The following is a 144,179-nucleotide window of genomic DNA, read 5'->3' on the forward strand; positions in this document are numbered from 1 at the left end:
GGAAGGAAGGAAGGAAGGAAGGAAGGAAGGAAGGAAGGAAGGAAGGAAGGAAGGAAGTTAAAAATCTATGGACTCAATTATACCTGGCCCAGCCTAATATTGCAAGTACCTGTGTCTGAAGTGGAATGCATTCCCTGATGCCAAGTGCCACTGATTCCTGGTAGGTGAGTAGAGTGTAGGCACTTAAAAGAGCCTGCTTTGGGAGAACAAAAATAGACACTTGAGAATGCCATTGTGGAAACAGACATCTGAAGTAGCCAAATATTCAGATGCATTTGGCCACAATGTGGCTTTCTGCCTGCAGAGTGAGAACATATGATTTCTCCCAGCTCTCTAGGTGATTTCAGTTGCTCCAAAAAGGCAGCAGGTTAAGTCACTGTTGTGAGTGAAACAGACTTATTGTCCCTTCAAACTTAAAAGACTATTTTCTAGACCTTTCCATCATTCCATATAAATGAATTCTAAAAAGCCTCAGGCATCTCAAAGGAACCTCTTTTAGGCAAGACAAAGTCTGAACTCATCAGGGATGTCCTTTTACTTTTACTTTCATATCTGTAATGGAGGAAAAATTTCCACAGAAATGTAATTGCACCCAAAAAAGGAAAAGGGACTTAAGATCCAGGCATTTATCTTTGTCCTAGTAGTTATTCCAATGCAGTTGGATTTGTCTAAGGATGACTAGAGAAAGTTTAGTGAATGAAAGAGTTTTATTAAATTTGGAAGCTTCAGAGATCTATGGATTTGGCTTTATGTTAGCCCACTTTGTGGATGAAATGAAACAACAGGATATGATTCTTGTATTTCTAAAAAAAATGCTACAAACTGAGAAAATGCAATTAGATGTGGTTTGGCCAGGTACAAGTATGCAATCAGGAAAAAACACACATCAAACCCCAAATTGCAAGTTTCCTATAAAACCATATGAGTTTCCTTCATTTGAGTCATAGGTCCAGAAGGGGACTGGCTGAGTACTATACTTAAGAGAAAAAGCTCTCAGCTCTCCATTCTATTAAGTTGAGAGATACTATAAACTAGAGCTTCTGTTCACTTGGCCTCTCAGTTCTTGAGTTCATGCATGCATGCTAGCAAAGCACAAAGGGATATGTCAGGGATCTAAGTAGATGTTTGTGATACAAGTGTTTATATAACAACAACACTAATAATAGTACATGGTGCTAAGTGCTCTTCAGTGATCTCATCTGATCCCCATAACAACTTTGTGGTGTAGTTGCTTTAATTATGCCCATTTATAAATGAAGAAACTGAGGCAAATAGAGGTTCAGTGACTTGCCCAGGGTCAAACAGCTAAAAAATGCCTGGTCTCCATGGCTACAAGTCCAACAAGCTATCCATGGCAACACCTAACTCCCTAGAGAGATGATTGAATGTTGTATGTGCCTCTCTACTGCTGGGTATGCCATATAATTTTCTCTTAGGGTAGGTTTAGAAGGAAATCAATCCATTCTTCAGGGTGCATAGCCTGAGGAAATGCACTTGGAATTGATGGCAACAGAAGCAAACAGGATAAGAGCCAAGATACTGCAGTTCGGATCATTCAAAGATGTAGCAGTTTGTGGCTTTCCTGAAGGTAACATATCAATCCATTATGGTCTTCTTTGACAGTTTTTCCTCAAAATGTTTAGAGAACTTTATTTCTCTCTCCTTTTCCTATGGAATGTGATCTGGGGTTTCCCATTCTTGGAAAGTAGGCATCATTGGAGAGAAAATGGGATATTCCCCTCCCTGCTGCATCTCTCATTAGCTATGTTTGTTTGCTCTCCTGGGCTCAGAGAACAGAATATAATTTTCTTATGTAGTGTAATGGAGTACTGGCCAATGAGGGCTCAATCTTTAGAGCGGGTGTGAATATACCATTCCTGATTGGTGATACAGAGCATTCTCTCAAGACTAAACCCTAATTGGCCAGTCTCCTAACTACATTAAAAATATCTATTTACTATTCTTTGCTGAAATGTTTAATATCATGGATCAGTCAAACTACCCATAATAAATGACATTTTAAAAAATGAAACAATATATTAATGTTATACTCATCTCTAGAAATATTCACACATGTGTGTCATTGCTAAGAAATCCCACCTCTGATACTTATCACCTGCATAACTATGGGCAAGCCAATTAACCTTTTTGAGCCACATTTTGAGCCCCATCTATAAAATGGGAAGATTACCTAGAAGATCAATCTCAAAGGACTATGGTTAAGCTGAAAATAATACAGCAATCTGCAAACTTTTAAATATCAGTTTTTATCATTATCATTGAGTTCTAACTGCTCCCTAATAATGTGAGTATTGAGATTACTTCCAGTTTAGAAATCACAAAAGGACTCTCACATGAAGAGGTTCCAAGGATTAAGACCATGAAATGAAAAATGACAAGGATTTTATCTTCATAGTCTGTTCTTTGATGTAATTTTATTGATATTTTTTATCTTTTCCATTAAAGAAACTAAGTCACAAACCAAAGACCATGTGTAGAATAATAATTACTTATCCTTCCAGCAAAATCTATTTCCATATAATCTCTGCAGCTCCATCAAATATAAAAGCATAGAGCAACCTTACTGAAAAGATAACACATATTATTTGGGGAATTAGTCAGGTTTGGGGAAGCACCATCTCGATTAATAGAGAAGTGAACTTTGGTTAGTGGCCCTATTTGTGTAAAATGAGAGAAGTTAAGTTTCAGTCACCATTTTCCATCATCCTGAGACTTTTCTTCCTGTTTTCATTTTTATTTTTGTAAAGAAATTATAAGAATTGGGAATTTAAATTCTCTAATGCCCATACAGACCTGTGGTCTCAATGATGTGGTTATTACCTCCAGTAATGGAGATCTCTACTATCCCTTTATCTCTTAATGTTGAGGCAATACAATCCTTCCAGTCACTCAGGCTTATAACTTAGGGATCATCTTCAATTCTTCAGCTTCTCTGACCTCCCAAATCCAATATGTTGCCAGTGACTTACAATTTTACATTCATAATATTTCTATCATAAGTCCTTTTCTCTCCTCTGACACTGCCACCACCCTGGTGCAAGCCCTCATCACCTCACACGTGCACCATTGCAATAATCTACTTGTGAGTCTCTTTGCTTTGAGTTTCTTCCGATTCCAGTCCATCTTTCATTCAACTGTAGAAGTAATTTCTTAAAGTCCAGTTCTGAACATGTCACCAATCTGTTCAATGAACTCCAGTGGCTCCCAATCACACAAGGGATCACATGGAAGATCATCAATTGGACTCAAAGCCCTTCATAACCTGACTCCACTGCCTAAGCCTTCTTACCCTTGACACCTTTCTCTGCATCCGTAGCACTTGGCATAGTGCTACTTGGCTCATAGTAGAGTGTTAATAAGCATTTTTTGACTGACTGTCCATATCATGTAACTCTTGTCCACAATCTATTATAAACTTGCTACAAGAACTCCACTGTTAAGTGGTAGTGACCATCTTTGTGTCCTTTTGGCATTGAAAGGATTCCAATGGAATAGTCAGGCTATCCACAAGTTACTACTACTACTACTACTACTAAATGATAAAATAATAGCTAACATTAAATAGTTTTTTCTTATTTAGATTCATTTATTTGCTACATTAAAATACCCAAGTAATTCCTTCTCTTCCCTTTCCCCCATTAGGGAAAGCATCATTTGACCAAAAGATATATGTATATATAAAATTATGTCTTGGTTATTTCTATTGATCAGTGCTTTCTCTAGAGGAAGACATACATAAGTCATTCTTAAAACAATATTTGTGTTTCTGTATGTACGTTTTCTGCTAGTTTCACTCTTTATAATTTCATGTATCTTTCCATTTTTTTAAATTAACCTGCTCATCATTTCTTTCAGAGAAGTAGTATTCCATCACAATCATATACCTCAACTTGATTAGTAATTCCCCAATTAATGGGCATCCCTTCAACTGCCAGTTCTTTGCCACCACAAAGAGAGATGATATAAATATTTTAGGGCATACAGGTTCTTTTCCTTTTTCCCTGATCACCTTGGAAAATAAGCTTAAAGCAGTATTGCTGAATCAAAAATTATACATGTAGCTTTATTTTATGTCTTGCTACTTTGCTAAATTATTGATAGTTTGTACTAACATTTTTTTATTTGAATCCCTAGGATTTTCCATATATACCATCATATCATCTGTGAAAAGAAAAAGTATTATTACCTCTTTGCCCATTGTTATGCCTTTGATTTCGTTTTCCTTTCTTATTGCTATTGCTAGAATTTCTAACACAATATTAAATAAATAAATTATTAAATTATTATTAATTATTTTATTTAATATTTAATATTAATATTTAATATTAATTATTAAATAAATTATTAAAATATTAAATATTAAAAATATTAAATAAATAGTGATGAAGGCAGCCATTTCTGTTTCACTCCTATAATAGTTCTTTAAGATTTATAAAATGCTTTACAAATATCTGCTCATTTTAGATAACCAGACCATTTCTCTGTATGATTTGCATTTGAGTCTTAAAATGGCTTTGTGAGGTGGGAAAGGTATTAGTATTATCCTTATTTTCAATCATATCTCTTCAATGACATCCTTTATGCTTCACCAACATAGCTGGTCTCAGTATACACAAACCTCCATGTTTATAATAGGTTGCATTTTGCTCACCTCCACTATGTATTATCCTACAGCTCTTGGGGTGATCCTTAACTTCAACTTTTCAAAGACTGTAGTACTATGAGTCTCGTGGATGGTTAGGGACTATCAGTACTTAAATTGTTATTGAAGTACAGCAACATATTGGAAGCACAAAATGTCCTTTATTTGACATCTATGCATTTCATTTCCTGTGAAATATTTCCTTTTATGTTTTTTCAGGAATAGCATATTGACAAAACTGTGGAAAATCTTAATTTAAAATCACATTATCAAAATAGGAATGAACTCAAGTGAATTAAATCAATAATTACTCATAAGTGTGTGGCTATGTTTAACTCATGCAAATGAGGCATAATAGCAAAGAAATGCCACTTGATATTAATAATTAGTCCTATTCTTTTCCTAAACCAAATGGGAAAGAAAGGAAAAGAATTATAAAGAAGGTGTCTTTTTGCAAAGATTAAGAGGAATTACTTGTACCAGCACTAGTAGGTAGTCAGGCTTTTCTCTTCATGGACAGACACACAAGAAGCACATTACAGAGGAGGGTGTGGTGTGGGATATGCCTAGATTGGGACCAGAGTTCACCAGATGCAGGATGCCAATGTTACTTCAATTTGCATGCCACCCTTGTCCACATTGCCTCCCAGAACTAATTCCAGGTGGGAAAGAGTCCAGAAGACTGCTGACATAGGCAGAGTAACTCCTTTCTCTATTGGGTAATATTTATATAATAATATCTAACAATTTTGTAGTTCTTCAAATTTTGCAAAATACTTTGTATGATTTGCATTAGAGCCTTAAAATGACTTTGTGAGGTGGGAAAGGTATTATTATTATCCCCATTTTACAGATGAGGAGACTTAAGGTCCTTGCCCTAAGCCACCCAGCTGGTATGTGCCCGAAGCTTGATTTTAACTCAGGTCTTCCTGATTTGAAGTTCATAGCAAGTATCCTTATGAGTACAGAGAATGGGGGTTGGGGGGTGGAATTGTTGTCTATTTGTTGGCATGTTGGAAAATGAAGTCATGCTGAAGAGCAATAAATATATATATTTTGAACATGGAACTATTCATTTACATCAAAATGACAGACCTTGGAATTATTTTAGAGCCAATTTTATGTATGGGCATAGTACAGTGTCATGGCGGGGGGAACAGGAAATGACTGGGCAGTGCCTCCAGCCAAAAATTGTATCTAGCCCCATCGCTGTATCTTCTATGCCTTTGCATTTCCAGTAACACTTTTGGTCTTCAGGAATCTCCTACCAAAATACGAATATCCCTGATTTTGTAAGATCAGATCAAGTACAAGAGAGTGTGTCTAGAAGTGGGGAGAATCCTAGGGAGGATGAAGAAAGGGGCACTGACAGAGAAGATGGCAAGATTGGCTGCCAACCTATCCTTCCTTGTTTTTATTATGCTGCCTACCCTGAATTCCTTCATGGTGAATTTCTTTTATGAGTGTGTAGGATTTTTTTCCCCCTTTAGTAGGAATAATGACTAAGCCTCCAAATAGAACATTCAACTCTGCAGCATTTATTTTGGAAAGATCAGTGAAACTTGGCCTGAACAAGTGCTCTTAGATGAGCCAGATGTGAAGGAGATGCCAGGAAAGCTTTTTCCAACTGTTCTGGAAATGGCACAGAGAGTGCTGGCCTGCCGTACAACTAGTTGGTTCTGTCTGGCATGTGTTGAATGTCAAACTGAATGATGGTTCAGACTGCCAGATTCTACTTTCCTCATGCTCTTAGGTCAGCTTCAGGTAGTGAAAAATGAGAGTATTACTTTGATTGCATTGCTCCGCCTCTATACTCAATGCCTATTTATTTTAATAGCTAGAGCCCTTTCCAATCTGGCTTGTGCAGAGAATCCACTCCAGCCAAGGTCACATATCCCCACAGCCCAAACCAAAGAATACCATTTCTTTTCAACTTGGTTGAAAAGCTTTTAGCAACTTACCCTTCTGTGTCCTCCTTAAATATTTTATTCTGGGCTTTGTGTCCCCTTGGGAGGTTTCAACTAGTTCTAGATATCCCCCTGATTCTTGCGTGGGGAGTTGGGGGGTTGTTTTGTTGTTGTTATTGTTTCATTTTTTGTTCTTGTTGCTTGTTTTTGTTTCATTTCATTTTGTCCTCTCTCTTCTTTTTTCTCTACATCAGAGCCCTATGCAAATTAATTTGTTTCCAAACCTTTTAACTATCATTGATTTATAAAAAAAAAATCTCCCTTCTTACCCCTAAACATTTACCTGTTGGTCAGTCAATTCTTTATAGAGCTCTTATTTACACAGATATCTCAAACTGGTCGTCTCTTCACCTAATCAATTAAATTAGACAGTCAAGAATCTTCCTCTAACTTCAATTTGGCGAATGTTAGGATCATAGGTTTGTAGGTGAGAGAGAACTTTAGCATCTCAAATCCAGCACTTTCACTATACCACGGATTATTTCAACACCTCATACAACACACAATTGTCTCTCTACTAGTATATTAAAATGATTTTTTTTTTAATCTGTACCTTCTGTCTTGGGCCCAATACTGTGTATTGGTTCCAAGGCAGAAGAGTGGTTAGCCTGGTGCAGTTATCAGTCATAGAGAAATAGGTCTTGATCAATGATACATGCAAAACCCAGTGGAATTGCATGTTGGCTATATGGTAAGGGGGTGGGAGGAGGGGAGGGAAAGAACAGGAATCATGTAACCATGGAAAAATATTATAAATTAATTAATTAAATATAATTTTTCAACTAAATATAAAAAGAGTGTTAAGGACTAGGCAATGGGGATTAAGTGACTTGCCCAGGGTCACACAGCTGGAAAGTGTCTGAGGCCAGATTTGAACCCAGGACTTCTTGTCTCCATGCCTGGTTCTCAATTCATTGAGCACCTAGCTGCCACCTTAAAATGAATGGTTTGTTTTGTTTTTTAACTCTTATCTTCCATCTTGGAGTCAATGCTGTGTATTGGCTCCGAGGCAGAAGAGTGGTAAGGGCTAGGAAGTATGGTTTAAGTGACTTGCCCAGGGTCACACAGCTGGGAAGTATCTGACGCCAGATTTGAACCAAGGACTTCCTGTCTCTAGGCCTGGCTCTCAATCCACTGAGCTACCCAGCTGCCCCCCTTAAAATAAATTCTTAATCATATTTTGAGACATTCTGGCTGGACTGGCTCCCTTCTTCTAGAGGAGAGGGGAGGCAAAAAGAAATAGCAAGAGTGACTAAATATTATTTACAACCCATGCATATCAAAAGGATTGGGTTAATATGTTTGTGTATACTTATTTGGCTTGCTTCTGACTGGCATATCAAATGTGTTTGTTGTATATGTAAAGATGGCACAGGGCAGTTAGGTGAGAGAGTGGACAGAGTGCCAAGCCTAGATCTAGTAAGGAAGACGTCTCTGTGAACTCAAATCTATTCTCAGATATATAGTAGCTCTGATACCAGGCCAATCACTTAACCCTGTTTACCTCGCTTTCCTCATCTATAAAATAAGCTGGTCAAGGAAATGATAAACTATTCCAATATCTCATCTAAGAAAACCCCAACTGGGGTCACAGAGTTGGACAGGACTGAAATGGCTCCACAAGAACTGAAAGAATGGTTGTTCCCTTTGCTTACTATTAAAGAAGAAACAGTATAAAATCCAGTGTTCAAAAGCCTCCCTGGTAAGTCTTCAATCTTGGAAGAGCCAATGAGTTCCTAATTAGATTGAACAAATGCAAATGTTCCAAATTAGTACAAAAGTGTCCCCAGGTGGCCATGTCCCAGGCTGGAATATCTCCATTGTTTTGTTATCAATTATTACTATGTTCCCTGTAAGTCAGTCTTCTTTTAATATAGAATTATATATAGAATAAAATATAGAATTAATATAGAATTAACCTAGTCTCTCTTCCTTGGTAGAAAATTTGACTTTTTATTCATGAATTTTTAAAAAGTCAGCCAATCAAATCTTAGTGGAATAGCAAATAATAGGTAGATTAATATCTATGTGACAGAAATATTGCTTAGTGGATAAAAGACTGACCTTGGAGTCAAGTCCTACCTCTAACACACACTGTGTGATGATGGACAAGTCCCATAATGTCTTGCTGCCTCAGGCAATTCACTGAAACTATAGGTTACATGGACATTATTGATCAGCATTGGCTATGGGATTTCCCACACTCAGAGTTCCTGGTATTGGTAAAATCACACACACACACACACACACACACACATATGTCTATATACATACATATATATATATATATATATATATATATATTCGCTTTAGACCTCTGATATATATATATGTATATGTGTTATATCATTTGATTTTTGCTTCATTATTTTTAATGAAGTAAAGAATTATTTTATATGCATTTATCCTTTACCTACTAAAAGGCAGGATAAATCAAATATATTTTGTTTGTACACAGTCAAGCATATTTGGCTCTGTTTTAGGGCATAGCATACTTCAATTTGATATCTACGTGTTGTCCCAAAAGTCTTAATGTGCTTTTAAGCTTAGGAGTTTAAAATCTCAAGAATTTAGAATGTCTCTTTAAAATTACTAACATTGGGGGTGTGGGAGGCAGTGTATTAAGAGTCAGAAATGACTTCCGGTCAAGATGGCGGCTTTGAGAAAGCTCAAGTTCAGAAATCCAGAAACCCTTCCTTACCAATCTCAAACTGAATGTTCCTAGGGCACCGATGCAAAACAAACAACAGAATAGATCCCAGGAACCCTCCTCCTCCTGGACCTGGACCTGGATCAAAAGGTACGGCCCCCCAAAAGCCAGAACCTGAGATCACTCATATCTAAGGGGTAGGCAGAAGGAAGGTCCCAGGACCCATCCCCCCCAACCCAGAGTGCTGAATCTGAGGCAGCAGCGGGAACCTCAAAGCCGGCAAAAGGGCCCCAGGGCCAGCTATTCTGAAGGCCACACCCTGAAAACAACCTGACCCAGATGCGGGGGCACACAACACAGACAGCAGGGAAAAGGAGAGAGACTAGAGGGAGCCTGTAGCCCCCTGGCTGGATCCTTTCATCTGAGTCTCACAGAAGGTCCCTGCCTCAGGGCAGACTCACTCCAACCCAGGTGAAGTTAATCCTATCACCAGCCCTCGGAGCTCCAGGAAGCCATGGCCCCTCCCCCTCAGGGTGCAGCCTTGTCTGGCCAGCAAAGGCAGTGAAACACCTCACAGAGAGTGCCAAGCCAGGCTCAAAGGGTAGAAGTAAGGTAGCAAAGAAGCATCGGGAGGGAGCCCTCCTGGCTGGATCCTTCCATCTGAGTCTCAAGGAAGGTCCCTGCCACAGGGCACACTCAATCCAACCCAGTTGATGTTAATCCTATCACCAGCCTCAGAGTGCAGCCTCAGCTGACCAACAAAGGCAGTACCTACAAACGCCTACCAGAGAGTGCCAAGCCAGGCTCAGAGTGTAGAAGTAAGGCAAAGGAGAAGCATTGTGAGGGAACTGAGGAGGGCAGTAACACCGAAACACCAAAACATCAGCAATTCCTGGCTTCCTGGGGAAGACAGACAATTTGCTTGGGGCTAAAGCCACTGAACACCAGACAGATCAAAGAAGAGCCAGCCCCCCTCAATCAGATAGAGATGGCAAACAGCACAGAAAATCCTCAAAACAAAAAGAAAAACAAGAAGAAGGGGGCAATTTTGGACACATTTTATGGAGCAAAAATACAAAATACAGAGGAGATAGAAGAGGAAACACAAGCAAATCCTCTGAAACCTTCCAAAGGAAATGGAAACTCTCCACAAAATCAGGAAGAATTTGAATCGGGAATGATCAAAAAGATGGAAGCCTTCTGGCAGGAAAAGTGGGAATTAATGCAAAAGAATTTCACACAACTACAAAACCAGTTTGACCAAACTGAAAAGGAAAACCAGGCTTTAAAGGTCAGAATTAGGCAACTGGAAGACAACGAGCAGGAAAAAGAGCAAGAATCAATAAAACAAAGCCAAAAGATAAAAAAATTAGAAAGGAACATAAACTATCTCACTGACAAGGTGACAGATTTGGAAAATAGAGGAAGAAGGGATAATTTAAGAATAATTGGACTTCCAGAAAATCCAGGAAAAAAAAAAAACAGCAAACTCGACATAGTAATACAAGATATAATCAAAGAAAATTGCCCAGAGATTCTAGAACAAGGGGGCAATACAGCCACTGACAGAGCTCACAGAACACCCTCTACACGAAATCCCCAAAAGACAACTCCCAGTAATGTAATTGACAAATTCCAAAGCTTTCAAACAAAAGAAAAAATCCTACAAGAGGCCAGAAGAAGACAATTTAGATATAAAGGAATGCCAATCAGGGTCACACAAGACCTTGCAAGTTCCACTCTGAATGATCATAAGGCATGGAACATGATCTTCAGAAAGAATCAGCTATCCAGCAAAACTGACTATATACTTCCAAAGGAAAGTATGGGCATTCAACAAAATAGAAGATTTCCAAGTTTTTGCAAAGAAAAGACCAGAGCTCAGTAGAAAGTTCGATATCGAAAAACAAAGAGCATAGAATACCAAAAAAGGTAAATATGAAGGAAAGGGAAAAGGAGAAAATTGTTATCTTTTCTTTTATTCAAACTCTCTTCTATAAGGGCTACATTTATATCAATATATATATATATATATATATATATATATTAATATATATAGAAAATGTAATGTATAAATAGGGGGAAAAGAAAAATCAAATAGAATACCATTCTCAAACAAAGATTCACACGGGACGGGGAGGGGAAGAAAACTCCTATAAGAAGGAGAGGAAGAGAGTTTTTACTTAAACCTTACCCTCAGGGAAATCAACTCTGAGAGGGAAAAACATCCAGATCCATTGGGATCTTGAAGTCTATCTTACCCAATAAGGGTAGGGAGAAGGGAAAACCAAGGGGGGGAGGGAACACAAAAAGGGAAGGAAGGAGAGGGGGGAGGGGGAGGGAATCTAAAAGGGAGGGGCTAGAAAGGGAAAGATATCAAGGGAGGGGACAAGGGGGACTGATTTAAAGTAAATCACTGGATTAAAAGGTTAGAGCTACAGAAGAAAAGTTAGAATTAGGGAAGGATATCAAAATGCCAGGGAATCCACAAGTGACAATTATAACTTTGAATGTGAATGGGATGTACTCACTCATCAAACATAGATAAATAGCAGAATGGGTTAGAATCCAAAACCCTACCATATTTTGTCTTCAAGAAACACACATGAGGTGGGTAGACACCCACAAGGTCAGAATTAAAGGATGGAGTAAGACCTTCTGGGCCTCAACTGATAGAAAGAAGGCAGGAATTGCAATCATGATATCTGATAAAGCCAAAGCAAAAATAGACCTGATTAAAAGGGACAGGGGAGGTAATTATATTTTGTTAAAAGGGACTTTAGATAATGAGGAAATATCACTAATCAACATATAAGCACCAAATAATATAGCACGAAAATTTCTAATGTAGAAACTAGGAGAATTGAAGGAAGAAATAGACAGCAAAACCATATCAGTGGGAGACTTGAACCAACCATTATCAAATTTAGATAAATCAAATCAAAAAATAAATAAGAAAGAGGTAAAAGAAGTGAATGAAATCTTAGAAAAATTAGAGTTAATAGACATATGGAGAAAAATAAATAGGCACAAAAAGGAAGACACCTTCTTCTCAGCACCACGTGGCACATTCACAAAGACTGACCATACCCTAGGTCACAGAAACATGGCATACAAATGCAGAAAAGCAGAAATAATAAATGCAGCCTTTTCAGATCACAAGGCAATAAAAATAATGATCAGTAATGGTATGTGGTAAACCAAATCAAAAACTAATTGGAAATTAAACAATATGATACTCCAAAATCGTTTAGTTAGAGAAGAAATCATAGAAACAATTAATAATTTCATCGAGGAAAATGATAATGGCAAGACATCCTTTCAAACCTTTTGGGATGCAGCCAAAGCAGTAATCAGAGGTAAATTCATATCCCTGAGTGCATATATTAACAAACTAGGGAGAGCAGAAATCAATCAATTGGAAATGCAAATAAAAAAACTCGAAAGCAAACAAATTAAAAACCACCAAAAGAAAACCAAACTAGAGATCCTAAAACTTAAGGGAGAAATCAATAAAATAGAAAGTAATAGAACTATTGATTTAATAAATAAGACTAGAAACTACTACTTTGAAAAAACAAACAAAATAGACAAAGTGCTGGTCAATCTAATTACAAAAAGGAAAGAAGAAAAGCAAATTAACAGCATCAAAGATGAAAAGGGGGACATCACCTCCAATGAAGAGGAAATTGAGGCAATCATTAAAAATTACTTTGCCCAATTATATGGCAATAAATACACCAACCTAGGTGATATGGATGAATATATACAAAAATACAAACTGCCTAGACTAACAGAAGAAGAAATAGAATTCTTAAATAATCCCATATCAGAAAATGAAATCCAACAGGCCATCAAAGAACTCCCTAAGAAAAAATCCCCAGGGCCTGAAGGATTCACAAGTGAATTCTATCAAACATTCAGAGAACAGTTAATCCCAATACTATACAAACTATTTGACATAATAAGCAAAGAGAGAGTTCTACCAAACTCCTTTAATGACACAAATATGGTACTGATTCCAAAACCAGGCAGGTCAAAAACAGAGAAAGAAGATTATAGACCAATCTCCCTAATGAATATAGATGCAAAAATCTTAAAGAGGATACTAGCAAAAAGACTCCAGCAAGTGATCAGAAGGGTCATCCACCATGATCAAGTAGGATTTATACCAGGGATGCAGGGCTGGTTCAATATTAGGAAAACCATCCACATTATCGACCATATCAACAAGCAAACCAACAAAAATCACATGATTATTTCAATAGATGCAGAAAAAGCCTTTGATAAAATATAACATCCATTCTTATTAAAAACACTAGAAAGCATAGAAATAGAAGGGTCGTTCCTAAAAATAATAAACAGTATATATCTAAAACCATCAGCTAATATCATCTGCAATAGGGATAAACTATATGCATTCCCAATAATATCAGGAGTGAAACAAGGATGCCCATTATCACCTCTACTATTTGACATTGTACTAGAAACACTAGCAGTAGCAATTAGAGAAGAAAAAGAAATTGAAGGCATCAAGATAGGCAAGGAGGAGACCAAGTTATGGCTCTTTGCAGATGGCATGATGGTCTACTTAAAGAATCCTAGAGATTCAACCAAAAAGCTAATCGAAATAATCAACAACTTTAGCAAAGTTGCAGGATACAAAATAAACCTGCATAAGTCATCAGCATTTCTATACATCTCCAACACAGCTCAGCAGCAAAAACTAGAAAGAGAAATCCCATTCAAAATCACCTTAGACAAAATAAAATACCTAGGAATCTACCTCCCGAGACAAACACAGGAACTATATGAACACAACTACAAAACACTCTCCACACAACTAAAACTAGACTTGAGCAATTGGAAAAACATTAACGGCTCACGGGTAGGACGAGCCAATATAGTAAAAATGACTATCCTACCCAAACTTATCTATCTTTTTAGTGCCATACCCATGGAACTCCCAAAAAATTTCTTTACTGATTTAGAAAAAAACATAACAAAGTTCATTTGGAATAACAAAGGATCAAGGATATCCAGGGAAATAATGAAAAAAAAAACACATATGATGGGGGTCTTGCAGTCCCAGACCTCAAACTATATTACAAAGCAGCAGTCATCAAAACAATTTGGTACTGGCTAAGAGACAGAAAGGAGTATCAGTGGAATAGACTGGGGGCAAGCGACCTCAGCAAGACAGTATACGATAAACCCAAATATCCCAGCTTTTGTGACAAAAATCCACTATTCGATAAAAACTGCTGGGAAAATTGGAAGACAGTGTGGGAGAGATTAGGAATAGATCAACACCTCACACCGTACACCAAGATAAATTCAAAATGGGTGAATGACTTAAACATAAAGAAGGAAACCATAAGTAAATTGGGTAAATACCGAATAGTATACATGTCAGACCTTTGGGAGGGGAAAGACTTTAAAACCAAGCAAGACATAGAAAGAATCACAAAATGTAAAATAAGTAATTTTGACTACATCAAATTAAAAAGCTTTTGTACAAACAAAACCAATGTAACTAAAATCAGAAGGGAAACAACAAATTGGGAAAAAATCTTCATAGAAACCTCTGACAAAGGTTTAATTACTCAAATTTATAAAGAGCTAAATCAATTGTACAAAAAATCAAGCCATTCTCCAATTGATAAATGGGCAAGGAACATGGATAGGCAGTTTTCAGATAAAGAAATCAAAACTATTAATAAGCACATGAAGAAGTGTTCTAAATCTCTTATAATCAGAGAGATACAAATCAAAACAACTCTGAGGTATCACCTTACACCTAGCAGATTGGCCAACATGACAGCAGAGGAAAGCAGTGAATGCTGGAGGGGATGTGGCAAAGTAGGGACATTAATTCATTGCTGATGGAGTTGTGAACTGATCCAACCATTCTGGAGGGCAATTTGGAACTATGCCCAAAGGGTGATAATAGAATGTCTACCCTTTAATTAAGCCATAGCACTGCTGGGTTTGTACCCCAAAGAGATAATGGGGGAAAAGCCTTGTACAAGAATATTCATAGCTGCACTCTTTGTGGTGGCCAAAAATTGGAAAATGAGGGGCTGCCCTTCAATTGGGGAATGGCTGAATAAATTGTGGTATATGTTGGTGATGGAATACTATTGTGCAAAAAGGAATAATAAAGTGGAGGAATTCCATGGAGACTGGAACGACCTCCAGGAAGTGATGCAGAGCGAGAGGAGCAGAACCGGGAGAACATGGTACACAGAGACTGTGTATATATACACTGTGGTATAATCGAACGTAATGGACTTCTCCATTAGTGTCGGTGTAATGTCCCTGAACAATCTGCAGGGATCTAGGAGAAAAACACTATCCATAAGCAGAGGACAAACTGTGGGAGTAAAACACCGAGGAAAAGCAACTGCCTGACTACAGCTGTTGAGGGGACATGTCAGAGGAGAGACTCTAAATGAACACTCTAATGCAAATACTAACAACATAGCAATGGGTTCGAATCAAGAACACATGTGATACCCAGTGGAATCACACGGGGGGAAGAAAAGAAAATGATCTTTGTCTCTAATGAATAATGCTTGGAAATGATCAAATAAAATATTATTTAAAAAAAACTAAAATAAAAAGAGTCAGAAGTGTTGGGTTCAAATCTAGTCTCGAGTATTTCCTAGCTGTGTGACCCTAGGCAAGTCACTTAACTCCATTTGCTCAGTCTTATCACTCTTCTTGCCTTGGAATCAATATACAGTATTGATTCTAAAACAAATAATGAAAGTTTAAATAAACTATTAAAGTTTAAACTACACTCAGACTTTTTGGGAAACCATACGGATTTTTATTTTCACAAATACTATTGAGTAGATGCAATTATTATCATCATTTTACAGATGAGATAACTGAGAAATCTAGGTGACTCTACTAAGTATTGCAGGCTGAATACTAGACTTGTAATCAGGAAGAGAGTTGATTTTTTAATCCTTCAGACATTAATTAGCAGTATGACCCTGGGAAAGTCATTTAGCCTTTGTCTCCCTCCCTGTTTTCATCTGCAAAATGAAGATAATAATAGTACCAGCTTCCTAGGGTTGTTGTGAAGATTAAGTGAAATAACATATATAAAAAGAGCTCTGAAACTTTTACATACTAAATTTTTTGTCATTCAGCTATTTCACCTATGTCAGACTCTTTGTGACTCCATTTCGGACTGTTCTTGCAAAGATGCTGGAGTGGTTGGCCATTTGATTCTCTAGCTCATTTGATAGATGAGGCACTGAGGCAAACAGGGTAAAGTGACATACCCAGGGCAACATAGCTAGTATGCTAGTATGGCATTAATACATATGTGTGTTTGTATCATATATATATATATATATATATATATATATATATATATATATATGGTTCAGATATAAATCTAAGAAAACATTCCAAGGGCAAGATAACTTATCAGACCTTTGTCATGAAATGACAAAAATTGGAAAATTGTGTTATAGCAATGACAATAAAAAAACTTGTTAAAACAATGATAGCTGTTCCTCTCTGAGTCAGACCTCATCAATAAAAACTGAGTGTTCCATCTGTTTGTTTGATCAATCCTTCTTTGTTTCCCACTGCCTCAGAGGTTTTCAAGATTAAATCCTAAATAAATGAACTTGCTCCCGATGAATAGTCCCTGCTGAATAATCACCCACCTGGCACACAGAACACAGTACCTGACACTGAACAAGAAATTTGGCTCTGGAATCTGCAACCAACATCAATTACAACCAAAACAATCATAAAGATGGGTTGCTTATCTATAAACCTTTTCCTCAGAAACATAAAGTACTTCAGAAAATATACAGCAGGAGAAATGAATCTTACTTTGATTTTATGGGATAGCACACAGGAAAAGCAACTCATTTTCTAAATTTTATAAGGAAACCTCTAGTAGAGAAATCAAATTGAATTTCAATGTCTTAAAACAGAGCAAACCATTCTTGCACATGAATAACCAAGATGTATCTGATCTATTCCTTTCTAAGAGAAAAAGGCTGGATCCAAATAAAAATCTGACTTTAGATCATTAAAAAAGAACAAACACCAAAGTATTTGAATATTTAAACAATTTTGAAAGTAGGGTCACTATATCATGTTTACAGTCATTCCTATTGAAGGAACATCCATTAGTATTGCATTTAAAAAAAAGGAACCTGGTTTAATCTATGATAAAACATTGTATGTGTTCACTTTCACCCAAAACCATTATGTCTGCTCTTTATTTATTATTAAAAACATTTTAGTAGTACACCATAGCAGCCCTATAGATTCTTTTACAAAGTGCCTCTCGGCCATATATTAAAATCATTCAGGATTCCCTGAAAGATAGAAATAACCCCATTAAACAGCTATGAGAGTAAACATGGGTGAAGCATAACTTTGTATCATTGTAACAGAGTATACACATTACAGAGTTCAATTTGAAAATGAATTCCTTGTGCATGGCAAGGTTACACAAATGCCTCTATTTATGAATGGCATTGTAATTATTCCATCAAGTCCCAGAACATTTCAGGGATCCCAGAAAGAGCTCAAGAAGATGGCCCATTTATCCACACAGAAAAGACCAAGTGGATGAAGAATTTTTTATTAGATTTCCATGTGAATCTGGTTGGATATGATATTGTCTAATCAATCAGTCAATTAAACACCTACTAGGTACTAAGCATTGCATTGTTGGAACAAAAAGAAGCAAAAGCTCTCAAGAAACTAACCATCTAATGACAGAGGCAAGAAACATATACATACAAATTCTCTACAGAAAAAAATAGACAACAATTAGCAGAGGCAAGACACTAGAATTAAGAGGGGTTGGAAAAAGACTTCCTATGGAAGCAAAGCATTGCCTTCTAGGGACCATACACAACTACTATATAATTGAAAATCTGAAAAACCCTAAAAAAAACTACATTTCCCAAGAGCCCACTGATTTCCTGTCATTACATACTTCCTGTATTTGGAATAGCTATCCAGGAGGAAGTCTTGCTCCTCCTCTTTGGGCATTATGTAGCAATCAGCAATGATGGTGGTAAGGTGGGGATTTTAAAAATGGCCAATCAGCCATGGGCAGGTGGTTTTATTTTGTATCCTCTTTATTCCTTGATTTCTAATGATCATTTAATAAACCTCCTAAAATATAATATTTTTATTATTTGATATTTAATTATAAATTTTACACTACCAGGAGAAGTTATCCATCAAAGAAGTAGAATGAATAACACTTGAAATAAGTCCTGCCTAGCACATGAGTATGTGACTGTGAAATTAAAATTAATATTCAATATTCAAAGTATTCTATTTTATAAGGTTTATTAATAATCACTTGAAGTAGAGGAAAGTGATAGCCTGTGAAAAAAGCAGTTTCCCAGACCTAGAAGAGAGAGAAAGAGGGTGGAGTAACAGAAATTTTATCTTCAAAACATAAGGATACAACGTGAAAGCAAAAGTAGGATGCTGGAAAATGAAGTCCAAGGGCACAAAATTCTAATTACACATGACTAAAACTATGAACAAATCTTTAGGGAGAATGTTACCCACTGATTGGGTGTCTTTATTCTCTACAAACTCAGTTGTGAGAACTAATTTGCATTCCATGACCAGTCAATTAAATATTTTCCTGTAGGTTTTATGAACTCTGTGCTTAAAAGAGGATTTAGTGTCTAAACACAAATTAGTGTCCTGTGTGAACTTCCTTGATTTCTTGTGTGCTATAATAACTTTACATTTTGATAAGGATAAGAGCCTTAGTGGGAGGAATGTCTATCACAGTTCTCCACTACATGAGTTTTGCTAGAATTTTTTTTTTTTCATAATGTGATGGGGACTGGCATTCAGCTACAGCAATCCCCTATGTGTAAATTGTTGTGGAGTCAGCTAGAATGGCCTCATGGCAAGTAATGGAAGTACCTTGTTGCCTGACATGGATTATGTGAAGACATTCTATGGCCATATCCAGCCTATTAACCATATGATAAAGAAATGAACTGTTGATTGCGTAGTCAGAACTGAGTTGCATTCAAAAAGTATTAATCAGGAAAATCAAGGTCTTTGCTTTGTTCTGGGTCTTGCCTGCCTAATTACTGTTGATTTGGCAGAGATAATACTGTAAGAAGGAAGGCTTTGTACCTTCCTTGCCTAAAACCAACATATGACCCATGAAGAGATGTTGCTCTTCATTGACTCTTCTGGGTGTGTTCTGGCTCATTAGGTGGAGTATTGACAATAGCTATGACCTTGTGAGCTTCAAAAGGTCATCATGGAAGCTACCAGAGGTCTGGGAGCCAGAATCCACACTTGGTTTTGTGGTCAGTCAGTCCAACATTAAAACCACAAGAAACAACCTTCAGAACCTAGCCTAGCAGCCAAACTAATTCTTTGGGAATAAGTCTAGAAGTAGTAAAGATATGGATTCATCCATCCTTTGAAAAAAAATTGGATAGGTAAATAAATGTTATGTAAAAACCACATTATATTTGAGTTAAGTGATATAAAAGACTGTGTTCACCCAGATGTTAGAAGAGTGTTTTAAACATTTGTCCTTGCTATTGTAAAAGAAGGTTTGAGATCTTGGAAGGAAAATTAACTTGGAAGAGCTGAAGGATTCTACAGCAGTAGGGGATGGGCAAAAAGGACATCAGACCTTTGGAGAGAGAGGGGAGAATGAGCTGATCCAGGAGTGGAAGAGAGACTTCTGTCTGGAAACACACACCAGAGAAGCCAGCTCCAGCTAATCTCCAGCTCGGTGATCTCTTTCCCTGTGATTCCTCACAAGAAGGCAAGCCAGCTGGACAGAACTTTGAAACATAAGCTGTCCATTAAAGAAAAAGATTTCCATCAACCTCCTTGAACTTTGAACTTGGGGACTCTCACTGTGCATACAAGAAAACCAGAGTTTATTTGCTTGGACCCCAAGGGAGTCAGGTGAACCAAAACCTGATCTGCCTGACTTTGGGGGGAAGGGTAGTAGCCAGACAGGGACCGCTTCTTCCTCCTTCCTTCTTGAACCTTAAATTTCCTACTCTCCATCTTCCCTGTTCCCTCCCTTTCTGTTTCCCCCAAATAAACTCAGTTAATAAGACCCAGGAACTGACTCAAACCTTTACTAGAGGGAAACTTGAGATTGAGGGGGAGAGAAGTGACATTTCTCTCCCCAGAAAGAAAGAGGCTTATCACCATAATCCTCTTCAAGGAGATCCTTTAGAGAACCCAGCAATTAAGAGTTGTAGGCAGCCATAGTGTGGGGGGGGGGTGTCAGAGAGTGCTGAGGGGGGGAAGACAAACCCAACCTCCTTTCCTTGGTTTATCAACATCAACTCCCACTCTGCCCCTGCCTTATAGGGAGAAGATTCCATTCCCTTTTCCCGTTTCTTCCTTCATCATAAATCTCTCCCCCTTTTAACCCCCTCTATTACACTATATCCTTTGTATAATCTAACTGATGCAAATCATTTAAATAGAGCTGAAGCACTACTCACTGGCAGCTAACAGTGATAGTAACGTGCCAAAACAATGGCTTAAGCTAATATTATTAGAGAAAGACTTTTTCTGCAGATGTGTAGCCAGCCTTGCTCTAAGAAAGTAATCCTGGAACCTCACTACACTTATGTCAGAAATCTCAATGGTGTTAAGGGACTAAAACCCATAACTTTGACTTTTTCATTGGCTAAGTAGAAAAGGCTATAATGAGTTCTAGCCATTTTTTGATCCTTGGCTACCAGACCACCATGGGCAACTCAGGCAGATAATTTACCTTCAGATGGGATTCCACTGCATATCTTTGTTCAACATCTTTCTTCTGCTATGAATAAGTAAATCTCCTGTTCATCATTAACTAGCTTACTAGTGTCTTATGAGACCTATTACTACCATTGAGCCATGCCTGCTCCAGAGACAAAACAGTGAGCCAGAAATGTGGGAAATACCTCAAAATGTCTTGGAATTTCTTATATGTGATTAGATAAACTCTGACACAAAGCTTATGAATGTAATCAACCTGATTCCACAATTTATAGGTTAAAAGTCAAGATATTAAATCTGAGCAAAGCCCTCCCCTAATTTAAATAGTAATGATTCAGATAATTTTACCTTTTGGCAGTGTGGTAATTAGTTTTTTCTGTTCCTCATGTTCCTTTGAGAGCCAAAAGTGAAGTCATGCTAAAAATGCATGAAAAATAAAATACCAAAAACAATAATAAAATATGTCAAAAATAGTGAATATGTAAAGCTAGTTTTTGCATTTTCCCTGATTATGCTAATTTTGCATTTTAATGAACACCACAGTCATGTTCATGCCCAAGATCATTGCTCTAGAGCTGGGACTGTAGAGATCCTCTATTTCACCCCCTTCATTTTATATATGAAAAAAACAGATACCTATAAAATTTAGGTGTGTTTCCTAAGATCACACTGTAATAATTGAGGACTCAAATCACCTGACTTCAAATTCAGATCTTTGATTGGAAGTGCCTTACTTTTTTCCACTGCACTACATTGCCTTAAGGACAGGAGTCCTTAACCTGGAGTCTACAAACCCTTCTTCCCCAAGGGATCTTTTGGTAGTGTGATATTGAAATCACTTTTAAAAAGACTGATATATATTAATTTAAGGTCTCCAATGAATTCATTTTTGTAATTCCTAAATGAAACACTCAAGTCAGCTGCCAAATTTTTTATGGTGTTTTAATTACAAACAGGAAGAAGAAAGTATTAGAGAGAGAGAGAGAGAGAGAGAGAGAGAGAGAGAGAGAGAGAGAGAGAGAGAGAGAGAGAGAGAGAGAGAGAGAGAGAGAGAAGGAAAGAAGTTTAAATACCCACTCTGGCTCAGGCTGAGCCAAAGCGGGCTTTAAGGCCCTGGATAGCCAAGGCAAGGAAAGGGATCAGTCCTTATCACTCACATGACCATTCTGAAGGAAAGCAGTCCTCTGGACACCTCCAAAACCAAGCACCAACCTCCAACTGCCTCTAACCCTCCTCACAGGAAGTCCCTAGAACTCCAGAGTGTTCTCTACCTCACTTCCTGCATCTCACATGTGCCAATGATGTCTCTAGCTTGACCTAGGACTGCCCAGAGGTCTGTCCTTTTTTTGCACATGTCTGTTGAAGGCCATATTCTCAAATAATTAAATCTTGTGTTTGCTGCAGCCCTTCCTAATCTTGTTACACTGAGTAGGGTGGAAAATGTAGTTTCCAAGACCTGATTCTGTTATTTCAAGTATCTCTATTGTTATTGATCAGGAAATGGCTAAATCTGATCTTCTAAAGAATGGTCTGAATAAGGTGGAGTAGTTTTAAAATTCACAGTAGATCATAAGGGATCTCTGAATCTACATAGAAGAAAAAACTGCATCTCTATGTTCCATAATTCCTGTTTTCCAATGTAATACATTGCAAAGTCATTTTTATGAATTTAGAAATATTATTTTGAGAAGAGGTGCATCGACTAGCCAAAGGGTCTATGACACAAAAAAGATGAAGAACTCTTGCTCAAAGGGATATCAGGGTAGTGCCACAGTAGTCTTTCTGACCAATAATAACCTGTGTTTCTATTCTTTTTGAGGGCCTCTAATTGCATGCTGCTGTGATTTCTCAGATACAGTTTTGTCTTGAGTGGCTTTGCAGCAAAGAAAGCACTGTTAGTAGTGGGGGGCGAAGAAAGAAGGTGCTTTCTTGATCTGTTTATAATCCTGGTTCACAGTTCTCTTTTAATCCCCTTCATGCACAGTACTATAAGAATCAGTAAAGTGGAAGGATTGGGTAAAAAGAGAGGAGCTAAGAAGACAGAGTCAGCAACTAAGAACAGTTATCTTAAGAACAGCTCATATGAGAAACAGGTAAAAAACTAAGAGATTGTCTGTGAGATTAAATAAGATCCTATGTGTGAAGTACATTGTAAACCTGAAAGCACCATATAAGTGGTAGATAACATTATTACTATTATTCTCTAGGCCAACATTTTCATTTTATGGAGAGAGAAACTAAGGCTAAATTATTATTGCCTAGTCCAATATTTTCATTTTATAGAGAAAAAAAAAACAGGCTGAATTATTAGCTCTATTTCCCATGTCCCAATCCTAAGGCTGACACTTTCATGATCCTGCCTGAAATGTCATGCCAAATGACATCAGTACATTTGAGAGTGGTTGAAAATAACAAATTTCTCAGATCAACCAACAGAAATAAACTGTAAAAATGATCTCATTTATCTCACTGCTTGGCATCTATTCCCAAGGAGAACAAAAACAGAGAAAAGGTCTCACATTTACATTCACAGTAGAGTTTTTGTCTTAGCAAATCATAATGAATAAAAACTAGCATTTATATAGCACTTTAGGTTTTTGAAGCAATATACATATATTATCCCATTTTATCTTCATCACAACTTTGGGAGGTAAGCTCTATTATTATCCCTATTTTTATAGATAAGGAAATAGGCTGAGAAAAATTAATTGACTTGCTGACCACCACCCAGCTAGTAAGTGTCTGAGTTGGGATTTGAACTCAGCTCTTCTTGGTTCCAGGCCCAACACTATATCCCATGCACCATCTAGCTACCTCAAAGAGTTGGGAATAAATTAGATTCCCATTACTGGGAAATAGCTGAACAAGTTGATACACAAATATAATTAAATATTATAGTGCTATAAGGACTGATGAAGAGGAAGAATTCAGAGAACCATGGGAAGAGGTGAATTGATATAGAGTAAGTAAACAGTTCAGTAACTGCAAAATAAAGGGGAAAAAAAGACTGAGAGGGAAATTGTGATATAGCTTGACCCTGGAGAGAAGTTGAGAAAATGAAACTGAGTCCTTTCTTTACACTAGTCTGTGTTGATGAATGAATATGTTTGTAGGGTGTGTGTGTGTGTGTGTGTGTGTGTGTGTGTGTGTGTGTGTGTGTTTGTACATTCGATGGCAAAAGGATAGAATGAAGGCAAAGTTGTTAAACTCTTGCTTATTTTTTTGTGACAAAGATAGTAACTTTGAACAAGAAAGGACAGAATCAAAATGACTCCAATAGACTGGAAACATAAGTAGCATGATAGTATAAAGCACTTCACTGCCTTCAATGACTATAAATTGCCATGCACTATATGGTAGCTTTATATTCCAGAAAGAATCAGCAAATTTGGTTGCTAAAGTCAGTCCATGATATTTTAAATCATCATGGAGAACTAGAGAGTTGTCTCAAAACTAGAATTTTCCCAATTTTTAAATTTTAATTTAATTAATTTTCCCAAAATGCTACTCTGAAAACTGGGATAAGTGAGGTTGATTTTGATTACTAGAAAAAAAAATTCTAGAATTTATCATCAAAGGGATGGCTAATGGGTCCCTAGGAAAGGAAGCATTGTAAATGTAGAAGTAGTTATGGAAAAAGCTAGGACCCTAATACACTCATTGTTAATGGAACTATGAACTGATACAATCACTCTGGAGAGCAATTTGAAACCATACCCAAAAGTTCATAAAATTATGCATAAACTTTGACCCAGGAATATCACTACTAGGTCTGAATCCCAATGTATCCCAAAGACAACAAAGATAGGGAGAATGGATCTGTACAAAAATGTGTACAATAGCTCTTTTTAAAGTAGCACAGAATTGGAATATGAAGAAATGTTCATCAATTGGGAAATGATTGAACAAGTTGTAGTATATGCTTATAATGGAATACTAGCATGCTATAAGAACTGACAAATAAGGTGTTCACAAAAAAAAAAAAAAACTTGGAAAGACCTTTATAAAATGAGACCACATGAAGTGATCAGGACCAGGAGACTCCCCTATACACCCAGTAACAGTATTGAAGTACAATGATCAACTGTGAATAACAACTATTATCAGCAATGTAAGGACCCAGGACAGCTCTAAGAGATTCATGGCAATAAAAATTATATACTGCTACAGAAGGAAGTGACAAAGTCTAAATGCAGATTGAAGCACATGTGATAGAGGCTGGCACTAGAGAAAAAGTGCCAGACTGAAGAATATGTGAAATTGATCACCTCGATGGGGGAGGGGCCCCAGGAGTGGAATCCCCAGGGGAGAAGACTCTGGTGAGGAGAGCAGAGAAGGGCTCTTGGTCTTGAGAAGCTGAAGACAGAAGGTGGGAAAAGACTTTCTCCTGAGGGTTACCCAGGAGACTGAAAACCTGCTGGTGACTGGAAACCTTTCCCCCCAACACTTCCAAATTGAAGGAACTTTCTGAAGAGAAACCTGTGCAGACTTTACCTCAGCTCAGCCCAGGGGTGAGTCATCCTGACTTTCTCAGGGGGCTCAGGCTGCCAAGGCCTGAGTTCCCCCAGACTTGAGGAGGGAGGAAAAGGGTTTAGATAGCAGGGACCCCCTTTTCCCACTTTCCTTTTCCCACTCTTCCCTGCCCATTATTCCTTTTGTATTACCTTGATTGAGTTAACATTATTATCTGTTCCCCAAGCTGAGTTTTAGTGAATGGATCAAGGGGAGACGTTTTGAGTCTTGAGTAGTAGTGGGGGGACAAGAGGGACAAGAGCGAATAGGGGAGAGCAGCTTTAGCTAAGGAGGGAAGGCAGAAGGGGGAAAATCTTCAAACCCCCCTCTCCTCTCTCTGAGTCAACTCATTGCATCTGCTGTCTCCCCTAAACCCCACTTTTGAGGAAGGGGGGTTTCTCCTCTCTTTCCCTCTCTCCATACCAAAAGGCCCAGACCTCCTTTGGGGGTACATTCCCTTCCCTCTTTCTTTTTTTAAAAACAGTTGACACCCCAGATTTAAAAGGACCCCATTTGTTTAAAAAAAAAAAAAAGCTTTAGTGGCTGTCACCAACTGCCATCAACTGTCAGTTGTGAAGTTTGTGAATTACAACTCCTGAGGAGAACAGCCTTTGTCACTGACTCTGCCTAGCAGTTTCCACACAGGATCAAAAACATCTTGATTCCTTGTGGGGGGGGGGGGGAAACTAGTCAGTTACCATCTGCCACTCTGGTCAGTTACAATACTGAGGAAGAGAGGCTATTGTAAAAGGGAGGTTGTACTAGGGCTGTCAGCTTATAGGATCTAGCCTTCTTGGATCCTAGCTATCTAGAAGCAAAGCTTGTGGGGACAACAACCATTTTGTAACTATTAACTCCTGGCAGTTAGAGCCTAGAAAACATCTAATGGGGGACATGATACAACTAATTCTTTGGTTGACTATTCTAGGAATACTTGCCATTTATTGGGGCTACTGTATCATTTATAATACAGTGGCAGGGATGATAGACAATGTTCTGGAGACATGAACCAATATGACTATGGGATGGATACAGTTGCCCATGAATTGTCTAGATGGAAATTACCTCTGGCAAATCATACTCCAAATCTATTTTTTAAACACACACCATTCTTCATTTTATTTTCTCCATGAATTTTTCTCTAGTGTAAGTAATACTTGTCTTCTTTCACAACTTAATGAACATGAAAACAAATATTATATAATAATACATGCACGACCTATATAATATGAACTATCATTTTGGAGAAGTCAGAAAGAGGGAGAGAACATGGATCACAAAAAGTCAGAAAATGATTGTTAAAAATTATACCAGCATGTAGTCTGAGAAAAAAAATTAAACTTTTTTTTAAAGAAAAAGAAACTGTGATCACAAATACCACTTCATGATCTTTTAGATCCTTTCTGATTCTAGGTAGAGGTGTATACATTTACAGCTCTAGTGTAAGGGGTTGCCAAGCCCTTTTCAGAGCTGTTCATCCACCTTTGGTGTCCACCTGTCACCCAACTCTCTCCCATGGCTCAGAGAAGCAGTCACACCCCAGTAAAACCAAAATCATCTCAGCAACAGACTAAACGAGGTTGAAGACAACCAACCAGCCTCAAACCCATGAGTAAATTAGGAGGGATGTCTATCCCAGTCATGTGAAGACTTCCCATGTTAGAATAAGTGCATAATAACAATTCATTCCTGTAGCCATAAAGGTGGCTAAAGCAGGAACCTTGGAGTGTTTGTTCAGACATGGAAGCTACCCAGGCCATCTCCAATCACCTTGACTTTTGTTTTGCTCCTAGAATTCAATGTCTCTGGAAGAGAGAATGAGCCTGATGACTTTGTGCAACTCTGCCTCACTTAAATCCAACTCATGCTCAAGTTAACACATCACTCTTGTGATGTCTTTGGCCCACTTCAAAATGAAGGAAGAATAACAATTCTATGTGAATTATACACATAACAGTCTTCTGATCTAGTGAATCTTTAATCACTACATTTAAAAAGATGGGAAATGGATTTGGTCTAACATGGCCCAGTCTTGACCATAATATCATAGATTTGAAATTAGATTTTCAAGTATTAGAGAAAGTCTCTCATGCCATCTTTTTTTTTTCTTTGATTCTTCTTTATTCTTTCAAAAGAAAACTCTTCCTGACTCAGTTCATATAGAATTTCAGTGCTCCTGGCACTAGGGAATCAGTATGCTCTGGAGTCAGAGGATCTGTGTTTGAATCCATACTGTATCACTTGCTATCTCTGTTATATTAAGTAAATTACTTAATCTCCCTGGGTCATGTTCCTCCTCAATAAAAATGAAGGGATCAGAAAAGCTATATTCTAAGGTCACCACCAGTTCAAAAACTCTCATCCCAAAGCAATCTGTTTATAGTTCCATACTAATCTTTTGTATTTATCTTTTATTCTGTTTTCTAAGCATATCTGTTTTAAATTTTTAAGTAAGATGATGAGTTATTTTTGCATCTACATTATTCTCTTTTATTTCCCCCACTATTAGAGTTGTATTTTTTGAACCTTCATCATTTCTTGTCTGAAAGTTTTCCATAAACCTCCAAAAGATTTTAATCCAAAGGAACATATCTTTCCTTTCTCTGAGCCCTTTAAAACTGATTTTTAAAAACTATGTCAAAAGTCAATTTTTTCTCTCCTTTTTCAACGCAAATTTAAAGATTCTAAGGTGAAATAGTAACTCCTTCCCAAGTCCCATCAATTCACTTCAACGGCCAATCTCCTCTGGATGGTGGGAATTGGGTGCAGAACAGACATACCTATCACCTGTTAGTCTATCTTTTGAAGGATGAGATTATCACAATGAAAAGTTAGGAAAATATTAACTACTAAGTTCATTATAGGGAGAAAACTCCAGCAGATAGCCAGATAATCAAAGTCTCCATTACTAATAAGATAAGGTGTTAACCCTTTCAATTTGAGATACTTCCTTCCTGGAACCTTGCTGTTCCAATTTGTGATTTCCTCTCTACAGACCCCTACTTCAAAAGGAAACTCTCTTCAAACAGGTCCAGTCAATCTTCTATTAATTCCTATTCCTATACCATCTTCTCACCAATTACCTTGTTTTCAAAATTCTCATTAATTCAAGAAATCAGAAAGCATTTATTAAGTCCTCCTGTATGCCAGACACTGAACTGAATGCTGGAAATACACTAAAATTTTTTTTTAAATTCTCATTCTCAAGACATTAATACTCTAATAGAGGAAGAAACAGGCAAACAACTATGTATTGGCAAAATATATACCAGATGAATTGGGGATAGCCTTAGGAGGCACTAATATTAAGCAACACTGGGAAAGACATATGACAGAATTTGGCACTTTAGTGGACACAAAGGAAGCCAGGTGGCAGAGACTATTAGAGAAAATTTCAGGCATGGGGGGCAGACAATGAAATTTCCCAGATTGGAGTGACAGAGTATATTGTGGGAGGTATGTCAAGGAATCCAGGGTTACTGGCTCACAGAATACATATAAGGGAGTATGGTATAAGAAGACTTGGAAGGTAGGAAGAGACCAGGTTAAGAAGAATTTTAAAGCCACATTGAAGATTTTAAATTTGATCCTGGACAGATTAGGGAGCCACTGGAATTTATTGACTGATGGGGCTAACATGATCAGCAAGTGCTTTAGAAGATCAATATGACAGCTGAGTGGGGATGCACTCAAGTAGGGAGAAATACGAGGCAGGGAAAGAAACCAACAGGCCACTGCAGTAATTCAAGAATGAAATGAATAATGGCAATACCATCCACTTATGTCTCCTGCCATCTATTATGGATATGTTTAGAGAGGGAAATTCTGCCTTGTTGAAAGATTTGGCAACAGATGGGATACAGAAGGTAAACAAGTGAGGAGGCAAAAATGGCCCTTAAGTTGTAACCCTCTCTGATCAGAGGATGATGGAACCTTTGATACTAATAGGGAAGTAAAGAAGAGGTAAAGGTTTAGGGGAGGGGAGAAAAGGAATTCAATGTGGAGCAGGTCAGTTTTAAGATGTCTATGAAACATATAATTCAAGATGTACTTTACGCAGCTGGAGATGTTAACATGAAAGTGAAGAAAGGTTAGGATTAGAAAAATAGATTTTTGAATCATCAACTACATATGATATTTGAGTTCATAAGTGCTGATAATATCACCAAGTTGTATTATAAAGGGGAGGTTAAGTGGTAACAGAGGGGTTCAGTCTTTCAGTATAGAGAGGGGAGAAGAGTGGAGACCTCCCCTCCTCAAAAGTGGAGTTCATGGGAGACAGCTGGTATTTAGGGTTGGCTCAGAGAGAGGAGAGTGTGTTTGAAGATTTTCCCCCTTCTGCCTTCCCTCCTTAGCAAAGGCTGCTCTCCAAGATTCACTCTTGTCCCTCTTGTAGCCCCTCCACTACTCGAGACCAAAGGGTCTCCCCTTGATCTGTTCACTCACACTCAGCTTGTGGAAAAGTTAACTATTTTAATGTCAACTCAAGGTAATACAAAGGAATAACTAGCATGGAAAGAATGGGAAAGGGAAGTGGGGAAAAGAGGTCCCTGTCTCTATCTAAAACCCTTTTCCTCCCTCCTCAAGTTTGGGGGGAACTCAGGCCTTGGCAGTCTGAGCCCCCTGAGAGAAAGTCAGGTTGACTCACCCTGGGCAACAGGAGTTGAGGTAAAGACTGCTCAGGTTTCTCTTCAGAAAGTCCCTTCAATTGGGAAGTGTTGGGGGGAAAGATTTCCAGGCATCAGCAGGAAAAATGGGTAACCCTCAGGAGAAAGTCTTTTCCCACCTTCTTTATTCAGCTTCTCAAGACTGAGAGATCAACTCCTCTACCAGCCACAGTCTTCTCCTCCTCAAGATTCCAATCCCTTGGGGCCCCTCCCCCATTGAGGTGATTGGTTTCACATTCTTTAGCCTGGCACTTTTCCTTTAGTGCCAGCCTCTGTCACAAAATGAAATAATATAGAAGGAGAAGAGAAGAGGGCCCAGGCCAGAGCCTTGGACAAAAGCTATACTTTGCCACTAGTGCAACCTGGATAAAAATCTAGCAAAGAAGATTGAGAAGGAATAATCAAACAGGTAAAAGAAGAATCAGAAGGCAACAGCATCTCAAAAACCTGTAGTGAAGAGGATATCAAGCAGAAGAAGGGAACTGATAGGATTAAAAGCCACAGGGAATTCAAGTAGGATGAAAACTGAGAAAATGAAATTGGATATGACATTTAAGAGATATGTGTCACCTGAAATTTCAGTTGGTGAAGTTGGAAGCCAGACAGCAAAGAGTTAAGAAGAGAGTGAAGGAAAAAGAAGTAATCATTGTAGATAACTTTCTCAAGCTTGGTCAGGAAAGGGAGACAAGATATAGGATAATAGCAATAATGGATTGAGCAAGAGAGAACTTTTTTGAGAATGGGGGGGGGGGGGTACACAGTGATGTTTGTAGTCAGCAGGGAAATAGCCAGTTCACAAGGAGAGATTAAAAAGAAGATAAAAAGTAAGGATAACAGATGTGGCAATCTGATGAAGAAAATTTGGAATAGGATCTTCTACTATAAGTGGAGGGGTTTGACCTCTCATAAAGAAAAGGCACTTTTTCACATGAGACAGGGGTAAACAAGGAGATAGTTGTGAAAAACATCCTAATGATCTGAGATGAGGAGGAGAAGAAAAGACAGACCCTAGCAAGACAGATCTTTTTCAATGAAATATGAGGCAACATTCTCAGCTGATAGGGAGAGGAAAGAGGAATCAATGGAAGGTTTGAGATGATATGATAAGGTCTGGAAAAGCCACTGTGGTGAGCACGTGAGCATGAAAAGATGATCTTGCCACAGTGAGGGCTTGGTTGGGATTTTGTAAAATACATTTTTACTGGACCAAGCCAGCACAGTTTGAAGATTTTTTTTTCTCCTACTTTGGCAGCAGCATTTGAGTAGGAGCAATGGAAACAAATGATGGAAGTAATCCAAGGCACCAATCCTTAGTGCCTCATAGGGAATTAGTTTTGGAGATTGAAACCTCCCTCTAGAATGATTCAGCTGGCAGGAACTCTTGTCTGAAGAAGAGTAATCTCTCTGATCTAGCCTATATAAGGGAGCTAATAGTCCTTTTTTAACTTTCTCTTCCAACCGACAAAAACAAATCAGGATAGACAATGGTTCTTGAAAGGGGGAGGGACACTTTTTAAGGACTAAGCTATGGGGCAGAAATCCTATGGGAGTTGCATGTGTATGCTCACAATTTTCTGAGTACAAGTCAGCAATTAGAGACCTAGGTAGGGGCTTTCTGAAACCAAGACATGGTAGTAGCTAGAATTCTGAGCAGAGAAATCAGAGTTTCTGTAAAAGTCATTGGCAGAAACAGACATAGTCTTGCCCCATGGCTCAAGAGCACAGTTCAGGAGCCACATTTCTTAACCTCAGCCCTCTATAGAGTAATGGTGGGATATTTATAGCCTAAGCTGCTTGATCACAGAATTGAACCTAGGAATATGCCTCAAGAGAAACCTCAAGTTCAAGAATTTAGAGATCTGACATCATAGAAGGAAGAAGAGACAGAAAAGAATTCTCTACTTGGGGTCTTCAGTCTTTTTGCTCCCCCAAATTACATTAATTTATTCTAACAGATAAACTCCAATAAGGAGGAGATTGCTTGTTCAGCAACCTTAAATTATATTTGCTGCCCTACGAAAATCAGAAAGATAGGAAAGTCTCAAAAGGTCTATGTCCAACTCAGCTCGGTGAGGGTTTTCACAAAAACACCAGAGTCCTTCCTAAAGCAAATTTTAAGTCCAGTCTCTTTCAAGGGGAATAACTATGAGAGCTTTATGCATTATAAATAGGTTTAGGTACTCCCATGAGTTCTTGGTACTTTTTCACTTTTTTCCCTATAGGCTAGGTATAAGGACTATTCTCTGTTCAATATCTATTTGGTAACTTGGGTTCTTGGATGGGATTCAGAGTAGTTTAAATGTAGTTCCCCGCCCCCATTCATCCTTTGTGGAAACCTAGAAATGAATGTATTTAAAAAGTTGGGCATGTGAGTAAAAAACAAAAAATCTGAATTTTTAGAGTTGACCCTTAAGATTAGACCAGGTCCTTCTGAGTCCAGAGCTGGAGATCGTAAAGTAGCATTGGCAAAGTATTGGCACATATGCCCAGCTGGCACTTGTTGAGGAACAGCTCCATTCCCCCTCTTCCCAGCACTCAACAACATTTTTTGCATGGCCTTGCACCCTCTGTCCAGCCACCCAAAGCAAGTGCTATGGGGGGTTGGGGGAATAAGAGTAATTCACAAACCATTTGAATTTGCCCTCTGGGCACTCAAAAACCGGCACCAATGCTGTCCTAGAGCCATGGGTAACAAGCATAGTTTCCTGATATCTGATGCTACTTTCTATCTCCACCTTTCATATTATTCTGTTCTTTTTTTTAAACCCTTACTTTCGATCTTAAAATTGATACAGTGTACTGGTTCCAATACCGAAGAGCAGTAAGGGCTAGGCAATGAGGTTAAGTGACTTAAGTCACACATCTAGGAATTACATGAGGTCAGATTTGAACCCAGGATGTCCCAACTCTAGGCTTGGCTCTCAATCCACTGAGCCACCTAGCTGCCTCCAATCCTCTTCTTTTTTAATAAGTCCTCCTACTAAGTCCCTAAAGCCCATAATACAAGTCTGAATGATATGTAGGCAGTCCAATATGATTCCTTACAATAATACCTCCAGGTCATCTTTCTTGTTAGTCACACTGTGCATTTCTGTGTAGACATCTAGAACCACTGATTTCACTGCTGACTCCTTTATTTAATTCATCTTCCTTGAATTTCTGGGCATTTCTATTGCTATTTTTCACTCTGACATTATAGCTATTCACTATGAATTCTAGCTTGGAGAATATTCACAGCTATCTTTCTGCTCCTTCATTTTCACTTCATGGCGTTTTTCATTAAATTTTCAAAAACCTAGACAAATGTAAATGTATCCATATTAGTTGCTGATGGGTTTACTCTACCCCTGTCCAGAAGTCTGACATTCCTATAATTTAAATTGTGATCAGAAAATGCAAATCCCGTTCTGGGAGACCATCTTTTTTAACAGCTGTTTACTCCCCAGTCTGGCTTTCTCTTCTGAACCTCTTGCTTTCAGTCAGCAGCAGTAATAAAAACACCACCTGTGCAGTTAAGGTCTTCTGTTTCTTGCCCATCAATTCATAATCCTCAGCATTACTTTCTAGATTCATTGGGACAGTATAATCTGTGCCTTTGAGAAACACAAGATAATAAGATCTCCAGATTCAGAGGAGAAAGTAAGTCTTCAAGTTGATTCTCTTTATTTGACAGAGGAGAAAATGAGCCCAGAGAGATTTCATGATTTATCCAGTGTCTTTCAGGTAGCAAGAAGCAGGGCTGGAATTCAAAGTCTTGTTCTATGACTCAAAATCTAATGTGTCTCCCACTACCTGGTGAATCACCAGGAACTCCTAATCTTGACAAATCTTGGAGCACTTAAAAAGGAGCGTTCTCTGTTATTATCAGACTGACCAATAGCAGTCTGTGTAACCCCCTACAGCACAGCAGGAAATCACCAACCACCACTATTCTACCTGGCCTTTAATGGATGATCCCAATCCTGTCAACCACTGGGGGAACAATATTATCATTCACTAGATGACAAGGAGCTGCCACTGCTCCAGAAGGTCTGCTTCTTTGATCTTCAAGAAAAGCCTCATAAATACATTATGAATCAATTAGATGGCACAGTGGAGAGAAAACTGGATCTGGAGTCAAGAAGACCTGAATTCAAATCCAATCCCACACACTTACTAGCTATGTAATGCTCAGCAAGTCACTTAACTTGTTTGCCTTGGTTTCCAAATCTGTAAAATGGGAATAAAAATAGCAGCTACCTCTCAGGATTGTTATAAGATTCAAATTAAATAATTGTAAAACATTTAGCACAGTGCCTGGCATATAATAATTGTTATAGAAGTGTTCATTGCTATTACTCCCAATCTCAAAGTGTCAGTGATCTTTCTCTTCAGTGGAATGTTCTACCTTCTGATCTTCATGAAATAGAGATCAAGATTCCTTTCTGCTTCTCCAGATTTCCTTTCCTTCTTTGTTTTCACATTTAAGCCCTATCTTCATTTGTTTTTTTTTCCTTTTTATTTTTAAATATTTTTTTTGTTTACATGATTCATTTTCTTTCTCTTCCCTCTTCCTTCCCCCCTCCCAGAGCTGACAAGCAATTCCACTGGGTTGTACAAATGTTATCACTTGATACCTATTTCTATATTCATTTTTCTATAGAGTGATTTTTTAAAGCCTAAACTCCAACTCATATACCCATATGTACATGTGATAAGTGATGTCATATGTTTGGCTTTTGCATTTCTACTCCCATAGTTCTTCCTCTCAATGTGGATAGCATTCTTTTACAGAGTCCTTTAGGAGTGTCCTGATTTGTTGTATTGCTACTGGTAGCAAAGTTCATTACATTGGATTGTTCTACAATGTTTTACTTTCTGTGTACAGTGTTCTCCTGGTTCTGCTCATTTCACTCTGCATCAGTTCATTGAGGTTCTCCCAATTTACATAGAATTCCTCCAGATCATCAATCCTTACAGCACAATAGTATTCCATCACCAACATATACCACAATTTTTTCAGCCATTCCCCAATTGGAGGGCCTCCCCTCATTTTCCAATTTTTTGCCATCACAAAGAGTGTGGCTATAAATATTTTTGTACAAGTCTTTTTCCTTATTATCTCTTTGGTGTTCAAACCTACCAGTGTCATGGCTGGATCAAAGGGTCTGCATTCTTTTAAAGTTCTTTGCGCATAGCTCCATATTGCCTTCCAGAATGGCTAGATTAATTCACAACTCCACCAGCAATGTATTAATATTCTGATTTTGCCACAACCTCTCCAACATTTATTATTTTCCTTTATTGTAATATTGGCCAATCTGCTAGGCTTGTGGTGGTACCTCAGCTTTCTTTTGATTTGCATTTCTCTAATTATGGGAGATTTAGAACACTTTTTTATGTCCTTATTGATAGTTTGATTTCTTTATTTGAAAAATGCTTATTCATGCCCCTTTCCCATTTATCAGTTGGGGAATGGTTTGATTTCTTTGTACAATTGACTTAGCTCCTTATAGATTTGAAAAAGGAGACCTTTCTTAGAGGTTTTTGTTATAATTTTTTCTTCAATTTGTTGCTTCCCTTCTAATTTTGCTTCCATTGATTTTGTTTGTACAGAAACTTTTTAATTTAATGTAATCAAAATTTCATTTGTTTTTAAAGAAACTTCACTGCACCTGATTACATGAAAAATAGAAAAACTATTCTTTGATCCCTTTTACCTTCTCTCCTAGGAAGGAAACCAGCCTGAGCTTTGAACAAATGTGGTTATGGCAGAAAAACACCAGGCACACTATCCAAGCCATTGTAAAATCTGACCTATTCACCATACTTTGTAAAGGTGAGATTGTCAATTCTTCCTCCTCCTTATAGATTTTGTGATATGCAGAACCAGCTTTATCTCATTTAATTTATTTTTTTATTAATAGAATTTATTTACAAGTGTCTCAAACCCTCTGTCTCCTCCCCACATCATAGAAGGCATCATTAGGAGACAGATATGTATGTGTGTATGTATATATATATATATATATAATTTCTTTTATGTTTCTGTTTTTTTTTTTTGCTCTGCAGATTTATAACTTTATGAGCAAGAGGTGAAAAACAATAAACACAAAACAACCAAATCCAAAATCAAGTTTTCAAGTTAATCTCCCTCTCCAGAGTTTTTGCTGAGGCATTAAACAGCACTGAGGACACTTTTCATTTTAATAGCATTTTTACAACCCCATATAACTGCAATCCTTTAGCCCCCAAAACTTTCTTCTCCTCCTACTTCCCTTTTTTCTCCTTCATTTAGATTTCCTTCCTTTTCTTGCTGTTCTTCCACCTTCAGCCTTCTTTCTTCTTTCATTTCTTCTCTTACTCAAGTATGTCTAAATTTTCTTCAAACCCTAAACTTCATCACAAATGCAAAACTCTCATGATTGGCTTCAAAATTCCTTCTCCTCTTCCATTTAAATCTTTCTCCTTCCCCAAAGTGAAATGGTAATTGGTAGAGGAGGGACCAGCAGAAAAAAATGGGAAAGTGGATAGTTTTAAAGTTTTAAAGATCGTCCACCTCCATAGAAGGAGACTAGAAAGTCAACAGATTTTTAACTTTGAGGAGGTAAAAAAAAATGGGAAGCCCTACAATGAAGCATACCATTCTTCACTTTATTTCCACTATGGATTTTTCTATATTGTAAGCAATTTATGAGATCTTTCACAACATTCTGAATAGGGAAATAAATATTGTATTACATATGTACAACCTATAGCACTTTACCTGTCATCTTGAAGAGGGGGGTAAGAATTAAGGAGGGAGAAAACATGCATCATATAATGTCAGAAAACAATAAACAAACATAGTATCTATATGTAAACATTTTTTAAAAAAGTTTAACAATTAATATCACAGGATTTTATATTGTAAGGCCATTTATGATTTTTTCTAGACCAGTGGTATCAAACTCAAATAGAAACAGGATCTCTGCAGACCACACATTGACCTAGAAAACCACAAATTAACACTACGTTGTATTATATTCTTATTTATTTTGTCAAACACTTCCAGTTAAATTTTAATCTTGTTCAGGCTATCTCTAGTTGTAGGGTTTGACACCTCTGTCTCTAATTCATTCCCCTTATTTAATAGATGAGTAAATTCCAGAGAAAGGAAATAACTTTCCCATGGTCAAACACAAATATGTCTGTCATAGAGTTGAGATTTCAAACAAAGATTTTCTGACTCTAAATCCTTGGCTCTCCCTCTGAGAGGTAAAAGACTTCCAGAGTATCTGTTGAGTTTGGTGCAGGAGATTGGGTAATTTTCTCCTTATTGATTTTCAGTGGGTTAATTTTCATTTCACTGATTTTTCCCTACTAAATCATATTCTTTGGTAGCATAGGAATACATTTGTTCTCTTTCAACTTACTATATTAATATTAAATAAAACTAAGAATGGTGTGCTTCATTGTGGGGCTCCCATTTTTTTCATCGCCTTCTCATAAAGTTAAAAATCTATTGACTTCCTCTGTTTCTTCCATGGAGGTGGATAGTCTTATGGTATTGAGAAATGACTAATAAACCTTATATTTCATATTCTTCTCTAGATTCTCAGTCCATATGGCAAATGGCAGCCAGATGAGTCTGGCCTACTGACTATCTTCTTAATTTCCCACCACTACCACCCCTTTATTTTAAGCTTCATATAAACCAGATAAATAATTTCTTTAGGGAAAATAACCTCTGAAAATCTATTATAATGTCCTAAATAATTTATTGGTAGTTCACAAACTAAACAGATATTTCGGAAGATTGTGTTAAGTTCCTAAGTAATATTTAAGAATACTCCCCAACTCAAAAGCATCTTTCCCAGAAAAAGTTATTCCAGTTTAAGGTGCTCTATTGGATTCACATCTACCCAAAACCATAGCTCATTAGTCCCTAATAATATGTTTACCATTACTCATCAGACAGATGCAATCATTCAAAATAAAGGTATTTATTGACATAACAGTAAGAGAAATGGCAATAAATCATTTCTACCATAGACCTGGATTGTAGTCCCCCCGAAAAAAAACACCATTAATAGAAAGAATTCAAATGCATGATAAATATGAATAAATAGGGATACATAAAGGGAATATATCTGATAGGGAGAGATTCTAATGGTCCCATGGCTGCTGATGGCTACTGTCAGCCATCACTCCACAAGGTAGGAAATTTGGGCATTTTTCCTTGTTTTCATTGTTTAGATTCAGCTGGAGTCAGCTGAGATGCTGCTTTCTCAAAGAAGGAATGAGTTCTGTCACATTTCTCTTAGGTTTTACCCAAACCTAGAAATCTTTTAGAAGTAAAAGATGACTCACATTCCCATAAAGAGTTATCTATTTCAGGTCTTGATCAATGATACATGTAAAACCCAGTGGAATTGTGCATAGGCTATGGGGGTGGGGAAGGAGAGGAGGGAAAGAACATGAATCATGTATCCATGAAAAAATATTCTAAAATAATTAAATACAAATTTTCAATTAAAGAAAAGCATTATCTTTTTCTCCTAACTTTGTCAAGAATGGGCATTTTCTACTTAGAAGGAGCCCCCTCAGTGCAAATATCAAGCTACTCACAACACAGACCAGACATTCCTCAACTAACTGGGGACTTTGGGCTTAATTCTATTTTTATATGTATTTCCTAATAAACAAAGTTTGTATTACTGTCAAAGGTCTCATTCTGAATTGAGGCCAGAAATCCATGTAACTCCTTGATAATTTTCAGTGACTCATCTTCTCTCAGTCAGCATCCATTTAGTGGCTATTACTTTTCCACTGAACTTGTGATGTTTCTCAAACTTAGATAAAGTGAGTTTTTAATTCCAACTCTCTCTCTTGCTTTCCCAAGCAAATTAATAGAAGGGAAAAAATGCAAAAGGACAAAAAGAAGCCCAAAGATGAAGGCTGTAGAACTCTCCTTGCCTTGCTCTATTCTTGGTCTTTCACATGTGACCAGCAAGTTTTCCAAGGCTTGGAGTCCACTCTATAGAGAAGAAAGATTTTTATAGTCATACTTTAGTGCAGTCTTGAGACTAGTTATACATATTTCCTGGGGCAAATAGCCTCTTACTTTATAGCAATCAGTCCACTAGCCTTTATTAAACATTTATTAGGTACAAAACATTGTGCTAAGCACTGTCCCATTCACATTTACAGGGCCATAGATCATAAGCATTAGAACAAATCTTAGAAATCATTTAATTTGATCTCTTGTTTTGCAGATGAGACTAAGTCTTTGCAAAGACGAAGTAACCTGTCTGAGGTTACAAAATCAGTGAGTGGACAAGCTGAGATCTGAATATAAGACTTTTAATGTCAAATCAATTGCTCTTCTCACTCTACTATATGGCATGTTATGGTATAAATTTATTACTCTTAACAATCTATTATTCTTGAGAGATGACATGGTAGAGCCAATAAAGGACTGGACTTCACGTAATGTTCTGCAGAAAGGTGTCAAAGTATGGATGGACTCATACAAAAAAGGAATCTGCTGACTTCTAGAGAAGAAAAAAAATAAGAAAGGAAAGCTTATCCGAAAAAGAAGTTTTTTCAAGTTCTTATAGCAACAAAACCATTTAATACTTTCTGAATAATGAAAAAAGGATTCTCGAGTCAGAAATAATTAACATTGTAATAATAACTATATTAGCTAAATTAAGTGATTTAATAATAATATAATGACTACATTTAAGATTGTACATATCTATCTGTTTACATTTATGAAATGTTTTATGATTATAAAACATTTTGTTTGTATTATTATCTAAGTTGATCTTCCCATAGGAAAAATTACTACTTTGTAACATTCACAAGGATATATTAATTGAAGTGCTTTATGTTAAAGACAGCAAAAAATGTGCATCCTTCTCTATACTTCAGCTATGTCATCTATTTGTCCCTTTATGACATTAATTAATGAAAATGTCTCTTAAAACTATTACTTTTTCTTTTAAAAATTCTTTTCAAAGCAACTGAATATTAATTTATTTGAAAACTTAAACTACTGAAAAAGCCTATTTGTTGTAAAATACTGGATCAAAATTCTTCATGTGGAAAATCAATCAACATTATATAAGGTAAGTTTCAGTTCTTGAACTGAAAAAACATTTTAAAGTCTCTTTTTTAAAAAAGACATTTGTATATTGTTTAAGTGAAGTTATCTTTGTAATTCCAAGGCTCTGTAAAATATTGAAAGAAAATATTATCTCCATTTTGCAGATAAGGAAATTGAAACAGCTGGTACAGGAAGCAAGATTTAAATAATTAGTTGTACTGGGGTAAAACTCTGCTTACTTGGAAGAGCCTCGCAGAGTTGACCTGGTGCCAGCAAATAATGTTCAAACATCTGAATACTAAAGTACCATAATGATGAAGAAAATATGCATCATCATAATAGAATATGGCATATCCAAGCTATGAAGTGCTATATGATGCTATAATCACATTTATTACCCCAGAGGCACATACAAAGAGAAAATTGGCATTCTTTTAAATTTATCAAGCATTAAAGAATAAAGCTAGTACCTAAATGTGGAATTTGCCTTTAAAACTTTCTAAAGCAAATTGGTATTCACATGAAAGGGATTATTCATTATTCAGTACAGCCTTGGCCCTGGCACTAAATGATCAAGATTTGATAGATAGATAGATAGATAAATAGATAGGTAGATAGATAGATAGATAGATAGATAGATAGATAGATAGATAGATAGATGCAAAATAATTTCTATATTAATTTCTATATATTTTATATTGCAAATACTTTTGTGTATCTAATAATATACATTCATGTATGTATATGTGTATATATATATACACAGAGAGAAAGAGATAAAGAGACAAAGACAGGGAGACAAAGGATTTTTTTTCTTGTAGAAAAAAGTTCAATATTTTCTGAATAATGAAAAGGTGAAATGAAAATTTTAAATTAAATGTATATGTGTATATGTATACCCATTTTCACAACATGGCTCTCTGAAAAATCTCTAAGGAAATTATTATGAATTGGAATTCTGTTCAGAAATATGTGTGCTGAAAGCATTCAAACATTTTATTCTATTTCACATGAAATTTTATCTCAAAGTAATCAACACCTTCTTCTTAGATGAGTGGCAAAAGAGTACAGGTATGTTATTTTAACTGAAAAAGTAGACTAAAAATCTTTACCAGCATTTAATCTGACTTTGCAGCTATCCCCAAAGGAAGTACATTCTGTTATTGGGGTCACTGACATGTCCTCCACAGGTTTTGTTTACAGGGAGAAACCTTGATAATCTGTGGGACACATTTATGAGAAGAAGTTGTTTGCCAGCCTGTCAGTTGTCTTTCAAAATAAAACCAGACTTGTGTATCTCTTGGGAATATGTGGTCAATCCTGTAGAAGAAATTTGCCTGTCATGGGAACAGAGTCAAAACTCTAATGTATGTCAATGATCAAATCTTATCTTTCCCATATTCCTTTCTGCACCTATATTTCCCTACTGTTTCCCTTGTGTTTTGATAAAAATTATTCTACTTCTTCGTCAACTCTGAGGCACTTGCAAAGCCTAAAGAAAGAAATTAGAAATTTTAAAGTCATAATATGATTTTAACAATCTAAATGAATATACAGGTACCAAGGAAGCAAAACAGGTTTGAATTGCAATTTTGAAGCTTGCCCTAAGCTGTGGTTAGCATATTCTCTCACTGGATACTGCTATTTCTGTAATCTTCCCTCTTTCTCTATTAAACTACTTTTAGCAAGCTGCCTCAGGGACCCAGTTATTCTATCCTTGCAGTGAAAAGGAAATGAAAGTTGGGTGTTAACTTTTAGGGAAATATTCCCTGCTGGAATACTTTATTCCCTTTCTTTCCTTTTTCTTCTTCTCTAGTTTGTTTGTTTTTATTTTTAGTCTTCATTGGCAGAAATGGCACCATTTTCTTTTTCGCATGCAACATTCATAATTTTCATCTCAAGACTCCAAGAAAACTTTATTCTCTAAGTCAGAGTCATATATTGGATATAATAAATACAAGTGGTTATGCTCAGCCCCGACTTTTGAGAAACTCAAAGTCCCTAACCTCAGTGCAATAAAAAGTTTCTCTGAGTTAACCCCAAAATGACCATCCAGTCAGACTATAAATTCTACTCTATCATCCAGCCAAAGATGTGAGAGAATTGCCTCCCTCCATCATTCCACACGAAGCTATCCATGGTATTCAAGTCTTTCTTTTAAGTGCAACTTAATTTCAGCTTTGTAAAAAAAAATATGACAGTCAGTTGAGGAATGTCTGAACAAAATTTTGGTAAGTGAATATAAAAGATTATCTCATAATAAGAAATAGCATATGTGAAGAAAACAAAGAAGAATGGAAACTATTACTTACTGAAGGAAGTTGGAGTGGCAATACTTAGCATTTAAATCCTCCCCCTTTTCTTTCTAGTGGTTCTTCTTTATACTTTTTCATCCTTCTTCAATCTTTATTCTGCTTTTATATCAACATCATCGCAACAAAAGCAAGGAAAATATTCTGAAGAAAAGGAGTTGAGAAATGGACATGGAAACAAACAGGATTTTTTCATTATCTTGGTCAATGTAATACAAATCTTTTTAAAAACATAAATTCTAAAGAATGGATGCATGTTTCGTATACAATCTGTTTCTTTATTTGCCTGTAATTGAATATTTGTTTTTTTTCAATGGCCAACACTAAACATTACCTTAAATTATATAAATATATTTTGAGGGAGTCTGCACCTTGGACATCAAAGTGTATTAGAAACTTCCAGTAGGTGGAAACTTCTTCAGTGGATATAGATTAGTAACTCATTTATAAAATTTCAGTGAATTGCCAAAGGCACTGAGGTTTAATGATTTGTGTGTGGTCACATCACTACTGTTTGTCAAGGAGGTCTTGAATTAGGTCCTCCTGATTGGAAGGCTGCCTGCTATGTACTATGACATGCTGCCTCTCCTGCATGAATGAAAGAATGAATACTAGATAAAAAAATAAAAGTAAGCTTTTGTGTTGTGGAATGATGACATATTACACAGTATTGTTTCACAAAGCCCAGGATCTATAAGTTGATAAATTTGATCATCAGAATACTTCATCATTTTCTTTCTAAGTGTGTTGGGGAAAGTTAGATATTTTATAATAAAATAGTTCTCCTTTCTACTATACTGGCATTCCATTGAATATGTTGTTCTTACATTTAGCCAAAAAATCATGGATCATGCAGGAATAATGCTAAGGAAGTTCTCATAGTTCAAAATATTCTTCATCTTTTGAAAATAACCAGAAACTATATACTTGGCGATAATTAGGTTCATATCTTATACCATTCAACTATTTGAATGACCACAGAGTCTAATGTTTTACTTAAATTCATTAGAACTCCTTCTAATAAATTATCTGTTTTTCATCATAGTCAGGGAGAATGTTCTAGGTAAATTAAATATTTCAAGTGAATATTGTGAAGTGCTAAGCAAAATAATAACTTAGTTTATAGTAGTTGCTTCATAAATGTGTTACTTTTCTTTTAATACATAAGAAATGTATTATCAAATTCCAATGGACTCATAATGAAAAATGCAGTCTATTCTCCAAAGAAATAACTAAAAAACTCCACAAATTGAAGCATACTTTTTTTAAACTGCCTTTATTTTTCTTGAGTTTATATGCCTGTTTTCTTTTATGACAAAGCTAACTTGAAAATGTTTAGCCCAACTTCACATATTGCTTGTCTTCTCAATGGATTGGAGAGGAATAGGAAAGAGTGAGAGAAACTCTAACTCAATTTTTTTAAATGAATGTTAAAAAGTTTTATCTTTTTTACAATATAGTTGGGGAATATTTAGTAAAGTAAATAAAAATATTTTTGCTTTAAAAATTAGAAATAAATAAGAAATGCATTGCCACATTCCAAGTAATTAGAATTAGAAATAGTGCTAACTTCCTAAGAAGTTATTTACTAAAAGATCTGGGAGTTTGGTTGTTTGGCACTTAGAACACATTTTCCCAAAGGAAAAATCTTACATATCATAAATGATTGCTAGGTTCTTGGGTCAGTTCAGAGAAGTCCATTAATCCTATAATGTAACCGAATATTATTTTGAATGGCTAGAAACAACTCTACAGAGAAAGGAAAGCTGTCTCAACCTTTTCTTATCCCTAAAAGAAGTGCACAATTCTGAACGTTTTCTAAGATTTTACATTGCTGATAACAATAGGAAATAGACAAGGGGTTAAAAAGTTCCAGACTACAATCTTCCTATCATCATCTCTCTTACTTTAGATGAAGAGAAGAAAGTTGATAAGTCCCAACAGGGGTCTTTGGGCATTGAAAAGATCAGGAATCATTTACATTGGGGGGGGGGGGTTCAAGATTTGGTAGGTATTTTATTATAGTTAAATTCAATTCATCCAACTTTTTAAAAAATTCCAGGCACTGTGTTTAGATACTGAACATATACAAAGATGATGCAAGATATACGATTCTTTCAAAGAGAAGTCTAAAAAAGACAAAATTTGGGCAAATCAAAACTATTTAAGCTTGAGATTTCTTATTTATAAAATGTAATGATTAAAACATATGACCCAGAAGACTGATTCTACCTCTAAACCTAAGAACCTCTAACAAGTATGCAAATATCTGATTGAAAAAAAAAAAACGAGGCACAGTCAAAGAATTCCAGACAAATTGTGATGATAAATTTAAGGAATGAGAAGTCACTTTTGCCTAACAGAACTCATGGATAGCTTCAAGAAGAATGTTGTATCCGAGTTGGTTCTGGAAGAAAAAGAGAAATTTCAATAGGGAAAGAGAATTAACATTTACTAAGGACCTACTATGTGCCCAGCACTGTGCTAAGAACTTTGCAAATATTCTTTTATTCATTTCTTGAATAAAGCCTAGAGGTAGGTGCTATAATGATCTCCATTTTATGGATGAGGAAACTGTAGCACATAAAGTTTAAGTGATTTCCTTAGAATCTCATAACTGTTGAGCGTCTAAGATCAGATTGGAACTCTGGTTTTCCTGGCTCCAGAGTCAGAATTAAAAACTTTGCCACCTAGCTACCTCAGTAATAATGATAGCTAACATTTATATAACACTTACTTTATGTTAGGCACTATTCTAAGTGCTTTAGAAATATTATCTCATTTGATCCTAAAAGCAAACTGGGAGATATTATACCCATTTAAAAGATTAGAAAAGGGAGGCAAACAGAGGTTAAGTGACTTCCTTCATGCAGCTACTAAGTGTCTGAAGCTGGATTTCAAGTCAGTTCTTCTGACTCTTGATCAAGTGCTACATCTCCATCAGTAGACAATGATAGGACTTGAGTTTATTCTAGGTACAAAGGATCAGAGATGTAAACCAACAGAATGACAAGGAAGGGGAAAGATTTAGAATAAGTCAGTATCAATGAAATTTAGAATATATGAGCCATGAAGAGAACAATATGAGATGATAAAATGAAAAGGCAAGCTGGGATCAGATTATTGAAAATGTGAAGGTCAAATTCAGGAATTTAGATTTTATTTAGTAAACAATTGGGAGGTTGCTTTTTTCCTCAGTAAAAGAAAGATTTGACCCATTAGAGTGGCCCAAAAAGACCCCAAAATGATTGTTTGAGGGGCTCTAAGTAAACAGGAAAATTGTTGAACTATTAGTAAACTTGTTACTTGAAAAATAATTTGGAATTAAGGACAAAGCATTATTAAACAATGTATGCCCTTTGACCCAGATCAGGGCAACATATATATCCAAAAGAGATCAAACAAAGAAGAAAAGAGGGTTGTTTTTTGTGGGTGGCAAAAAAAAGGAAACTAAGAGGATTTTCAACAATTGAGGAAAGACCAAATGAATTGTTGTTTATGAATGTGATGCAATACTATTGTGCAATAAGAAATGAGGAAATAAATGAATCCAAAAAAGACAAAAAAAACTTTTATGAACTGTTGATGAGTGAAGTGAGAAGAACCAGAAGAACAACTTATACTGTAAAAGACATACAATAAAAATGAACAATGTTGATGACTTTAAATTGTGATAAAGTGAGCAAAAACAAGAGAATAATTTATGCAGTAATGTTGAAAATATTTTGAAAGCCATAAGAACCATAATCAATACAATGAAGACTAATGATGAAACATATTCTCCATGACAAAGGTGATGGATTTAGGGTGTAGAATGATACATGTATTTTTGCATGCAGGCATTAAGGAATTCATTTTGTTTGGCTATGCACATTTGTTTAAAAAGAGATTTTCTTTTCTTTTCTTTCCTCTTTTTTTTTTCTAAGTGAGAACAATCTCAGTACCTGAATTAGGGCTTTTTGCAGGGGGAGTAGAAATAGCCTGGGCTTCCATAATGGAAAGAACACTAGATAGGAGCCAAATTATAGTCCTAGATCTGCAACTGATTAGCTATACAACCCTAGGACAAGTCATTTTAACTCTCTAGGCCCTAGTTTCTCATCTATAAAACGAGGCATTGGGCTAGATCATCTCTAATTGGATATCTCTATTGGCACTTTCTAGCTCTTAAATTTTTAAATATATAAAATCTGTTATATGTTAATAGGTGTAAAGCTCAACTAGCATGAGTGAAATAATAACTACAGGGGGAATGATTATTTCCTTAAATATGAGAGCTTTGAAAAGATTTTCTCTAAATGACCAATTCCAGAGGACTAATGATGAAGAATGCTAACCACTTCATGTCAAAGAGCTGCTGAACTCTGGAGTTCAGAATGAGGTATGTTTTTGAGACATGATCGGTGCAGATATTTGTTTTGCTTCACACTTCCTACTTGTTAAATTTTTTCTTTCTTTTTTTTTCTTCCTTAGCCAAGGGATAGGGAAGTGAGAAGGGGAAAAAGAGAAAATAGATGTTTATTCTTTTTTAAAAAGTAATATTTTAAACGTAAAATAAGATTTCTCTAATTTTAATTTTATTTTAAACAGAAAATAGTATCTTTCCCAAGAGAAATCCCTTTGAAATGACCCTCTACAGATAAATAAAGGTAGATATATCCATTTCAAATGTCCATTACACACCTTCCCCAAAGACCCTCAGACCAAGTTCTTTACTGTATCAGAAGCTCTTCTCTTCCCTTTTAGCTAGGAATTCTCCATTGCATAAAACCGTATTGGTAACTAGTTATTCTTCAGCTGATGGATACCCACTATGTCTCCAAATGTTGCTCCAAAAAAAAAAAAGATATTTTAAATTATATATACATATATAATATACATATTTATTTAAACACATAAATGTAGACATGTTTATCTCTATGTACTTTTACATGTGTGTGCATATTTGTATTATATGTATATACAGGACCTTTCCCTCTTTCTTTGACATTCATTGTAATTGTATTGCTGATTCAAGGACATAGTTTCGTGATTGTCTTCCAGAACAAGTAAAACAGTTCATAACTCCATAGACAGTATATCCTCTTCCCACAATTTCTCCAACATTAACTATTATATATATATATATATATATATATATATATATATATCTTGGATATTAGATCTTCGTCAGAGATCTCAGATATGGCAACTTCTACCTAGTTGCACTATTTAAAAATTACTAGATCTATTAGATCTTTTCTTTTTTTAAAAATTGGTCCTCCATGTCTTAACCAGGTTGAAAGTACAATGGCCAGTCACACTACTGATCCATGTAGAAGTTTGCCCTGTTGCATTTCCAACCTGTGTAATATTTATTGGGAAAGGAAATGGGATTGGAAAAACAGGGATAAATGGGAGGTTTGTAGCAGGATATTGAGGAGAGAGGGTAGAGAGGGTATATTGTTTGGTGAGGCAAATGAGGGAGATGCCCCCTGCTGAGAGGAAGCAGCAGGGGTCCGATAAGGACTCTTTGTCCTGGAATGAATGAACTGAAGTTCATCTCCCTCTATGACCAGAAAAGATAGTCCACTTATCTGATTGCGAATTCAAATAATATAAAGTTTATTAATCAGTTTGGATTAGGAATTTTTCCTCAGCTTCAGAGCTGAGGTCAGGCCCAGAGGCTGGCAGAGGGTTCTTCCACTCCCGTCTACTCTATATCAGTCCAGTTTTGTATAATTCAGAATCTTAGCAGTAGACAGAAAGCAAACAAGAACAGTTATGAACTTCAGAAGAGATTGGGCTTGAATATTCAGGCTGAACCAAGAAAGAGGCGGCACACCACACCAGACTGGGCTGAGCAAGCTCCTTTCTCCTCCAACACCAGGAAGCAAGTCCCACCTGGCAGGCAGGAAGTGCTAGTCACAAGACCCAACTGCCAATCCCGGCAGGAAGGAAGTGCTAGTCACAAGACTCAACTGCTACTCCCAGTTGCCCCTTCCCCCACAAACTGTCAATCTAGTTTCCTTTCCACACCTGAGACAGCTCATTCCTCCTTATGCAGCTAGTGGTCCCCTACATATCAGTGTCATAGTCAGTACAGGCACTCAATCAGCTTTAGCTTTACTGAAGCTCAGAATGCCTGAACTCAAATGATCCACCAACCTCAGTCTCCTTAGTAATTGGGCCACCACACTTCACCTATCCATTCTTTGCTTAAGAATTCTCTCACATGCCATAGCTATGAAAAATACTTCCTTCTATTCTCCTCTTTTTGCCCCAAGATGTGACATTATATATATTAGGTCACATATCTATTTAAAATGCATTGTAGTAGATGATAGAAGAGATGGAAAGCTAAACTTAAATGCTACTATATGGCTTTCCCATTTTCCAAGCACTTTTTTTTTTCTCAAAAAATGATAGTCTTTAGCTCAGTAACTGTTTTCTGGTTTTTTCCCAAGAATTAGGTTCTTATTGCTTCTGGGTCTTGTAATCTAGTGAACCTTTTCCATTGATCAACACCTTTTGTATTTTTAAAAACAAATACTAAACAGTTTTGATAATTACTGCTTTTGGATATATTTAAGGTCACATAATGGCATATTCTCCTTAATTGTTTTTTCCCCTACTAGTTCCCTTGATATTCCTGACTTTTTGTTTTTTTTGGTGCATTTTATTATTATTATTTTGTTTAGTTTTCTAAAGTAACCTCTCAGTGTTTTGATAGGTAAAGCACTAAATCTGCACATTAATTTCACAAATATTATAATTTTGCTATATTGTCACAAAATAATAAATAATGAATATTTGCATAAATCATAAATAATTAATATCTCTCCAGTTATTTTCTTCTTCAGTTCTGTTAAAATTATTTTATATTTGTATTAAAATTATACTTGTATAATTTTTTTTCCTTATAGGCTGATTATCATATATTTTATATATTTTGTAGTTATTGTGAATGAAATTTCTCTTTTTACTCTCGTAGTTTTATATATATAAAGGCCAATGACTTCTGTAAGTCTATTTTAATGACCACTACTTTACTGATTTTATAAATTGATTAATTTTATCATAAATCTCAAGGATTCTCTAAATAATTATATCCTAAACAAAGAAAGATAATTCTGGTTCCTCATTACCAATGTGTATTCCTTCAATTTCTTTTTTAATCTTATTCATATAGCTAGAATTTCTAGATTTTTCAAATGACACAAGAACAAAGGATATCCTTCCCTTACTCCTGATTTTGTTGCAAAGGCTTCTAGTGTTTCTCCATTATAATGCTATTTATTGATTTTTGAAAGATATTGTTGATCATATTTAGGAAACAGCCAATAATTTCTATGCTTTTTAGTGTTTTTAATGAGTTTTATATTTGTCAAATGTTTTTGCATCATCAGTTAACATTTTCTTATGATTTTTATAATTTTATTTATATATTAATATATACATGTGATCTATTTTATTTATAATTTCCTTAACACTAACCATCTCTGCATTCCTCAGAGTAATTCTTTCCTCAAACTTGAGTAATTCAAAAGCCTCAAAAAAAATAATTTTGTGCCAGACAGAATCATTATGACTAGATCTATAAGAGAATACAAAAATCCATGAGATGAACAAAAATAACCTTTTTAAACTCCTGAAATAACATAATTATGAAGAGCTCCAACTCTATATCTCTATCTTTAACAAAAAGTGAATAAAACAAATTCACATGTTTGTAATTCAGAGTCCATACCCCAAAATCTCCAATGGCAGGGACTTTTCCTGAAACATCCCTTCCTAATCCCACAAGAGGGTGTAGACATTGGTTCTGCCTAACCATGATGAGGAAAGGATATCAGGGCCTTATTTTTCTCACAGAAAGCATCTTATTATAGCTAGTTAATTAAAATCTCTATCCCACATTAATTCTATTTATGATCAAGAATTAAGTTTTAAAAGTAACTCCAGGGAAAGAACTGAAAAATAGAAATGAGTAAGATAGAGTTTTATATATACATTTTTTTTGCTCAAATGATGCCTTCTCTAATAGTGAGAGGAGAAGGAGCTATCTGAGTACCTTACTGTAACAAACAAATTAATTAATTATTTTAAAGTAACTCTATATAGCTGATTTAACTCCCAGGGTATGCTACTGGCCAGCTTTCTAACCCTTAATAAAGACCCTGTGTTGTCAGTCATTCAAATGCTTTCCCCCAGTGATTATATCATTTAAATAGCTCCAGACATTCTGAGCTCGGCAGAGCAGGGAGGAGGAAAGTAGACAGAAGCAGAGTGGAACAGAATACCACAAGGGAACCGTAGAGAACAAATTCAAGTATGAATGTTATAAGAAAACTGCAGAGTGGCTTTTATCCCATACTAAATATCAACCTCAAATCACAGTGATCTGTGGTTCTGGATTTCTGGACCCAGTTTCATCCCTTTTACTACATTGAGGCACCTGACTTCCTTCAAAGCATAGTACAGGCCATGTGGGGCAGCTAGTATTGGGAAGCTTAAATGATAAAAACTGTGTGATGATGCAGGGCCAATGAACTGCCCACTCTGGAAGGCAGCATTCCCTGTGAGAGTTTTCCAACATATAATATGCCCACCTTACTTGTCACCAATGCTGACAGTGGGATGAACCATGAATTTGAAGTTGGGGATATTATACTGATCCAAGATCATATCAACTTGGCAGGCTTCAATGGGCAAAATCCACTTAGAAGACCCAATGATGAGAAATTTGGAGACAGGTTTCTTCCTATGTCTGATATCTATGACCAAATATTGAGACAGAATTCCTATGGTATATGGAAAACAAATGGACTGACAAAGAACCTATCTTATGGTAGAAGGACCACCTTTGACATTATTACCATTACAGAGTGTCAGTTTCTGCAGAAAATGGAGGCCAACACTGTGGACTCATGCCACAGTTCCAGAGGTGATAGGGCCCAGGCATTGTGGCCTTCGTGACTTTGAAGTCTCCCTTATCATGAACAAGTTTGTATTGGACTATGAAAGCCAGGTGACTGCCACTCATGAAGAGGTAGGCCCATGGCTGCTGAGAAGTTGGAACAATTTGTCTGTATTCTTGTGGAAAACATGAAGAAATCTTTTTGACCCAAGGGCTGCCTGGCCCCTCCTTTCCCTGCTACCTACTTCATTTTATTCCAGGTAATATCCACCTTTGCCTCCTCAATTGAGTTAGTTTTCTGCCCCGAGATAATGGTAGAAAAACAAGAAGTATTGATATTCCATCTCTTTATCCTATCAGATCCTCCCTAAGGGTACCTAATTTTTTTATTCCACTAATTTTTTTTTTATTCCATTCATCCCTTCCCTCCATGGAAAACTGGATCATTCTATTATAACTCCTAACCCACAGCCAGCATCCTTCATTCCACCTCCAATGGATGTTAGAATTAAGCCCACATGGCACTAAAGCAGCTGCTAATAAAATTCCCTGGGAATTCACCCTGTCATCCTTCTGAGGCCCTTTGTGATCCCAGACCAGTGCATGTCCTAAATAGTACTATGCCAGGAGAAAAAGACAGCTAGACCAAAAAAATAAATAAAAACTCTAGGGAGCTCTAGGGATAGTAATTAGCTCTTTCTGGCTCTCAAAAGGTTGGCTAAACTCTCAACTCTAGTTCTTTTTATTTTATCAGTGGTAACAATCATCTTATTAGTAAAAATTCAGTGGGTATTAAAAATATCCAACTGGAGTCTACTCACTATGTCTCCATTTTCATAGGGTGAAAAAAAAACTGAAAAAATTGTGCCCTTGTCCCATCCTTTTTGCATTTCAATAAAGGTTATAACCAAAAACATAACCTAGCCACACACACACACACACACACACACACACACACATATGTATATATATATACATACATATATATATATATATATACATATATATGATTTTAACCATACTCTTATATAGGAAAAAAACTAAATGCATGAAAGAAACCAAAATGGACTGAAAGTTTATAGATCCTTCCCAAAGCAGACAGCCTTCAGCTAGTGACTCAAAGAAACATAATTCAGGAGCTTAGATTTGATGTTTCCCCTCTGACTACAACCAGAAAAGATGTGAGTCTCTCCAGAGTCCCACAGTTAGGGTAAGTGCTGAAGGTCCTTGCGCAGTCTATGACACCAGTGTCCTTCTCCATCCATTTTCCATTCAGTCTCATGGCTCACTGTCCTGGGAGTCAGCTCTTGTACTGAGACTTCCTCAAATTCTTAGTCTACTCTATTTGCATTTTCCACTTCTCCCTTAGCTCTGACTTATGCACAAGAGTATGTGGCTTTACAATTGCAATTTTCTCTCAGGAAAATAGCAGGAGGACAAAAGAAGTCTGGACCGATGCTGGTGGCCATTTTGTTTCTCACCATTTTGTTTCTCACCATTCTGCTTTAGCAAAGGCTGAACCACCTTGCCAGTTTGACTGCTTCCTGCCTCCCTAACCACCTCCTGCCTTCCTGACCAGATGGGATTCCTGTGGAATTTATATCTCCTCATTAGTTCCCATTTCTAGTGTTGTTTCTGCATGTGTGTATAAAATACTCCTCAAGCTAGCCTCCTCCCTTCTTCACATAACTAATATATCTTCATATATATGCACATATCTATACATGTGTGTATAATATAAACATATATGTGCATATATATACAGCACACTATTTATTATATTATTTCTGTGCAAGTACATATAAGTTTCTCAAGCTACTCCATATGAAACGCATCGGTATTTTCCAACAGGTAACCTAATGACTTATTGGAACATAGCCCCATTATAAGGTAAGAACTGTCTGTAACTCCAGTTTTCAATGAAATGCTCATGTCACTCATATAATACACAAGTGAAACCATTCTACCTTCTAAAACAAGTTTTTTTTTCTTCCTACCACATAATGCCTAATTTGAACGCTACTATAATTTATATGCAATCTGAGTACCAAAAAAATTACCTCAGCAGAATCCTGAAATAGCTAGCTCATCAGTGAATAAACTAACAGAGTGGTAATGGTCTGATTCAGACTAATAAAGGAAGAGGAACTCTAGAAGAAAGGAAAATAAATGAGAAATAAGAAAACAGAGCTTTCTTCAAAGCAAATTAAACAGAGAGTTTTTTATCTAGGCTTTTACCATATGGCATGGAAATCATTCCTTTCAATATATAAGGACCATTGATGGTTTTCAATTTTGGTACCATGAAGCTTATAATAGAAGCTTACAGTAAAGCCATACATCAAGAATATATACAAATTCAGATCCAAATGCAGGAAGTATTTTTCCTGCCAGGAGGATGGGAGAGAAATAGAATGGAGTAATGAGAATAATTATGGATCTATTTCTTTTTGTGAAAATTATATTTACAACTCTTTTTTCTTTTCTATCGCTCTATGTACTACTGTCCCCAAAGCTAGAATTCATCTCTCCCTAGCTTAGCATACAATTTGAACTTATTATATGTATTCAGTCAGTTCAGTCATTTTTCAGTCATGCCTGACTCTTCATGATCCCAGTGGGGGTTTTCTTGGCAAATATACTGGATTTGTTTGCCACTTTCTTCTTCCAGCACTTTTTATATATGGAGAAAACTAAAGTAAATAGGGTGAAGTGACTGGCCAGCTAGTAAATGTCTTCTGATGTCAGATTTTAACTCAGGAAAAGGAGTTTTCCTAACTTGAGATCTAGCACTCTATCTGCTTTATCCACTGTGCCACCTAGCTGCCCATCTGCTAATCAATATTATACTTCTTTTGCACCTCTCTTTTTTCTTCAGCTAGTTTATAAGCCCTGGACCTCTATTTCTCATCTATATAATGATAGCTTTAAACTTGAGTCTCCTCCAGATTTACATCCTGTGTTCCTATAACTGAGAGATCATCTCTGTATCCCCTCGTTCCTAGCCCAGTGTTTTATCCATGGGAGTCAATTAAGTAATGTTTTTCAGACTAAATTAGTTAAAATTGGACTTCACTGAATTGAAAAAATTAAATCAGATCTCCAATTCTCAAGGCCAACTTCCCTATCTTCAATGACCCTTCTTCAAGTTATCTCTAATATTTGCTTTTCTTTGCTGAGCTCCAGTTCAGCTGCATGCCAGCATCCTATGTTTTGCTGTATCAGGCTCTTGCTTATCATTTTGCGTTTCCCTCAAACCACTTTCAAACTATCTCATGAGTAAGCCTATGCTTCTCTCTGAATTGGTTATCAGCATAATCAAGCCACGCCCCATCATTTCTTCTTTCCACTTATGGCAGGATTTAGGGAATTTATTCCTTCCTACTTTTCCAGAAAACACAAAGAACTTTGCTGGTTTGTTTTATCATCAAAGCTGCTAGTCATCTCATGGATAAGCTATATGACTCATGGTAATTTTTTCTTAAATAGACAAATCTCTGAATACCTATTTTCATGAGGAGGTAAGAGAGGTGGGTACAAAGAGAAAGCATGGATTGCAAAATATCAGAAAATGGATATTTTAAAACCGTATCGACACATAATCAGGAAAAAATAAAACAAAAAATGTAAATAAAAAAGATAGGTAGAGCAATGAATATCAGCCTCTACTTTATAGAAAAGGAAACTGAGATTGTAAATATTAAATGACTTCTCATGAATCAAACAGCTAATGAGGATAGAGCCAGGATTCTAACCCAAACCTCTTTGATTTCAGTGCCAGGTTACTACTTCCTATGCCATGGTACATCTCTGAATACAAATAAACACAAGTATTACTATGAAATTAGGTATTTTATTGGTATAATTCATTGAACCTGAATTATGTAAAGCACTTTACATCTGATGAAACTTTAACACAGGTGAAAGGTAGTGTCACTCCTTTTGATGCCTACTTGCAATGAGAGGACTTTTCTGTGAGTTCCCACTATGAATAAAATCATACATCAGTTCATACCCCTGCTACCATTTTTTAAAAACTAAAAAACCTTATCTCCCAAGTTAGAATCAATACTAATTATTATATTCCAGGCAAAAAAAATAGCAGGAGAGCAGCAATGCAATGATCCAGGACAATCCAGAGGAACTTATGAGAAAGATGCTATCCAAATCCAGAGAAAGAACTGTGGGAGCAGAAATGCAGAAGAAAAGCATATGATCAATCACATGGTTTGATGGGGATATGATTGGGGTTTTGCCATTAAAAGGTCACTCTATTGCAAATAGTAATAATATGGAAATAGGTTTGGAACAATGATACATGTATAACCCAGTGGAATTGTTTGTAGCTCTGAGAGTGGGGAGGGAAGAGGGAAGGGAAAAAATATGAATCATGTAACCATGGAAAATATTCTAAATTAATTAATCAATTAAATACATTTATTTTAAAAAAAGAAATAATAATAGGAGCTAGGCAATTTGAGTCACACAGCTAGGAAGTGTCTGAGACCAAATTTGAATTCAGGACCTCCCAACTCTGGACTTGGCTCTTTATCCTTTGAGCCACCTAGCTGCCTCTCCCGCCATTGTTTTTAAAGCTACTATTCTATGACTTGCAGGACCTGTTACAGAATAAAGTAAGGAGGACCAGAAGAGCAATGGAAAAATTCAATAAATGAAATGAAGATTAAAGAAAGCTAAAATCTCAGCAATTAAACTGACCAAGCCTAGTCCTAGAGAATAGATGATGAAAAATATTGCCTTCATTTTCTAATGATTGCTAAGCTTCCAAAGCTAAAAGTCTTTTCTCCAGTCTCATCCCTCTTGACCTTGTTGCCAGTTTTGACATTATTATTATAAATATTATCTATGAGTAGCTAGGTAGCTCAATGGACAGAGCACTGGGTCTGGAATCAGGAAGATTCAAGTTCAAATCCAGCTTTGGGCACTTACTAGTTGTGTGACCCTGGATAAGACACTTAAGCCTGTTAACTTCAATTTGCTCATCTGGAGAAAGAAATGGCAAACCACTCTAGTATCTTTGCCAAGAAAATACCAAATGGTGTCAAAGAGTTGAAAATGACAAAACAAAATAATATTTTCCAGTTTTTCATTGTGACTGTGGTAATAACATTTATATAATACTTATTATAAATCAGACACTGTTCTAAACATTTTATAACTACTAGCTCATTTGATCCTCACAATAACCCTAAGAGGTAAACATTTTTATTCTTATGTTCAATTTACAGATGATAAAACTGAGGCAGATAGAGGCATTGACTTGCCCAGAGTCAAAAAGCTAGTAAATATCTGAGGTCAGATTTGAACTCAGGACTTCCTGACTTTTTCCTGGTGTTCTATCCACTGTGATTTAAATATATTATCTCATTTGATCCTCTACACTAGTAGTGTAAAACTGAAATAGAGAAAGAGGCCACTAAACTATAGATAAGGATCCCTAGGAGCTCATATTGACTTAGGAAGCCAAATAGTAACATTATCTATGTTCTATTCAATTTTGGGTTGGCCACACTAGAGTATATTGAAGAGGTTTCCACAAGGCTTTTGCCCTACCCTACTCTCTCTTAGGTTTCTTCTTTTATCTATCACTGTTCCTCAGTCTCATCTGCTGCTTCTTTATTTATGTATACTAACAGTGGGAGTCCCTCAAGGCTCTGCCCAGGACATTCATCTCACAGTGATCTCTTGTATCTTAGCTATTCATATATTTGCCATTTCCAATATTTAATCATAAAATCTTTGACAACAGTTTTGTATTATCTTTTCATCCACAACACCTACAAAAGCCTTTGTTGAATTGAGTTTAATTAAACTTCAGCAATCCTGCTCTGATTTTATTATCTTCCTGTGACTTCTACTCTGGTGAAATCACAAGTCCAAAACAAACCCCTCCAGAAGTCTAGGAGTCCTCATAATAGTTGTAGGCTTTTATCCTAACATTCCCAATCTGGTCTCAATTATTCAGGGCAGCTGTGATAGAAGTATTTTATATCTCTGTTTTATAAGCTTGGTAAGGTCTACTTAAATGTGAGGTTCTTCTAAAGCTAGAATTATGATTCTGAGTTATTATAGAAAACCATTTTCTATCCAAATGTATATCTATGTGGTGGTTTCTAGGAAATTCTTCTATTGAATTTTAGAATAACATAATCTTTCCTCTACTAAAACCATTCAGTGATACCACACTGTAATGTGGAAGAGATCCTGGGTGCTTAAAAGTAATGCCCATTGAGCATAAATTTTGACAAGCTATTACCCAGCTAGAAAGGATTCAAATATCAGTTTGGCAACAAACTTTTATTGTCATATGCTGACAACGCTGCATAAGTTGAGAAAAGTCAGCTATAGGGTATTATTTGGACCAGGGCAAATCAAAGAAGAGATTGTTCTTATCACTTCCCCCAAGAACAATAAGGTGTAGAAAGTGGTGATCTCTGTTCAAGGAGAAACTACCCACAAGGATGGAATTATGGATCTTTTGAAGTATTGCTGGTTTGGGTTGAATGGGCCAAGAACAAAGTTTAAGAGAAGGGAAATAATATTGTCTTCAGATTGAAAAATGACAATTCCAGTGTTTCAAAATAACAAAGAAAGATGCATATATCTTGCATCTATAATTTTCTCTCTCGTGGCCAAACCACATGGAAGAGAAAAGACAAACTCTAAATCACAGTCTACTAAAAGTTAGAAGGGATGTTAGATTTTTCCTAATTGAATTAAAAATAAAATGAGCTAAAATTCAATGGAAAATCATTTCAGCAACTCTTAGGAAAACAATTATCACTGAAATGGCACCATGAACTAAAGTGAGGTGGAAAGGCAGTCAACAAGTATTTATTAATTATTTCTTATGTGCCAGGTGCTATTGCATTGAGCATTGAGGTTACAAATTGCATAAGCATTGCAATAAGCATTGAGGTTACAAAAAAAAATAAATATAAAATCACAGTTCCTGCTCTCAAGGAGTTCACATTCTATGTTTGGGGGTGAAGAACACAATATCTAAATAACAAGGGAGATGCAAAATAAAAACAGTATAAATGAAAGGTAATCTCAGAAGTGTGAAGATTTAATTTAATTCTCCCTTGATTGTGAAAATAAAATTAATTAACTCTCCCCTGATGTTGAAAATTAAAATTAACTCCCCTACCAATTTTTAGATTTAATCACCAAACGTGTAAACATCCCACTTAATCATTTAGTGGGAAGGTCTGTGACCCACATGTGCAATAGTGGGCAATGAATCAGAATCGACTTACTGCCTCCTGGGCAGTCCTAAGCAAGGCTTTTGACTATGATTCGTACATGTAAAAAGTGGAGGGAGGCACAGGAAGTGATACAAAAGAAAGTGTCTTTAAAAGGAATTACAACTTCCTGTGAGACACAGTTCTTCATTCTTTGAAGTTGAGTCTAGAGAAGAATCTTCTGACTGGACCTGAGCCCCTGTTTATGGAGAGGCTATTCTTAAATCTCTCCCTTTGTACTGACACATGGTGAGTGAAAAAGCTGACTTCTTTCCTGGATTTTCTGAAGAGACTAGCCTCAGGAGAGACCTACCTATTGAGAGAAATAACTCCAAGCCCTCAGCTTTGCTGAGGTCTCTCTGGCCAAGGACTAACTCTTAGGCTAGATATCTTACCCTATCTTCTCTCCAATTTTCTTACTTCAGTCTTTCTATATTTTGTAAACAAATTGTAAATAAATGTCTTTGGAATGGATTAAATTCCTGGGGACTCTATTTTAAATATAATCTAGTCCAACTTTTTTATATAATTAACCCCTTTTCCCCTTACAAAAGAAGGCAGCAAGACCACTATAACATCCTACAGAACCTGGAGGTTGAACTGAGTTTTGAAGGAAGCTAGGAAAGCTAAAAAGATATAAGAAAGGAGATTATTCCAGGCATGGAGGTTAGTGAGTGGGGAAAAAACCAACTACAGAGCCCAGAGTTAGAGTATTATATCCAAGAAACAACAAGTAGTCCAGTGTTGCTGGGTTACACTGAATGAAAGGGAATAAGAAAGGAATATGTAAGACAGTTGGAAAAGGGATGGAGGATGGTTATGAAGGGCATTAAATTCCCCCAAAAAATGGCCTTTCGTACATGATGTTGGAGGTAATGGGGAGCCAGTGGAATGTGTTGAGAAGGGAACTGCCATGATCAGATGTACAGATCAATGGAGGGTAGATTGAGTAGGAAAAAATAAGGAGACCATCAAACAAACTACTACAGGAGTCCAAGATTGACCACTATAGCACCAGGGTAGTCAAATTGACTGATATGTAAGTAGAGAGAAAGGAGTGGGATAAAAGCAACAAAATATGAAACATATATATGTGAGGTGAGTAAGCATATGAAGTTGAAGATTACATGAGGTTGCAAGCCTTGGTAACTGGGATAATGATGGTATCCTCAACAGAACAAGAAACTAAGGAAGAATTGAGAGTTAAAGGGGAAATTAATGAGTTCTGTTTAGGAACTGTGTTTGAGATTCATACAGACCCAAAGGTGGTGAGGAAAGGAAACCAAGATTAAATACAAAATCTAAGAATCATTCACAGAGTAACAATAATTGAACTCATAGGAGCTGATGATATCTTCAAGTAAGACAAACAGGAGGAAAGGGGGAAAGGTCTAATACAGAGTTGCAGAATAAGACAAATATTTGTTGAACACAACCAGTAAAGGAATTTGTATTGCTTGACTGTATATTTGTCATAAGGAATATATTTTTCTTTTTAAATTAGGTGGGAGGAAAGAGAGAGAGGGAGAGAGACAGACAGACAGAAAGAAAGAGAGAGAATTTTGTTAATTAAAAATAAAATTTAATTAAAATATATACATTAGTTGGTATGACCTAGATAAATATCTCCAAAGAAGACTGAAAAAGAACAATGAGTCACGTTGTCAAGTCTGCTAGAAAAGAGCAAAACCACAAAAATCTAGAGAAGTTAAGGGATACAGGAGAAGGAAGTAATCAAAAGATCCAAATGCTACAAGGTCAAGGAGGATGAAGTTGAAAACTCTGTTAGATTTATTATAAAGTGATCTTGTTTAACTTTGGAGAAAGCTGCTTCTCTTAAATGGTGGAGTGTTATGATAGAGAAATACACCATTATACTCATATGCCACAATTTGCAGTCATTCTTCAATTGCTGTGCATACTCTTAGTTTCCCATTATTTTTGCCATCAAAAAGGAGCTGATATTTATGTATACACACATATAAATGTTTCTTCTTTGTTCCATTTAGCAATAGTATACCTGTCTTGAAGGAGAAACAATGTTTAAAACTTTGTTATAGAATTCCAAATTGTAAACTATATTGAAAACTATAAGAATTCTGATCAAAGCAATAACCATTCACGATTTTGGAGGACCAATGATGAAATATGCCATCAACTTCCTGAAGCAGAAGTGATGCACAAAGGGAGCGGAATGAGAAAAATATTTGTTTAACATAGCCAGTAAAGGAATTTGTCTTACTTGACTTCTGTACATTTGTTGCAAGGAATTTGTTTTTCTTTTTCTTCTTAATTAGATGGGGAGAGGAAAGGTGAGAAATATTTTTGTTAATTAGAAAATAAAATTTAATTAAAATGTACATTGTATAATAAAATAACCTCCACAGATTTATGTTTTCTAGTCTTGATTTGTCTTTCACTACCACAAGGCAATCCTAATTGGCTAATTCCATTTACCAGAATGGCTCTTATCAGGCATTTCATTACTTCTCAAGTCTCTCCTAGCACCTCCTCAACTTCCCCTTTCTGATAACAACCTTGCTTAAATCTTCACTGGGAAAACTGAGACCATTTCTCATCAGCTCAGAGCAATCTCTTTTCTTCTCCTCACTTCAAACTACATGCCTTTACTCACTATATTTTACTCTTTGTTTCTGAAAATGCTAAAAGAAAAAGTACCTTTCTGATCCTTTTGTAAAACTCTATTAAAGGAAAAAAAACTGGAGTTTCAACTGAAATTAACTAACTCTTTCTAAACTTTGAATCAAGTTTGGATCCAAATTTCCTCCTAGGTGTGGAATTGGTCTGGAGGGGGAGGAGGGATGGCCCCTCCCTAGCATGGCATTGGTCCAATTCAAGATCAATCCCATGCCAGGAAGTATGGAGGGGGTATGGTCCCTCCCCCAGCAAGGGATTGGTCCATTCAAGACCAATCCCACACCAGGGAGGGACTCCTGAGGCTTCCTGGAGGATGCAGTTCTCCACCACCACCACCATCACACTTTAAAATCCACATTTCACATGGAGATATGAACCTTGTTCTTTCCAAAGCAAACTACCTACATAGTTCCTTAACCTCTTATCCTACTGACTTCTCTGGGAAATTGCCTCTCTATCATTTTTAATCTTTAATCTATCTACTAATTTCTTCCCTGATGCCTACAAACATGCCAATGTATTCCTAGTTCTAAAAAATAAATTTTTAAAAAGAAACAAAAAAAGACCTCATTTTCTGAACATCTATATTAGTTAATGACCTATAATGTTCTTCTCTTTCTCAGCTAAATGTCATGAGAAAGTCTACCTATATATAATAGGGGCCTCTAATTCCTCTCCTCTCACTTCTTTTCTGAATCCTCTGCAATCTGGCTTCTGGATTGTTTAAGATCTTCCCTTAAGGTCTCACCTTACAGCAGGTACTCAGGTTATATGTGAGGCCAAAGAGATCTGCTTCCCATCAGACAAGAACAGGTGAAGCTCTCTTCTGGGGGAGTCTGATTATATGGCAAGAACTCTCTGGGTAAGACTTGTGTGATGAAGGGAATCAGTTCCAATTAAGTAAACAGAGGCCCAAGGCAGGTATCTGCATGCAAGGCTCCCTGGGAAGACCCCTCAGCAAAGACAATGGTAAAGAAAGCTCACAACCAGTATGTGTCCAGAGGTAGGACTTGACCTCAGGTCCTCCTGATTCGTATATCAGTCTTCCTTTCACTACATCACACTGAGTTTCTTTAGTAGTTGAAAACTCAAGTCAACATCAAAAATAGAAATCTTATTTCCCCTTTCATTCCAATAGATATTTACTTCCATATGGAACTTTTATATGAAAATTTTTAAATATGTTAAACAAAGTAAAATGTAAGGCAAAAGATTGAATTTTTTATTAAAAAGAAATACTGCTGAATAAAAACAGAATTTCTATGCTATAATGTCATATTTATTAGTTAAATGGTTTTCTTGCTTTCAATTTTATTAATCTCTCCCTTGATTTTCAGGACTTCTAATTTGGTGTTTAATTGGGGATATGGAGTTAATTAGTTCCTTTTCTAGTTTTTTTTAATTGCATCCCCTATTCATTTATCTGCTCTTTCACTAATTTGTTGATGTAAGGATTTAAAGATATAAATTTCCTCCTAAAAACAGCTTTGGCCACATACCATAAGTTTTGATATATTATCTGCTTATTGACATTTTCTTTAACAAAATTGTTGATTGTTTCTATGTTTTGTTCTTTGACCCATTTGTTCTTTAGAATAAGTCTGCAATTAGTCTGCAACTAATTTTTAGTTTATCTTTCTGCTGCCCTTTGTTAAATGTAATTTTATTGCATTATGATCTCAAATGTATGCATTTAACATTTCTGCTTTTCCACATTTGATTGTGAGGATTTTATGCCCCATCATATGGTCAATTTTTGTGAAGGTGTTATATACTGCTGAGAAAATAGTGTATTCCTTTCTATTCTCATTCAAATCTCTCCAGAGGCCAATTGTAACAATTTTTCCTGAGTTATATTTACTTCAACTTCTTTCTTCTTTATTCTCTATTTAGATTATTTACTTTTGAGTGAGGAAGGTTGAGATCCCCACTAGGAATGTTTTACTATCTATTTTCTTCTAGAACTCATGTAGCTTTTCCTTTAGGAATCTAGATATTATGCCATGTGGTGCTAATCTTTTTAGTAATGATATTGTTTCATTGTCCCTGTTGCCTTTTATTATTATATAATTTCCTTCTTCACCTCTATTAATTAGATTTTTACTTTTCTTTTATCTAAGATCATAATTACTACCCCTGATTTTTTATATTTTCACTAAAGCATAGTAGATTCTGCTCCAGCTCCTCACATTTGCTCTGTGTGTATCTTCCTCCTTTAAATGTGTTTCTTGTAGACAGCATATTGTGGAATTCTGATTTTTAATTAATTCTGCTATTTTATATACAAGTTCCTCCAATTCACCTTCACAGTTATGATTACTAATTGTGTGCTTCCCTCCATCTTATTTTCCTCATTTACCTGCCTCTCTCCTTTCCCTGTCCATAGATGTTTTTCAATGATCACCTCTCCCCATTCACCCTCCTTGGGAATGTGGCAAAGTCGGGACATTAATGCATTGCTGGTAGAGTTGTGAATTGATCCAACCATTCTGGAGGGCAATTTGGAACTATGCCCAAAGGGCGATAAAAGACTGTCTGCCCTTTGATCTAGCCATAGCACTACTGGGCTTGTACCCCAAAGAGATAATAAGGGAAAAGACTTGTACAAGAATATTCTTAGCTGCACTCTTTGTGGTGGCCAAAAATTGGAAAATGAGGGGATGCCCATCAATTGGGAAATGGCTGAACAAATTGTGGTATATGCTGGTGATGGATACTATTGTGGTCAAAGGAATAATAAAGTGGAAGAATTCCATGGGAACTGGAATGACCTCCAGGAATTGATGCAGAGTGAGAGGTGCAGAACCAGGAGAACAGTGTACACAGAGACTGATACACTGTGGTATAATTGAATGTAATGGACTTCTCCTTTAGTGGCAATGCAGTGATCCTGAATAACTTGGAGGAATCTATGAGAAAAAACATTATCTACATTCAGAGGAAAAACTGTGGGAGTAGAAACACAGAAGAAAAACTGCTTGAATACATGGGTTGAGGGGATATGGCTGGAGATGTGGAGTAAATGAACATCCTAATGCAAACACCAACAACGTGGAAATACGTTCTGATCAAGGACACATATAATACCCAATGAAATTGTGCATTTGGCTACAGGAAGGGTGGGGGGAAGGGAGGAAGGGAATAATGAGATTCTTGTAACCAAGGAATAACGTTCTAAATTGACTAATTAATCCAATTCACTCTCCTTTTTGCCCGTCCTCCTCTTCCCTTATTTCCTCTACCTTCCTACTTCCCTCTTAGTGTAACGTAGGTTTCTATAGCTAAGTGTGGGTATTATTTCCACTTTGAACTAATTCTGATGAGTTTGGTTCAAGTATAACCACCTTCTCCTCCACTCTATTGGCCCTTATTTACCTCTTCATGGGAGGTAGTTTATCCCCTTATATTTCTCCTTTTCTCCTCTCCCATTGTGCTTACTTTCCAATTCCTTGATTTGGGGGAGGGGAGAGGTGAGGGGATATCATCCTATCCTATTTAGTTTCCTTCCTTCTTCCTTTTATACTCCTTTTCATTGTTCTACTAGTGACAAACTTCGTAAATATTGTAAGTACTTTAACTATCTCAAGTATCATGGATATCTTAATTATTTCAATTATCAACTTCCATGGTATGAATATTTGTTTTCATTTACACATTATCAAAACCCTTAGGTTTTTACTTTCCTTCTTCATGCTTGTCATGCTTCTTTATGAGTGTCAAATTTTCTCCTCAAATTTTCTTTTCAGCTTTTTTTTTTGGTCAGGAAAATGCGAAAGCCCTCTATTTCATCGCATCATTTTTTTCCCCTAAAGAATTATGCTCTGTATTGCTATTAGTTTTGGTTGTAGTCCTAAATCCTTTTCCTTTTGGAATATATTAAATGTCTTCTGATCCTTTAATATAGAAGCTGCTAAGTCTTGTGTAATTCTGACTGTGGCCCCATGATATTGGATTTTTTTTCCCCTTTTCGCTGCTTGTAGTACTTTCTCCTTGTCCTGGGAGTTCTGGAATTTGACTATAATAGAACTGGAGTATTTTATTTTTTGATCTGTTTTAGGAGGTGGTCAGTGGATTCTCTCCATTTTTATTTTCCTCTGTTGTTCAAGGATATCAGGACAGTTTTCCCTGATGATTTCTTATAATGTTGTGTCTTGGTTCATTTTTTTGGTTGTGGTTTGCAGGTATCCCAATGATTCTTAGATTACCTTTCCTAGATCTATTTCCACTTAGATCATTTTTCAAGTGAAGTAATTTAGAATTTTTTTCATTTAAAAAATTGCCTTGTTTCATAATTTCTAATGGATTCATTAACTCTTGTTTGTCCAGTTCTAAATTTTAGGAAGTTATTTTCTTCCTTCAGTTTTTGTGTTTCCTTTTACAATTAGCCATGCCTACTCTTTAACACGTTATTTTCTTCAGTGTTTTTCCCTCCATTTCTGTTTGACCACTTCTATTCCTTAGGGAATTGTTTTTTTCAAAGTATTTTGTGTCTACATTTCTTTCTGGAGTGTTCTACCTTTTATGTAATTGATTTCTTCAAGTGAATTTTTCCTCAGCTACTGAGTTTTTCTGTCAATTATTTTTTGTTTTTACTTCAAGTACTTCCAGGGGTTCTTTTGGGTCCTTACATCCTTTCACACTTTCCTTTGAGTTTTCACACATTTCCTTTTGGGCCTTGCTGTACTCTTCTGAGTTCATATTTTGGTCTTTCTTGCCACTAAAGTAACTTCCCCAGGTCAAGTTTTTTTCTTTCTTTTACTCATTTTTCTTCCTTCCCATTACCTTATCTATTGAGATTCTTCTTTATAGAGTATTCTTCTCTGATACTTGGAATAGGCCTTTTTGCTTTTGTTTCCCATGGTATACCTGTCAAAGAAGGGGCTCTGCTGAATTGCTCTGGGGAGGTTTATAGCTACTTTATCCAGCTAGATTTGGTACCACATGTTACTGGTTCACTGTTGTTTCACAGGCTGGGCTGGTCCCCACTCCGTAGCTTTCTTGCACCTGCAAGTAACTTAGACTGAGCAATGTCCCCTGCTTTACTCCTGCTGCTTCAGACATTGTCACTTCATTGCTACAGGTGCTCTGCTACCACATGGTAGTGAGTAGTTTTCCTGCCACCTCTATCTTTGCTACCATTGTGAAGTGACTTTGGTTGGACCAGTGACCCCCTCTACCATTTAACTGCTTCAGGCGCTCTGCTACCATATGAGTTTTTAGGTTTTCTTCCCTCTCTGACTTCACTGCCTGTGTAACATGGCATAGCCTTAGCCAGGCCCCCACCTTGCCCTCTCTGCCAGTGTCAGATGGCTTGGGCCAGGCTGATTCTGTAGCTTCATTGTGTCTGGCCAAGTAGCAGTGTGTTTAGGCTGATCCAAGTTCTGCCAGTTCCCACAGATGCTGTGCTATCTGGCTACTCTCTTTTCTTATCCCAATGAGACATATTCCTCTTCCTTTTGAGGTTTTGAAGAGATTTTGTGTGTGTGTGTGTGTGTGTGTGTGTGTGTGTGTGTGTGTGTGTGTAGGAATGGAGAAGTCGACCATCCTTTATTCCACCATCTTAGCTCCTAGAATGCAACATCAATAAAGCATTTCTCTTCACATGATTAGTTTTTATTACTGAGAATGAATATAAATAGTTCATTTAGCAGGACTGATTGAAGTTTATAAATGATTTTGAAATTACATTAAGAAAGGAAACCATCCTGTTGTCACCATGAGATAAATCATCTTTATCTTTCTTAGAAAGAATTATAATCAAACTGCTTTCATGTTTCATATTATAGGGACTTGCTCCTATAATTGCTTATACTTCAATCCTGAACCCTGGCAATAGAAAGAAAATAAAGTGAAAATTTAAATATAAAGTACATCTGTATTTAAGATTTCTTATAAGCCTTTGTGTTAATTTTTTAACTATATATATATATACATATATATATTTAATGCTGAGTCTTTTATCTTCTTTCACATAAGAGAGTCTTCAAAGTCTTAATGTACTGGTTATAGAGAAAAGCAAAATAACCTTTTAAAAATAAAACCAAGGAAAGTATTAAAAGTTAAGTGGTTTTAAGAATTCTAAATCTGTATAAAAGATAATGATGAGAGTAATAAATCAAAGAATACTTTTGAGTGAAGGGGGAGGGGAATGATTTTTAAAAGCATTATCTAAAATAACATTTGTTAGGTAAGTTGGTTATTCTTCTTTCTCCAAAATATTTTCTTTAAACAAATTGCAACTCTTAGAGGAAAAGAGAAATCCATTCATTTTAACTTTAACAAGCAACTTCTAACATTTATATTCTTGAGCCTACCTAATTTCACCCCCCCAAAAATCTGAATTTTTCCTGCATAATATAGCTTTGATTCTTTTTACTCCTCTTTGGAAATGTAGAAGAATGAAATCTTTATAGAGAATCTTTATTAAAATGCCTTTCTCTTTAACAGTGGCCACATATGATAAAGCAGTCAATTCTATGGAAAATATTATGAAGAAATGCCATTGTAGTTTAATGGATGTGCTTTCATAAGACAGATGGAATTCAATAGGTGTTTATGTGGAACATTGTTGAAACTTTCAACTACCTCAATAAAAATTTGATATTTGAGTATGAAAGAACTCCTATTTTGTAGGTAATACCTAGTTTGAACAAAATCTTTTTTCCAACATTAGGTCAATGGAAAGTGTCATCTGGAATTATAATGATCTGTTATTGTCAGAGCTGTTGAATATGATAAATTTAGTGTCAAGCCAGGAAGTAATTAATTCTTTTGTGTGTTTATAATGAATTATGGAAACACATAAAACTGAGCAGAGATTCTTCAGATAGCTTTTGCAGCAGAATTACTGTAAATGTGTAGTAGAGGTCAGACTTAAGTACTTGCCATAGAATTGAACACTTTAGCTTCATGGGAGATGGGGTAGGAAGAGTGGCAGAACATTGTCCCAGTCATGGACACTCACAAGAACCAACCAAGAACCCCTGATAATGCTTGCCCATTAGCCAAGAGCCAATGCATATATCTTTCCCCATATAAACAAAAGTGACATGTTCCACTACTTGGAAAGTGTTCAATTCCAACTCAAGACCAATAAATGAATGAAAGCAAAATTAAAGAGGAAATTAGGCTGGTGGAATTTCTTTGATCTAGCCTTTTTTTTTTTTACAATGCAGGCACATTGTGCTATTATGACCATGTTTTTATGATGTGAATTTCTAAATCATCCTGTATGAATAAAATACCCAAACATTTTATTAATGCTCCCAAAACATTATACATATACATATGCAAAAAACAAGCCAAATGTGTTGCAAAGTCCTTAAGGGAAGATATGATTTTTTTTATTCATCTTTGTATTTCCTCCATCTTTGTGCCATCTAAAAGGGCCTCTTCTTCCTCTCCTCTCACTTACTTTATACCTATCTACAGTTGGGCTTCCCACCTTAATACTCAACCAAAAATTTTTTCAAAGTCATCAATTATCTCTGAATTCCCTAATCCAATGTCTTTGTTTTTGTTTTTATCCTCAGTTTTCAGAGTTTTTGACCACTTTGTAGACTTTGACATAGCCAACCCTCTTCTTGATTTCCTTTTCTCTCTAGGTTTTTAAGACATTATTCTCTTGCTTCTTTTCCTACCTATCTGACTAGTCTTTCTTAGTTTCCTTTGATAGATCTCCATTCAGATACTGACTGCTTACCATGAGTGTCCCATGGGGCTCAGTCCTAAGGTTTCTCTTCTCCCTTTATATTATTTCACTTGCTGAGGGAACTAATGAAAAAAAATATGAAGGATGGTGGCCTAGCAGTACCAGATCTTAAACTGTTCTATAAAGCAATTATCACCAATCTGGTACTGGCTAAAAAATAAAAGAGGTTATCAGAGGAATAGACTAGGAGTAAATTACCTCAGCAATCTAGTGCTTTGATAAACCCAAAGATCCTAGCTTTTGGGGATCCTAGCTTTTTATCACTCTTTGCCAAAAACTGCTGGGAAAATTAGAAAACAGTATTGGAAAAATTAAGTTTAGATCAACCTCTCACATGATATACCAAGATAAGGTCAAAATGGGAATAGGATAAAGAGTGATATTATAAGTAAATTAGTGGAATATAGAATAGTTGACCTGTGGAATCTATGGAGAAGGTAATACTTTATGACCAAACAAGAGATAAAGAACATTATAAGATGTAAAATGAATAATTTTGATTATATTATAGTTAAAAGGTTTTGTACAAACCAAACCAATGCAACCAGGATTAGAAGGGAAGCAACAAACTGAGGGGAAATTTTTTTTAACAAATTTCTCTGATAAAGGTCTCATTTCTCAAATATATAAATAAGTCAAATTTATAAGAATTTAAGTCATTCCCCAACTGATAAATGGTCAAAGGATATGAATAGGCAATTTTCAAATGAAGAAATCAAAACTATCAGTAATCATATGAAAAAAAAATGGTCTAAATTCCTCCTGATTAGAGAAATACAAATTAAAGCATCCCTGAAGTACCACCTCACACCTATCAGATTGGCCAATATGACAGTAAAGGAAAATAATAAATGTTGGAGGGAATATAGCAAAATTAGGGCACTGATGCTTTGCTGGTAAAGTTGTGAATTGATTTGACCATTCTAGATAGCAGTTTGGAATTATGCCCAAAGGGCTATACAAGAATGTATACCTTCTGATACAGTAATACCACTATTAGATCTGTATCCCAAAGAGCTAAAAAAAACGGGAAAGTATTTATAGCCATACATTTTGTAGTGGCAAAGAATTAAAAACTAAAGGAATGACTCTCAATTGGGGAATGGCTGAACAAATCATGACATATGATGGTGATGGAATATTATTATGCTATAAGGAATGATGAACAGGATGATTTCAGAGAGAATTGAAAAGACCTACCTGAACTGATGCAGAGTGAAATGAGCAGAAGTAGGAAAACATACACAATAACAGAAATATTGCAGAATGATCAAGTGCTATAGACTTTGCTACTAAAAACAATACAATGATTCAGGACAATTCTGAGAAACTTATGATAAAGAATGCTGTCCACTTCCAGAGAAAGAACTATTGGAGTAGGAATACAGATGAAAGCTTATTTTTTACCACTTGTTTATTTGGGTATATGTTTTGGGGTTTTGATTTTAGATTATTCACTTACAAAAATGAATAATATGTAAATATATTTGGCATGATAATTCATGTATAACCTAGATTGAATTGCTTGTCAACGCTGGGATAGGGGAAGGAGACAACATGAATAATATAACTTTGGAAAACATATGGAAATCTTATTAAAATAAAGATAAAACATTTTTTAAATTACTTGCTGATCTCATCATCTCTATGTTGATGTTTCTTAAATCTACTTATTCAGCCCTAACCTCTCTTTGCTCCAGTATTACATCTAGAAATGCCTGTTTTGAACTGGATGCCCTGTAGATATGTGTAAACCCAAACTCACTATCTTTCCCCCAAAACCCTCTCTCTTTCCAAATTTTCCTATTACTATAGAGGGTACCACCATCCTTAACCTAGGCTTCTAACTCAGAAGTCATCCACAATTTTTTGCTTTTCTTACCCCCCATATTCAATCTGTTGGCAAAGTCTTTCAATTTTACCCTTGCAAGATCCCTTGAATATGCCCCCTGTTTTCCCTCTGTTAGTGCCACCACCCTAGTGTAAGCTCATCTCTTCACACCTGGACTACTACAGTAAACTTCTGGCTGTTTTTTTTTTTCTTTTCTGTCACAAGTCTCTCCTCACTCTAGTCCATCCTCAAATTAGTTACAAAATTCACTATCCTTTATAAGTAAGTGCAAATCTGGCCATATGAACTTCCTACTCAATAAACTTCAGTGGCTCCCTATCACCTTCAGGACCAAGTACATAATTCTCTATTTGATAAATAAATCTTTCCATAACCCAAACCTTCTCCTACCTTTCCATTCTTCTTATACTCTACACTTGCCATGTATTTTGTAATCCAGTAACACCAACTTCCTTGCTCTTCCTCAAAAAAGATACTCAATCTCTCATCTCCAAATTGCAACTACAATCTCAGCTTCTTCAAGAAACCTTTCTCAATCCCACTTAATTCCATTTTCTTCTCTCTATTATTTTCTATGTGTCCTGTATATAGTTTATTTGAACATAATTATTTGCATGTTGACTCCCACATTATACTGTTGTTTCCTCAAAAGCAGTAACTGTTGGGGGGCAGAGGTTTTCTTTCTTTGTATTTCCAGTTCTTAACACAATTTCTAGCACAAAGTAGATGTATAATACATGCTTATTGACTATTCCTCAGTGTCTAGTAAAACACCTTGCATTTATCAGGTACTCAGAAAATGTTGAATTGACATAAACTGAGCTAATTTTACAGAGCAATTCTATGGCATTCTAAGAGAAAACTTTATAGACTTGGAAAAAAAATGTGACTTAGGAAGACACCATCATAGACATCTTGGAGAAATTTAGTCACTCTCATCAAGAGTGACCTAAGATTTCAATAGCTGAATCTCATTTTAGGAAATCTTGGAAGTAGCTTCTGTCATCCCATCTATCATACCATTATTATTATTCTTAAAATAGTCAATAACTAAAAAAACCACAAATGATAATGCTCACATTTTAAAAACATAAATGTGGGTGGAAGTTAAAAGAACTAGAATTATTAGAAAGTTCATTATCAGATACAAAAACTATGGCAAGGGAGAGTTAAAAGTAAGAAACAATGTTTTGGTAACTTCGTTCTTCTCTTCAGGCCTTTCTAATTGAACTAAAAGAGAACTGGAGAAGAAAATGTTGTACTTTCTAGAATGGAATATCTGAAATAAGAGCTACCTCACAAAGGCAAAGATTATCTCTGCTCTGGGGAAAGAGAACCACTTCTCTTTAAGTTCAATCAGAAATGCCTAAAGAGAAGAACATGAAAGCATAGCCCGAGTGTGGAATTTAGAGCATTGTCACAGTATTGGCAATTGGCAAGAGCAATGTTAAAACTCAGATAATGATCTCCACTATTCACTCTTAACTCCATATGTAATACCACCCCTAAAGATAGTTGTGTATTAGAAAGCTATGAATAGTAACTATTATAATATCCCTTTAGGAAAATTGGTCTATTCTCAGAATACCAAAAGAAAGCAATATTTTTCACTCTTAATAAGAGAGTAATCAAGAAGAAAACTAAATACTCTTAGCAAACACTTGTTGCAAACCCTAATATATGTACCCTTTTTACATTTTCACAATTCAAACATCTAAAATTGTTCTAAGAAACCCTATTTAAACTGTTAAATGAAAGTAATAGAAAATCAAAAATGATAATAGGTGACTCAGAACTAAACTTCTATCTGTAGCTCAATAAATTTACCATTTCAAGCATTCTCAAACATATAAAAGGCCCAAATGAAATGATTAAGAACTAGAAGACAAAGTACTAGAATACTGACCAAATAGAACAAAATTAAACCTAGTAGAGATAAATGTAAAGTTAAAAAATTAAAAATTAATACTATGCAGAAGACAATGATAGGGCAAATAGTGGGTACAATAAAAAGAAGTGAAGAAAAGGTATCATCAGGGAAATGTAAGATAGTAAGAGAGGGGATTGACATTTGACGAGGTTAAGGGAAGATAGGCAGCACCAATTTTTCACTAGTATCCTTGTGATGTCAAGAGAATGAAAAGAAGTCTTTGGTAAAATAGATGGATCCCTTGAATGAAGTTATTGAAAGATTTGGAGAAAGGCCACATCTTGTGGAAAGTATAGATAGGCTGTGATTTGAAACTTTCAAGACCATATCCAAGATGATGAAAACATAGGGCCCTTTAAATATCTGGACTGAGTAAATGCAAAGTTTTATCCTCAGGTGCAAAAAAAAAATCAACCTAAAATATCCAAAATAGAAAAGGTGTGGCTAGATAATTCACCTCAAAATAATTGGAAAGTTTTAATGGACTATGACTCAATATGAGTCAGGTGTGATATAGTAATCTAGAAAACTAATGCAATTTGAAGCAGTATTAAGAGATACTAATTTCCAGAGAAGAGCAGATGAGGATTCTAATGTTCTTCCTTCATTATACTGCATCAGGAGCATTGTATTCAGTTCTTGGTGTCACATTTTATAAATAACATTGATAAGACACAGGACATCCAGAGGAAGTCAATTAGGACACTAAAGGGCCATGAGTTCATGCCATATGAGGATTGGTGGAGAAATTGGGAATGAGTGATCTGAAAATGCTAAGTCTTAGATAAGACACAAGAGGCATGTTCAGATATCTGAAGGATTATCTCCCTTTAGGGAAATTATACTTTGTTGCCCAAGAAGACAAAACTAAGAACAGTAGGCAAAAATTTCAAAGCTATGTAATTTAGGCATATGTAAGGAAAAACTTTCTCACAAAAAAAGCTACAGAAAAGTAGAAGGGGTTACTTCATGAGATAGTGAGTTCTTCCTCAATGAAGGTTTTCAAGAAAAAAAAACTATATGATCACTTTGGGGCAATATTGAAGTGAGGTTCATTTAAAATAGAACTAATACTACCTTTACCTACAATATGAAATCTTCAAAAGATATAAAATGCTATATAAATGTAAAGTATTGATATTACGTACAAGCTCCTCTCTCCTCCAACACCCGAAAGCCAGTCCCCAGCTGGCAGGAAGGAAGTGCTAGTCAAAAGACCCAACTGCCACTCCCAGTTGGCCCCTTCCCCCACAAACTGTCAGTCTTATTTCCTTTCCACACTATGGATCTTATACCTATCATGGCATTTTATCTTAACTAAAAAATACAGGAAAGCATGAGAATTATGATTCCACAACCTGAATTAACACTAAACATTCATTATATTATTCTGACATTCCTTTGTGGGAGGTGGTGAATGGAGAGAGATCTGTTATTCTTTGAACATGACCTTTATTCCTCCTGACAGGTTAGACTGTCACATTTCATAATCATCCAAATGAAATAAAAATGTAGATTATGATTGGATGTCATGACTTATTCCCAGTGCAACTTGGTTATATCTAATATTCACAAGTAAACTCACTGATAGATTTTCATTAAATAATAAATGAAAAATAATGGTCAAGTGGCCTTGAAGTCTTCTTGAGAGGTTGAGGAAAAGGTAGTGTCTTCAGAAGGGCTAAGCTTTTCCTTGAAACATAACAGGAGGTTGCCAAGCTCCAGAGAAAATAAATAAAATGAGATGATATTCATTTTTCATTCACAGTAAAATATTGATGAAATATCCCTGTCAAAATCTATTTGGCCAACAGCACAATGCACCTTGAATTACTGTCTTTTATGTTTCTGGACACAAAGAGCATCATCTTTCAAGATGCTCCAAAATAATAAGCACAGTGAAACAAGAATATTGAATTTTGGTTTATTACAATACACTTTGTAATAAAACTGTCATTCTTACATTTAGACAATTTCATGGAATGGAACAAACTGATAAAGGTCAATGCACTTTCATATTCATCTTTACATATTTACTAACTGTTTCTTTTCATTTTATATTTAATTTTGCAAAAGTCTTAGTATTAACAATGCATAAACTTTTTTTTAAGAATCCTTTTGCTCCATGTTGGTTGAGAATTGATTCCGGTAGTTTGTATCCCAAAGTAATAGGAGAATGGGTCTCACCTTAAAAAACATTTATTTGCCAAAAGGAAACATGAAATCCATTTAATTTATTGGTCATGCAATTGAAAACATTCATTTTTTGTTAGAGTAGATGAGAAATTTTGTATCCAAAAAAAATATTGAGTAATTCTCCTTCTGACTTCTTTCCCTTTAGAAAACCTTAAGCAAATAATTCTCATGATATTTTATAGAAATCACAAGAAAGGTGGTCGAAACAAGTATCCCTTCTACATCATGACTTTGCCCATTGCAGTTTCAATACATTGTAGATTGGTGTAAAAAAATTAAATGGTCAGTTTGGGGGAATTTTGCAGAAGCTTCAGAAAACACAGAAAAAACTTTAAAAACTCAGAAATGCATAAAATATATGCATAGTATTATATAATATCAACATATTTATCTCTTAATACCATAAATGTAAACAATTTCTTTCTCACAGTTAAAATAAGTAAAAAGTTAGTTTGTGAAAAGAATATAAAAGCCATCAGATGGTATACAGAAGCTAGAAATATAGAGCTATCTTAATATTGAGCTACATATAGCCTACGATGAAATAATTCAAATTTTAAATTAAGGTGTTATAAGCAGTCCATAAAAGAAAATGGGAAAAAAATCAAACTTCTCTGGTATGAAGGGAGGAACAAAAAATTTTATGTGGATGTTCCAGGGATGGCATGCTTCTAATCCTGACAATGTGGAAGGGATACTTGTACAATTCAAGAAGTGTGTAAGAACTCTAACTGCCTTCAAATATATTAATTTTGCCAATTCCTTAATTCATCCGTTCATGAAAACCATGTGAAGAAGAGACATAAAGTGACCATACACTTCAGTTAAATCAGATATATCAATTGTTTTGGAGGACTTGCCCAATTTGAGAGAGGAAAAAAGGAGAGTTTAATTGTGGAGCTACCAAGCTTTCACATTTTGTTGTTTGTACTGAAAAAAAAAATAAAGGATCAAATGCTGGTGTTGTGTAGTATCATGGACCTGGAACTTAAAAGTATACAATACAAATGAGGGAACTGAGTCCCCAGGAGGTTAAGCAACTTGCTCAAGTCACAGACATAGCAATATTAAAGACAAGGCTTGAATCCAGGCTCTCTGACTCCAGATCCAATTTGTTCTTTCCACTCTAGCATTTGGTCACAGTAAGGCAAGACACAGGAAGGTTCCACAAGGCAACAAATTTATTATCTGAATCCAGGAAAGGATTTAGAACACTTCAGACCAATATAACAGGCTGACTGAGCTTCACCACCTAATGAAAGTAAAAGTTTTACATTTCATACAAATGTCTCCATTTTTGTCATCAGGCAAAGCAGATAACCAGCAACACCATGTAAAGGTATTAGAAAGGAAATGTTCTAGAACTGAAAGGGCTGAGCGGTTATGAGCTTCTAGAGGATGGGTACTTATCACTTCACCTCACTTTAAATAATATCCTACCCAGTGCCATGTTTAATACCTCTTCATAAGTGTTTCTGGATGATGGTAATAGTCCTAGAATCTCAGGCTCATAACTTTTCACATAGGAAGAGACCCAAGAAAAATCACCTACTTCAATACAGATTTTATATTTACAGATCAAGAAATTAAGGCCTAAACATTTATTGATAGAAAACATATTTTCTATTCCAAAAATATTCCCTGAGCTATAAAACTGTTTAAAAATACTTTCTAATTTGAAATTAGCATTTCACAACTCCAACCTAATCTAGAAATGTTATGGCTATGTAATAATGCGATCCCAAGGAGAAAGACAAATAAATATTTATATGTATGTAATATATATATATATATATATATATGTGTGTGTGAATACATATAAACACATATACACACATACATATTTGTCTCTTAACAATCCCATGATAAAAGCAGTACAAATATTACTATCCTAATTAATAAATGAAGTAACTAAAGAGAGAGACTTAATGTTTCCCTCTGTTCATGAGAATAGATGTCAGGAATAATAATCCCTCACCAACCTAGACTTTGCTCAAACATCCTCTGTCTCTTAACACTTTGCCTATTGTTTTTATGTAATTGGAAGGAACTCTAGATTTATCTACATTACATAACACAAAACAATTTTATTTTTCTTCATATTTCAATGAATGAACTTATCTATTCAGATAATTATTTTGCTGATTATAAAAACAGACTCAGACTTCCACATCAGTTGGTTGAAAAGTGAAAAAATTTAGTCCATTAACCCCTTGATTTGTCAACAGAATGTTGTGCAGTTTAACTGAGTTCTTCCTGAATTAAGTAAATCACTTCTGTTGGTCAGTAAACATTTTTTTCATATCTCTATGATAAATGTTATACTTCCAAAAAAAGGAAAAAAGTCTCTGCTCTTAAGCAGCTTATAGCCTAATGGGGAAGACAACATGTAAAGAACTGTACAAACCAGCTATATATAGGAAAAATTGGAAACAATAAACAGAGTGAAAGCTCTAGAACTAAAGGGGATGAAGACAGCCTTCTTCTAGAAGGTAGGATTTTAGCTAAGACCTGAGGAGGAAATCAGAGGAACCAAGAAGCAGGGGTAAGGAAAGAGCATTCCAGGCATAGTGGGGAATCCATGAAAATGCCCAGAGTTGGAAAATGGGGTGTCTTCAGGGTCACTGCATCATGGAACATGGGGAGAAGAGTAAGAATAACAAGGCAGGTGGGGGTGGAAACCAGTTTATAAAAGGTTTTGAATACTAAATAGAGGATTTTATAATTGATCCTAAAAGCGATAAGAGCCACCAGAGTTTACTGAGTAGAGGAAGGGAAACATGGTCCAACTGTACCTTAGGGGTATCTCTTTAACAGCCTAGAGGTGTATTCGATGGATGGTTTAAATCAATATATATAGAGAGTGGAGAAACCCCTTCACAAAGAGGAGTTCAGGGGAGAAAGCAGATTTAATGAGTTTCCTCAGAGAGAGGAGATGGGGTTTGAAGATCTTCCCCCTTCTGCCTTCCCTCCTTAGCTATAGCCACTCTCCCGGATTTGCTCTTGTCCCTCTTGTACCCCCTCCACTACTCAATACCAAAGAGTCTCCCCTTGATCTGTTTACTCACACTTGATTCATAGCTTGGGGGAAAAGAACTATTTAATGTCAACTTAACTCAATCAAGATAATACAAAGAATAACTGTAAGGAAAAGAATGGGAAAGGAAAGTGGGAAAAGGGGGTCCCTCTCTCCATCTAAAACCTTTTTCTTGGGGGGGGGGCAGAGTCAAGATGGCAGCGTAGAGGCAGTGAAAGTTCAGACCTCTGTAAACTCTTCCTTACCTATTACAAACTAAATGCTCCTAGGGGACTGAAAATCAAACCTAACAACAAGACAGAGCCAAGGAACCCTCCTCCTGGAATCAAACCCAAAAGTCTGTATTCAAGAACACTTGGGTCTAAAGGGAAGGAAGAAGGAAGGTCCCAGGACCCCTCCTCCACCTACAGCACTAAGCCTCCAGTGGAAGCTGGTACCTCTAGATGGGCAAAGGCACTGGTCTAGAGGGAATACCTGGTGGACCAAGCTGTGCCAGGCTGAGAGCATCAAACAGGAGGTGGGCAAGCAGTTAGAAAAGAAGCACATAGTGGACAGACTAGTTGCAGCAGTGGAGACACTCCATATTGCACCTCCCCCCCCCAAGATTTTGTTCTCAGGGCACATCCAGCTCTGCAACTCAGCTGGGCTTAATCTCATCAAAGCTTTCAGAAGGCAGGGAAGCTCAAGCTCCATCACCCCTCCCCCAGAGACTGCACTGAGAGATTTGCTGACAAAACTCCAAGGGTGAAGGCTGACAGAAAAGCCCAAACCCACAAAAGAAAATGAGAAAAGCAAAAGCACAGGCAACTGCAGGGAGTAAAGAAGGGGTAAATATGAGCAAATAACAGAAAAAGAAAAAAAGAAATTACAATACACAGCTTCTATGCAGGCAATGAACAAAGAGCAAATGGAACAGAGAAGGATGAAGGAACACCAAGCAAAAACACAGAAACTCCAGCAAATTGGATACAGGCTTTGGAAGAACTCAAAATATACATCAAAACACAATTAAGATAGGCTGAAGATAACTGGGGAAAGAACTTAAAAAAGTAAGATAAGTCATCTGGAAACAGAAAACAGTGTCTTGAAAGCCAAAATTAATCAGCTTGAAAATGACACAAAGGAAACAAAAGATGTGGCAAAGAAGATGAAAGATGAGGCAAAGAAAATGAAAGATGAGGCAGAGAAGATGAAAGATGAGGCAAAGAAAATGAAAGATGAGGCAGAGAAGATGAAAGATGACCTCCAAAGAAAATCAGACCATAAGGAGAAGGATGACCAAAAAGCCAGGGAAAAAATCCAGTATTTAAAACCCTTTTCCTCCCTCCTCAAGTTTGGGGGGAACTCAGGCTTTGGCAGCATGAGCTCCCTGAGAGAAAGTCAGGTTGACTAAGCCTGGGTTTGGCCCCTTGACCACAGTTCACACTCAGGGCAACAGGAGCTGAAGTAAAGTCAGACAGAGATTTAAAATATCTTTCTCAGGTTTAATCTTCAATATCCTTCTCAATTAGGAAATGTTGGAGGAAAAGATTTCCAGTTACCAGCAGGAAAAGTGGGTAACCCTCAGGAGAAAATCTTTTTCCACCTTCTCTCTTCGGCTTCTCAAGACTGAGAGACCAATTCCTCTCCCAGCCAGAGTCTTCTCCACAAGATTCCAAACTCCTGGAGCCCCTCCTCCATTGAAGTGATCAGTTCCACACACTCTTCAGTCTGGTACTTTTCTTATGTCCCAGCTTCTGTCTCAGAGGTGAATGGATTAGAGTAGGGAGAGACTAGGGCTAAGGAAACCAACCAGCCTCTTGCATTAGTCTAGGTATGAAGTGATGAGGGTCTATACCAAAATGGTGACAGTATTAAAGAAAAGGGGATATGCAAGTGAAGTTATAAAGGTAAAATTAAGTGAATTGAAATTACATTGACAGGAAAGTTGTAAAGATCTTTCCTGACTGGGAATTTGTTATACTCTACATAAAATATTTGTATTTTATGTAGAGAAATTTAGAGGGGTAGATTTTAGGAAGGAGATGATGAATTTCATTTTGGACTAGTTGAGATTAAGTTGCCAAAGGGATATCGAGTTAGATGTGTCCAAATGAGTCAGTCAATAATGTGTTCCTAAAACCCAAGTGAGACATGACAGCTAGGTATATAGAAGAGAGTGCCATAATAATAACTGAACATATAGGCATTACTGAGATCACTGAGAAAAAGGGAAAAAGAGAAGAGGCTCAGGACAGATTTCTAATCTATGCCAATAAATAGTGGTTGAAATATGGATGATAAACTAGAAAATAAAAGTGAAAAGGAAGAGAGTCATATAGATAGGAAGAATGTCAGGAGAGAACAGTGTCCGAGAAACCTAGGGAGGAAAGGATATTCAAAAGGAGGTAAAGAGCAGTTTTAGTTGAGTAGTGGGTCAGAATCAAATTCCAAAGGCATGAAAAGTGTAAGATTGCATAGAAATTGAGTCAATGGATATAGACAGCTTTGTCTAGGAGTTTGTCTACTAAAAAAGCAGAGAAATGTAGGACAATAACTGAGAAGACATACAAAGATGTTTTTAAGGATAAAGAGATATGCCTGTGTTTGTAGGCAATATGGAGACACTCAGTGAATAAAAAGGCATAGAAGTTTAGAGAGACGACATGATCAAAGGGGAAAGCTCCAGGAGAAGTTGGGAGGTGGTTGAACTTCTACACAATACTTAAATACATTCCTGCTGATTTGTTACACTTTGCTTCCCTAAAATTGGTCTAGAATTCACAAGTTCTTTTTTTTTTTATGAATCACAAAAGTCCTAAACTAATTTTATCTACTAAATCATTCCACTGACCTAACTAGAAGCAGAAGGGTTGACCTTGGCAAGGAGAAGGACAATCTCTTGTTCATCCTCTTAAGGGAAAAAATGGCAATAATGTTGAATAGATTGGAAGTATAGAATTGTTATTAAGAAGGAGGCACAATAGCTTCTGGTTTTTTTTGGTAAAGCAGGAAAGGAGTTTTCTGCTGAAAGAAGTGTACCAGAAGTGGTATACCTGACTTAAGAAGAAAAAAAGTTTGGAGCAATCACTACAAGGAATTCAATTGTATGGATACTTCATATAACAAAGCTAAATTTGATAATTTGATAAAATTGATAATTTTAGTAATGGGCAACCCCAGGATCATTTGCATTCAGGAACTTTGTTTTCCCTTATCCACTTAAAGTACTTGGGAGGCCATGATAGTGAGTAGCTATAAGCATTGACTTTTTGGAACTCCTCTCCCTTCCCATGTTGCTCACCAATCTTTACTATCCAAAGAATCAAAATAAGTGGATATATCCAGGCAGCTGGTATTAACAATACAAGGAATTACACAAGATTCCCTTGACCTTCCCCCCCCTCCCTTTCTTCAGAATTTCACCCTTTGCCATAAGGACTAATGAAATAAATTCTCCCAGGATCCTCAAAAAATTAAAATATTCCCCAATTCTTGCAAGTTGATAATGATCTGCATGCACAAGTATAATGAGCTGGAGAAACTAGGGTAGATCATCTTGAGAAATTGTGCAAATCTTTTCATGAGAATAGGCTTCCACACTTAAAAATGGAAGGGTCTAAATGAGCATATCTAAGGAATCCTGTTCATTTTATAGATGAGAAAACTGAGGCCCATAGAGGTTAAGTAATTTGCCCAATATCATACTTTAGTGAGAAAAGTAAAAATTTAATCCAGGTCCTCTGATTCCAAATCTAACATTCTTTCCATTGTACTCTAATCCTAACTCACTATGGCAAAAGTCCAACTCTGTAACACCATTAATTTCCCCCATGATGCCATATAGTTGTGAATGAATCTGCAAGTGTCTCAAATGGCAAAAAAAAAAAACATAGTAAATACAAGTCTGTAGCACATTACATGATTAGGTAATCTTGGCACATCGCCAAAACTCTAGGATCAGAGCCTATAGTTCTTGCTCTTTTCCTAAAGAAGATGACTTTTGATTTAATATAATATAAAATTAAAATAATATAAATTAATATAATATTCTCCCTTGCCAATTTAGAGTGAGTTAGTCAACAAATATTTACTAAGTGCATACTATGTACCTTTGACTTATGATCCCATCCTGGGTTTCTCCTGGGCAAATCAGACTTTGATTTATTAAGTCTTTATAAAAAAGCTAAGGACCTTTGGCTCCAATGAAAGTATTCAAATAAGATGTGGCATATAGGACCAAATTTATTTATGCAATCAAAAAAAAAGAAAATACAAAAATCTAAATCCCAAGACCATAATTAGTCAAGATAACATTCCTCCTCTAGGAGGCTTCCAGCACCCAGAGACCTATTTGACCCCACAGGTTAATTATACTAGGTATGTTACCAACTCCAAATTTGACCCTCTTACCTTACCAGGGAAAAGGAATTAGAATTGGTAGCAGGTGAATAACTTCCTCTCTTTTCCTATAAGGACCACCTTATCTTACCATAAATGTATAGTTCTATTCAGAGTGGTCCCCAACACACAACAAACTGAAAAAACTTTGGTGAATCCCAGCATCACCTCTATCTATATGGGCCCCCAGACAGGTTGATCTCCTTGAAAGGAAAGGCATGTAGTATCTCTAAAGAGACAATTATCTCCCTTTGACCCATACAATCCATGTAGTTTGCTCCTCTCTTCATCATGGCTCTGTGACATATAGCTTCTTAGCTCTAGTCCCCATAGTTTATGATTTGGATGTGGTCTTTGCTTTGCTCCAAGAACCCCTCTGTCAGTCACTGCTTCCATTCCACCTCCAGCTAGGCCTAAGAACTTACCACTATAATATATATATATATATATATTATCTACTTTCATTTCTGTATCAATGTGGTCTTCTGGAGGGACTATAAAGCTATGCAAACCAGCCTTCCAGGAACAAGAAAAGATGATAGATTACTACCAATAATCAGAAGGCAGAGAGTGCAAATCTACCCTCAAAATAAAGGCAACTAGATATCACAGTGAATAGAGAAAGTACTGGGATTGCAGTCAGTTCAAATATAGCCTCATAAATTTACCAGTTTTGTGAATCCAAATGATGTAAAATGGGGATAATGATAGCATCTATAACCAAGGGCCAAATGAGATGTTGGTAAAGTACAAAGTGCCTGACACCTAGCAGGTGCTTAATAAATGCTTATTTGTTTCTTCATTCTAAGATATTAGAAATATCCAAAACAGTGCCCAAAGACATTGAATGGCTTTTCCAAGCATTTACAAAAAGACCTACCTAATGGAGGGAGTTCTCACATTTATGATTTAATTGATATAACAGATCTATCTGTTTAAACTAGGGATTCTTAGCTGTTCTGAGTATAATAGATTCCTTTGGTGTATTTGTGAGACTTACAGACCTCTTCTCAGGCCTCTTCTTGTGTTTAAAAGAATTAAAAAACACATAAGAGTACAAAGTGAACCTAATGTATTGAAATCCATTTATTTAAATAAGCATCCCTAGTCTAATCAATCTAAGCAAGATAAATGTTAAGTAACCCAATGGCTCACCTCAGAATATTAATTTAAAATACCTTTTTCTTAGTAAAGATGACTTGCCAAATTAATGTAACTCTACCCATCAACTTATGATCAATCAGATAACAGTCAGAAAATATGTAAGTGTTTATTATGTACCAGGCATTATGCTAAGCACCCAAATGCACAAAAACTAAATGAAAGATAGCACCTGTCCTCAAGGAGCTTTCATTCTTAGGAATAAAGACCACATACAAAGGGGAGCTAAAAAGCAGGTTTGAGGAAACATATCCACACATAGGTCATGTCTGAAGGATGAAATAGAGATATCTTCCTGAAAAGGAAGTTCTATGCAGAGCCATCCAATTAGGGAAAAGACAGAAAGGGGCTAAGAGTGTTCTGTTTTAGTTCCAAGGCTTATGTGATCTAACATGCAAAGCTTTCTGTGGTATGATGAAGGGATACAGATTGTAGCTTGGTGAGAAATAAAGAAACAAAGTAGTTCTCTCCCTTGCATAAAGCACAGCCTCAATAATCATTTGGAGGAGATATGATAGAATGGATTTTTAGATATAAATTGGAGTATCAGAGATCTCCTCCAATGAATGAATTCTGTACCTCTGATTGGAGCAAAGAATAACAACAACTTTCCTGGATAGAATTAAAGTGAAAAGAACTCATCCACCTTCCTCACCAAGTAGCAACCCCTAAAACAGTTTAACTGGCTTTGTCAGAATTGTTACAGATAAAGGTAAACCAAACCAATCTTTGGAATCTAGCACATTTTGAAAGCTTCCATTTTCAAAAGTAGTCATGGTATTTATAGAATATGTTTGTATTAATATGCTTATACTTATTGCCACTAATAATTATTTCTGCTCTAAATTTATTTTCACTTGAGAAAGGAATCCTTAAGAAAGTCTGAGGGTATAATTGATAAAGAGCACTTAATATTAGTAATGTCTAAATATTCATGACAATATTATACTCTTTGCTACTTTTTAAAGATCAAAATAAATCATTAAGTGAGTTTTCCATTATAAAAGTACTTCAAACAAGGTACTTAAAAAGTCAGGATGTGGGCATTACTTGAAGACTTGGGAAAAATCAAGTGTATTTTTGTGTTAGCTAAGAATTAGAGATAAAATAGATGTCCATTGATTAGGAGATGACTAAACAAATTATGGTGCATGAATGTAGTGGGATATAACAGTGATAAGAGCACAGAATCATACAGTTTGAGAGTCAAAAGGGAAATCAACAGCCAGGTAAACCATAAACAAAAGGAATCACCTATTTAATATAACTAATTAGTGGTCTTCCAACCTCTATGTGGAATGAATCTATTACCTCTTCAGGGAGTCTACCGCACATTTGCTGAGCTCTAATTATTAGGAAGTTTGTCATAACATCAAGTTTAAATTGGCCTCTTTGCCACTTCCTCTGATTGTTCCTGCTTTTGCTCTCTGGGGACAAGAGAACGAGTTCAATTTCTCTTCTACATGACAGACTTTTTTAGATCCTTGAAAACAGCTTTTTTGACCCACCTAAGTCTTCTTTTCTCCTTCAGTTCCTTCAACTAATCCACATCTGTCATGGGTCCTTTGTGCAGACTGAATTCTTCTGGACAATTGCTAGCTCATTAATGTTTGTCTGAAAGTGGTCCTGAGAGTATAAACAATTCATATGGAGTCTGAGGCTACCACAGTAAGACTAACATATCCCTATGGCTAAAAGTCCCTCTGAATGTTGGTCAGGATCACATTAGCTTGGGTAAGCTAGATGACTCAGTGGATAGAGACCCAGGTCTCAGAAACTACCTAGCTCTGTGACCCTGGGCAAGTCACTTAACCCCAAATGTCTAGTCCTCACCTGGGAAACAATATTTAACATCGGTTCAGAGACAAAAGGCAAAGGTTAAAAAAAAGATCACATCATCTTTTTTTTTCAGATCAACTTCTAAATATCCCTGATTACTTCAACTTATATTTAAGTTATTTTATATTCAATTCCAAGCTGTACACTACATTCATCCCCATTAAATTTCACTATTATTAGCTTCAACTAAATATTTCAAGCCTATCAAGATGTTTTTTATGTCCTGCCTGTCATCCAGCATATTAAGCTGTCCTTCCAAATACTGTGCCATCTGAAACTATAATAATTGTACCACATGTGTCTTTTTCCAAGTCATTAATATAAATGTTAAACATCACCTGGCAAAGCACAGAGTCTTAGGTTACTCCATGGGAAACCTCCTGCCAAATTAAAAATAAGTAACTACTCTTTGAAGTCATCACTTGGCACAATGCCTGGCATATAATAAATCACTATTGATTGACTGATTGATTGAATCCAACCATCAAACTATATCTGCAGCCATTTGATTGCATAATGGTCCAACCCATATCTCTTCACATTCTCCATTACAATAGTATGAAATATTTTATTAAAAACGTTTTGCTATTTCTTCTGAAATCTAACTAAACTATACCTTTATTATTCTCCTCATTTACTACTTTAGTAATCCTATTAAAAAAGAAAATGAAGTTAGTTTGGCATGACCTATTCTTAGTGAAATCATGCTGGTTCTTAAAACAATTATCTCCCACCATTTATTTAAGCCTTACTTCCTAAATCAATGGGGATCAACTACCACCCAAAAATCTATCATAAATATTCTGCTATATTTAGTAACTTTTTCATGCCTATTTGAATAATGAAAAATATTTTTGGCATCATTTCAAACTACTTACCAGAATGGTTAGACCAATTAATAGTCCTTCCAACAGCATGTTGGTATCTCTTTCTTTATTAATTCTCTCTAAAATTGATTACTTTTAGATTGTTATCTTTGCCAGTTTTTTGGATATGAGGTTTACATCAGGTTTTTTATTCTCTTATTATTATTTAGATCAATCCTTCATAAGATTGCTAACAGTTTTTAGCTCATCTTCTGAAAACCATTTCTTCATGTCCTTTGACCATTTACCCATTTGAGAATACCTCTTGATTTTACATGTTTGTGTTAATTCACCATTCAGCTTAAATATACAATCCTTATTAAGAGTAATTTGGAGGGGCATCTGGGTGGCTCAGTGGATTGAGAGCCAGGCCTAGAGATGGGAGGTCCTAGGTTCAAATCTGGCCTCAGCCACTTCCTAGCTGTGTGACCCTGGGCAAGTCACTTAACCCCCAATGCCTAGCCCTTACCATTCTTCTGCCTTGGAGCCAATACACAGTATTGACTCCAAGAAGGAAGGTAAGGGTTTAAAAAAAAGAGTAATTTGGTGCAAAGATAGTTTCATAATTGACAGCTTTATTTATAATCTTAGTTGTATTGATTTTGTTCATAAAAAATGCTTTTCATGTCTATATAATCCAAAATCTCTACTTTGCTTAATTTGGCAGTCTCCTATATCTTATTTGATCAATAAAAATCTTCCTACCTATAGCTAGGAGCAATACCTGATCTTGTCATTTATTTTTTATGAAATGAACATTAATATTCAGGTGGTATATTCATTTTGTGCTTATCAATCTTTGATATAAGCTATTAGTCTAAGCCTAATTTCTATCAAATAAGTTTTCCACATTCCCAAAAGACCTTATCAAATGGAGAAATATTTCCCAAGTAGTATATCTTTTGGGGTCTGTTGAACATTAAATAATTGAATCTGGGTTTCTGATTCTTTCTTATCCTGTCTGATTTATTATTCTATTCTGCAACTAGAACAAAAGAATGTTGATGATTATTGCATTATTACAGCACTTCACATCTAATGATGTAGAACCCTTCAGTCTTACTTTTCATTCTATTATTTCTATTATGATTTTATATCTTTTATTCCTCCAAATGAATTTTTACTATGATTTTGTCTGGCTTTAGAAAGTACCCCCTTGGATTGTAGGTAATAGCAACATTTCTATTCTCTGGGTGGAGCTATTAATTGATCCAACCACTTTGGAAAGCAATTGCTATCTATGCTCAAAAACATTAAATCATGCATAAGAAATAATAAATGTGATGAATCCAGACAAGCCCAGAAAGACCTGCATGAACTGATGCAAAGTGAAATATGTAGAACCAAGAAAAGCTATAATGACTATAACCTAAATTGAAAGAATATATAAAAGCAATCAAAACTGAATGGAATGAAATTCTAAAGATCAAGAATAAAGGAAGAAAGCTAAGAAGAGTCCCATGATCCATACCTATGTGGAGATCCAGAGACACTGGACCTGTTTCTGGAATTTTTAAGAGTAATAATCAGTTGTGATGAGTTTTTCTTTTTCTAATTATTTATATGAGAGTTCTCTAGGAAGGAAAAAGGGAGAAATGGTAATATAAGAAATGGAAAAAATTAATAAAATATATATTTAAAAGTCATCTAAGTTTATTGCTGGATTTTACTGTCACAAACATAAATCTGGAAAAAATAAGCATACCTCACTTCTACTCTCAAATTTAAGGGGGGAAATGTGCCTCTTAACCACCCCTAAATTCATTATTTCCCATCTTAAGGTAACCAAAAATAAAAGTCTGATTTTTAGAAGGAAAATATCATAAGGACATTAGCTTCTGTTCAAGACTAACTTAGCAGTTTGAGGTGGCAAAGAATTAAAAAGTAAGGGGATTCTCATCAATTAGGGAATGGCTTAACAATATGTGGTATGTGATTATTATGGAATATGATTATGCTATAAGAAATGATGAGCAGGATGCTTTCAGAAACACCTGAGAAAACATAAACTGATAAAAAGTGAAATAAGCAGCACCAGGAGAACACTGTAACCGCAATATTATACAATTATTACCTGTGAATGATTTAGCAATTCTCAACAATACAAGGACCTAAGACAATTCTGAAGGGCTTATGATGAAAAAATGCTATATATCTCCAGAGGGAAAAAAAATGAATGGACTGTGAATGTAGATTAAAGCACACATTTTTATTACTTTATTATTGCTGTTTTCTGGCCTGCATTTTGTTTTGCATTACTGCATATGTATAATCTCTAATTGTTTGCCTTGTAAAGGAAGGTGAAGGAGAAAAATAAGGAAGAGAATTTGGAACTAATTTTTTTAATGAAGTTAGAAATTTGTGTTTATATATAATTGAGAAAAACTAAATAAAATTTAGATTTTTGTATAAATATGTACTTAGCAAGACTGATCCTTGATTCAATCAAGAAAGCAAAGGTTTTCCTCCTAATTTCCACAAAGGGTTTTGTAGAGTTTCCCTTGAGGAGACGCTAATTAACTCCTTCAAGTTTCTCCCTCACAAAAAGCAACTGGCTATTATAACAAATTTTGACTCTTCTATAGAGCAGTCTCTCAAGGAAATAGAACTCTAAATATTTTCCTGTTCCTAGTCCTTTCAAACAAATCCCAAAACAAGAGCTGATCTAATGACAATACAAAACTCGCTCTCACTCTCTCAATCTTCCATGGCACTAGATATATTATATTTGATGTTGTTTTTACCTGAAATTCTCTTAAAGTCAAGCTCTAGAAAGAGCTCAGAGAAAACTGGGATATAACATTGTGACTGAGGAGAAAAAAGTATAGGCTTTAGAGGGAAACTTCCTTCACCAAAATATTGGGGCAGTCATGCTTGTAACAATACCCTGCCAATAAAATGAATACAAGCAAGGTAGAAAGGGAGGGCAAAACCCAAACAATTCTTACCCTCGAAAGAGCTTACCTCTCAAGAAGAAAGATGTGATAGATATAAGAATAACTAAGTAATGAACAATAGGATAAGAACCACTCTGTATTAGTGTCAACCAGGAATATTTTTTAAGTATCAAAGAGAACTATAGACAAATTACTTGATCTGGGGAAAGAAAAGAAAGAAGTTTCCCTATAGACAAAGACCTTCCAGGGAATTATAGAATGTAGGCATAGCAATGGATGGAGGAAGCAATAGGGTGGCTGGAATTCCAGGATGGAGCTGGGAGGTACAAAAACAAGAGCCAGCAACAGTGAAGGAAGAGTTTCTGGACCAATATTCTTGGACTATGTTTCCAGAGCCAAACAGTGAAGATCCTAGGATACAAAGGGGCTGGAGTTGAGAAATAGCAAGAGATGTAACTCTGATGATAGGAATATTGGTACTGGGGAAGGTAGAGTTAACCATACTAAAAGGAGAATTGTTTTGAAGATATATGAGCTTGGGTGAGAATCCTTTGCATTTGAGGGGAGGGGGTATTACCTTAAACCCATTCTATTCTAAATACTTCTTTAAACATATAAGGTAAGCAATCTAAGTACTTTAAGAAGTGGGGGCCCTTTCCTATTTGCTATGGAGATCTAGCTATCAAGATACTCAGTGAACCTTTGAGTGAGGAAATAAGTCCAAGAGAATTTTAGAGGGGGGAAAAAAGTTCCCAAAGTTGAACCCAAAAACTATGTCTTAGGACACAGGCTACTTGTTAATCGTTCTGCAAGTAAGAGTAGGTTCCTAGCACTGTCCCCCAACAGGACTAGGTCTGAATATGATTTGCCCAATTTGCTCAAATGAATATGATTCCCCAAATGATTTAACCTCTCCTGCCCTGAATTTCTTCAGATGTAAAATGGGGGAAATAGGTCACTATAAATAGGGATAAATGAAATACTACATATTATATATGTATATATATATATATATGTTTCATGTATAATGTATGTATATAAAGTCCTTTGCATACTTTAAAATTCTTTATTATATATGCTCTACAATATATTTCTTTTTTTAACCCTTATTTTCTGTCTTAGAATCAATACTTTGTATTGATTCCAAAGCAGAAGAGCAGTAAGGGCTAGGCAATGGAGGGTCAAGTGACTTGCCCAGGGTCACACAGCTAGGAAGTATCTGAGTCCAGATTTAAACTCAGAACCTCTTGTCTCTGGGCCTGGCTCTCAATCCACTGAGCCACCCCGTTGCCCCCTCTACAATCTATTTCAACCTCATCACACAACTTTTCCCTGGCAGATCTATTACTGAACCTCTCATTTCCTTGTAAAGTCTCTAACACACATGCCAAACAAGGATAGAGAGCAAAGTAGAGAGGGAAAAATAGAAGATGCATGCTATAACACATATTATTTAACAATTATAGTCCTAAATGGGGCTAGGTGATAGGGTATAGGTATCAGCAGTATAGATGGATAATTAACCTTTTAAAGGAAAAAAGATTCTTCTTTCCCTTGAGACATAAAGGAAGTAAAGTCGTGGAAATATGTAGAGAAACTCTGAAGTGACAAAGGAAATGTTGGGAAAGAAAATGAAGCCATCTAAATAAGGTGATGGACTAAGGACTTAAGAAGAATTGGACAGTAAGAGATAAAGCTGGGTCAGCAAGAGATCATTTATGTTATAGAATATGAATATGTAGTGAATCCAACTTTCTTAGTTAATATTCAGCATTGTAAGAATGGAAATAGAATAAACATTTGTGGAAATAAGAGGGAGAGAGAAGGTTCAGGGATTGGGAGTGGCAAGACAAGTATGAAAGAGGTCCATGGAGGGGAAAGGATTATGGGGCATAGAGAGACCATCCCTGAGATGGCTCACCATAAGTTCCACATAAGGTAGCAAAGAAGTCTTAAGAAAGCTGAAGAATGAACAAAAGAAGGAAGTGTTAAGAGGTCAGAGGAAAGAGGTCAGAGTTCTTGGTCAGAATACAGTCATATAAAAGGCTTAATAGGATTAAGTGAATTCCAGAGGTGGAGTATAAGGAGATCCAGGACAAGTAGTTTTAAAGTTCTGAAACTATATAATTTCTAGTGTAGAAACATCTATCCCATCAGCAATGGCAAGGATGACAGGCAATACTAGAAGCAACTTGACATAGTGGATTGAGAAATGAACATGGAATTGGAAAGATCTTAATTATTCAAATATTACCTTGGTCATTTACTGTCTGTGTGACAGTGGCAAATCACTTAACATACCTTAACCTCAGTTTCCTTATCTGTAAAATGAGGATAATAGCATCCACTTCACAGGGTTATTATTGGGCTCAAGTCAGAAGTGTGTGTTGTTTTTGTTCAGTCATTTTTCAGTCACACCCAATCTTCATGACCCCATTTGGAGTTTTCTTGGCAAAGATATTAGAGTGGTTTGCCATTTTCTTTTCCAGCTCAATTTACAGATAAGGAAACTGGGGCATATGAAGTTAAATGGCTTGCCCAGGGGCACACAACCAGTATGTCTCTGAGGCCAGATTTTAACTCACTAAAATGAGCCTTTCTGATTCCAGACTCAGCTCTGTCCTAATGTATCACCTAGCTACATGTATGTAGGTATGTAGGTATATATATATATATGTGTGTATGAGAGAAAAAGAGCATTTAATAACTTTAGAGCACTCAATAAATGTTAGCTATTATAGCTATTATTGAGGGTGTGGAATGGAAAAAAAGACCAGCATTGAGCCTGAGCTGGAGAGGATGGATGAAATCTGGAACTCTGGTCTATCCCAAAATTTGCTTAATAAATTCTTTTTGAAATTGATGAAATTCCCGATGATATGGGACTAAACACCACTCGCTTGATCTCTAGAAGAATAATAGACAACATCTTCTGTCATGTCAGGAGTGATGATTATGATATCACCAACATGGCATAGGCTGTAACAGCAGAACCAGAGCCAGCTGCCTGCTGAAAGAATGAATTTAGAATGTCTAATGTAAAGTGAGTCCACAGGAAATAGTGCTTCATCAGTTTGGATGCTCCCATATGGAACTACTTGTTTGGTCTAGAGCTTTCCAGAAGAGCATACGAAACCCTGGGAAATGTCTGTTTTGGACACTCACCATCTCTGGGGGCTTTATGGACTCAAATCTCAGCCGTGGAAAAAGAAACTCTGGATTTAGCCTGGGAATTTTGCTTGCTGGGATACGTGCCAAGCTCAAGGCTGACGTTATTTGTAATAACCTAGTTAATCAACCATAAAAAATCAGGGCTTTATCATTTCTTAAAGATAATCACACACTGTAATTTTGAATTGTATGACTTACTGTTGGAAAGTCATGAAATGCAGCTAAGGTATAGTTTTGGGGGGTTGTTTTTTTTTTCAGGCTTCTAAACAAAGATTATCTCAGCCAAGATTTTCTCTTGGGACATAAATAACTAAATGTACTGATGTAAATAAGACACCACTTGCCTATGTTTTGAAAAGTCAAAATTATTCCAGGGTCTTTGAGACTTAAACTTGGCCTTTGTCATTATAGGATCATTCAAAGAGAGGAGGAAAAGATTAACTAATGTTAACAAAGGGCAGAAATAGAGTTATCACCTTTTCTCCAGCTTAACTCCAAAGGAGCTTTATAGAGATCATGATTCAAAAACAGAAACCCAGACAGCACCATTTTTACTGGCAAAGCTGGGTCCCAAGGCCAGCAGTTCTTTTTCTTTGATCCATATTTTGCTTTGTCCTTTCTTGTCCTGGCTGCCTCTTTCAAAGGCAGCCCCATGCCTGGTGGAGGCCCAGAGGTATTATAAAGAAACTAGCCATAGAGCTATGAGTGGTGTACAGGAAAGAGGGAATAGGGAAGGGATAAGAATTAGCAAATAGGTCAGTGACAGGGGCCTTTGGGAAGATTATAAAATGGGTGAAGTTGGGTTTTAAGTGTACTTTTATTCTCCATTCTGTGCCCCTTTTCTCTCAGAACTCATGAGAGATCAACAAAAGTCCTCTATTAAATCCCCCCCCACTCATCCCAGCTCCCCATAAGAGGGCTTCCAGTCACCATTAACCTCTAATCTGATAAACAATTTCAGCCTAAGATAATAATACTTTAATATATTACTCCTTCCCAGATAAAACTTGAATTCTAACACAAGCCATAAGTGCATGAGTAACATGGGAATTTTAAGCCCTTTAGCAAAGGTCAATGAAGGAGGTTTTTAGGTTCCTGCACAAACCTAATTATTCTGCCTATGTGCAAGTCCAGCCTTGAAGTCAAATGGTAATATGCTGCCTTGCTATAGTCAACATCAGTCTTTGAATACAAAAAATAATAATAATAGTTCAGATTGTACTCTGCCTACATTAGAAATAAGAAAATCAAGGCTCAAAGTGATTATTATTAATAGTAGCATGGGGAGTAAATAATGATGGATTTGAGCTATCTACTATGGACAAATCATTTCAACTCTTTGAGCCTCAGTTTCCCTGTCTTTAAAATAAGAATAATAATAGCACCTATAAAACAGTTATGAAGCTCAAATAATAGAATGTATAAAAAATGCTATGTAAACCTTAGAGCACCATATAAATTCTGAATCTTATTGTTACTTATTTTAAGGATGATCATTTACATTCATAGAGTACTTTTAGTTTTACACAGCATTCTCCTCACAAAATTTTTAAGAGGCAGGTAGTGCAGTATCATTGATCTCCTTTTTCAAATAAGAAAGTTCAGCTTCCCACAAGATCAGAGCCAAGCCCCAAATAGCCATCTTCTGGCCGGGAGGCACTCTTTCCACAATACCATGATGACTCCCACAGAGAATTCCAAAATGGAACCTAAACCCCAAATGGAGCCTCTGCTGAAGCCTCAAAGCCAATTATGAAGCCTGTGAGTAACTGTGAAAGAATGTACATACAGGATATTTTGGACCTTCAATCTAAGCCATGATAATCATTGAAAAAATAAGAAAGGTGTTCAAAGCCAGCTAGGTGGTGCAGTGGATAGACTGCTGGATTTTAAATCAAGGAGATGCGCCTTCCTAAGTTGAAATCCTGCCTCAGATACTTACTACCTGTGTGACTCTGGGCAAGGCACTAAATCCCCATTGGTTTCAGTTTTCTCATCTGCAAAATGAGTTGGAGGAAGAAATGCAAACAACTCCAATATCTTTGCCTAGAAAATCCCAAATACGATCACATAGAGTAGAATACAACTGAATAAAAACAAAAAAGATATTCAATCTAAGGATAAGACTTGGGATCAAGAGAGATGTGTGTATACCAGATCTGAAGATGACAGAAATCTCAGAGAGATAATCAAGACACTGACAGAATTAGGATCCAAAAAATTAAGTAAAACATTATGATAAATCTAATAATATATAATTCAATAGGGATAAATGAGGCTCAAAAATAGTTTAAAAGTACAAGATGAGACAGGCAAACCTGATAGCAGGTAATGGGAGTGGGGAAAGAGATTTGGGAGTATTAGTTGATCACAAGTTCAAACTGAGTCACTGAGGTAACATGGTAGCCAAAAAAGCTAATTGTTTTTAGATTGAATTAAGAGAGGTATAGATTAAAGGAATTAAGAGGGAATGATTCTGCTGCATTTTGCCCTAGTCAGATCACATCTGAAGAATTATGATTAATTCTGGGTGCTTTGGGTTGGAAAGGACATGATTATACTGCAAAGCATACAACAAAGGAAAGCAACCAGGATGGTCAAGGGCCTTGAATCTATGCCATATGAGTATAGGTTGAAGGAACTAGACTTGTGCAGTCTACAAAAAAAGAAAACATGGGTAGGACATGATAGATGTCTTCAAGAATTTTAAGAGCTATCACCTGGAAGGGTGACTGGTTATGAAGTTTTTATTATTGTTGAGGGTTTGGGGGGGGAGTAGCACAGGTTGGAAACCTAGAAATAAAGAAAAACTAACAATTAAAGTTATGCAAAAGTTAAATGGGTTACCTCATTATTCCAGAAGGGGTTTCTTATTAGAAGCCTTCAAACAAAGAGTTGATGAACATTTATTGGGTATGTTGTGGAGGAGATTCTTCTACAAGTGTACATGAGAATAAGTAGTTCTAAAGTCCCCGAAACCCTGGGGTTCTATAACTATCTTCAAGAATTTGAAGGACTATTACCTAGAAGGGTGATTGGTTATGTGTTTTGGTGGGGAGTCCAGAGGTCAGAAACTGTAGGAATTAGCAGGAACTCATTTGAAATATATTGACAGAACCCATTAATGCTAGTCTTTAATACTGTGTTTAAGAAATAAACCCAACATAAAGGCATGTTCAGGATATTGGGAGCAAAAAATGAAAAATAGCTATTTTTGTACCAAGATATTATTTCATCTACTGTATTTTAATCATTATATATATGTACATATATATACATATATAAAAAGAAAAAATATTGTGAATATCATCATGTTCTCACAGAACCATCCAACCTACACATGTACACACAATCATGCATGATGCCAATGTTCCATGGAACACAGCTTGGAAAATGCTAATTTGGTCCAACAGCATCATTTTAAAAGATGTTTTAAAAAACACAGAGATCCAAAGAGACTTACTAAATAACCATAACACATATAATATGTATATACATATGCAAATATGTATATATCTATATATCTTAAAGGTTTACAAAACATTTTAATATATTATATCATTTAATCCTCACAACACTGAATAAGCGAAGAAATCAACAAGCATTTATTAAAGGGCTAACTATGTTCTAGGTATAAGGCAGCTAGGTGGTCTAGTGGATAGCACAAATAGCCTGGCGTCAGGAAGACTTAAATTCAAAGAAAGCCTCAGACAATTACTAGCTGGATGACCCTGGGCAAATCAATTAACCCTCTTTGCTTCCATTTCCTCATCTATATAATAAACTGGAGAAAGAAATGGCAAAATATTCCAGTATCTTTGTCAAGAAAATCTCAAACAGAGTCACAGAATCAGACATAACTAGAATGATAACACTAAATGTTCTAGGTACCTCACTAACTTCTAGAAAGAAAAATATAAACAAGGGGGAAAAAAGATACCACTTACCCACAAATTTGTATTCTAATGAAAGACAATATAAAAAGAGATAGTGAAGATTGTCAGGGGTTGGGGGAAGTTACTCAGTGAGGGGGAATGACAGACAAAAGTTCTAAGTAGAGTCTATTGAGAAATAAATATATGGTTGGTTCAGGCACCCACCTTAAATGGAGGTCCTGGGAGGAGTCATCTAATCAAGAGAGAAGTCAGAATGTCTAGATTGATCTTTCAGGATGAAGATAATGTCTGCTGGTTTAAAGTACAGATTGATTAGAAAACTCTGTGAGATAGACATAATTATTATTCTAACATGAGCAAACAGCCTCAATCAGAAGGGACTTGCCTGTGATCGTAGAGATCATAAGGCAAGATTTGAATCTGAGCCTTTTCATGATCATTTCTCAAATTCAATTTTGTTTATTGATGTAGTTTCCATTTACACTGTTGTTGTCAATGTATACATGTATTCCTCTGCTTCCTTTAATTTACATCAGTCCATACAATTCGTATGTTTTTCTGTGTTATTCATTTTGGATATTTTTCCTCAATAAGGTTATTTTCCCAATTGATGGACATTTATTTTTGTTTCCAGTTTTTTGCCACTATAAAACATGGTGTTATAAAAAAAAATAATGGTGACTTGCCCATAACCGACTGGTCTACTCTGTGTTCCATACGGTAGTATAGAGCAGAGACTACTAACCTAATTCATCTGCTTTGTATTCGCCATCATGAATTGTTACCCTTAAAAGGAAGAAATTATCTGTATCTTCCTGAAAAACCTCTCTCAAGAGGATTTTTAAAAATCCCATATTTTCATTCATTTTTACATTGAAGCACCTAAAATGTCATTTTCCCCTAAAATACATAAAATTGGCTGTGTTTGATAAGAACTCTGGATGAGCCTTGGCTTGGATCCCTTTCTATGAACACACATTCTACCTTGAATATGGTTAGAATGACCAAGACATTCAATTTTGAGAATTCTTAAAGAATTATGTTCCCAGTGATTTTTTTTCCTAAATAACATTAAATTAGACTTAATATGAATACTTATCCTAGCCTCATATTTCCTTTTAGCAATTATTGAGTTTTCTTTGCTCTTACCATACCTGGTCTTGTCAAGTGAAAATTCATCAGAAAAGGCATATTAACCTCAGATTTGGGTGGATCTGCAAAATCCAGTATATGTTAATATATAAATATAAGTGCATCTCTTCAACTTCTGAGGTCAGCATAGGGGATGGGAGAATGAGAGGACAATTCCCTCTATTAACTAGAAAACAAATCTTTTAAACTCACAGCATGTGCTTTATTCATGCACATTTGTATTTATTTTGAATTGAATTTAGAATAAAAAGGCCTTTCTGAATTTATACTTAAGTCTTTCCAACTTAAATTTAATATAATTGTATGTAGTTTCCAATAAATAATGTTTTTCATCTGAGAACTTTTGGGTTGTAAATAACTTTTGTTCCATCCTGATCTTTAGTTTCATCCATGTGAAGAACTTCTATTATGGGAATGTCCTGCAACAAAATAGGTTGACAACTCTTGTGGTTTTAGACATTGAGACAATTTGGAGACATCAGTAGTCATGGGATCATGGATTCTAGATTCTAGGATTCTAGACCTAGATCTAAAAAAGATCTCTGAGGTCATCTATTCCAATTCCCTCATTTTAGAGTTGAGGAACAGAAGCCAATTGAGGTTAGGTTACTTGTCTAAGATCACACAGGTATCAGAGAAAGACCTGGAACTTAAAGTCTTCATGATCCAAGGCTAGCCATCCCTCTATCCACTATGCTCATACCAGGTAGAAATGTTTCCACTTGCTCATCTCATTGCACTCAAACTCAGTGTGCCAAAAACCACATTAATAAACCCCCCCAAAAAAAACCACAACTCTCTTCAACTTCCTTGTTTCTTTCAATAATCTAACTTTTCTCCAACCTATAACTTATTTGGCTTTTTATATGTCTTTAACTCATATCTTCTATCACTTCCATATTCAGTCAGTATTCCTTTTTTTTTTGCTTTGAAACATCTATCTTCTCTAATCCTAGTGCCACTGCAGCCCCCCAACCCAATAGCCAAGACAATCATCAGCTTGCACCTTGATCCCTGCAACAACCTTTTCTTTTCTCCCCTAACTCAGTCTTTTCTGGCTCTACATGAATTTGTCTCTTTATCATTACCCTCTGATCAAAAAAACTTTCATACCTGTTTCCTACCACATCAGATTTAAACTTTTCTACCACACATCCTATTGTCTAGACCCACCCCCTCCCTATTCAACTTGACATTCTATTACTCTCTAAAATTCTGATGGAGTGTAGGCAAGTTATACTCTTCACTTGTCCCACACAAGTCTCACTGGGACATTTCTTGTCAGCATTCTTCCCACTCCTCCTTCAACCATCCAAATATTACTTGTCTTTTAAAGTCCAGATCAACCCTTCCTCCTCCAAAAAGGATTCTCTTCCCACTCCCCCTTCTCTGAATTCCTTCCCTCTGTTAACTACTTCCAATTTATCCTGTATCTACCTGATTTGTACATAGTTGTTTGCATGTTATCTTCCTCATTAGACTGTGAGCTCCTTAAGGAAAGGAATTCTTCTCCAGAGTTTAGAGGAGGGTTTGGCACATAGTAGGCCCTAAAGGTTTACTGAATGACTGAACTCCAACACATCATAGGCACTGTACCTCATAGTCCAGAGCTTGGTTATAGAAGACCCTATCTCCCATCATTCTTTCACCCTTTCACACACAATGCTTCGGTGTTCCCAACAAAACTATCAACAACCAGAGGACAGTGACTGGCTTTCCTTTTTAGGCCACCCACCTCTTATGTGTACATGTGTACACATGTACTCCATCATCACATACACACTCCATCAATCACATACACACTCCATAAATTCTTGAGACAAATTTCAAACAATAACCACCTAGACTGTGAATAGCTGAGTTGACAGTGAAACAAAGCCTGACCTAGAGCACAGATGACTTTCAGAATATTTGGAAATGTTCCTACTGTCTAGTTTAATTTCATGAGGCCATTTCCAGATGTACTTGTTCTTTACTCAAGCCTCAGAAAAAACATTTTTGTTCTTTTTCTGAGTATAGTTTAATGAGTTGTTAATAGATTTTTCTGTGTATGTACATGTCTCTGTGTATCTCTTTGTGTATCTCACTCTGAGTCTATGTCTGTCTCTGTGTCTATTTCTTTGTGATTGTATTTTTTTCTGTCTGTGTATCTGTGCATCTCTTCATGTTTCTGTGTCTGTCTGCCCTTTTCTTTGTCTCTATTTTTACAGTAATCTAGTTTTCAAAAGAGTCTCTTCAAGTCTTAAAAATAGGGAACTACACACACACACACACACACACACACACACACACACACACACAAAATATGATGTCAGGAACAACATGGGAGGATAGATATGTTTGAAAATGTCACTCTTCATATTCAATGCACTTGTGAAAACCAAATGTCAGTAGCGGATGCTAGCACAGCACCTGGAATGGATGGATAAGGATGTTGGCTAGCCGACAATAAATTCTTGGGCTCTTTTCCCGTAACTCTTAAAATGTTCTCCTAAGTCTTTGAAACTTTTTGAGCTCTCAAAAAATATTTTGTTTTTTTTTTTTTAATTTCCATTTCGATAAACCTCTGCATACCTTGTTCCAGCCAAAACCTGAAAATTAAAAAGCAAAACCTCACAGGAACAGGTATCCCAGTCTGACAGGAAATCTCCAGAGAACTGACTCATAACTATTTTATGCTAGTTTTGCAGACTCAGGGATTTTAAGGACCTTGGTCTTGGAAAATGTCATGATCCTAGATGCTCATTTCACTAATCATCATGAAGATTTTTCATTCCTGAAAGAGGCAAATATACTGGACTGAGAGTCAGGAGAGACAGTGGTTCAAACTCTGCCTCTGACATTTATTTAGTTGTATGAATATAGTTAAGTCACATAACTTCCTTTGACCTCAGTTTCTTCATCTATAAAATGCAGATAATATCTGAAGTATTTACCTTACAAGATTGTTGTAAGAATTAAATACATAAAACATGAAAGATCGTATGTGTATTATCACCACTATAAATATAGCTAATCAATAATCTTAAAGTATTTGCTGCAAAGTTAAGAATTATAATCCAAACTATTCAAAGTATTTATTCAGAGGAAAAGGAAAAATATATATAACATACTATTGTTACAAATGAAATCACCAGTTCCTACAGAGACATTTTTTACTTTCATAATGATTCCCTTTCTAGGGATGAATTGTCATCTCTCTCTCTCTCTCTCTCTGTCTCTCTCTCTTTCTTTTTTTTAGCAAGCGATGCCAATGATTCCCTAATGAACAACCTCAATGACTTTTTTCCAAAGTCTCATATTTCTTCATCTTTCTGTTGCATTTGATATTGCTAAACACTTCTAGATATTCTCTTCACTTCTGAGTTTTTTCTTTATCATTGTTTTTTCTTGGTTCTTCTCCTACATATATAATCTCTTATCTTTTTTGTGGTGTTACCATCCTTCCATGCCCAATAATTATCTTTATACCTCAAGGCCCTACCCTAAATCTTTTGTCTCTATATTTCACTTGGTGGCCTGATCAACTCCCATGGGAAAAATAATCATCTCTATGTGGACAACTTGCAGATCTATATATCTCTCCTTACTCTCTCTACTGAACTCTACTCATATAGCACCTCTTGACTATTGTGCACTTTGAGTTGGATATCCCATCAGCCTCTCAAACTTATAAAGTTCAAAATACAACTCATTATCTTTCCTTTCATTCCTAACCTCTTCAGAACTTCCTTATTACTGTCAAGGACATCTCTGTCTATCCAATCACATAGGTTTACATCCTTCATGTCATCCTAAACTTCTAACACTCACTCTTACTCAGTCCACAAAGATAATTAATTACCGGATTGTCATTTATATTACTGCGAAATTTCTCATGATATGCACTCTTCTCTCTGCTCACAGAGTCATCAGCCTATTTCAGGCTCTATCATCTCCAATTGCTCTCCATGACTCAAGAACTTTCTCACTTTCAATCCATCCTTTACAAAACCACCAAAATGCCATTTCTAATACATGGATTTAACTGTTTTTTCTCTCTCACTCAATTTCTAATGGCTCTCCATAATCATAAAATCATTAAAAATTCCCCAATTTTGTTTGTTTGTTAAGTTCTCCATACCCTTTCCCTCTCTAATCTATGTACACATTACCCAAAAGCTCTGTTATCTTTCAAAACTAGTGTCATATGAAACCTTTCCTTGTCTACTTAACTGCTAGAACCTTCCACACAATATTTTATTAGTTGTCATTAAACTTTTGTTTTTGAAAAAGGACAAATAACATTGCAGGGTGATGTCTTGGCTTGCTTGTTGCTTGGTTTTAAATGAAGCAGAGCTGCACAAAATCATGCCTCACTTTCTCTTCCAAAGTCATCAAAGTCCAGGACCATGACAACTGGCAATAGCCTAGGATTCATACCTACGTATAGTTAGTTCTCTCCCACATTACAAATGAGGTCCTGCAGGGCAGAGACTATTTCATTTCTTTCTTTGTATCCTCAGGATTTAGGAGGAAAGCATCTGACTCAGGGTAAGCACTTATAAATGCTTGATGTATTGATAGAGTTTAGTGATTAGACTAAGGAGAGGAATAATGAGGATGATCAAAAGAAAAAGCACTGTAAAGATACATGAAAGAGTAGAATCAAGTGCACAAATAAAATGGTTAGCCTTGGGATAAGGGATGTTTCTTCCATGATAAAGAAGAAAGAGAGGTAAGTGATAATATTAACATGAAGTAGAGAACTGGAGCAAAGGACAGATGATCCTTATACCTACTGTTCCTATATTTTGCTTCCAGGGACCAAATAGACTTAAAGATACAGTGAGGTCTTGATTAGTATAAATAATGAATCTTATGTGAAGTGAATCTATATGTCATGTGATCACATGTATTTCAATTCACACTATCTGTAGTTATAATTATATAAATATATAATTTGTTCCAATCCAAGGAAAATATGCAGTTCAAATTCCAATGAAATTACCACTTTGCTAGATTCATTATTCCCACTAACCAGGATCCAGTTATATCTATCATATTCTCACTGTCTTTTTATCTCTAGGTTAAATATCACCATTTCCCTCAAATAATCTTCCAGTCCTCTTTGTTAGTATCAGACATTAAACTATATGCCAGAGAAGCAAAACATAAAAGAAGAAATCTCTTCTCTCAGGGTACTTAGATTCTATCTTGGGAAACAATTCAGGCAGATATAAGTGCAGATCATGAAAGAAATAAGCTATAGATCTCCTAGGTGCTCACCTGTCTTTGGACACCTGTTACCCAATTCTCACCTTGTATCTCCAAGAAGCTCTATAAAAAACATGTTGGCCAATGAACTAAACCAGGCAGAAGATAGCTAACAAAATTTAAACCTATTGGTGATCTAGTTGGATGGTTATTCCAAGAACATAAAGACCTTCTATAGGAATGATTGTATGAGAACAATGTGTTCTGATGGCCATGATGGTGACTGAAGCAGGTGCTATGGAGCACTTAGAGTGTACTGAGACATAAAAGACACCAAGATCATCCACTGCATCTCAAGTCATTGCCAGACATCCTGGAAATGAGAGATACTAATTATCAGTGCCATCAGTCAATTCTTTGAGACTAGAATTTGCTGGGGAGTGCTGATATACATTGGTGGGGAGAGATTTTAAGAAAATTAGTCTGGACCACCTCCAGGGACTAGCTAATCACTTAGGGGTCACTTTTAGTTCTATCTCTTCAAGTTGAATAATTTATTTCACTTCTCTTGAATGCTCTTTTTGGTAATATGCTATAACCTTCTTCTACCCATCATAAATTTCAAAATACCTACAATTTTGATTCTTTCAAGATGGTAATGATCCTTTGACTCACTATAAGAATACTGGTACTAAAAAAGTGTGTTTTCATGGCATCAAACATCTTGGATTAGTGCAAGTTTCACCTGTTTTCCAATTTGTGATCTAATTTCCTTCTATTCATTTCTGGCTTCCCCTCTATATAGTACCAATCCAAAATAAATACAGGTAACCATTCCACATCAAAACTTTTCTGCATTGTGGTTTCAATATATCACAGGTCAACATAAGAAATTAAATGGGAATTTGGGAGAACTTTTGCAGAAGCTTCAGTCAACATACAAAGACCAGCAGAAGACAGAAAAAAGTTTAGAAATTGAGAATAGTATTAGTATTGTAAAATTTCAACATATTTTATTTTTTAATACCATAAATCTATACAACTTCTTTTTTAAAGCTAAAATGAGCAAATAAGATGATTTTCTTGCAAAAAATGAATTTAAAAGCCAATAGATGATACATAAAGACTAGAAACATTAACATTGACCTACATATTGCCTATGATCTAATACTGAACTCAAATTTTACAATGCAGTGCTATAAACACCCCATAAAAGAAAAATAAACAATTCAGACTGCTTCTCTGGTGCAAAGGGAGGGCCAAAAATATTAGGCATATTCAGGGGCACTATACCTCCAAACAACATGATGTATTTTGCTAAACAAAATCAATGTGCTATTTGTCTAACTTCTCATTAAAATCTGGACAACATGTATTTTAAACCCAGATTCTTTTGTTGGATTTAACTTCCTCCTCTATAAAATCAGGTTGAACTCTAAGGTCTCTTTTAAGTGTGAATCTATGATCTGTAATTTTATGAAGAGAATTTGTAATGTTATAGGGTTAATAGCAATTGATATAATACCATCCACAAAAAAAGAAGCAGTTCAAGAATTTCCTGAAAAGAAATCCTTTTTTCTTTCAGGATCTTCATAGGACTTTCTCCATGACAAACAATTTAGGTGAACATCAATCTCACAAAAACTTCTCGTGACCTCTTTTGAAAATTGCAGAGAGTTTGGATGACCTTTCCAAAATCATCAAGCATTTAGAGCACTTTCCAGGAACAAAGTTTTTGTTGTCATTTCAGTGTTTTTGTAGAAACAGACTTTTACCCAAGTTTGGAATGTGACAAACAGAAAAGGTAGAGAGTTAAGAGTGAAACACAAATTGGTGAGCATATAAACCCGTGTCAGAGTAGAGATATGTGTGGCAGAGGAAAGGTCTAGAATTGAGACCAGGCCAGACTAGCATAGAGTTATTTAGAACCAAGTCCAGTCATCAGCTCTTCTCTCTCCTGATTTTCCAGAGTATAGAGGTATCTTTGACTCCAAATTCTATCATAATTACTATATGTTGCATAGCTGCTTATTGTTATATTCCACTAATAAATAATATGGCCATTAATAATGATTTCTAGTTAAGCCTACAAGTTTCTGGATTGATACTTAGAAAGGGGAAAATTACCCTTGAAAGAAGATTTCTTCAATTAATTCTGGTATGTGAGGTGAGCCAATTAAAGAGTTTTTCTAATTTTAGCACCTAGGTTGCCTTTAAACTCAGAAAAAGAAAAAAGTGCTTAAATTGATGGCCTGGTAGCAATGGAAAGTTAGTGTGTTCAAATGGTCTTAAGAGGTATTGTTTACAGCCTGTATCTCATAGGTCTCTATAGTTGTTTATTCAAAACTGTCATTTCATTAGTTGGAGAATTTAAAATATACATTTCTTCCACCAATGCAAATCAGGTCCTTCCCATAGTTTCTTCTCTCAGGGAATTGCCCAGGGGCTCTAACAGCTAAAGTGACTTATTGTCACATAGCAAGCATGTGTCATATCTAGAATTTCCTGATTCCTACAAACTTAATAATGACCAGCCCAGTTGAATTGTTAAAAATGTGGATGTTCACTGTCTGGCTGAATACAGTCATTTCCATAGCTGTATCTATCCGAGCTGTGGATCATTTTAGCATATTTGAGGTGAGCCTTGAAAGGTACATTTTGTTCCTCTAATTCAATTCTTTTTAACTGACAATCAACATAGAATGAAATATTTTATTGTTTACTTGCAGGGGGTGAGGGGGGTTATCTGGACCTTTTTGCCAGTTGCATGACATAGCAATGAAATTTAGCAATTTAAACCTGTTTACAAAACTCCAATATACTAATATACAAAACTCTTTATAGGTGCTCATCCAGGGTACCATCAATGTGAGTAGGAACCACTTTCATGATGTTTTTTATAGAAAAGTAAAAATGGGCCACATGAGTCAACATTTACTGATTCCTTTTCAATTATCTCTATAGAATGTAAGTTAATAACAATTTAGAATTAGAGAAAGGGAAAATAGTATAAACTAACACAGATAATATGGGGGGGGGTATAACCTAGGAATCAGGCCTGGTTTATAGTTCTGATCCCACATAACCTTGTGAAACATTCTAGTTCTCTGTATTTCATGGGACAAGTGGACTAGATTACCACTAAGGATGTTTCCACCTCTTATGATCTGGAATTCTATATATGTGTATATTATTAATTAAGTGCAATAGTAAGTTAAACTCTAAAAACTTAAAGCTCACTTGGTTATAATTTAGGCTCAAGAACATCATAAAAGAAAACAATTTGATTTCAGATAAAAGAAACCACCAATAATTTGCAGCTTTTGGAATGGAACTTAAAATGAGTTCTCTATAATGTTTCAAAAACTGCTGGTTTCAAATCTCACACCAGCCTATAATTTCCCCTTTTAACACATTTTGATGAAGAGAAAATTAAAAACAGTGCTCAATCAATTGGGCTAAAAAGTTTTTTTGCACTTGGTCCCCAGAGCAAATCACTGGTTAGTTTAATTGTTATTAACACATGATTTACAAACCACACTCCGAAACTTAGAATTTCGATTGTCAAGAGAGTGATTTAATAAGAATTGGATAAGTTCAGAAATAATGCTTCAGAACTTATTCATCATTCATTTAGGCATTTCACAGTTGCAAAGAAATTAAACACTCAAATTTCTCTGAAACAAGTTCTAGCTTATGGGCATGGTTTATCAAATAGGAGTGATTTGAATCACAAAAGATAATGTGAATCATTTTCACAAAAGTTTTCCTAACTATAAAGTGTTTCATGTCTGTCTCTGATCTCATATAACTATGGAGGTTTAATGATTTAAAGATTCTTTGATATTCTTTGAGATTGGGACCATACCACAAAATGCTCAAGTTAAAAAGGGATCTGGTCTTGATTTTAAGAGTCTGAATTGAATAATAACAAGCAGGAATGGCATAGTGAGTAAAGAGCTAGTCTTAGAAGCAGGAGGTACTCAATTCAAGTCCCGCTTCCATCATCTATTGGCTCAATGATCTCAGAAAAGTCATTAACTTCTCAATGGTCCAGGCAACTCTCCTTAACTAAACATCAGGTGAACAACTGCGCTGATCAGGAGTTCCTTACACACATGAAATCACAGGTCTAGTCCACAAATAAAGAACTAAGGGTCAGTGCATCAATTATTCAACAAAATGACAGGAGATATAATCTTGCCATATTTCTTTATATTAACAACTGACATATTCATATCACTTGAAAGTTTGCAAACCACTTTTCACATTGTATCTCACAACAACCCTACATGGTATTATTATCCCCATTTTATAGATGAGGAAATGGAATCATCAACCACATTTCAAAGTGACTTGTAGCATTGTTCAAAGGAGAAAAGAACCTAATTCAGAAAAATTATCTTCTGTCTAAAGAGCAGAGTAAATAAATCACTATAAGAAGAGCCAAGAAAGGAATAATATGCTTGGGGTCATTTAAAAATGACAGCCCCACACTTATTTTCCAAATAGACTTCATACTACTAATACACACATGCAAAATAGACAGAAGTATTTTTAAAATAAATATAATCTTACATTTTATTCAAAGTAAGATTAGGATGGATAAAAAAAGTAAAGTTGGCTGATGTAACAGGTGCAAGTAATTCCCTAGGCTAATAAAGAAGTCAGATGCCAGGACTACTGAAGGTGTTTAATGAGCTCTTACAGCTCTCCTATTGCTATTTAGTAATAATAATGTTTTAATTAATCCAAATTAGGGTTCCCTGCCTGACTTACCTTTATGAAAAGGCATGCTTTGTTTTCAAACCCCAGTTCAAAATTCTGGGAAATAAGGATTTATCTGGCTCTTTTCCAGATTCTAGGAGGCTAGAAGCCAAGAGCTATGTATTTTTTCCCAACTGCCTGATGGAGAAAGTGCCTGTTATTCCTAATAACTCTTGAGGTTTGTAGAACACCTCTGTTTCCTCTAAAGAGCCAGATTATTGCCAAATACTGAAAATTTAGGAGCTCTTTGGGAAAGTCTATGAAGTCCAGGTGTCGTTTTATTTCTTTTTAAACCAAGATCACATCTCCTGTTTAATTATGCCAGTGAAATTATTTATCAGGAGTAGGAAGAATAAAATATACTTATTTAACTCAGAAAGTGATAATTAATTGTTCTAAGCATCTAAAATGGAGTGAATTACTAATTAGTAGTTTAAAGCATTTGAGAAATAGAGATAATCAGATTAAAATTCTACCACAGGTAAAATAATTTTTAAATAATAAAATAATCTAATTTTCTTCCATTTTGGTTGCATCTATTTGAAAAGAGAATATATATTATATATAGATAATATATATATATATATATAGTTTTCTAGGAAAATTTAATTCAAATCATCCCTAAATATATATCTGTCTAAGGGCTCCCAAATTACTCTGTATTATTTGTTCTAAAATAGAAACTGTTTTGTTATGACCACCAGACATTGAAAACTTGAAGAGACATCTAATCTCTCCCCTTCATTTTTCAGATCAAGAAACCGAAGGCCAAGGAAGTTAAGCAACTGATTTCCTCAAGGCCTGGAAGGTTTAGTCATCATTCATACATATAATTAGTTGGCAAAGTCAGAATTTTAACCCAAGTCCACTGCTTCCAAATGCAGCATTCTTTCTACTGGACCATATTTTATTTTATATCTAAAGTATTATTTAGAGAGTATTTACAATATTGAGATATGGCAGTGCATGAATCTTACTAGGAATTACTTACTCATTAATAACCAACAAATATCTTTGATCTGGAAAATGTCCTTTAATCTAGATCATATAAAAGAGTTTTGAAAAGTAGAACCAGTTCATGCTTTTAAAAACTGTTCATAATAAAATAATCGAACTTAATTTTACACAATAATTCCAGGAAGAAGATTCCTCAATTCCCTTGGTACTACCCATTTTCCTCTCCAATATCACTTTCATTAAAGTCATATATTTCACTTAAAATGTTCCTGCTATAGTTTCATCCTATTTATTCTTATCCTGGGAGTATAAGACAGTTAGTAAATCTTTGAAGAGCATTATGAAGTTATACTTTATACTTTTATCCAAGTTAAACTAGACTAAGTTCTTTAAAATTTTTCTCACATTCTTACTTTCAATTCATTAAGCTTCATAGCTTCATTCTAATCTAGTTAGTCAGCCAATCAACAAATTAAGCGTCTATTATGAGCCAGATGCTTGGAGACATGAAGACAAAAGTGAAATAGACCATCTCATCAGGGTTCTTACATTATAAAAGGGGAGAGAACATGATACCTGACAAATACCCCAATGGTATAACCCCTCTCACACAAGCTATGTCCATTTGATTATTTCAATAAACTGACTTACCTACCTCAACTGGCTTATTGGCCCATTTTGGTAGGTGTGGGGTCTTAGAAAAAGACCACTGCCATGAAACTACAACTCAAACTCTCTCCAGGTTCTAGCAGCAACTACATTGTAGGGAAATACAACCCCCCTACTCATCACTGTTACTGCTAATCCCCCACTGATGTTTTCCACTTATGTCAAATCAGTCTATCACAATAATGACACTATAAACTACTAAACATAAAATATTTACTAAAATAGGCAAAATCAATAATACTAAAACTGTCATATTCCCTCAATATAAGATAAAGCCAAAATCATCAATTTATCATAGTTAACTTATAAGCCTTAATGATATCTTCTGCTGAAGCATACAAACGTTGAGAGAAAGAGTAGGCCCATCATTACAGGAACCTAGCAGGGAAACACCTTAGTGATAACAACTCTTTCTGCAAAGAAATTCCCAGACTGACCTTTGTCCCAGATCAAACATTAAATCCTCAAGTGCCAGTCCATCACCCAAGCCAGAACTCAACTGAATACACCAAAACAGCAAGCACCTCTTAATCACACAAACTCCAGCTAATTCAATTAACCCAGCTGATGCCTTCCTTTGCTAAATTAACTCACCACTTCCTGGGCTTCATTGGAAGTCCTACGACTGTGTTTCTGTATGACTTCCCAGATTATAATCTGTCTGCTCTGATTAAAGACACTTGTTATAATTACAGGTTGACAGTGAAAATTCATGTGCTCAGGAAAACTCACAACTCTGGCCTGTAGACCATGATGTCTTTGGTGACTTCGAGAATAATCTGCACCACATGAATCTCTTTCTGCTTTGGCTGCTCCCCTACTAGTCTTCATTGCTTTCCTGATGAACAAAATCTTTCTTCTTTTATTATACAAGTGATGGACCTGTAATCATGCTCCTTTAACTGACATTTACCCTGTAAAAGGCATTGAAGTAGAGTTACACTATTGTTACAAAACAGTTAACTGGAAAGCTCCTCAGGTTAATAAACCTAGCTACATCCTAACTCAGCAGGATGTTGCAATATCCAATCAGCTTCTTCTAAAAGCAAAGTAGAGCTCACAAAACTCTACAGTTTCTCTCTATAGGCAATGCAAACTCCAGCTCTTAACTCAAAAGGATGCTGTCATTCAATCAGTTTCAACTTCTATTTATAGTTAAACAACTGAGAAAAGTCATGGGGAACTCGGGGGTCCCCCCTCCAACCCTTGTTGACCCATCCAAGATTTTGGAATTTAATGGACAATTAACTTAAAACATCTTCTCAAATTAACTTTGAGGTTTATGATGTGAAAATAATACAAGTAATCAAGTCAATTTCATTGAAGAGGAGGGGTTAGTAGGATCTGATAGCTTCCTATTTTAACTAATTATCTTTTGCTAACAAGCTGCTAGGTTCAGTGGTTTCTGAAGGGACACATATGTTCAATTTGGGGCTCTCTAAATTTTGGTGCAATTTGCAATAAATCTTGGTTTGTCCATGAGTTAGAATTTAATGGGAAATCCTATCACATAAAATTCAACTTCTAAAATTAATACACTGACTCTTTGACAGTTCAGTCAAATCAGTCAACATAATTCAGCTTGTATTTATTAGATGCATGATAAGCACATTATTAGAAAGATGTGATAAGCATGGGGCAACAAAGAAAGACCAAAAAACCCTTTTTGCCTCTTCTTTCTTACCTCTCTCATTTATTCACCCCTAAAAACTGGCATCTGTCCTGACCTTTCAACTGAAACTTCTCTGTACAAAATCCCAGTGATCTCTTTATTGCTAAATAGAATGGTATTGTCTCATTTCATTCTTGTTGACCTCTCTGAAGCATTTTACACTGTTAATTCCCCTGTCTTGGCTACACACGTCATGATATTTCACTGTTTCTGTTGGCTTCCTACCTCTCTTTTTCTTCTTCAAATTCTCCTTTGCAGGATCATCATCTATCACTTGCCCCTAGATCTGGATTTATCCTAAGGCTGTGTGAGTCCCTCTCCATTTCTTCTTTTTTTCCTTCTCTCTTGGTGATTTCAATCAGCAAAGGTGGATTTAATCACCATCTTCATACAGATAAACTCTCAAATCTACATATACAGCCCCAATCTCTCTCCTGAGCAATAGTCTCACATATCCAAGTATCTGCTAGACATTTGAAGCTTAACAGGTTCAAAATTCATCTTTTTCTTGTTCCCTCTAGCTACCTTCCTCCTAACTTGTATATTTCCATTTCTTGAATCTATCCTTCCTCAACACTAATACCAAAACCTCCCTATTTCAGGACCTTATCACTTCACAGATGAACAATTGTAATAGCTCCTAATCTGTCTACCAATGTCTCACTTCTCTAATCCTTCCACCACCCAGTTGCAGTTGACATTCTTAAAGTTTAAGCATGATTATGTGGTTCCTCTGCTAATGAATTTCCAGTGTCTGTAACATACTCTATCTGACATTTAGAATTCTGTAGGATACTCTTATCTGACATGTAGAATTCCCTACAATCTGACTCCAGTCCATTTTTCTAAGATAATTTAGACATAGAGTGAGAAAGACACGAGTTCAAATCTGTCCTTAAACACTTAATTAACTGTGTGGCTGTAAACAAATCACTTAACCCCTGTCTACCACTGTTTCCCTATAGAATGGAGATATTGAGAGCACCCACCATTTAGGGTTGTTGTGAGGTTAAAATGAGATGATGTTTATAAAGTCCTTTGCAAACATTAAAGGGCTATATAATGCAAGATAACAGCAGAGCTGGCCTACTTTTTTTTCCCCTTGCACAAAATGGCATCTCTTCACAAAAACTATTCCTCATGCCCAAAATGCTGGTCTCCACCTCTTAAAACCCCTGGATTCCTTCAAAGACCAGACCAATTACTAGCTGCAACAATTATTAGTGTTCTCACACCTGAAATTTCTCTACATTTATTTTATACATAACTCTGATATCTGCAGACATTCTATATATTCAAGAAGAATGTGTGCTCCTTGAGAGTAAGAACTGCCTCATTTTGTTATTTATATCCTCAGGGCCTTACATATTATTGCTAGATTTGTTGAGTAATTAAGTACAAGATCAATCTAGCAACCTGAGGGAATTATTTGTAAAAATAAGATATTTGAGTACTAAAGAAATAATAGTTCACTACAATTTCAACAAAAATTATCACTTTAAATGTGTATTTTTACTGCCAGAAAAATAATTTTGATTTAGTTCCAAATACAATTCAGCTCCCCCCTTTTTTCCATTAAAAAAATGTTCCATCCACTAGCACCAAGGAAAAATGTATCCATTATAATGTATCCTTAACCAAAAGATTAAGATGTTTTACATTTTCAATTCCAACAATGTCCATAACTAAATTTTCCAAGCCAACATCTATGAGAACCATTAGTAACAACAAATTCATTCCAACTATTAGTCTGGGGAGCAACATAAAAGTGACTTCTGTGAGGTCTGAAAACTAAAAGCAATGGCTAGTATTTTATGAGAGCCTTTTATGATAATGTGAAGATATTAATTCAATTGGAAGATACAGAATATATTTCTATCTGATATATTTTATTAACATTCTCAAAGGTTTATGTGGATCTGACAATTATGGGTAATGCTATTCTATTTAATGATGTGTTTGAAAGTGGAAAATATTAAAGAAGTCATTGGGAGAATACTATAGTTTCCTTGGCTGGAACATTTTTTCTTTCATGAATATACATTGCATCAATAAAAGTGAAGATAAGAGTACTCATTTCAACATCAAAGAGTAAGTTTTGTTTTAGAATACATATAGCATAATGAGTACAGTTTTCCTAGACAGTAAGCGACAGTGGGTAAAATTTTATCTCCTAATGATAAGTTAAATCAAATAAATTTTCCAATTAGTCACAGTTATATAACTAGAGCTACTTATGAATAGCTTTAGGCCTTGTTGAGTATTTCAGATCATTCTTCACACTGCTGTCAATATTCTTAGAAATATAATCTTATCTAATTATATCACATCTCTGATTAAAACACTTCAATGGTGCCCCCTATTTGCTACCAAATAAAGTTCAATCTCATCATTCAGGCATTCAATCCAATTCATAATCTAGAGGAGGGAAAGCTATTTTTGCAAATTACACTATTTCTCATCCCTATTCAATATGTTATCTTCCATTCTCCATCTTAAACACATGCCACACATTCCACATCCATTTATTTGTCTAAAATGATGTAGAGTCTCTATCTCTACCAATAAAATCACCACCTGTCCTTTAAGCCCATCTCAGCAGCCACTTCCATGAAACATACTTTGATCTTTTAGTTGAAACTGATCCTTATTTCCTTAGACTCTCATGATGCCCTTCACATGTTTTTTTCTTATACACTTGTCATCATTTTTCTTGTAGTATTTTTTGTATATGTACCATCTCCCCTAGAAATTATAAATGCTCTGAGAGCAAGGGCAACATATTTCTCTGAAAATCTCCAAGCATGTCCAATAGCAACTTTTACATACTCCATGAGATAATATAGCCAAAAAACTTTATCATCAGGTACCCAGTCTGCAAGTTCTGTCCCTATCTCCACTTAGTTTTGCTAGCCTTTAAGGGAAAAAAATAAATGTATGCCAAACTTTTCCAGGTTGGTCCACCAGATTTTCTGATCCTTTGGAATAGCCTAAAAAGACAAGTTTATCTCCACATCAGAATGGGTTATCAGCATTTGAATTTGGTGTAAATATTCCACATGTTAAATATTTACTATAAGGCAGCAAATTAGTGCAGTGGATTGAGCACTAAGTCTAGAGTCAGGAAGACCTTAATTCCCATCTGGCCTCAGACAATTACTATCTGTGTGATCCTTATCACTTAACAAATCACTTAACCTGTTTTCTCATTTGTTAAAAGGGGATAATAATAGCACCCACTTCCCAGAGTTGATGGGAGGATCAAATGATACATGGCACATAGTCAGCTTAATTTCCTCCTTTCATTTAATATAAATACAACTGAGTTTGAACTTGAAGAAAATTAATACCCCCGAAATGATGTTTGTTTAAAATTCTCCATAGTGGTGATCCAGTTTATTGATTGTTCTCACTGAATTTCTTTCCATCATTCAAAATGTTTACGCAATGTAAAGATGCAAATAGATATGTTTCCTATGGAAACTATGCAGAACTAAAATTGATTAACATGGAATTTTATCAATAGGAGGAATAACTCTATTTGCATTTTGTCACAATCATTTAAAGGAAATTTTTTTCATTTTTAAGGAGTATTTTCTAGCCCTCTAAACTGGATGTAGAACAAACTTGGGGTAGCTTCATTTCTTTGGAATTTTTGGAAATTCATTTACTTTTTCTGAATCTCAATGTCCTCATCTCAGAAATGAAGAGTTTAGAAAAAGATGATCTCAAGAAATCATCTAGCTCTAACATTCTGAGATACTAAGTCTGCATGGTTTTTGACAATGTAGGGAATTATTAATGATTTTTTAAGCAACAAACAAACATCCACACCAATAGATGTTTTAGTTGAGCCAAAACCCACTAATAGAGAAACTTGCTATAGAGAGTGGTACTGTGGTTGTTGTGGAATGTCTCTAAATTCCTTGAAAAATAAAGGCATAGAGAAATTGAGAATTAATTCTATTTAGTGACTTTGAGGATCATGGCACTCTGCCAAATGCTTGACCTGTATCATTCCAGAAAAGGGCATAGCATCTTTTTTTGTAAAAATATTTTAAACCACAATATCTCAAATTCTCATGAATAGAATTTCCTTTAGTCTGACCTTCCTTTTGCAATAATCCAAAACATCTTCCCTTTTCATCATCTGTGAAAATAAAGAAGTGCTCACAACCAACCTTTTTGTATAGGAAGTTTTCTGTGCATTTCATGTCCATATTTCTTCATTTTGAGGTGATCATCGATACCTTAAGAAGTCATAAAACCAAAGAATCTTAGAGTTGGAAAGAATCATAGAGGTACAATCTTTCCACATAACAATTGTTGCTATAACATTTATGACAGATAAAGAACTAGTAGCTTTTTAAAGGTTTCAAATGTAGGAAAGTCTACTGCTTTATATAACAGGTTGTCATATCCGTAAAAATCTAAATTCTTGTGACTTTTTCATATTAGTCCTTCTTCTCTTGTTCATGCCAAGATAGGGTGACTCTAAATACTATTCTCCTTTATAGCCCTACACATATTTAAAGCCAATTATGATGTTCCCCTCAGCTTGAATTTCTTTTTCCCTTTCATGTTTCCTTGTACCTCATGCTTTCTAGCCCTGTTATTTTGCTAACCCCCAGCACCTGGACTTTATCTAATCTTTCAATAAATAAGGCATCCAGAACAGAACCAAATATTCTACTTGTAACCTAACCAACAGAGATTAGAGTGGACCTATAATCTTTATCAGGACACTAAGCTTCTGTTAATGCAACATAAGTTTAGCGTACAGTTATATATTTCTCTAAGGTATATATCAGCATCAACAAAATTGTCCCACACAAAATTGAAATGGAAAGTTTACTTTTAATGATCATGGTCTCCAAATACCTATGAGCACTCTCTAACATGTTACAAGTAAGGAAGGAGAATGAGAATAAGGGTGTCATTAAATAAATATATGAGTGAAAATGAAAATCAGTCACATGGTAAAAGTGACTGGTTTGCTAGTTCTGTGACTGAACAAATCATTTAACCCCAAATGCTTAGGCCTTACATCTTGTAATTGACTTGTAATCAATGCTTAGTACCAAGTCTAAGGTAGAAGGCAAGAGTTTAAAAAGAAAAGAAAAAAGAAAATGATGGCTTACCAGTGAATAGCAGAGATGTTCTATGGCATACAGAATGGCATGTATGGGTTCTAAAAGCTTCATTAGAGGAATTAATCTCATTAATGAGATTATTATGACATTTGTATGTGTGATTACATGTAGACATGTTTATATGCATATTCTATTTACAAGGAACAATGAGTAAACTTCAGATTTTCTTGCTGTACAAAACTCCTAGTGAGGAAACTCCCTAGCAAATATGTAATTCAGCATGTGCTCTGTGATTTTTTTTTCTAACAAAGATTGTCCCATTTCTTTCTCATGGCAACTCATAACAATCGGGAGGTATTTATTGGCCCCATTTTACAGATGAGAGAAACAAGACTAAGAGAGGCTAAAAGTCTTGACCAGGATCATGCAAATAGCAAAGATCTGAGGAGGAATTTGAACTCAGATATTCCCAACTCCAGGTCTAGTGTACCACCCAGCTACCTCAATCCAATAATCAATCAAATAAGCATTTATTAAACACTTACTATTAGGCAGCTATGTGGCAAAGTGGCCAGACCTGAGTTTTACTTGCTCACAATTAAGGATTTGATTAAGGAAATAAGGAAACCTGAGTACAAAATTCATTTGATCTTCACAAAAACCCTTTATATATATACATGCATATATATGCGAGTGTGTTCATGTGTTTTTGTTGTTTATACGTGTGTATAGGCACACACCTGTACAAATGTGCATATGTGTACATATTTGTGTGTGGTCTCTTGTACATATGTGTACATATATCTGTTCTCAGACACTTACCTATTATGTGATCCAGGGCAAGTCACTGAATTTTATTTGCCTAGGTTTCATCATCTGTAAAAGGGGATGAGAGCAACCACCTCCTAGGGTTGTTGTGAGAATCAAATGAGAAAATAATGATAAAGTGCTGAACACACTGGCTGGCACATAAACGTCACTATAGACATATTAGCTATTCTTATTCTTTTTTTGTAATTCTTGGTACATTATATATAGATACATGTACAGTCATCCATAAATGCATATTTACAGTCATCCATACATCTTAGATCCTCCAAGAGGACAATGAGCTGAGCCTAGAATTAAGTAAAATATTTGGGGAAAATGTAAATGTAAATAATTGCAACTTACTCTTTTCTTCAAAAGCTTCTTTCTTTAAAATGAGTACTCTCCCAGAGAATGGGGGTGCAGAGAAGGGAGAGATGAAGACTGGAGCAAGGTGGTGAAATCTAGAGAAAGCTAGAGAAAGCGAGCTGTGGGACATTGCTAACATTTTATGACTAGAACTCTAGCAAAAAGCAAAACAAAAGAAATCATCCAGGATATATGTAACTGGAAAATGAGATGGACCAGCAAGAGAGAGATAGAAGATGGGCAGTTCAAGAGTGACATTGGTACTATAAGATAATAAAAGAACCAGAGATATGGATTTAGCATTTTGGATTAATCCTTTGTGGAGGACTTATGGCAAAGGCAAAGGAAAAATGCACAGGACAAGCAAGAATGCAATCTATAGTAAGGGATAGGTTACCCATACTAATGAGATTACAGAGATAAGGAATATATTAATTTTGTTTAGCAATTTCATTATAACAATGGCTCCTTTTGAGATTGTAACTAAAACCCAAGGGTCTTTTTCACAAAAATGGCTTTCAAGTAATATCTCTCATCCTCTATTTGTATAATTGTGTAATTGTATAACCCGTTTGGAATACATGAAGGGTGGGAATTATTCTGAATGATGGGTTTTACATTTATTGCTGTTATCTTTTATCTATCTTTAAGGTCTAATAAGATAATTCTTAATGTTGATTATGTTATTCTATAGGTAAATAGAAATTGAGATAGAAATATAAGCTATATCTCTAAGCTTTTTAATCATCTATTAATTTGATAAATATGGCTTCTATATTTTCAGCCAAATTATTAGTAAATACTATGACAAAGGCAAGGCCCAAGAAGGGGAGCTATGGACACATTGAACTTAACTCCACTTTACTATTGTAGGGCTCCCTTCAGGTTGGCATACATACTTACAATTAATTAATGCTATATGGGTGTGATTGCTCAGCTATGAAACCACGTAGAAATATTATTCTCTATCTCAAATTTCTCTAATTAGTTTTTAAGGACATTCTCAAAAAACACATCAAATGAATCATGAAAAGATGTTCCATCCAAAAAGTTCTATATCCATAATTAGTCTAGTAAATCTGTCAATAAAGGAAATAAAATTGATCTGGCATGTTTTTAGTTCACCTGTTCTTGCTCCTAATTATAACCTGATTTTTTTTCAAAATGATCACAAGTCATCTAATCAATATCATCTAATCTTTGCATTTGAATTTTATATGGGATCAGTGTAAAGACTATATACATTCTATCTTTTTTTAGACTGGGTCTCCCTATATTGTCCAAACTAGAAGTTCAATGGCCATGCATGGGCCCAATCCAACAGTTGCTCATCAAGGAAGTTTTGACCTGTTAACCTTTCCTACTTTGACCAATCCATCCCTTTTTTGGCAACCTGGTTGTCCCCACTCAAAGGTACTCCTTGTATTTATGCCAGATTCAGTGTGGATGCCCAATAGGGTTTAGTTCAGAATAACTAAATCCAAGGGACCCCCTAGCTTCAGCCTCCCCAGAAGCAGGTAAAACACCTGCTTCTGGAATTCTATACATTCTAAAAAACACATTTTTGAAAATTGTAAAATTTGCCCTTTTTCATCCTTCTTGTCTTCTTTCAGCACTCCAGAAATGGAGCAGAAATGTTGCTGAAACCTGGAGTTTAGGAGATCAAGGTTTAAATGCTAGATCTGATACTAAATTGATATGCAACAATGAGCAAGTTGCTTAACCACTCTAAATCATCAGTTTCCTAGCCTTGTGGTCACCTTTGCTTTCCTTTGGTCTTATATTGGATCTATTAATCTTCTAATTACTCATCTTCTCTTTGCTCAGCTTTAAGTTTTCTGGGCCAGTTATTGTCCTCTGCTTCAATCGACTTGAGTGTAATAGTTAGAAGGATTCTGGCTAGCAAGCTTATGATGAGCTTTTAGTGCATAGCCAAAAGTCTAAGCCAGGCAGTCAAAAAAGTCAATAGAATTCCATTCGTCTGTTGCTTATTCAAGATTCTTGGAACCAAACAACTATGTTGTTAAGTCCCCAATTATGAACTTGTATTTTCAAAATTCATTTCTGAGATTCTAATCCCTCACCAAAAATGACTCAAGAATTATGTGAGAAGTTGGGATGTTAAAACCTACCTCATTTACGAGCTTCTCTGTGATTATCATTAATCAATAAGTGTTTATTAAGCAGCTATTAAGTGCCAGGCATTGTGTAAAACCCAAAGATAGAAACAAGCAAAAAGTAAAACAGTCCTTGCCCTCAAGGAGTTTATAATCTAAAGGAGAAAAATAACACAAGAAAGGAAGTAGAAAAGCAGGTGAGTAGGGCCTGGCTGGGGAAGGTACAGAAGGGGGTGAAGTATGCTAAAGACTTCAGAGATGTTCCAGAGAAAGACAGCCAGATGAAAAGTGAGAAGTTCTGAGCTGAGCTCTTCCCTTAAATGGAGGTTTGGGATTTCAAATGGAGGTTTGGGTTTTAGAGGGTAGATGAGGTTGATTAACAAGGATGATGGGATCCTGAAAGATTATAAGATTTTCCTTTATGAGTTTGCTGGGAGCTTGGTAGAAAAGTCATATATTTCTCTGTTGGGTGGCCTGCAAATGAAAAAGCATGGAGTGCTAAGGGAAGCAATCAGGGTACACTTTTCTGCGATTCTTAAGAATACCTGGCAGCAAAAAAATTCAGTGATCATTCTTGAACTGCATTCTGACTAGTCCAAACCTCCCTGCTCTCCCTAAAATCTAAATCTTATAATGCTATACAAATGTGAGCTTTTATTATTAGAGATAGTTTAGTTTTCTTCTGATCATATAATTCATTTATAAGAGGATGAAAAGAAGTGGGAAATAGTCAGTATGTGTGAACTTTAGCAAGTTTTCCAACTCTCATATTCCAGTTGTACAGAATCCCTAAATACTCCTCAATAAACACACATCTGAGGAGGGGTTGCTAAGATGGTGGAATAGTAAAAAGCAGCATAGCTGTTATAATTAAAAGAGTTAAAATTAGTAGGAGGCCTTAAACCTGAGTCTTAAGAGAGAGAGATCAGTCAGTCAGTCTTTTATCACTCACCACAAGGTCTGTCTAAGCAAGAATTCTAGTGGCAGAGTCTCCTCAGAGAGAGTTCCAGCCAGAGTCCTCCTCAAAGAGCCTTCCAGCCAGAGACTGTTTCAAAGGGCCTCTCTCAAGAGCCTCCAGAGGGACAGAGTCCCCTCAGAGGAGCTCCAGCGAGACCTCCTTAGAGATTGTCCTCCAAGAGCTTCCCTTCTCCAGAGATCTTCAAAAGATTCTCCAAAAGGATTCCTCAAGCGATCCTCATAAGAGATTTCTCCAAAAGGATTGTCCTTCAAGAGATTCTCCTTTTTCTTATATAGGGGGTTTTCTCCTATGTCACCTCCCCTAAGTTCTTACATCTACCAATCACAGTAGACATTTTTCCAAAGGACAGCCCATTCTGAATTCACTCCTGGGTCAACTAATCCCTTTAGTAAATTTGAACCAGAAAAAACACTGCTGAGTCGATTAATCCCTTTAGTAAGTTTGAAGCAGAAAAAACTTCTGAATAAGTTTTCACCTCTTTGCTCCTGGCAAGTTTACAAGTTGCCTGACCTTTAATAGGTACTTAGCACCCCGTTGTATTAATTCTAAAAATAGGCATGGCTTAAAGAACTTTTTGCCTCACTATAAGTATGGGCCCAAGTACCCTCATTGTTTAGCAAGGAGTTTTTTCCCCTAAAGCAGTCCTTAAGTATGGGTGGAGTAGAGGTCCTCCCATTTCTGATCCAAGTAGAGTTCTCACTGTCAAAATGGGGAATGTTCCCAGTAGGGAATTGTTCCAATGGAGAATTCCCCAATGGGGAAATTTTTAACATTCACAAGTCTGAGAAATTTCAAGATTTACATAGCCAAGCTTCCATTCACAAAAATGCTCCACAGAAATCAGAAATTCATGAGACCAAATCTTGATGGGGATAAACAGAAAAAGTCACAGTGAGTCCTTTGTCTGGCTTAGTTTGGTGGAGGGAGACAGGGAATTGCTGATACTGGACAAGGTGAAGTAGAGGAATGTTCCCAAGACACACTGTGAGCCCATTGTGTGTACCAGAAGAGGCTATGAATCAGGGCAAGACAAGGGCCCAGACCCATTCTAGGGCACCCCCATGCCAGTACCAGGGCACTGCAATAGGAATAAGGTGCCAGATTATAGTTTTGTCATCCAACAAAAAGTTCTGATCATAGGTCCAAGGTGAATGGAGAAGGGAGCCTATATGCAGGAATGGCATTCTTGGTCAAGGAAGCCCTGGGCATTGTGCCAAGAAAGGAGCAAGCTTAGAAGCAAATAGCAGGACTTTGACTCAAACTCAAGGAACAAAGAAGGATCTCTGTTCCAGTATCTAGCATATCTTGCAGAGGAAAATCCAGAGCAACAATCCCAGACCAAAATGGAGCTGCAGTTCTAACACTGAACCAGCATAACTTCTAAGTTGGCTAAAAGGGACTGAGGCCAACATCATTCTACTATTACTCGGACCAAAACTCTATCAAGTCAGAAACTTACAAAGTTCAAAGCAAGAGGGTATAAAGGAAGAGTGTAAGAGGAGATTTGGGATCTTGGAAGGAAATTAACCTGGAAGCGCTGAAAGGATTCTACAGCAGTGGGGGATGGGTGAAAAAAGAACACAGAACTTTGGAGAGAGGAGGGGAGAGAGCAGATTGAGGCTGTTGGGAAACAGACTTCTATCTGGAAACACACACCAGAGAGATTGGCTCCTACTAATTCTCTGATCCAGTGATCCCTTTCCCTGTGATTCTGATGCAGATCCTCACAAGAAGAAAAGCCGATTGGACAGGACTTTGAAACATAAGCTGTTCACCAAGAAAGATTTTCATCAACCTCCTTGAATTTGGACTTTGGGACACTCATTGTGCAGCCAAGAACCAAATTCCTTTTACTCTGACCCCAAAGGGTCAGGTGAACCAAAACCTGATCTGCCTGACTTTGGAGGGAAGGGTAGTAGTTAGATAGGGACCCCTTTCTCCCTCCTTCCTTCTTGAGCCTCAATTTCCTACCCTCCATCTGTCCTGTTCCCTCCCTTTCTGTTTCCCTCAAATAAACTCAGTTGATAAGATGCAGGAACTGACTCAACCATTACTAGAGGGAAACTTGAGATTGAGGGGAAAGAGAAGTGACATTTCTTTCCCCAGGAAGAAAGGAGGCTTATCACCATAAGTCTTTTCATCAAGATCCTTCAGAGAAACACAGCAGTTAAGAGTTGAATGCAGCCATAGTGTGTGTGTGTGGGGGGGGGGGGGGTGGAGGACGGGATGTCAGAGAGTGCTGAGGGGGAAAGACAAACCCATTCTCCTTTCTCTCCCTTGGCTTATCAACATCACCTCCTCACTCTGTCCCTGCCTTAGAGGGAGAAGACTCCATTCCCTTTATCACCTTTCTTCCCTTATCATAAACCTCTCCCCTTTTTAACCCTCTATTACAAGAGCAAGTGGACTTTACCTTGAATCAGACCACTTTGGAACCCTGAAATCATGAAGGTTTCCATATTGTTCCTGAATTCTAATTCTTAAAATAGCACAATACTCAATACATTTAAAAAAAAAAAAACCAACAGGACCAGCCCAGACCTTCCTTCCAGAAATGTGGCAGAGTCCAGCCCTTATTTGAAGTCCATAGTTCTGTAAAAGACTGGAAGAATAGGCAAATAAATGAACAAACAACAAGAAGAATTCCACCATAAAGAGTTATAGTGGCAGGTTTGCTCAAGACACAAACACAGAAGAAGATAATGACTAAAGCATCTTCAAGCATTGCCTAAGAGGAAAATATAGTATGGGCACAAATTCATCTAGAATTCCTAGAAGAAATGAAGCAAGTGTCTTAAAAGAAGTATAAAAAGATTTTATAAAACCAATGAGAGCTCTTTAGGAAAAAAATAGAAAAGAAATGAGAGACATGGAAGAAAGAATTGGAGAAGAATCAACAGCTTTATTCTAGAGATATAAAAACCTATTCAAGCAATAAATTCACCCCAAATTAGAATGGACAAAAAGAAGTAAATGATTCCTGAGATAGAAAGAAATATTCAAGTCAAAAACTTGAAAAAATCACTGAACAATCTAAAAACCATGAACAAAAATTGGCCTAAAACCACTATTTCAAGAAATCATAGAAGTAAATTGCGCAGGTCTCTTAGAACCAGATAGCAACATAGAAATCGAAGAACCCACTGATCACCCTCTGAAAATAACTCCAAAATGAAAACTTCCAGAGCATCATAGTACAAAATTCTTTAAAGCATTCCTGATATATATAAAAAAAAGGTGCATAGGAATTTTGAAGTTCAAACACAAGCGTTAAGAGATATATAAAAGGTAAACATGAACAATGATTATTGACTAAATAAGGGCAAACTACTAACGTTCCAAAATAGAAAGTTGATATTTGTGTCTCCTCTGAGCTGTATCATAAAAAGGAACAAAGATGAAATGTAATTAGACACAATCTAGGAGTAGTTCTGTTATTTCTTAATAATCTTAAGAGAAGAATGGAGAGAATATACTGGAAGTATTGAGAGGAAAGGGAAGATTAGGTAAATTCATCTCACATAATTAGGGTACACAAGTAGGTAGAAATTCTACATGAAAAGTAGGAGGAGCTGGAAGAAGGAGCTGATACTTCAAACTCTCCTTCAGCTGAACATTAAAAGAAGAAACATTTTTTTTCTCTCTATCCCTCCTCTCCCTCTCTCTGTATCTCTATCTTTCTGTCTCTCCGTCTCTGTCTCTCTGTCTCTTTCTCTCTGTCACTTTCTCTCTCTCTCTCTCTCTCTCTCTCTCTCTCTCTCTCTCTCTCTCTCTCACACACACACACACACACACACACACACACACACACAGTGAAAATGGGTAGGGGGAATTAAAATGAGACTAAATTAAGAAGAGATTAGTCCTAACTAAAATAAAATCTAAAGATATGCAAAAATATTTATCACTCTTTGAGGAAGCAAACAATGGGAATTTGATTAAGTTCCCAGAAATTAAAGGATAGACAAACAAGTTATGGTATATCAATGTGATGGAATATTATCACATTGTAAGATATAGATATTTATAGATGATATTTTCAGAGAAATATGGAAAGACTTGTAAGAACTGATAGAGAATAAAGTGAACAGATCTGGGAGAACAATTTATAAAATGACAGCAATATGGTAAAGCAAACAAGCTTTATCATAATGAACAACTATGACTCCAGAGAACTCGTGATAAAACATAATTCTAACCTCTTGGGAGATAGGCAACAGACTCAGCACAGAATGAGGCAAATTTTATTTTCAGGCATGACCAATGTAGCAATTTGTTTTAATAGACTATGCCTATTTGTAACAGGGTTTGTTTTTCTTTAGTTCTCAAGTAGGAGGAATTGGAGAAGGTGAGTAAGAAGGCAGATTTCTGCTGATGGGAAAATCATTTAAATTTTTTAAAAAATAATCACCATATCAAATAATGTTTCAGAGAAAGAACTATTGGAGTAGGAATACAGATAAAAGCAGATGATTTTTCACTTGTTTATTTGGGTATATGTTGTGGGGTTTTGGTTTTATAAGATTAGTCACTTACAAAAATGAACAATATAAAAATATGTTTTGCAAGATTATTATACATGTGGAATTGAGATTGAATTGCTTGCCAGCTCTGGGAGAGACTAAGGAAGGAGGGAAGGAGACAATTTGAATCAAATAACTTTGGAAAACTTATGTGGGAATTTGTTAATACATGTAATTGGTAAAAACTTAATTAAATTTAATTTAAAATAGTCACCATATGAAGGGATTCTATTATGCTATAAGAAATGATGAATAGAATAATTTTGGACAGAGTGGAAAAATCTACATGAACTGATTCAAAGCGAAAAAATAAGCAGTAACAGAAGAACATTGTACACAGTAACAGCAATAATGTGGAATGATCAATTGTAATAGACTTAGCTACTCTCATCAAACAATGGACCAGGACACTTCTGAGGAACTTATAAAAAAAAAAAAAGAATATTACCTACCTCCAGAGAAAGAACTATTGTAGTTGGAATGCAGATGAAAGCACATGATTTCTCTACTTGTTCTACTTGTTTATTTGGGGTTTTGTCTTGGCAATTCGGTTTTATATGATTATTCACTTGCAAAAATGAACAAGATAAAAATATATTCTGCATGATAATACATGTATAACCAAAATCAAATTGCCTGCTAGCTCCAGGAGCAGGGAGGAAAGGGAGGGAAGGAGACAATTTGAAATATAAAACTTCAGAAAATGTATGTGAAAATATTTTTATTACATGTAATTGGTAAAAATAAATAACTAAATAAATGAGTCACCATAATTCATCCCATCCCTTCTTCCCAACATTAGTTACAAGATTTCAGTAAAATTTCAATACTCATGTTTTATCTTGGTTTTAGCATTGTGTATTAGAAAGTGAGTTTTCTTCAGAATGCCCTGATTTGCCTCCAACAGGCAGAGTTTAATACATATGGTGTAGGCTCAGTAATAGAGTCTTTTCTCTTTCTCTTTTGTTTTATATTTTCCTGCTATTCCTAGGAAATCCTGATTTTTTTTTTATCTATTTAGTTCTCCAGTCTCTAAAATACTAGTCTGCCTTATGTGATAGAGGTTCTTAGTAATTAACAAGGTTGTCAATCAATCCTCTAAAATACAATCTTATGCAACAACTAAAAGAATCTTCCACTTTGAATGGCACCCAAATTGCACAGTAATGTGCTTGCCAGCTTGATCACATGCCCCACTGCAGGTTCTCATACCTTCTAAGATGCATCTGCTCTTAGGCACAAATCTGGAAGCAGGACTTAAAACCAAGTTGACTTGATTTCTAGTTCAATATTCTTTCCATTGTATGATGACACTCTCTCAACCATAAATGCTTATTTAAAGCAAAAGAATATGACAAGTACACTAGATAACCTCTACAATATTTTGTAGTTCTGTGATTCTATAAGACAGAAGCTAAAAGAGTTCATTATTTAAGGAATGGATAAGCATGTATTTTATTAGAAGAGAAAGTTCTTTAGTGTGTGAAATGCTGCAAGTTTAGTTTGGTTCACAGACATTCAATATTTGAGAAGAGCTGTTATAAATGATTACATAGATTTACAATGGAGTGGGGGGTAGAGAGAAACTCTAGCCCTTTACTGTGCATTATGCATGATTAAATAATGAGTGTCTTCAACAGCAAAATTAACAGAAGGATGCTACACAATTGATCCATTATACCATATCTAAACCCTGGATCTGTCGATAATAATACAACCCTTCCCTATAATTCTACTGCCTTTTACTTTTCATCATTTCTCTTTAAAAAAAATGTCCTCTGTTATGTCCACAGAGAGCAGCTAATGTGATTCTACTCTTTTTGGTAAAGCAAAATGGGAACAATTCAAATTAAATTATAAATGGAAAAGTTTGAACCACAGGCTCTATGATTTACTGCTCTCTTTGGCTATTGTTCTTTTATTTGTTTAAGGGAAAGTAAGAATTCATTTCATTCAACTGATCCACAAATTTACTTTTTGTAATTTCTTAAAAAATAGTTTCAAAATGCATTCAGTTGCATTAAAGCCTCTTTTTATCTATAACTTTATAAATTATTTCACTCAGGACATGGAATTGGCCTATATTTTCACTAGCATAGGGAAACTGTAATGAGAAAACTCCCTTTCCCAATTTAGATTAGCGATCTTCTCTGTAATTTAGAGTCTCAGAAAGTTTCCAGGGCATTGAAAAATTAAAATCCAGTATCATACACACAGAATATATGAGGTAGGATTTGAACCCAGGTTTTCCTAGCTGTAAGGATAGATCTTTGCCCATGTATGTACTGTGTTGCCTCTCATTCTTGAATATTGATAGCTCAATGCTGAAATAAAATTTTCTTTTTGTAACCACAAAACTGTGTAAATGGCCAAACTGTAAGGTTTTGGCCACACTGGTAAAGATAATTTTTAGTGTCTTGATTTAAATAAAAAATAAGTGGTCGCCATGGAAAAAATTCCCAAATATGAAAAATACCAAAGTCAGCTGGGTTTTATGGAGATTTTTAATTAATATAAATGAAAGAATTAAGGGAAGAAAAAGAGTAGAGAGATGAGTTTATAGTAGGAAGGGCCTAGGCCAATTGGCCTAGGCCTTAAGAGAGACTTGTCATTCTTTTAGCAACTCACCACAAGATTTGTCCCAAACAAAACCCCAGTCCTTCACTGAAATCCTCAACTCCTAAACTGAGTTCAGAGACCCAGCTCCAAACACCTCCACCTCCAGAGAGAACTTCCTGAACTAAGTTCAGAGAGCTCCTTTTAAAGAGAAATTTCTCTTATGTCACCTCCCCTAAATCTTCACATCTACCAAACACAGTAGATGTTTCCCCTAGGACTGACCATTCTTAGTTCACATCTGAGTAGACTAAAACTTCACACCTCTTTGCTAAGCTTGCCCTTTGTAAGTTGCTTGACCTTTTAGTGATTAATTTGACCTTCATAGGTACTTAGCACCCTTTTGTATTAGATCTAAAAATAGACCTAGCTTAAGGTTCCAGCTTTACTATAAGTATGAGTTAGGGACATTTTCTCAGTATTCCATCAGGAGTTTACAACTTTATCTTCCCCTAAAGTATGCCTAAGTATGGGTGGAGTAATGTTAGAGTTCCCAATACATTCCTGACCAAGTACCTTCATTGTTTAAAATGGGGAATAGCCTTAACCAAATGTTCCAAGGTAGAGTCTGAGAAATTTTAAGATTCACATTTTAAGGTTTAATTTCATTTGATTACAGATGATTCCTTTTAATTGTAAGAATTTTTTTTCTAGTCTAGACCTATATTTCTTCAATGTAGGGAACTCCCTGCAGTAACACAAATCAGGCACTTATCTACAATTTGTAATCTTTATGAGCTGTCTGGGTCACAGAGATAATCTGACTTGTTCCTGGTCATATAGCTAATATGTGTCAGGCAGGATTTGCACCAAAGTCTTTGTGACTCCAAGATCAGTCTCACCACTCACTATATGCAATTGTCCCTCTACATGAGATAGAAAAAGAAATTATTTTAAAAGGGAGGAGAATGCCACACATTTTAGAAATGAAAAAATTCAATATTTTAGGACACCAATTAATAAGCTGGTTTCTCTAATTATGTTATTATTTGTCAATAATGATTCAGTTGTGCAGTTACACAAGGAATTTAATTATAAAAGATTGGAAACCTGTCATTGACCCTCATCCCAAAATATCTATCCAAAAATGGATGTTATATTAAAAGACCAAGAAATTAAAACAACTCTAAGGCATAGGTAAACAAACACATATAATTGATTAACTTTGCTGTCTATATCAGAATGTACTTATTTTCAGGGATGGGGAAATATAACAAGGTGCCCCTTAATATCCTTCTCAAAGAATTAATATTAAAAATTATGTTTTTCTAAGGATTATGTTAATGCATATTTCATTTAAATTACTATAAGAATACTTTAATTTGTTCATTAATCTAACAAGATAAATCAGTTTGATGTGATGACAGGTCTGATGTGTAATTTTCATTTTCATCAAATTTGTGAGCCTTCATTCAATGAATATAATAAGTAGCTATTCTTAGATTGATTGGAATTGGTAGTTCAGTAAGGGAACAAGGCTAAGTGTCTTTGGACTAAAATGAGAGATTACAACCTGATCTGGAATCTGGGATCTACATTTTGGGAAAAGGAAGAAAGGAGGAAAAGAATATCAGAAATTCTAATGAATTTAATTCAGTTCTATTCAATAATCATTTACTATTTACCTTCAATTGACAAAGACAAAAAAAGATTTGTTTCAGCCCTCCAGGAGTTTACATTTTAGTTTAAATGTCCTTTGCATATGCTCAACAGCTCTTTACAAAAACATTGTCTTGAAGATTCCTCTCAAAGTTCTAAGATTCTTGATTACTTTGATCAACTGAAGTCTACCTTTTTGTTTGTTGGTATAACTAGAAAGCTCTTCTGTAAGAAGTAGAATTGAGCCTCTTCCACTTTCAAAGAAAACTCTGCCTTGTGATTTCTGAGTCAAAGTATCAGTTAACATCCCTTCTCAATTTGTATTATGAAATGCACTGGGAGGCAAAAGATGACAAATAATCTGCCTCCAGCCTAATTTAAATCAGTGTGATTCAGTACAATAGCTCGGGTAAGTTTTTGCTGCTTGGGGAAGTAGATCCCAAATACCAGGTAAACTTCTCCTTTGAATTATATCAGCAATATTCCCTTACAGATATTGAGCCATAACTGACTAGACCAGTTTCCACAAAGTTCTTGACTAAAATGTCTTCCCTGTCCAAACTGGTTTCTCCATGACTGCCCTTAATCAGATCCATTAACCTTTTGCTTCTAGACTTGATATCATAAAGACACTACTAGTGAATAGTATGAATATAAATCTGGCACCCTCAAGAAAGAATGCCTAAGATATCATCCCTGACTGAAGCAGGAACAGAAAGATCTTTAATTGAAGGTGATTGGGAGGTTTTAGATGCCTGCAGAACTGATCAGAAGAGATTTTACAGAGTAAAATTGCTCAATAGTTCATCAAAATAAAGTTATTAAGCACCTATCACATCAGGAACTAGACTAAGCCCTGGGGATGCACTTCTTTCAACTCCCTCCTTCCCCCGAAGAAGTATTTGCTTTCCAGAAACTCATGGCCTAAAAGGAGGACAGCATAAAAATAACCATGGACAAATCAGATATATTCAGGTTAAAATGGGTATAATCAACAGAGGGTATTAAGGGGAATCAGGAAAACCATCTCCCTATTCCCTCATGCCCATCTACTTTATTAAAATCTTTATAAAGTCCCCACTATTCCTGACATCCCCTTCCATTTTGCTATTATTTCACAGTTAGCAATTCACTTAATTATAGACTTCTTCCCTTCACATTTTTCCAGCTCATAACTTTCAAGGAAACCTGACTCCCTCGTGAAGACACTGCATCCCTATCTATCCCCTCCTAGTGGGTGCTCCTCAGATGTTTACCAGCAGACTAGGCCAGAAAAAATATAATGGCTTATACTATTCTCTAACTTGCCATTGCATCTCCCAGGGTCATTCCTTTGCACAGGCTTGTGCCCTATGACTAGAATTCATCCCCTCCTGACATAACACTTCTTAGAATCCTTAATTCCTTTCAAAGTGCTGCCAGCTTGCTTATAAGGCCCTTCCTGATTCCTCATCTGAGAAATTACTTTGTATAGACAGTATGTGTAAGTAAAAATAAATAGAATCTAACTCCTTGAAAACAGGGAATTTTTCTTTTTGTTTCTTTTTCTCATTTTTTTCTTTTGTGTCACCTAAGCATAGTGACTGACCCATAGGAAAGTTTAAATGTTTGTTAACTGATTGGTTATCTGATTATTCCTGATTACCACTTCCAGGCTCTAATTCTACCACCCTAACTCAGCAATATTTCCTTACTTGAGACTACCTTCATACATCTATATTACTCCATCTTTCTAGATCCTTACTGCAGTTATATATCATTCTCCCAGTCATTCTTCTTCCTTTCTCAAATTGAGCATTGGTCTTAGTCTTTTTAATCAAACTAAACCCTGCCTTAATCAAGTTCTCAATATAAATACCAATGCCCCTTTGAATAACTCTTGTTCTTCAACATCCCAATTTCCATGATGTACAATTTCACTCCTTACCTTCCCATAACAAAAGCCATATATATACCTTTGGCCTCACAGTCACCCATTATTGTATGATCTACATGGGTTGCAACCCTGAAATTCTTCCTTCTGATCATACACTCCTATATTTCCCTTTCTTTTACTAAACCTGTTCTTCACCTTTTATTTCAACCTTAAATTATGCCCAATCTCCCATTCTCCCAGTCTATTTTCTCAGCATTGGCCTGATTTCCTCCCCTTCACTGTCAATATTTTATCAGTTCAACCTTACTTTCCTTGAATCTCTCCCTCCTCTACCTTCATTTTGCCAAAGCCACTTCTACCATTTGCCTTCTCTGTTCCTGTTCATGTAAAGATCTCTGCAATTGGAGAAAATCTCATTACTGCCCCTCTGGGTCCACTACAAATATAAACAATGTAATCCTAACTGAGAGCTCTCTGTTTCATAAAAATCCTTGTATCCTTCCTAAGTGACTGTCATATTTCTCATTCTAAAATCCTTTCCCCCTTTTTAAATTAATGTATACCACATTCAGACATCCCTCCAAGCAGATGATTTTATCTAACTTAGAAAAGAGGAAACTGATCCTAAACTTTCTCTTCCGTTAACATCATTCAGACCTCATTCCAGTCTCCAATGGAGGAGTAACACTTCTCACCTGTACCACTCTTCTACTTATGTTCTTGGTCCTATTCTCTGCCATCTCTTCCAGGAGCTTGTTCCTCTCACCTTAGCACTTCAAGGCCTTCATAATTTGCATCTAGCATACCTTTCCAGTGTTCTTTTGGAAAACTTACTTTCACAAAACCTATATTCTAGTCAAATTAGTCTATTGGCTCTGTGAATTTGGCATTCTGATCCCATTTCTTTGCCTTTGCATAGGCAGTCATTTCCCCTTCCTCATGCCTGGAATATTCTCCCTATTCAATTCTCTTAGATTCCTGCCTTCCTTAAAGGCACAGCTCAAGCCTTTCCCCACCACCCTCCAACCCCTAATCTGTGTCATCTCTAACTGTCTGCCCTTCCTCAAATTAGCTTGTAGCTCCTAGTATAATGTTAGCTTCTTGTGGCAGGAGCATTTGTCATTTTGGTCTTCATATACTTGTAGTCCATTTCCATTGGAGTGCTTTCATGTAGAAAGTACTTAATATATTTGTTGATTTGAATATGGTGCCTTTGGGTGTTTCTCTGGAAACCTCAAGAAGCCGCTGCCTTCCATCGGACACTACTAGCACGCTGCCTCAGAAAGCTTCCATCAGCATCCCTGCTGTTGCAGCCCATCACCCTTGATCTTTGCAAGCCTACTCTTCGGGCATAGCTAACCACCTCAAACAGATAAGCTTCAAGAAATATAGTTTGTGCTTCTTTCAGTCATGGGCAATTCCTAGACCCCTAAAGAAAAGAAATTCTCTAATGAAGAGATGAGTGAATCCAGTTTCTACTGTGAAAAACCTTCTTAGAGTGATGTTTGTTCACAGTGGTGTCTGAAAGCAACTTTGAATATAAGGAATCTGGTGGTACAGTGGATAGAGTACAGAGTCTGGAGTTGAGGTCCGGAGTTCAAATCTAACATCAAGTACTAATAATTTGTATGAATTCTGAGCAAAGTCACTTACCTCAGTTTCCTCGACTGTAAGCTGGTAATATTAGTGTTTTCCTCATAAAGGAAAATAGCTCTCTCATAGAGATGTTGTGACAAAAATAAGACAATATTACTTATCTATAAGTGTTTATAACAATGCCTGGCACATGTCAGGCTATATAAAACCTATCCCCTTCACCTGATAGGTGCCATTCCAAGGTGAAGGGACATTTTGAGAGTTAGAACTTTCTAACCCATAAGGATAAGATGTTTTAGAGGTACATTTCAGATGAAAAGATGGATTAAGGAACTTTTATCTCAGAATAAATAAAAGAAAACTTGGATACTATGAGAAATCATAACAATGTGTTGAGTAAAGGTAAATAGTGGTAGACAGTCCCCTTAACCTAATGCCATCAGAACTGCTCCATTCTCTCCCACCCTTTCTTACAAATGTATTTCCTAAATATATAATAGCTAAGCTTATAGACAGAGTCTAAGGGTCAAGTCCTTACGAATAAAGTTCCTAATGTTTATTTCCTGTTGGACTATAAAGGTTACTGGAAATGCTGTTCCTGTAATACATCTGTATTTCCTTATATATCTTCAGTGTAAAAAAAAAAGGAAATGAAGAAGTCTGTCAAAAGTTGAAAAACCAGAGAACTCTCCAACATCCTTAAACTTCTAGATGATTTTCTAGTGATTTTCTTTGTCCTGCCCTATTAAATCCTCAGTTCCTAAATGATGATCTAAGAAAAAAATCTAAAATTCAATCTGATTCTAAAAGATGCCCAAGAAAAAATAAGCATTAGAGATACAAAGAAAATCCAACACAATATTATGATCATTTAGAAATGCAAGTTATACCCAGTGTATTTGATATGTATTGATGGAACAAAAGGTTCCAATATTCCATGTTCATCTGGCCAAGCAGCTTGTAAAGTGTTGTGTTTACTAGAGAATAACAGTTTAAGAATTTAGTCACATTCTTTATGATATAAACTAATGATATAAATTAATCATTACTATTATCTTCTGTAGTCTAAGACCTAATTCTTATAGATAGCCTCAATACCCCTTCCATTGTTGCATGTAGGAAGGGCAATTATTCCCATGCCTGTCTGAGAGCACAGCTATCTGTCTAATATTCATATATTACCCAGGTTTTATGTGACTAATTGGGAAGAGTGTGTATATTGGGAGTTGAGAAAAGAACAGAAATTTGCAAAATTAACTAGCCCAGGGTACCCTGCCCAGCAGTAGAGCATCTCTATTGCTACATGAGTACAGAAAGAAAGAATATTCCCTTCAAAAGCAAACACAATTTCCTCTTTGTTATCTAGATTCACTTCAGAATGTAGAAGTAATTGTTTAAAATTGTTTAAAAATTGATCAAATTTGTCAATTTGACAAATATTTCAGCCCCAAATATGTGCGAAGTGTTGAGGGGAGAATGAATTAGGTACATTTTCTTTGCTCTTAAGAAATGTACAGACACAAACATAGGAAATGTGCTCAAATAACTATAATGCATTTAGAAGGTAATAAATAAATCTATGGTACAGATACAAAAGTACTATAAAGTGATAGAGCTGAGGAACGAAGGTCCAGATCCCAAAATTTTACCACATTTAGAATTCTCTCCTCATCTTCATTTCTTGGCCTCCCTGGCTTTATTGGTCATAATGTAAATCTTAATTGATACAAGAAGTCTATACTGATCCCTCTTAATGATGTGTATATATCTTGTTTGTACATGGCTCTTTACATGCTGTGTCCCCAATTAGACTGTGAGCTCCTTGAGATAAGGGACTGTTTCTTGCCTCTCTTTGTATCCCTGGAGCTTAGTCCAATATTTGGCACAGACTAGGCACTTTAATTAATTCTATTTTGACTGGCTGACTAGAGCAAGCAGACTCTTGAGAAAAAGAGAAGGCGTTGGTGGGAAATTTTAGACAAATGAGAAAAATGGTAGGTGAGTCTGTGGACAGCCTATTTATTGATCACTCTCCCCTGGCATCATTTTTTCCAAATACCTAGACTGCTTATAGCCCATGCCATAGAAAAAGTAGTGACTCCTTGACCACATAGTCAAAACACTCAACCACAAAACACCTGAATGGACATCTTTCTTGTCTAGCCCACAGATGTTGCAGTAAGTCACAGGGATTTATACAGAAGGAGAAGAGGAAGAGGAGAGAGAAAAGCTATAATGACCATATTGACTCACCTATGTCTGGGACCCCTTTCAAATCCCTCCTTCAGTAACTCAATTATATTCTTATTGTCATTGCAGAATGATGCCAGATAATTTTAGTTAATACTAGTGGCTTGTCATTGCCAAAGCCTCTACTTAAATTTGTCAATAATGGATTTGTAAGCTCATCAGTGTGGCTTTTTGCTCCATTAATGTAGGCAGTAATCCATTCTTAAATAACCTGTAGCTAATTACTGCCTCCCTTCCCTGCCTTGTACAAGATCCAGGAACAGATGATACTTTCTGAACCAATGGCTATGAGCATTTAGCTCTTTGAATTCCCAGACTCTAGACCAATTGTCCTTCCCTCCCTACCTCTGGTAGATGGATTTCATCTGGCTGGAAGAGAGAGAAGAGAGAATATAAACTCAATTTTGAAGGATGGGAAGAACTTCAGCCTTCGCAGGAAGACATATAGGAACCTCAAAAAATCAAGCAACTACATTTTTGTGTTACTATGTATTACTTTGAAAAATGAAAGGCTTTCAAATTACACTTTCCCACTTCTGATTCCTAAGTTCTCTATTAGAATTGGTTAGCAGAATTTGATAGATCATCTTGTTGCCAATCATTTCATTTAAAAATAGTTTTTGATTTAATGATTTGTAAGTTAATTTTTATACTTAAAAAGTTGTAGCCATTTTATTCCATTAGACTAACACCTTTTGCCATTTACCAGAAATGTCAGAAAATTAAATGTATGCTGATATTCTATAATGTTTTAATTTTGCAGTAGGGAAATTCTCCGAAGCATTCCATTATTCTAAAAAAGTTAAGTATAATATGTAAATGATGACAATAACAATAATAGCTAGCATTTACATAGTGCTTAAAAGGTAGAGTTTTTTTTTCTTTTTTGCAAAACGTTTTACAAATATTATCTCATTTCATCCTCACAGCAATCCTGAAAGATATTTGCTATTATCCCCATTTCACATATGAGGATACTGAAGCAAACAGAGGTTAAAAAATAAGTTTCAATTGTTTAGCAAAAAAAGTGTCTGTTTGCTGTCAAAAAAAGCAGGGTATATTTAAAAAATATTTTTAGTGATCCAGAAGACTTGAATAACACTCAACAGATGTGTGTGGTAAAGCACATTTCTTGCTTTGTATCTCTTCCAATACTTAGCATAGTACCTTTAGGAAGTAGAGTATAGTAGAAAATGGACAAGATTTTAAGTTAGTAACTGTTTTCAGGCATTTCACTCATGTCTGACTCTGTGACCCAGTTTGAGGTTTTCTTGAAAAAGATATTGTTGACTTGCCATTTCCTTCTCTAGCTCATTTTACACATGAGGGAACTGAGGCAAATAGGACTAAGTAATTTGCCCAGAATCATATAGCTAGTAAATGTCTGAGGCCAAATTTAAACTCAGGAAGATGAGTCTTCTTGACTCCAAGCCCACTGTACTCCCCAGCTCTCCTACAGTTAGGAGCTGGGAGGCTAGGTTCAAAGACCAACAATGACTTTAATTAGCACACCTACAGAATAAAGAAGTCCATGGTGCTGGCCATTAGGTGAATGGAGTATGTAAACCTGTCCTCACCCTGCTGTTCCAGAGGCAGGGACGAAGAATGGAACTAATCTTCAGCCTCCAACCTCAGATTGTTTCTGCTTATAAAAGTGAAACAGTATGAAACCAGCCAAACAATGCCCCAGAAAGGAAGAGATCTAGGACTTAGCTAGCTTCCCAAGTAGAGAAGGACAAAGGACAGAAAAGAGGACACAAGGTAATGGCAAATCCAGGATCTCAAGCTCTAGTATATATGTAAATTGTACTCTCCATAGACAACTATCAATGTCTTGGCAAATGTCTCTCCCCAGAAGCTGACAGAGTTCATTATGCCTTTGGACAAATGTGATTCTTTCAAATATCCAAACTCCAAGTCAGCAGGATTGGGAGGCATTGAGGATTTAGAGCACCTGGACAGCCACTTTGGCTATTGATATCCAAGAAATGCAATGGAGGATACCTATGAAGACGATGAGGACCCAGATTTCCTACATAGCAGTTTAGATACTCTGGGTTGATGGCAAATATTTCCTCATTATTCTAGAAGAAACTGATTAGTCTGAATGCAAGATTATGATTTATGTTCCCAAAACACTTGTGTTTGATATCTGTGAAAAGACCAAGTTTTAATCTGTCTAGGTTTAGGGTTTGTTTGGTTTTTTTAGGCATTTTTGATAACAATTTCAATACAATTAGCTTTCGTTGTAATAGTATGTGTCTTAATTATTTGGTCATTAAATTTTTTTTCTAAAAAGAGGTCTATAATAATTCATGTTGTTTTCTGTACACTATCAAACAGGTCAGAGAGTCTGGGAAAGAATAAACATTCATATAGTGCATACTATGTGCTAGGCATTGTTCTAAACACTTTTTACCAATATTGTCTCAATTGATGCTCACAACAATTGTGTTAGATTAGGTACTATTATTATCCCCATTTTACAGTTGAGTAAAGTGAAGCAGATAGAGTTTGTGACTTGCCCAGGGTCACACAACTAGTATGTTTCTTAAGACATTTGAATTCAGGTCTTCCTGAGGCTAGGCTCAGCACTCTATTGTGTAGATAGAATCTACACCCCAGGCTTGCTTTCTCTCTCTCTGTCTCTGTCTGTCTGTCTGTCTGTCTGTCTGTCTGTCTGTCTCTCTCTCTCTCTTTCTCCACTCAAGGGCTTTTGTGGGTTTAAGTGCCTTGTGGGGCTTCGGATTTTGGCTTCCTGATTCGACTTAGAGTATTTTTTTTAGATAGGTGAGATTTTCTGTCCCCTTCTTACATTTCCCTTTTTTTCTATATCTCCATTTTTATTAAAATTGCATTGTTAAGAGCTATTAACAGACTCCTGACTTGAGAGTTAATTTTATAGAGAGCAACCACAATATTTTAATTAATATTACATTTAATAATTTTACTTTCATTTATCATACTATCCATTGTGTCTATAGTTATTTCCTGTCCAGGATATAAGAAAAACTATCAAACCATAATGTAGGGGAAGCCTCAGGAAAACAATCTTAGTTTTTTTCATTCATTCCATTTTTTTCTGTGGTTTTCAGTAAAGAACTGTATACAGTTAAGCAATGTTTTGTGATTCACTCCACTATTCCCCAAGTGTGATTTAACTCCATTGAAATGTAGCATGAAAGAGTGGATTCTTCCAGTGAGCCAGTACTGAGGTAAGAGTCAGATGTGGTTCAGAATACAATCGGAACTAGGAAAGCTTGTTAGCCCCAACATTTCCAACCAGCTATATTGTGAGACAAGATGTGGAACACTTTGAATTAACATTGGCCCCAAGTAGCTTGAGATCTATCAGCTATAAGGTGTTTGGGCATAAAGGATATAAAAAGAAGAAAAAAGTTTTAGAATTTTGTCAGGGAACTTCCTTTTAATTGCTTTTAGCCTCTTTTTGATAGAGACTTTCACCCATTTTTGTCTTTCTGGATTTTGAGGAGGGATAGGATAAAAAGAAAAAGAGAAGGATAAACAAGAAAATGGGATAAAGGGAAATGCCCAGTTAATAATCACAGCTCTGAATGTGAATGGGATTAATTTACACATAAAACTGAAAAGGAAAGCAGAATGAATTAGAAACCGGAATCCAACAATAGATTGTTTACAGAAAACATACACAAATAGAGTTAAAATAAGGCATTACAACAGAATTATGTGTCAAATGAAGTTAAAAAAAGGAAGGAGTAGCAAACATGATCTCAGACAGACCAAAAGTAAAAATAGGCCAAATTAAAAGAAATAAGTAGGAAACTGTTTCTTACTAAAAAGTACCATAGACAATGAAGTAATATTAAACACATATGCAACATGACAAAGCATCCAAATTCTTAAAGGAAAAATTAGATGAGATACAGGAAGAAATAGTAAAGCCACACTAGTGGGAACTGTAATTTGCCCCCTCAGAGCTAGATAAATCTAACTATAAAATAAAAAAGTCTTTAAGGAAAGGGATAAAATCTTAGAAAAATTAGATCTGATAAACCTCTGGAGAAAATTGAACTTAACTGTACATGGCAACTTCACAAAATTTGACCATGTATTAGGTTATAAAAACATCATAAACAAATGCAGAAAAGCAGAAATATTAAAAGCACTTTTTTCAGACTATATATTTTTTAAATTACATTCAATAAAGGACTGTGAACACATGGCTGATAAATTAATTGAAATGGATCTAATTCTAAAGAATGATTGGATCAAAAAATAAGACATAGAAATAATCAATAATTTTGTTAAAAAATAACAAGACAATATACCAAATTTGAGGGAGGCAGCTAAAGAAGTATTTAAATGATGAGATATTTTTAAATGCATATCTCCATAAAAGAGTGAAAGAATAAATCAATGAACTGGTCATGCAACAACAGCAGCAACAACAGCAAAAAGCTAGAAGAAGAATAAGTTAAAAATCCCCAAACAAACACCCAAATAGAAATCTAGAAAATCCAAGAAAAAAAATTATAAAATTTAAATAAAATTAACCATTCAACTAATAAAAGTAGGAGCTGGTTTTATGGGGTAAACCAATAAAATAGATAAGGTAGTCTTTTTGATGGATGGGGGAGGGGTCTAAGTGAAAGAACAAATTTAGAACTCAAAAATTTTTAAATTAATGTTAGAAATAAATGTAATTTTTAAAAATGTTTTTGATTCATAGCACAATTACTAATTGCTTTTTAAAGAACAATTTGTATGTCCAAGTAGGACTCTATAGATTAAAGAAAAACAGTATCTCCTTTATTAACTAAGTGAAAAAAAAAACTTTTGAATGAATAATTCCTCTTATCAGTTGTAAAAATGGACCCATAGGCAGATATAATAAATGGATAAGGTGTAATACCAGTGAAATATTGGGTTGATTATGGGATTATCCATCAAAAAGACAAGTAATATAACATCAACTATCTATGTGGAGTCATGTAAAACATATTTCCATATTAGTCATGTTGCAAAAAAAAAAGAAAGGAAAATAAAGTGAAAAAAATATGCTTTAATCTGCACTCAGAATTTATCGGATTTCTCTCTGGAAGTGGATAGCATTTTTTCACACTGGTCCTTTGGAATTTTCTTGCATCATTGTCTTAATCAGAATTAAAAAAATCTTTCTCAGATTGGTTAATTATGGGAACTAGGTGTGAGAGAAAGCCTACGTGAGAGAAGAAATGGCAGCTCCTCTCTCACTCAAGTAATAACAGGCTGACAGTTATCACTTGATGCCTCTTGGGGAAATGGCTGAGGAGATTAAATGTTTCTCTCCCCATTCAGCCCCCTTGTAGATGTCTTCAATGCCTTTCTCTCAGAAAGTTTTGGAGGTGGCCCCACTGTGAGATCTGACCCATACCCAAGGAGTGTCTTCCTATAACTTGAATTGAGAGACTTAGCCAGCATCCGACTGCTACAGATAGTTTATTATTATGGAACAGGTAAGCAGGGAAAAAGAAGATGGAGAGAGGGTTTAGGTAGCCCTACCAAGGTCCTATACAGTCCTTAATCTGCTGGGCCTGTATCAGTGCCCAGCAGACATCTCCGACCCTTCTCAGCTAAATATCCTCTTTTCTATAACTTAATCAATAGCTTTGCCTATGTGAAAATGCTGAAAAGAGTTCAAGGAGGCAGAGAGGGTCAAGGGTGGTGTGTCCTCCTTTAAGAGTCCAAATTGTATTCAGGAAGAGAGTTGATAATGGTTGTATTATGTATTAAGATCTACATGTTAAAAATACTCTATAACAATTATTAAAAATAAAAGATGGACTTATTAGATAAGGAAGAATGAAGTTTTTACTTCATTTACATTTACATTTACATTCATTTATATCAAATACACAAAGCATACTCAATTAAATGGAGACCTTGCTGAGTAAAACTACAAAGTTGTGGGATTTTTTTTTTTCATTCAAATTTTATTACTTGGTGGATTTAATTCTGAGAAGATGATTCTACTCAGTTTTATTTCACTAGTTAATTTGAGGAGTATTGGTCATAAAAAGAGCATAATCTTTTGGAAATGTGTGTTATTAAATTCAGATAACTGTTCATGAAGTCAATGTCAAAAAAATTTTAAAGGTTAAAAACCTTAAAATGTAAAACACACCATATGGTTAGTGTGTTATAGACATTCACAGGAGAATGGATATGTTAATATAGTTATACTAAAAGCTTAATGCCACATTCACAGCATGTCAACTTCCTCCATTACCATCTCTACACAGTTCCTTCGGATTACTGCAGCACAGTCTACTTGTCATTCATTTTACTCGGCAATAACTTGGTTATTGGAAGATGATAAGAGTGGAGATCTTTGAACACCTGTGGAGTCTATCTCAATCATTTTTTGAGACATTCCTAAGCTTCAAAAATAGACCATTTACATCATCTCTTGACTAATGGACAGACTATTTTAAAGTAGATACCAGAATCACTTGATTGAATTGTGAATTTTGTTTAAATCTGCTTAGAGAAGCTATAGAGGTTTTTCCCCCATAGTTCAAAACATTACTGTTTGAAAAAATATGTTCTAAAAGGATAACTCTACCACTGAGATTTTTTCCAAGTTTTGATTTAGATCAAACTTCAAGCTGACATTAAAAGGAGAGTAACTTCTCATGTTTAAAATAAGGCTATAATATCTGGCGGAATCTTATCCTGAATTAGGCAAAACTGTCACTGAGTTAGTTGAATAAAATAAAATTATTTCAGATTGTTCTAAACTATTAAAATATCTATCTTCTAAATGGTACATTTCCTATTTGCTTAAGCATGTACAAATGTCAAAAAACGTTATTAAAACTAAGAATAAGTTCTCATGTTCAGTGGTGGAGATTTCAGCATAACCACACCAACTCATCCTTTGCAGTTCTACCCGAGTCCTCTCATAAATCCTCCCATAGCTTGTGCAGTGATAATTGTGCTCAACTTGGAAATCAAGGACCTGCCAATGAATTCCAACTCTGACGCTTATAACCTATGACCTTTAGCAAACTATTCAAGATTTCTGCCTCTCAGTATCTTCATTTCTAGCAAGGTGGGGCGGAACCTGATGCATTCCCTTTCAGCTCTAAACCTATGATCCAGTGTGCTGTGAATCTTTTAACATTAAATGGCCAGTAGTTCATTGTTTAGTCATTTCAGTCATAACTGACTCTTTTTTAACCCCTTTGGAGATTTTCTTGGCAAAGATACTAGTGCTTGCCATTCCCTTCTCTGACTTATTTTACAGATGAAGAAACTAAGACAAACAGGGTAAAATGACTTGCTCATGATCAAACAGCTAGTAGGTGTCTGAGGCTAAATTTGAACTTAGATATTCCTGATTCTAGGACCAATGTTCTATACATTGCAGTCATTAATTTCTTATTACTCTCTCTTGTTATATGATTAACCTGTCTCTTTTTCTGATCAAATATCTCATATAATAAATGTTTCCTCAGAAATCTTGAGAACCAAAAGCCTTTATAACAAACTCTTGACCAGGATGTCACATATAAAGGCAAAAAAAATAAAAATAATCAATCTTTGTCATTGCTCTTTATGCTGGACAAACTAATGTAGTTCTAAAAAATTCAGATGTTTTCATAAGAATGAATTTATTTTACTGGAACAACTTCCAGGAATTGATGCAGAGTGAGAGGAGCAGAACCAGGAAAGCACTGTACACAGAGACTGATACACTGTGGTACAATTGAATGTAATGGACTTCTCCACTAGTGGCAATGCAGTGATCCTGAACAACTAGGAGGAATCTACAAGAAAAACCACTATCCACATTCAGAGGAAGCACTGTGGGAGTAAAAACACAGAAAAAAAAAAAAACCAACTGCTTGAATACATGGATGGAAGGGATATGGTTGGGGATGTAAACTCTAAATGAACATCCTAGTGCAAACAACAACATGGGAATAGTTTCTGATCAAGGACACAAGTAATACCCAATGAAATTACTCATCAGCTGAGGTAAGGGTGGGTGGATGGGAGGGAGGGAAATAAAGTGAGTATTGTAACAAAAAAAATAAAATTAAAAAAAATTTTTAAAGAATGAATTTATTTTACTCATTTTTTAAAAATCTTAAGGAATCTAATTTTTGATTTGATTTGTTTTGATTTGATTTTGATTTGAATAATGAGTGTATTATAATAATGAGAGAGAATAATGAATAATGAAAAATGAATAATTGAATAAATGAGATAAAACACTTCACAAACTTTAAAATGCTGGCTAGGTGACTCAGTAAATTGAAAGTCAAGCTTAAAGATAGAAGGTTCAAGGTTCAAATTTGACCTCAGACACTTCCTACCTGTGTGACCCTGGACAAGTTATTTAAGTACCATTGGCTAACCTTTACTAGTCTTGCTCTTCTGCCTTAGAAGCAATACATAGTATTGATTTTAAGATGGAATGCTATATTGTATAAACATCAACTATTATATCACTATTACTCGCAATTCTTAAAATACTACATAAATGCTAGATAATATTATTATTGTAGTTGTTCTTAATGTTTTCCTTGGATGTATGCTAATATGTTATTCCATCTCTACAGGAAGACTTTGATGGTAAGTAACATTTCTCTTTTATTTAATGAATAATCCTCATACTTAAAGTGATTTCCTAACAACTATATGGAAGAAAACATACCAAGGCAAAATTAAGTTTAGGATTTGTCTACAATCATACTACTTGTGAGATCAGAGCCTAGACTTGAATCAAAGCCTTCTACTTTAGCTTCTGTACCCTGTCTATTATGCCACAATTCCTTTGGTATCATGCATAGATTCTAATACTCAACATCTAGAGCAAGGTGTGGATGCTTGATAAATGTTGCTGCCTATTACAAGAAAAGTCATGGGAAGTCCTTTATCAATGAGATTATATATCCATTGGCCATTCTGTACAGCACTATGCCCTCATGGAGGAAAATTCTTAATCTATGCTTTTAAAAAATAAACCTTGTGGCATTTATAAGGCTGGAAAAATAAATCCTCGAGAGATAACTACCCTTTATAAGTTTCACAAAGATCTTGTATTTCAGAGGCTAAGAAACATCTGTTCATTCTGGGGCATAGATCATCATCTTAAGAATCTGGAGTGGCTAAAGCCCAAGGGAATAAAATTCAGTGGAAAGTATATTCAACGTTATTGAAAATGTGTTTTATTGCAAAATAGTAAAGATTTATGACTGAGTCATGAGGATTAGCAGTACAGTTTTCTCACTTTCTTTTATAAATAAATCATATTTATAATAGCTTTGTAAAACATCAGCAAGGTACAGTATAATTTTAAATCACATAATAAATAACAGCTAAAAATATTACTAAGCCAATTTAAATTTATATCCAAAATGCCCTGGTAAATTTGTCTATAATTATTTTTTTTATCTTTTTTTTCCCACTTTAAACATTATTTTATTTGGTCATTTCCAAACATTATTCACTGGAAACAAAGATCATTTTCTCCCCCCCCCCCAACCACCTCTCCCTCTCCCATAGCCGATGCACGATTCCACTGGGTATCACA

The 144,179-nt window shown here is 35.8% G+C and overlaps 1 long non-coding RNA gene across 1 annotated transcript; it reads right to left on the bottom strand.

The window, feature by feature from the left end:
* Window positions 1-39,295: 39,295 nt before the first annotated feature.
* On the bottom strand, window positions 39,296-109,644 carry LOC103095283 (uncharacterized). The gene is made up of 3 exons (XR_008917730.1): window positions 109,555-109,644; window positions 42,619-42,762; window positions 39,296-39,749 (listed from the first exon to the last, which is right to left on the bottom strand). It is a non-coding gene; the product is annotated as an uncharacterized LOC103095283 (long non-coding RNA).
* Between the last annotated feature and the right edge of the window lie 34,535 nt (window positions 109,645-144,179).

This window comes from Monodelphis domestica, chromosome 3, assembly GCF_027887165.1.
Source record: "Monodelphis domestica isolate mMonDom1 chromosome 3, mMonDom1.pri, whole genome shotgun sequence".
Taxonomy (NCBI): domain Eukaryota; kingdom Metazoa; phylum Chordata; class Mammalia; order Didelphimorphia; family Didelphidae; genus Monodelphis; species Monodelphis domestica.